Below are 144,179 nucleotides of genomic sequence, written 5' to 3'. Positions count from 1 at the left end.
AAGGTTGCTCCGAGTCCCCCGCATTGCCGGTGCGTCAACACCGTGCGTCTTAGCTTAGGTAATATCACCTTTCAATTTCTTTCCTATTCTAAATTCAGTTCATTCGCGACACAAGTACACTTGTAGAACGAAACTCTATAGTAAGAATATATTTGTCTTCTTTGATAATTAACTCAAATTCATTAAACCCATAATTATCGTCCAATATCCTAACCAAGTGATTGAACGTCCCCACATGATACAATCTTACCGCTCGGATTGTATCAATTAAATTATACTAGTTACGAGGCTTACTAATTATCCTAGCAATTCCCTGATTAACCATCAGGCTCTTTCGCGACATTCCAATTGTCCGAACAGAGATTTATCCAACCTAGCGGCTCCCCAGTTTTGCATTGGGTTCGTCCTCATCCTAACAGCTCCCTGATTTCGCATCAGGTTCGTCTGTGCTATTATACAACCTCCTAGCAGCTCCCCGGTTTTGCATCGGGTTCGTCTGCGTTTGACTCCATTCGTAGAGGCTCCCTGACTTCGCGTCAGGTTCGTTCTCGCTGTCAATAATCCTAGCGGCTCCTCAATTTCGCATTGGGTTCGTCCGCGTTCCTTAACTAACAAATTTATATCATATTCCTAGGGTAATAACCCTTCGCCGGCCACTCGTGCTGCTCGCGGCCCTGGCTCGTGACACAGTGCAAATAACTTTGTCTAATCGGATTTTACTAGAATTGATTTTGAACTTTCTCTTCAAAATAGATCAGTCGAATTTCTGTTTTATTTTTCAACTTTTCACTTAGCTAATTTTTGGTCGGCTACTTGTATTTGCATTTTAAACACTATTGTCTATCTAGATTTTACTAAAATTGATTTTAAATTTTATGTTCAAAATAGATCAAACTCGAGGTCCTAATTTGTTTTTAAACTTTTGCCTTTCTAATTTTTGGTTACTTATTTGTGATCACAATGTAACCAACTTTGCCTAATTGGATTTTACTAAAATTGGTTTTAATTTTTTTCTTCGAAAATAGCTATTGATCTAGATCAGTCGCATTTCTGCTTTACTTTACATCTAATTTTTGGTAGCCTACTTGTATTTGCTTTTTTAGATAATATTGCCTAACTAGATTTTACTACCATTGATTTTAAATTTTATTTTCAAAATAGACCAAAGTCGGATTCCTACTCTATATTTAAGCTTTTACCTGTCTACTTTTTGGTTACTTGCTTGTGACAGCATTGTAAATAATATTGTTTAACTGGATTTTAGTGAATTTATTCTAGATTTTATTTTCAAAGTAGAGAGATCCCAGTCGAATACCTACTTTATTTTAGACTTTCACCTGTCTACTTTTTGGTTACTTTCTTGTGATCACAGCGTAGATATCTTTGCCTAATTAGGTTTTACTAAAATTGATTTTGAATTTTATTCAGTCGCAATTCTGCTTTATTTTACAATTTTCTAATAATTTTTTTTTTTATTTGGTAGCCTACTTGTATTTGCTTTTAAATAGTATTGCCTAACTACATTTTATTATAATTAATTTTGAATTTTCTTTCCAAAATAGATCAAAGCCGAATTCCTACTCTATATTTAAGCTTTTACCTGTCCAATTTTTGGTTACCTACATGCAGTCGCAATGTAAATAACTTTGTCTAATAAGATTTTACTAAAATTGATTTTAAACTTTCTCTTCAAAATAGATCAGTCGACTTACTGTTGTATTTTACAACATCTCACCTAGCTAATTTTTGGTAGCCTACTTGTATTTGCATTTTAGGCACTATTGTGTATCTAGATTTTACTAAAAATTGATTCTCAATTTTATTTTCAAAATAAATTACAGTCGAAATCCCAATTTGTTTTTAACTTTTGCATTTCTAATTTTTGGTTACTTACTTGTGATCACAGTGTAAATAACTTTGTCTAATCAGATTTTACTAAAATTGATTTTAAACTTTCTCTTCAAAATAGATCAGTCGACTTACTGTTGTATTTTACAACTTCTCACCTAGCTAATTTTTGGTAGCCTACTTGTATTTGCATTTTAGGCACTATTGTGTATCCAGATTTTACTAAAAATTGATTCTCAATTTTATTTTCAAAATAAATTACAGTCGAAATCCCAATTTGTTTTTAACTTTTGCGTTTCTAATTTTTGGTTACTTACTTGTGATCACAGTGTAAATTACTTTGTCTAATCAGATTTTTCTAAAATCGATTTTAAAATTTCTCTTCAAAATAGATCCGTTGACTTACTGTTTTCTTTTACAACTTCTCACCTAGCTAATTTTCGGTAGCCTACTTGTAGTTGCATTTTAAATCCTATTGTCTAACTAGATTTTACTAAAATTCATTTTAAATTTTATTTTCAAGATAGAGCAAAGTCGAATTCCTACCCTATATTCAAGCTTTTTACCTGTCTAATTTTTGATTACTTATTTGCTATCACAGTTGTTACGGATGACGAACAGGTGTTCAATATCATCTCTGGCAGAAACCGTCCTAGATAAATCTACATAATTGTTTAGGTTAGTTTAGGGCCTAAACGTACGCACGACCAACTGGTCGTTGACACAATACGAATGTTCACTTGAAGGGTACTGACAAGTACCGTCCGTCATTGCAGGGCTATATAAGCCCCTACATTTCTACTCTCGTGGGCTCGTACTGTCGTAATCACGAATAGTGTCGCTTCGTGCTGCATCTCGGAAGTCAACTACCAGTGAGATCGGACGTTCGTTCCTTTTGAATCAGAGTTTAACCGTACAGATTCCGCGAGTTCGGTCTAAAATCTGTTAGGCAGTGACAAGGTTGCTCCGAGTCCCCCGCATTGCCGGTGCGTCAACACCGTGCGTCTTAGCTTAGGTAATATCACCTTTCAATTTCTTTCCTATTCTAAATTCAGTTCATTCGCGACACAAGTACACTTGTAGAACGAAACTCTATAGTAAGAATATATTTGTCTTCTTTGATAATTAACTCAAATTCATTAAACCCATAATTATCGTCCAATATCCTAACCAAGTGATTGAACGTCCCCACATGATACAATCTTACCGCTCGGATTGTATCAATTAAATTATACTAGTTACGAGGCTTACTAATTATCCTAGCAATTCCCTGATTAACCATCAGGCTCTTTCGCGACATTCCAATTGTCCGAACAGAGATTTATCCAACCTAGCGGCTCCCCAGTTTTGCATTGGGTTCGTCCTCATCCTAACAGCTCCCTGATTTCGCATCAGGTTCGTCTGTGCTATTATACAACCTCCTAGCAGCTCCCCGGTTTTGCATCGGGTTCGTCTGCGTTTGACTCCATTCGTAGAGGCTCCCTGACTTCGCGTCAGGTTCGTTCTCGCTGTCAATAATCCTAGCGGCTCCTCAATTTCGCATTGAGTTCGTCCGCGTTCCTTAACTAACAAATTTATATCATATTCCTAGGGTAATAACCCTTCGCCGGCCACTCGTGCTGCTCGCGGCCCTGGCTCGTGACACAGTGCAAATAACTTTGTCTAATCGGATTTTACTAGAATTGATTTTGAACTTTCTCTTCAAAATAGATCAGTCGAATTTCTGTTTTATTTTTCAACTTTTCACTTAGCTAATTTTTGGTCGGCTACTTGTATTTGCATTTTAAACACTATTGTCTATCTAGATTTTACTAAAATTGATTTTAAATTTTATGTTCAAAATAGATCAAACTCGAGGTCCTAATTTGTTTTTAAACTTTTGCCTTTCTAATTTTTGGTTACTTATTTGTGATCACAATGTAACCAACTTTGCCTAATTGGATTTTACTAAAATTGGTTTTAATTTTTTTCTTCGAAAATAGCTATTGATCTAGATCAGTCGCATTTCTGATTTACTTTACATCTAATTTTTGGTAGCCTACTTGTATTTGCTTTTTTAGATAATATTGCCTAACTAGATTTTACTACCATTGATTTTAAATTTTATTTTCAAAATAGACCAAAGTCGGATTCCTACTCTATATTTAAGCTTTTACCTGTCTACTTTTTGGTTACTTGCTTGTGACAGCATTGTAAATAATATTGTCTAACTGGATTTTAGTGAATTTATTTTAGATTTTATTTTCAAAGTAGAGAGATCCCAGTCGAATACCTACTTTATTTTAGACTTTCACCTGTCTACTTTTTGGTTACTTTCTTGTGATCACAGCGTAGATATCTTTGCCTAATTAGGTTTTACTAAAATTGATTTTGAATTTTATTCAGTCGCAATTCTGCTTTATTTTACAATTTTCTAATAATTTTTTTTTTTATTTGGTAGCCTACTTGTATTTGCTTTTAAATAGTATTGCCTAACTACATTTTATTATAATTAATTTTGAATTTTCTTTCCAAAATAGATCAAAGCCGAATTCCTACTCTATATTTAAGCTTTTACCTGTCCAATTTTTGGTTACCTACTTGCAGTCGCAATGTAAATAACTTTGTCTAATAAGATTTTACTAAAATTGATTTTAAACTTTCTCTTCAAAATAGATCAGTCGACTTACTGTTGTATTTTACAACATCTCACCTAGCTAATTTTTGGTAGCCTACTTGTATTTGCATTTTAGGCACTATTGTGTAACTAGATTTTACTAAAAATTGATTCTCAATTTTATTTTCAAAATAAATTACAGTCGAAATCCCAATTTGTTTTTAACTTTTGCATTTCTAATTTTTGGTTACTTACTTGTGATCACAGTGTAAATAACTTTGTCTAATCAGATTTTACTAAAATTGATTTTAAACTTTCTCTTCAAAATAGATCAGTCGACTTACTGTTGTATTTTACAACTTCTCACCTAGCTAATTTTTGGTAGCCTACTTGTATTAGCATTTTAGGCACTATTGTGTATCTAGATTTTACTGAAAATTGATTCTCAATTTTATTTTCAAACTAAATTACAGTCGAAATCCCAATTTGTTTTTAACTTTTGCGTTTCTAATTTTTGGTTACTTACTTGTGATCACAGTGTAAATTACTTTGTCTAATCAGATTTTTCTAAAATCGATTTTAAAATTTCTCTTCAAAATAGATACGTTGACTTACTGTTTTCTTTTACAACTTCTCACCTAGCTAATTTTCGGTAGCCTACTTGTAGTTGCATTTTAAATCCTATTGTCTAACTAGATTTTACTAAAATTCATTTTAAATTTTATTTTCAAGATAGAGCAAAGTCGAATTCCTACCCTATATTCAAGCTTTTTACCTGTCTAATTTTTGATTACTTATTGGCTATCACAGTTGTTACGGATGACGAACAGGTGTTCAATATCATCTCTGGCAGAAACCGTCCTAGATAAATCTACATAATTGTTTAGGTTAGTTTAGGGCCCAAACGTACGCACGACCAACTGGTCGTTGACAAAATACGAATGTTCACTTGAAGGGTACTGACAAGTACCGTCCGTCATTGCAGGGCTATATAAGCCCCTACATTTCTACTCTCGTGGGCTCGTACTGTCGTAATCACGAATAGTGTCGCTTCGTGCTGCATCTCGGAAGTCAACTACCAGTGAGATCGGACGTTCGTTCCTTTTGAATCAAAGTTTAACCGTACAGATTCCGCGAGTTCGGTCTAAAATCTGTTAGGCAGTGACAAGGTTGCTCCGAGTCCCCCGCATTGCCGGTGCGTCAACACCGTGCGTCTTAGCTTAGGTAATATCACCTTTCAATTTCTTTCCTATTCTAAATTCAGTTCATTCGCGACACAAGTACACTTGTAGAACGAAACTCTATAGTAAGAATATATTTGTCTTCTTTGATAATTAACTCAAATTCATTAAACCCATAATTATCGTCCAATATCCTAACCAAGTGATTGAACGTCCCCACATGATACAATCTTACCGCTCGGATTGTATCAATTAAATTATACTAGTTACGAGGCTTACTAATTATCCTAGCAATTCCCTGATTAACCATCAGGCTCTTTCGCGACATTCCAATTGTCCGAACAGAGATTTATCCAACCTAGCGGCTCCCCAGTTTTGCATTGGGTTCGTCCTCATCCTAACAGCTCCCTGATTTCGCATCAGGTTCGTCTGTGCTATTATACAACCTCCTAGCAGCTCCCCGGTTTTGCATCGGGTTCGTCTGCGTTTGACTCCATTCGTAGAGGCTCCCTGACTTCGCGTCAGGTTCGTTCTCGCTGTCAATAATCCTAGCGGCTCCTCAATTTCGCATTGGGTTCGTCCGCGTTCCTTAACTAACAAATTTATATCATATTCCTAGGGTAATAACCCTTCGCCGGCCACTCGTGCTGCTCGCGGCCCTGGCTCGTGACACAGTGCAAATAACTTTGTCTAATCGGATTTTACTAGAATTGATTTTGAACTTTCTCTTCAAAATAGATCAGTCGAATTTCTGTTTTATTTTTCAACTTTTCACTTAGCTAATTTTTGGTCGGCTACTTGTATTTGCATTTTAAACACTATTGTCTATCTAGATTTTACTAAAATTGATTTTAAATTTTATGTTCAAAATAGATCAAACTCGAGGTCCTAATTTGTTTTTAAACTTTTGCCTTTCTAATTTTTGGTTACTTATTTGTGATCACAATGTAACCAACTTTGCCTAATTGGATTTTACTAAAATTGGTTTTAATTTTTTTCTTCGAAAATAGCTATTGATCTAGATCAGTCGCATTTCTGATTTACTTTACATCTAATTTTTGGTAGCCTACTTGTATTTGCTTTTTTAGATAATATTGCCTAACTAGATTTTACTACCATTGATTTTAAATTTTATTTTCAAAATAGACCAAAGTCGGATTCCTACTCTATATTTAAGCTTTTACCTGTCTACTTTTTGGTTACTTGCTTGTGACAGCATTGTAAATAATATTGTCTAACTGGATTTTAGTGCATTTATTTTAGATTTTATTTTCAAAGTAGAGAGATCCCAGTCGAATTCCTACTTTATTTTAGACTTTTACCTGTCTACTTTTTGGTTACTTTCTTGTGATCACAGCGTAGATATCTTTGCCTAATTAGGTTTTACTAAAATTGATTTTGAATTTTATTCAGTCGCAATTCTGCTTTATTTTACAATATTCTAATAATTTTTTTTTTATTTGGTAGCCTACTTGTATTTGCTTTTAAATAGTGTTGCCTAACTACATTTTATTATAATTAATTTTGAATTTTATTTCCAAAATAGATCAAAGCCGAATTCCTACTCTATATTTAAGCTTTTACCTGTCCAATTTTTGGTTACCTACTTGCAGTCGCAATGTAAATAACTTTGTCTAATCAGATTTTACTAAAATTGATTTTAAACTTTCTCTTCAAAATAGATCCGTTGACTTACTGTTGTATTTTACAACTTCTCACCTAGCTAATTTTTGGTAGCCTACTTGTATTAGCATTTTAGGCACTATTGTGTATCTAGATTTTACTGAAAATTGATTCTCAATTTTATTTTCAAACTAAATTACAGTCGAAATCCCAATTTGTTTTTAACTTTTGCGTTTCTAATTTTTGGTTACTTACTTGTGATCACAGTGTAAATTACTTTGTCTAATCAGATTTTTCTAAAATCGATTTTAAAATTTCTCTTCAAAATAGATCCGTTGACTTACTGTTTTCTTTTACAACTTCTCACCTAGCTAATTTTCGGTAGCCTACTTGTAGTTGCATTTTAAATCCTATTGTCTAACTAGATTTTACTAAAATTCATTTTAAATTTTATTTTCAAGATAGAGCAAAGTCAAATTCCTACCCTATATTCAAGCTTTTAACCTGTCTAATTTTTGATTACTTACTTGCTATCACAGTTGTTACGGATGACGAACAGGTGTTCAATATCATCTCTGGCAGAAACCGTCCTAGATAAATCTACATAATTGTTTAGGTTAGTTTAGGGCCCAAACGTACGCACGACCAACTGGTCGTTGACAAAATACGAATGTTCACTTGAAGGGTACTGACAAGTACCATCCGTCATTGCAGGGCTATATAAGCCCTTACATTTCTACTCTCGTGGGCTAGTACTGTCGTAATCACGAATAGTGTCGCGTCGTGCTGCATCTCGGAAGTCAACTACCAGTGAGATCGGACGTTCGTTCCTTTTGAATCAAAGTTTAACCGTACAGATTCCGCGAGTTCGGTCTAAAATCTGTTAGGCAGTGACAAGGTTTCTCCGAGTCCCCCGCATTGCCGGTGCGTCAACACCGTACGTCTTAGCTTAGGTAATATCACCTTTCAATTTCTTTCCTATTCTAAATTCAGTTCATTCGCGACACAAGTACACTTGTAGAACGAAACTCTATAGTAAGAATATATTTGTCTTCTTTGATAATTAACTCAAATTCATTAAACCCATAATTATCGTCCAATATCCTAACCAAGTGATTGAACGTCCCCACATGATACAATCTTACCGCTCGGATTGTATCAATTAAATTATACTAGTTACGAGGCTTACTAATTATCCTAGCAATTCCCTGATTAACCATCAGGCTCTTTCGCGACATTCCAATTGTCCGAACAGAGATTTATCCAACCTAGCGGCTCCCCAGTTTTGCATTGGGTTCGTCCTCATCCTAACAGCTCCCTGATTTCGCATCAGGTTCGTCTGTGCTATTATACAACCTCCTAGCAGCTCCCCGGTTTTGCATCGGGTTCGTCTGCGTTTGACTCCATTCGTAGAGGCTCCCTGACTTCGCGTCAGGTTCGTTCTCGCTGTCAATAATCCTAGCGGCTCCTCAATTTCGCATTGGGTTCGTCCGCGTTCCTTAACTAACAAATTTATATCATATTCCTAGGGTAATAACCCTTCGCCGGCCACTCGTGCTGCTCGCGGCCCTGGCTCGTGACACAGTGCAAATAACTTTGTCTAATCGGATTTTACTAGAATTGATTTTGAACTTTCTCTTCAAAATAGATCAGTCGAATTTCTGTTTTATTTTTCAACTTTTCACTTAGCTAATTTTTGGTCGGCTACTTGTATTTGCATTTTAAACACTATTGTCTATCTAGATTTTACTAAAATTGATTTTAAATTTTATGTTCAAAATAGATCAAACTCGAGGTCCTAATTTGTTTTTAAACTTTTGCCTTTCTAATTTTTGGTTACTTATTTGTGATCACAATGTAACCAACTTTGCCTAATTGGATTTTACTAAAATTGGTTTTAATTTTTTTCTTCGAAAATAGCTATTGATCTAGATCAGTCGCATTTCTGATTTACTTTACATCTAATTTTTGGTAGCCTACTTGTATTTGCTTTTTTAGATAATATTGCCTAACTAGATTTTACTACCATTGATTTTAAATTTTATTTTCAAAATAGACCAAAGTCGGATTCCTACTCTATATTTAAGCTTTTACCTGTCTACTTTTTGGTTACTTGCTTGTGACAGCATTGTAAATAATATTGTCTAACTGGTTTTTGGTGAATTTATTTTAGATTTTATTTTCAAAGTAGAGAGATCCCAGTCGAATTCCTACTTTATTTTAGACTTTTACCTGTCTACTTTTTGGTTACTTTCTTATGATCACAGCGTAGATATCTTTGCCTAATTAGGTTTTACTAAAATTGATTTTGAATTTTATTCAGTCGCAATTCTGCTTTATTTTACAATTTTCTAATAATTTTTTTTTTTATTTGGTAGCCTACTTGTATTTGCTTTTAAATAGTATTGCCTAACAACATTTTATTATAATTAATTTTGAATTTTATTTCCAAAATAGATCAAAGCCGAATTCCTACTCTATATTTAAGCTTTTACCTGTCCAATTTTTGGTTACCTACTTGCAGTCGCAATGTAAATAACTTTGTCTAATAAGATTTTACTAAAATTGATTTTAAACTTTCTCTTCAAAATAGATCAGTCGACTTACTGTTGTATTTTACAACTTCTCACCTAGCTAATTTTTGGTAGCCTACTTGTATTTGCATTTTAGGCACTATTGTGTATCCAGATTTTACTAAAAATTGATTCTCAATTTTATTTTCAAAATAAATTACAGTCGAAATCCCAATTTGTTTTTAACTTTTGCGTTTCTAATTTTTGGTTACTTACTTGTGATCACAGTGTAAATTACTTTGTCTAATCAGATTTTTCTAAAATCGATTTTAAAATTTCTCTTCAAAATAGATCCGTTGACTTACTGTTTTCTTTTACAACTTCTCACCTAGCTAATTTTCGGTAGCCTACTTGTAGTTGCATTTTAAATCCTATTGTCTAACTAGATTTTACTAAAATTCATTTTAAATTTTATTTTCAAGATAGAGCAAAGTCGAATTCCTACCCTATATTCAAGCTTTTTACCTGTCTAATTTTTGATTACTTATTTGCTATCACAGTTGTTACGGATGACGAACAGGTGTTCAATATCATCTCTGGCAGAAACCGTCCTAGATAAATCTACATAATTGTTTAGGTTAGTTTAGGGCCTAAACGTACGCACGACCAACTGGTCGTTGACACAATACGAATGTTCACTTGAAGGGTACTGACAAGTACCGTCCGTCATTGCAGGGCTATATAAGCCCCTACATTTCTACTCTCGTGGGCTCGTACTGTCGTAATCACGAATAGTGTCGCTTCGTGCTGCATCTCGGAAGTCAACTACCAGTGAGATCGGACGTTCGTTCCTTTTGAATCAAAGTTTAACCTTACAGATTCCGCGAGTTCGGTCTAAAATCTGTTAGGCAGTGACAAGGTTGCTCCGAGTCCCCCGCATTGCCGGTGCGTGAACACCGTGCGTCTTAGCTTAGGTAATATCACCTTTCAATTTCTTTCCTATTCTAAATTCAGTTCATTCGCGACACAAGTACACTTGTAGAACGAAACTCTATAGTAAGAATATATTTGTCTTCTTTGATAATTAACTCAAATTCATTAAACCCATAATTATCGTCCAATATCCTAACCAAGTGATTGAACGTCCCCACATGATACAATCTTACCGCTCGGATTGTATCAATTAAATTATACTAGTTACGAGGCTTACTAATTATCCTAGCAATTCCCTGATTAACCATCAGGCTCTTTCGCGACATTCCAATTGTCCGAACAGAGATTTATCCAACCTAGCGGCTCCCCAGTTTTGCATTGGGTTCGTCCTCATCCTAACAGCTCCCTGATTTCGCATCAGGTTCGTCTGTGCTATTATACAACCTCCTAGCAGCTCCCCGGTTTTGCATCGGGTTCGTCTGCGTTTGACTCCATTCGTAGAGGCTCCCTGACTTCGCGTCAGGTTCGTTCTCGCTGTCAATAATCCTAGCGGCTCCTCAATTTCGCATTGGGTTCGTCCGCGTTCCTTAACTAACAAATTTATATCATATTCCTAGGGTAATAACCCTTCGCCGGCCACTCGTGCTTCTCGCGGCCCTGGCTCGTGACACAGTGCAAATAACTTTGTCTAATCGGATTTTACTAGAATTGATTTTGAACTTTCTCTTCAAAATAGATCAGTCGAATTTCTGTTTTATTTTTCAACTTTTCACTTAGCTAATTTTTGGTCGGCTACTTGTATTTGCATTTTAAACACTATTGTCTATCTAGATTTTACTAAAATTGATTTTAAATTTTATGTTCAAAATAGATCAAACTCGAGGTCCTAATTTGTTTTTAAACTTTTGCCTTTCTAATTTTTGGTTACTTATTTGTGATCACAATGTAACCAACTTTGCCTAATTGGATTTTACTAAAATTGGTTTTAATTTTTTTCTTCGAAAATAGCTATTGATCTAGATCAGTCGCATTTCTGCTTTACTTTACATCTAATTTTTGGTAGCCTACTTGTATTTGCTTTTTTAGATAATATTGCCTAACTAGATTTTACTACCATTGATTTTAAATTTTATTTACAAAATAGACCAAAGTCGGATTCCTACTCTATATTTAAGCTTTTACCTGTCTACTTTTTGGTTACTTGCTTGTGACAGCATTGTAAATAATATTGTCTAACTGGATTTTAGTGAATTTATTTTAGATTTTATTTTCAAAGTAGAGAGATCCCAGTCGAATACCTACTTTATTTTAGACTTTCACCTGTCTACTTTTTGGTTACTTTCTTGTGATCACAGCGTAGATATCTTTGCCTAATTAGGTTTTACTAAAATTGATTTTGAATTTTATTCAGTCGCAATTCTGCTTTATTTTACAATTTTCTAATAATTTTTTTTTTTATTTGGTAGCCTACTTGTATTTGCTTTTAAATAGTATTGCCTAACTACATTTTATTATAATTAATTTTGAATTTTCTTTCCAAAATAGATCAAAGCCGAATTCCTACTCTATATTTAAGCTTTTACCTGTCCAATTTTTGGTTACCTACATGCAGTCGCAATGTAAATAACTTTGTCTAATAAGATTTTACTAAAATTGATTTTAAACTTTCTCTTCAAAATAGATCAGTCGACTTACTGTTGTATTTTACAACATCTCACCTAGCTAATTTTTGGTAGCCTACTTGTATTTGCATTTTAGGCACTATTGTGTATCTAGATTTTACTAAAAATTGATTCTCAATTTTATTTTCAAAATAAATTACAGTCGAAATCCCAATTTGTTTTTAACTTTTGCATTTCTAATTTTTGGTTACTTACTTGTGATCACAGTGTAAATAACTTTGTCTAATCAGATTTTACTAAAATTGATTTTAAACTTTCTCTTCAAAATAGATCAGTCGACTTACTGTTGTATTTTACACCTTCTCACCTAGCTAATTTTTGGTAGCCTACTTGTATTTGCATTTTAGGCACTATTGTGTATCCAGATTTTACTAAAAATTGATTCTCAATTTTATTTTCAAAATAAATTACAGTCGAAATCCCAATTTGTTTTTAACTTTTGCGTTTCTAATTTTTGGATACTTACTTGTGATCACAGTGTAAATTACTTTGTCTAATCAGATTTTTCTAAAATCGATTTTAAAATTTCTCTTCAAAATAGATCCGTTGACTTACTGTTTTCTTTTACAACTTCTCACCTAGCTAATTTTCGGTAGCCTACTTGTAGTTGCATTTTAAATCCTATTGTCTAACTAGATTTTACTAAAATTCATTTTAAATTTTATTTTCAAGATAGAGCAAAGTCGAATTCCTACCCTATATTCAAGCTTTTTACCTGTCTAATTTTTGATTACTTATTTGCTATCACAGTTGTTACGGATGACGAACAGGTGTTCAATATCATCTCTGGCAGGAACCGTCCTAGATAAATCTACATAATTGTTTAGGTTAGTTTAGGGCCTAAACGTACGCACGACCAACTGGTCGTTGACACAATACGAATGTTCACTTGAAGGGTACTGACAAGTACCGTCCGTCATTGCAGGGCTATATAAGCCCCTACATTTCTACTCTCGTGGGCTCGTACTGTCGTAATCACGAATAGTGTCGCTTCGTGCTGCATCTCGGAAGTCAACTACCAGTGAGATCGGACGTTCGTTCCTTTTGAATCAAAGTTTAACCTTACAGATTCCGCGAGTTCGGTCTAAAATCTGTTAGGCAGTGACAAGGTTGCTCCGAGTCCCCCGCATTGCCGGTGCGTCAACACCGTGCGTCTTAGCTTAGGTAATATCACCTTTCAATTTCTTTCCTATTCTAAATTCAGTTCATTCGCGACACAAGTACACTTGTAGAACGAAACTCTATAGTAAGAATATATTTGTCTTCTTTGATAATTAACTCAAATTCATTAAACCCATAATTATCGTCCAATATCCTAACCAAGTGATTGAACGTCCCCACATGATACAATCTTACCGCTCGGATTGTATCAATTAAATTATACTAGTTACGAGGCTTACTAATTATCCTAGCAATTCCCTGATTAACCATCAGGCTCTTTCGCGACATTCCAATTGTCCGAACAGAGATTTATCCAACCTAGCGGCTCCCCAGTTTTGCATTGGGTTCGTCCTCATCCTAACAGCTCCCTGATTTCGCATCAGGTTCGTCTGTGCTATTATACAACCTCCTAGCAGCTCCCCGGTTTTGCATCGGGTTCGTCTGCGTTTGACTCCATTCGTAGAGGCTCCCTGACTTCGCGTCAGGTTCGTTCTCGCTGTCAATAATCCTAGCGGCTCCTCAATTTCGCATTGGGTTCGTCCGCGTTCCTTAACTAACAAATTTATATCATATTCCTAGGGTAATAACCCTTCGCCGGCCACTCGTGCTTCTCGCGGCCCTGGCTCGTGACACAGTGCAAATAACTTTGTCTAATCGGATTTTACTAGAATTGATTTTGAACTTTCTCTTCAAAATAGATCAGTCGAATTTCTGTTTTATTTTTCAACTTTTCACTTAGCTAATTTTTGGTCGGCTACTTGTATTTGCATTTTAAACACTATTGTCTATCTAGATTTTACTAAAATTGATTTTAAATTTTATGTTCAAAATAGATCAAACTCGAGGTCCTAATTTGTTTTTAAACTTTTGCCTTTCTAATTTTTGGTTACTTATTTGTGATCACAATGTAACCAACTTTGCCTAATTGGATTTTACTAAAATTGGTTTTAATTTTTTTCTTCGAAAATAGCTATTGATCTAGATCAGTCGCATTTCTGCTTTACTTTACATCTAATTTTTGGTAGCCTACTTGTATTTGCTTTTTTAGATAATATTGCCTAACTAGATTTTACTACCATTGATTTTAAATTTTATTTTCAAAATAGACCAAAGTCGGATTCCTACTCTATATTTAAGCTTTTACCTGTCTACTTTTTGGTTACTTGCTTGTGACAGCATTGTAAATAATATTGTCTAACTGGATTTTAGTGAATTTATTCTAGATTTTATTTTCAAAGTAGAGAGATCCCAGTCGAATACCTACTTTATTTTAGACTTTCACCTGTCTACTTTTTGGTTACTTTCTTGTGATCACAGCGTAGATATCTTTGCCTAATTAGGTTTTACTAAAATTGATTTTGAATTTTATTCAGTCGCAATTCTGCTTTATTTTACAATTTTCTAATAATTTTTTTTTTTATTTGGTAGCCTACTTGTATTTGCTTTTAAATAGTATTGCCTAACTACATTTTATTATAATTAATTTTGAATTTTCTTTCCAAAATAGATCAAAGCCGAATTCCTACTCTATATTTAAGCTTTTACCTGTCCAATTTTTGGTTACCTACATGCAGTCGCAATGTAAATAACTTTGTCTAATAAGATTTTACTAAAATTGATTTTAAACTTTCTCTTCAAAATAGATCAGTCGACTTACTGTTGTATTTTACAACATCTCACCTAGCTAATTTTTGGTAGCCTACTTGTATTTGCATTTTAGGCACTATTGTGTATCTAGATTTTACTAAAAATTGATTCTCAATTTTATTTTCAAAATAAATTACAGTCGAAATCCCAATTTGTTTTTAACTTTTGCATTTCTAATTATTGGTTACTTACTTGTGATCACAGTGTAAATAACTTTGTCTAATCAGATTTTACTAAAATTGATTTTAAACTTTCTCTTCAAAATAGATCAGTCGACTTACTGTTGTATTTTACAACTTCTCACCTAGCTAATTTTTGGTAGCCTACTTGTATTTGCATTTTAGGCACTATTGTGTATCCAGATTTTACTAAAAATTGATTCTCAATTTTATTTTCAAAATAAATTACAGTCGAAATCCCAATTTGTTTTTAACTTTTGCGTTTCTAATTTTTGGTTACTTACTTGTGATCACAGTGTAAATTACTTTGTCTAATCAGATTTTTCTAAAATCGATTTTAAAATTTCTCTTCAAAATAGATCCGTTGACTTACTGTTTTCTTTTACAACTTCTCACCTAGCTAATTTTCGGTAGCCTACTTGTAGTTGCATTTTAAATCCTATTGTCTAACTAGATTTTACTAAAATTCATTTTAAATTTTATTTTCAAGATAGAGCAAAGTCGAATTCCTACCCTATATTCAAGCTTTTTACCTGTCTAATTTTTGATTACTTATTTGCTATCACAGTTGTTACGGATGACGAACAGGTGTTCAATATCATCTCTGGCAGAAACCGTCCTAGATAAATCTACATAATTGTTTAGGTTAGTTTAGGGCCTAAACGTACGCACGACCAACTGGTCGTTGACACAATACGAATGTTCACTTGAAGGGTACTGACAAGTACCGTCCGTCATTGCAGGGCTATATAAGCCCCTACATTTCTACTCTCGTGGGCTCGTACTGTCGTAATCACGAATAGTGTCGCTTCGTGCTGCATCTCGGAAGTCAACTACCAGTGAGATCGGACGTTCGTTCCTTTTGAATCAGAGTTTAACCGTACAGATTCCGCGAGTTCGGTCTAAAATCTGTTAGGCAGTGACAAGGTTGCTCCGAGTCCCCCGCATTGCCGGTGCGTCAACACCGTGCGTCTTAGCTTAGGTAATATCACCTTTCAATTTCTTTCCTATTCTAAATTCAGTTCATTCGCGACACAAGTACACTTGTAGAACGAAACTCTATAGTAAGAATATATTTGTCTTCTTTGATAATTAACTCAAATTCATTAAACCCATAATTATCGTCCAATATCCTAACCAAGTGATTGAACGTCCCCACATGATACAATCTTACCGCTCGGATTGTATCAATTAAATTATACTAGTTACGAGGCTTACTAATTATCCTAGCAATTCCCTGATTAACCATCAGGCTCTTTCGCGACATTCCAATTGTCCGAACAGAGATTTATCCAACCTAGCGGCTCCCCAGTTTTGCATTGGGTTCGTCCTCATCCTAACAGCTCCCTGATTTCGCATCAGGTTCGTCTGTGCTATTATACAACCTCCTAGCAGCTCCCCGGTTTTGCATCGGGTTCGTCTGCGTTTGACTCCATTCGTAGAGGCTCCCTGACTTCGCGTCAGGTTCGTTCTCGCTGTCAATAATCCTAGCGGCTCCTCAATTTCGCATTGGGTTCGTCCGCGTTCCTCAACTAACAAATTTATATCATATTCCTAGGGTAATAACCCTTCGCCGGCCACTCGTGCTTCTCGCGGCCCTGGCTCGTGACACAGTGCAAATAACTTTGTCTAATCGGATTTTACTAGAATTGATTTTGAACTTTCTCTTCAAAATAGATCAGTCGAATTTCTGTTTTATTTTTCAACTTTTCACTTAGCTAATTTTTGGTCGGCTACTTGTATTTGCATTTTAAACACTATTGTCTATCTAGAATTTACTAAAATTGATTTTAAATTTTATGTTCAAAATAGATCAAACTCGAGGTCCTAATTTGTTTTTAAACTTTTGCCTTTCTAATTTTTGGTTACTTATTTGTGATCACAATGTAACCAACTTTGCCTAATTGGATTTTACTAAAATTGGTTTTAATTTTTTTCTTCGAAAATAGCTATTGATCTAGATCAGTCGCATTTCTGCTTTACTTTACATCTAATTTTTGGTAGCCTACTTGTATTTGCTTTTTTAGATAATATTGCCTAACTAGATTTTACTACCATTGATTTTAAATTTTATTTTCAAAATAGACCAAAGTCGGATTCCTACTCTATATTTAAGCTTTTACCTGTCTACTTTTTGGTTACTTGCTTGTGACAGCATTGTAAATAATATTGTCTAACTGGATTTTAGTGAATTTATTGTAGATTTTATTTTCAAAGTAGAGAGATCCCAGTCGAATTCCTACTTTATTTTAGAGTTTTACCTGTCTACTTTTTGGTTACTTTCTTGTGATTACAGCGTAGATATCTTTGCCTAATTAGGTTTTACTAAAATTGATTTTGAATTTTATTCAGTCGCAATTCTGCTTTATTTTACAATTTTCTAATAATTTTTTTTTTTAATTTGGTAGCCTACTTGTATTTGCTTTTAAATAGTATTGCCTAACAACATTTTATTATAATTAATTTTGAATTTTATTTCCAAAATAGATCAAAGCCGAATTCCTACTCTATATTTAAGCTTTTACCTGTCCAATTTTTGGTTACCTACTTGCAGTCGCAATGTAAATAACTTTGCCTAATAAGATTTTACTAAAATTGATTTTAAACTTTCTCTTCAAAATAGATCAGTCGACTTACTGTTGTATTTTACAACATCTCACCTAGCTAATTTTTGGTAGCCTACTTGTATTTGCATTTTAGGCACTATTGTGTATCTAGATTTTACTAAAAATTGATTCTCAATTTTATTTTCAAAATAAATTACAGTCGAAATCCCAATTTGTTTTTAACTTTTGCATTTCTAATTTTTGGTTACTTACTTGTGATCACAGTGTAAATAACTTTGTCTAATCAGATTTTACTAAAATTGATTTTAAACTTTCTGTTCAAAATAGATCAGTCGACTTACTGTTGTATTTTACAACTTCTCACCTAGCTAATTTTTGGTAGCCTACTTGTATTTGCATTTTAGGCACTATTGTGTATCTAGATTTTACTAAAAATTGATTCTCAATTTTATTTTCAAAATAAATTACAGTCGAAATCCCAATTTGTTTTTAAATTTTGCGTTTCTAATTTTTGGTTACTTACTTGTGATCACAGTGTAAATTACTTTGTCTAATCAGATTTTTCTAAAATCGATTTTAAAATTTCACTTCAAAATAGATCCGTTGACTTACTGTTTTCTTTTACAACTTCTCACCTAGCTAATTTTCGGTAGCCTACTTGTAGTTGCATTTTAAATCCTATTGTCTAACTAGATTTTACTAAAATTCATTTTAAATTTTATTTTCAAGATAGAGCAAAGTCGAATTCCTACCCTATATTCAAGCTTTTTACCTGTCTAATTTTTGATTACTTATTTGCTATCACAGTTGTTACGGATGACGAACAGGTGTTCAATATCATCTCTGGCAGAAACCGTCCTAGATAAATCTACATAATTGTTTAGGTTAGTTTAGGGCCCAAACGTACGCACGACCAACTGGTCGTTGACAAAATACGAATGTTCACTTGAAGGGCACTGACAAGTACCGTCCGTCATTGCAGGGCTATATAAGCCCCTACATTTCTACTCTCGTGGGCTCGTACTGTCGTAATCACGAATAGTGTCGCTTCGTGCTGCATCTCGGAAGTCAACTACCAGTGAGATCGGACGTTCGTTCCTTTTGAATCAAAGTTTAACCGTACAGATTCCGCGAGTTCGGTCTAAAATCTGTTAGGCAGTGACAAGGTTGCTCCGAGTCCCCCGCATTGCCGGTGCGTCAACACCGTGCGTCTTAGCTTAGGTAATATCACCTTTCAATTTCTTTCCTATTCTAAATTCAGTTCATTCGCGACACAAGTACACTTGTAGAACGAAACTCTATAGTAAGAATATATTTGTCTTCTTTGATAATTAACTCAAATTCATTAAACCCATAATTATCGTCCAATATCCTAACCAAGTGATTGAACGTCCCCACATGATACAATCTTACCGCTCGGATTGTATCAATTAAATTATACTAGTTACGAGGCTTACTAATTATCCTAGCAATTCCCTGATTAACCATCAGGCTCTTTCGCGACATTCCAATTGTCCGAACAGAGATTTATCCAACCTAGCGGCTCCCCAGTTTTGCATTGGGTTCGTCCTCATCCTAACAGCTCCCTGATTTCGCATCAGGTTCGTCTGTGCTATTATACAACCTCCTAGCAGCTCCCCGGTTTTGCATCGGGTTCGTCTGCGTTTGACTCCATTCGTAGAGGCTCCCTGACTTCGCGTCAGGTTCGTTCTCGCTGTCAATAATCCTAGCGGCTCCTCAATTTCGCATTGGGTTCGTCCGCGTTCCTTAACTAACAAATTTATATCATATTCCTAGGGTAATAACCCTTCGCCGGCCACTCGTGCTTCTCGCGGCCCTGGCTCGTGACACAGTGCAAATAACTTTGTCTAATCGGATTTTACTAGAATTGATTTTGAACTTTCTCTTCAAAATAGATCAGTCGAATTTCTGTTTTATTTTTCAACTTTTCACTTAGCTAATTTTTGGTCGGCTACTTGTATTTGCATTTTAAACACTATTGTCTATCTAGATTTTACTAAAATTGATTTTAAATTTTATGTTCAAAATAGATCAAACTCGAGGTCCTAATTTGTTTTTAAACTTTTGCCTTTCTAATTTTTGGTTACTTATTTGTGATCACAATGTAACCAACTTTGCCTAATTGGATTTTACTAAAATTGGTTTTAATTTTTTTCTTTGAAAATAGCTATTGATCTAGATCAGTCGCATTTCTGCTTTACTTTACATCTAATTTTTGGTAGCCTACTTGTATTTGCTTTTTTAGATAATATTGCCTAACTAGATTTTACTACCATTGATTTTAAATTTTATTTTCAAAATAGACCAAAGTCGGATTCCTACTCTATATTTAAGCTTTTACCTGTCTACTTTTTGGTTACTTGCTTGTGACAGCATTGTAAATAATATTGTCTAACTGGATTTTAGTGAATTTATTTTAGATTTTATTTTCAAAGTAGAGAGATCCCAGTCGAATACCTACTTTATTTTAGACTTTCACCTGTCTACTTTTTGGTTACTTTCTTGTGATCACAGCGTAGATATCTTTGCCTAATTAGGTTTTACTAAAATTGATTTTGAATTTTATTCAGTCGCAATTCTGCTTTATTTTACAATTTTCTAATAATTTTTTTTTTATTTGGTAGCCTACTTGTATTTGCTTTTAAATAGTATTGCCTAACTACATTTTATTATAATTAATTTTGAATTTTCTTTCCAAAATAGATCAAAGCCGAATTCCTACTCTATATTTAAGCTTTTACCTGTCCAATTTTTGGTTACCTACATGCAGTCGCAATGTAAATAACTTTGTCTAATAAGATTTTACTAAAATTGATTTTAAACTTTCTCTTCAAAATAGATCAGTCGACTTACTGTTGTATTTTACAACATCTCACCTAGCTAATTTTTGGTAGCCTACTTGTATTTGCATTTTAGGCACTATTGTGTATCTAGATTTTACTAAAAATTGATTCTCAATTTTATTTTCAAAATAAATTACAGTCGAAATCCCAATTTGTTTTTAACTTTTGCATTTCTAATTTTTGGTTACTTACTTGTGATCACAGTGTAAATAACTTTGTCTAATCAGATTTTACTAAAATTGATTTTAAACTTTCTCTTCAAAATAGATCAGTCGACTTACTGTTGTATTTTACAACTTCTCACCTAGCTAATTTTTGGTAGCCTACTTGTATTTGCATTTTAGGCACTATTGTGTATCCAGATTTTACTAAAAATTGATTCTCAATTTTATTTTCAAAATAAATTACAGTCGAAATCCCAATTTGTTTTTAACTTTTGCGTTTCTAATTTTTGGTTACTTACTTGTGATCACAGTGTAAATTACTTTGTCTAATCAGATTTTTCTAAAATCGATTTTAAAATTTCTCTTCAAAATAGATCCGTTGACTTACTGTTTTCTTTTACAACTTCTCACCTAGCTAATTTTCGGTAGCCTACTTGTAGTTGCATTTTAAATCCTATTGTCTAACTAGATTTTACTAAAATTCATTTTAAATTTTATTTTCAAGATAGAGCAAAGTCGAATTCCTACCCTATATTCAAGCTTTTTACCTGTCTAATTTTTGATTACTTATTTGCTATCACAGTTGTTACGGATGACGAACAGGTGTTCAATATCATCTCTGGCAGAAACCGTCCTAGATAAATCTACATAATTGTTTAGGTTAGTTTAGGGCCTAAACGTACGCACGACCAACTGGTCGTTGACACAATACGAATGTTCACTTGAAGGGTACTGACAAGTACCGTCCGTCATTGCAGGGCTATATAAGCCCCTACATTTCTACTCTCGTGGGCTAGTACTGTCGTAATCACGAATAGTGTCGCGTCGTGCTGCATCTCGGAAGTCAACTACCAGTGAGATCGGACGTTCGTTCCTTTTGAATCAGAGTTTAACCGTACAGATTCCGCGAGTTCGGTCTAAAATCTGTTAGGCAGTGACAAGGTTGCTCCGAGTCCCCCGCATTGCCGGTGCGTCAACACCGTGCGTCTTAGCTTAGGTAATATCACCTTTCAATTTCTTTCCTATTCTAAATTCAGTTCATTCGCGACACAAGTACACTTGTAGAACGAAACTCTATAGTAAGAATATATTTGTCTTCTTTGATAATTAACTCAAATTCATTAAACCCATAATTATCGTCCAATATCCTAACCAAGTGATTGAACGTCCCCACATGATACAATCTTACCGCTCGGATTGTATCAATTAAATTATACTAGTTACGAGGCTTACTAATTATCCTAGCAATTCCCTGATTAACCATCAGGCTCTTTCGCGACATTCCAATTGTCCGAACAGAGATTTATCCAACCTAGCGGCTCCCCAGTTTTGCATTGGGTTCGTCCTCATCCTAACAGCTCCCTGATTTCGCATCAGGTTCGTCTGTGCTATTATACAACCTCCTAGCAGCTCCCCGGTTTTGCATCGGGTTCGTCTGCGTTTGACTCCATTCGTAGAGGCTCCCTGACTTCGCGTCAGGTTCGTTCTCGCTGTCAATAATCCTAGCGGCTCCTCAATTTCGCATTGGGTTCGTCCGCGTTCCTTAACTAACAAATTTATATCATATTCCTAGGGTAATAACCCTTCGCCGGCCACTCGTGCTTCTCGCGGCCCTGGCTCGTGACACAGTGCAAATAACTTTGTCTAATCGGATTTTACTAGAATTGATTTTGAACTTTCTCTTCAAAATAGATCAGTCGAATTTCTGTTTTATTTTTCAACTTTTCACTTAGCTAATTTTTGGTCGGCTACTTGTATTTGCATTTTAAACACTATTGTCTATCTAGATTTTACTAAAATTGATTTTAAATTTTATGTTCAAAATAGATCAAACTCGAGGTCCTAATTTGTTTTTAAACTTTTGCCTTTCTAATTTTTGGTTACTTATTTGTGATCACAATGTAACCAACTTTGCCTAATTGGATTTTACTAAAATTGGTTTTAATTTTTTTCTTCGAAAATAGCTATTGATCTAGATCAGTCGCATTTCTGATTTACTTTACATCTAATTTTTGGTAGCCTACTTGTATTTGCTTTTTTAGATAATATTGCCTAACTAGATTTTACTACCATTGATTTTAAATTTTATTTTCAAAATAGACCAAAGTCGGATTCCTACTCTATATTTAAGCTTTTACCTGTCTACTTTTTGGTTACTTGCTTGTGACAGCATTGTAAATAATATTGTCTAACTGGTTTTTGGTGAATTTATTTTAGATTTTATTTTCAAAGTAGAGAGATCCCAGTCGAATTCCTACTTTATTTTAGAGTTTTACCTGTCTACTTTTTGGTTACTTTCTTGTGATTACAGCGTAGATATCTTTGCCTAATTAGGTTTTACTAAAATTGATTTTGAATTTTATTCAGTCGCAATTCTGCTTTATTTTACAATTTTCTAATAATTTTTTTTTTTAATTTGGTAGCCTACTTGTATTTGCTTTTAAATAGTATTGCCTAACAACATTTTATTATAATTAATTTTGAATTTTATTTCCAAAATAGATCAAAGCCGAATTCCTACTCTATATTTAAGCTTTTACCTGTCCAATTTTTGGTTACCTACTTGCAGTCGCAATGTAAATAACTTTGTCTAATAAGATTTTACTAAAATTGATTTTAAACTTTCTCTTCAAAATAGATCAGTCGACTTACTGTTGTATTTTACAACTTCTCACCTAGCTAATTTTTGGTAGCCTACTTGTATTTGCATTTTAGGCACTATTGTGTATCCAGATTTTACTAAAAATTGATTCTCAATTTTATTTTCAAAATAAATTACAGTCGAAATCCCAATTTGTTTTTAACTTTTGCGTTTCTAATTTTTGGTTACTTACTTGTGATCACAGTGTAAATTACTTTGTCTAATCAGATTTTTCTAAAATCGATTTTAAACTTTCTCTTCAAAATAGATCAGTCGACTTACTGTTGTATTTTACAACTTCTCACCTAGCTAATTTTTGGTAGCCTACTTGTATTTGCATTTTAGGCACTATTGTCTAACTAGATTTTACTAAAATTCATTTTAAATTTTATTTTCAAGATAGAGCAAAGTCGAATTCCTACCCTATATTCAAGCTTTTTACCTGTCTAATTTTTGATTACTTATTTGCTATCACAGTTGTTACGGATGACGAACAGGTGTTCAATATCATCTCTGGCAGAAACCGTCCTAGATAAATCTACATAATTGTTTAGGTTAGTTTAGGGCCCAAACGTACGCACGACCAACTGGTCGTTGACAAAATACGAATGTTCACTTGAAGGGTACTGACAAGTACCGTCCGTCATTGCAGGGCTATATAAGCCCCTACATTTCTACTCTCGTGGGCTCGTAATGTCGTAATCACAAATAGTGTCGCTTCGTGCTGCATCTCGGAAGTCAACTACCAGTGAGATCGGACGTTCGTTCCTTTTGAATCAAAGTTTAACCGTACAGATTCCGCGAGTTCGGTCTAAAATCTGTTAGGCAGTGACAAGGTTGCTCCGAGTCCCCCGCATTGCCGGTGCGTCAACACCGTGCGTCTTAGCTTAGGTAATATCACCTTTCAATTTCTTTCCTATTCTAAATTCAGTTCATTCGCGACACAAGTACACTTGTAGAACGAAACTCTATAGTAAGAATATATTTGTCTTCTTTGATAATTAACTCAAATTCATTAAACCCATAATTATCGTCCAATATCCTAACCAAGTGATTGAACGTCCCCACATGATACAATCTTACCGCTCGGATTGTATCAATTAAATTATACTAGTTACGAGGCTTACTAATTATCCTAGCAATTCCCTGATTAACCATCAGGCTCTTTCGCGACATTCCAATTGTCCGAACAGAGATTTATCCAACCTAGCGGCTCCCCAGTTTTGCATTGGGTTCGTCCTCATCCTAACAGCTCCCTGATTTCGCATCAGGTTCGTCTGTGCTATTATACAACCTCCTAGCAGCTCCCCGGTTTTGCATCGGGTTCGTCTGCGTTTGACTCCATTCGTAGAGGCTCCCTGACTTCGCGTCAGGTTCGTTCTCGCTGTCAATAATCCTAGCGGCTCCTCAATTTGGCATTGGGTTCGTCCGCGTTCCTTAACTAACAAATTTATATCATATTCCTAGGGTAATAACCCTTCGCCGGCCACTCGTGCTGCTCGCGGCCCTGGCTCGTGACACAGTGCAAATAACTTTGTCTAATCGGATTTTACTAGAATTGATTTTGAACTTTCTCTTCAAAATAGATCAGTCGAATTTCTGTTTTATTTTTCAACTTTTCACTTAGCTAATTTTTGGTCGGCTACTTGTATTTGCATTTTAAACACTATTGTCTATCTAGATTTTACTAAAATTGATTTTAAATTTTATGTTCAAAATAGATCAAACTCGAGGTCCTAATTTGTTTTTAAACTTTTGCCTTTCTAATTTTTGGTTACTTATTTGTGATCACAATGTAACCAACTTTGCCTAATTGGATTTTACTAAAATTGGTTTTAATTTTTTTCTTCGAAAATAGCTATTGATCTAGATCAGTCGCATTTCTGATTTACTTTACATCTAATTTTTGGTAGCCTACTTGTATTTGCTTTTTTAGATAATATTGCCTAACTAGATTTTACTACCATTGATTTTAAATTTTATTTTCAAAATAGACCAAAGTCGGATTCCTACTCTATATTTAAGCTTTTACCTGTCTACTTTTTGGTTACTTGCTTGTGACAGCATTGTAAATAATATTGTCTAACTGGCTTTTAGTGAATTTATTTTAGATTTTATTTTCAAAGTAGAGAGATCCCAGTCGAATACCTACTTTATTTTAGACTTTCACCTGTCTACTTTTTGGTTACTTTCTTGTGATCACAGCGTAGATATCTTTGCCTAATTAGGTTTTACTAAAATTGATTTTGAATTTTATTCAGTCGCAATTCTGCTTTATTTTACAATTTTCAAATAATTTTTTTTTTTATTTGGTAGCCTACTTGTATTTGCTTTTAAATAGTATTGCCTAACTACATTTTATTATAATTAATTTTGAATTTTATTTCCAAAATAGATCAAAGCCGAATTCCTACTCTATATTTAAGCTTTTACCTGTCCAATTTTTGGTTACCTACTTGCAGTCGCAATGTAAATAACTTTGTCTAATCAGATTTTACTAAAATTGATTTTAAACTTTCTCTTCAAAATAGATCAGTCGACTTACTGTTGTATTTTACAACATCTCACCTAGCTAATTTTTGGTAGCCTACTTGTATTTGCATTTTAGGCACTATTGTGTATCTAGATTTTACTAAAAATTGATTCTCAATTTTATTTTCAAAATAAATTACAGTCGAAACACGAATTTGTTTTTAACTTTTGCGTTTCTAATTTTTGGTTACTTACTTGTGATCACAGTGTAAATTACTTTGTCTAATCAGATTTTTCTAAAATCGATTTTAAAATTTCTCTTCAAAATAGATCCGTTGACTTACTGTTTTCTTTTACAACTTCTCACCTAGCTAATTTTCGGTAGCCTACTTGTAGTTGCATTTTAAATCCTATTGTCTAACTAGATTTTACTAAAATTCATTTTAAATTTTATTTTCAAGATAGAGCAAAGTCGAATTCCTACCCTATATTCAAGCTTTTTACCTGTCTAATTTTTGATTACTTATTTGCTATCACAGTTGTTACGGATGACGAACAGGTGTTCAATATCATCTCTGGCAGAAACCGTCCTAGATAAATCTACATAATTGTTTAGGTTAGTTTAGGGCCCAAACGTACGCACGACCAACTGGTCGTTGACAAAATACGAATGTTCACTTGAAGGGTACTGACAAGTACCATCCGTCATTGCAGGGCTATATAAGCCCTTACATTTCTACTCTCGTGGGCTAGTACTGTCGTAATCACGAATAGTGTCGCGTCGTGCTGCATCTCGGAAGTCAACTACCAGTGAGATCGGACGTTCGTTCCTTTTGAATCAAAGTTTAACCGTACAGATTCCGCGAGTTCGGTCTAAAATCTGTTAGGCAGTGACAAGGTTGCTCCGAGTCCCCCGCATTGCCGGTGCGTCAACACCGTGCGTCTTAGCTTAGGTAATATCACCTTTCAATTTCTTTCCTATTCTAAATTCAGTTCATTCGCGACACAAGTACACTTGTAGAACGAAACTCTATAGTAAGAATATATTTGTCTTCTTTGATAATTAACTCAAATTCATTAAACCCATAATTATCGTCCAATATCCTAACCAAGTGATTGAACGTCCCCACATGATACAATCTTACCGCTCGGATTGTATCAATTAAATTATACTAGTTACGAGGCTTACTAATTATCCTAGCAATTCCCTGATTAACCATCAGGCTCTTTCGCGACATTCCAATTGTCCGAACAGAGATTTATCCAACCTAGCGGCTCCCCAGTTTTGCATTGGGTTCGTCCTCATCCTAACAGCTCCCTGATTTCGCATCAGGTTCGTCTGTGCTATTATACAACCTCCTAGCAGCTCCCCGGTTTTGCATCGGGTTCGTCTGCGTTTGACTCCATTCCTAGAGGCTCCCTGACTTCGCGCCAGGTTCGTCCTCGCTGTCAATAATCCTAGCGGCTCCTCAATTTCGCATTGGGTTCGTCCGCGTTCCTTAACTAACAAATTTATATCATACTCCTAGGGTAATAACCCTTCGCCGGCCACTCGTGCTGCTCGCGGCCCTGGCTCGTGACACAGTGCAAATAACTTTGTCTAATCGGATTTTACTAGAATTGATTTTGAACTTTCTCTTCAAAATAGATCAGTCGAATTTCTGTTTTATTTTTCAACTTTTCACTTAGCTAATTTTTGGTCGGCTACTTGTATTTGCATTTTAAACACTATTGTCTATCTAGATTTTACTAAAATTGATTTTAAATTTTATGTTCAAAATAGATCAAACTCGAGGTCCTAATTTGTTTTTAAACTTTTGCCTTTCTAATTTTTGGTTACTTATTTGTGATCACAATGTAACCAACTTTGCCTAATTGGATTTTACTAAAATTGGTTTTAATCTTTTTCTTCGAAAATAGCTATTGATCTAGATCAGTCGCATTTCTGCTTTACTTTACATCTAATTTTTGGTAGCCTACTTGTATTTGCTTTTTTAGATAATATTGCCTAACTAGATTTTACTACCATTGATTTTAAATTTTATTTTCAAAATAGACCAAAGTCGGATTCCTACTCTATATTTAAGCTTTTACCTGTCTACTTTTTGGTTACTTGCTTGTGACAGCATTGTAAATAATATTGTCTAACTGGATTTTAGTGAATTTATTTTAGATTTTATTTTCAAAGTAGAGAGATCCCAGTCGAATACCTACTTTATTTTAGACTTTCACCTGTCTACTTTTTGGTTACTGTCTTGTGATCACAGCGTAGATATCTTTGCCTAATTAGGTTTTACTAAAATTGATTTTGAATTTTATTCAGTCGCAATTCTGCTTTATTTTACAATTTTCTAATAATTTTTTTTTTTATTTGGTAGCCTACTTGTATTTGCTTTTAAATAGTATTGCCTAACTACATTTTATTATAATTAATTTTGAATTTTCTTTCCAAAATAGATCAAAGCCGAATTCCTACTCTATATTTAAGCTTTTACCTGTCCAATTTTTGGTTACCTACTTGCAGTCGCAATGTAAATAACTTTGTCTAATAAGATTTTACCAAAATTGATTTTAAACTTTCTCTTCAAAATAGATCAGTCGACTTACTGTTGTATTTTACAACATCTCACCTAGCTAATTTTTGGTAGCCTACTTGTATTTGCATTTTAGGCACTATTGTGTATCTAGATTTTACTAAAAATTGATTCTCAATTTTATTTTCAAAATAAATTACAGTCGAAATCCCAATTTGTTTTTAACTTTTGCATTTCTAATTTTTGGTTACTTACTTGTGATCACAGTGTAAATAACTTTGTCTAATCAGATTTTACTAAAATTGATTTTAAACTTTCTCTTCAAAATAGATCAGTCGACTTACTGTTGTATTTTACAACTTCTCACCTAGCTAATTTTTGGTAGCCTACTTGTATTAGCATTTTAGGCACTATTGTGTATCTAGATTTTACTGAAAATTGATTCTCAATTTTATTTTCAAACTAAATTACAGTCGAAATCCCAATTTGTTTTTAACTTTTGCGTTTCTAATTTTTGGTTACTTACTTGTGATCACAGTGTAAATTACTTTGTCTAATCAGATTTTTCTAAAATCGATTTTAAAATTTCTCTTCAAAATAGATACGTTGACTTACTGTTTTCTTTTACAACTTCTCACCTAGCTAATTTTCGGTAGCCTACTTGTAGTTGCATTTTAAATCCTATTGTCTAACTAGATTTTACTAAAATTCATTTTAAATTTTATTTTCAAGATAGAGCAAAGTCGAATTCCTACCCTATATTCAAGCTTTTTACCTGTCTAATTTTTGATTACTTATTTGCTATCACAGTTGTTACGGATGACGAACAGGTGTTCAATATCATCTCTGGCAGAAACCGTCCTAGATAAATCTATATAATTGTTTAGGTTAGTTTAGGGCCCAAACGTACGCACGACCAACTGGTCGTTGACAAAATACGAATGTTCACTTGAAGGGTACTGACAAGTACCATCCGTCATTGCAGGGCTATATAAGCCCTTACATTTCTACTCTCGTGGGCTAGTACTGTCGTAATCACGAATAGTGTCGCGTCGTGCTGCATCTCGGAAGTCAACTACCAGTGAGATCGGACGTTCGTTCCTTTTGAATCAAAGTTTAACCGTACAGATTCCGCGAGTTCGGTCTAAAATCTGTTAGGCAGTGACAAGGTTTCTCCGAGTCCCCCGCATTGCCGGTGCGTCAACACCGTGCGTCTTAGCTTAGGTAATATCACCTTTCAATTTCTTTCCTATTCTAAATTCAGTTCATTCGCGACACAAGTACACTTGTAGAACGAAACTCTATAGTAAGAATATATTTGTCTTCTTTGATAATTAACTCAAATTCATTAAACCCATAATTATCGTCCAATATCCTAACCAAGTGATTGAACGTCCCCACATGATACAATCTTACCGCTCGGATTGTATCAATTAAATTATACTAGTTACGAGGCTTACTAATTATCCTAGCAATTCCCTGATTAACCATCAGGCTCTTTCGCGACATTCCAATTGTCCGAACAGAGATTTATCCAACCTAGCGGCTCCCCAGTTTTGCATTGGGTTCGTCCTCATCCTAACAGCTCCCTGATTTCGCATCAGGTTCGTCTGTGCTATTATACAACCTCCTAGCAGCTCCCCGGTTTTGCATCGGGTTCGTCTGCGTTTGACTCCATTCCTAGAGGCTCCCTGACTTCGCGCCAGGTTCGTCCTCGCTGTCAATAATCCTAGCGGCTCCTCAATTTCGCATTGGGTTCGTCCGCGTTCCTTAACTAACAAATTTATATCATATTCCTAGGGTAATAACCCTTCGCCGGCCACTCGTGCTGCTCGCGGCCCTGGCTCGTAACACAGTGCAAATAACTTTGTCTACTCGGATTTTACTAGAATTGATTTTGAACTTTCTCTTCAAAATAGATCAGTCGAATTTCTGTTTTATTTTTCAACTTTTCACTTAGCTAATTTTTGGTCGGCTACTTGTATTTGCATTTTAAACACTATTGTCTATCTAGATTTTACTAAAATTGATTTTAAATTTTATGTTCAAAATAGATCAAACTCGAGGTCCTAATTTGTTTTTAAACTTTTGCCTTTCTAATTTTTGGTTACTTATTTGTGATCACAATGAAACCAACTTTGCCTAATTGGATTTTACTAAAATTGGTTTCAATTTTTTTCTTCGAAAATAGCTATTGATCTAGATCAGTCGCATTTCTGCTTTACTTTACATCTAATTTTTGGTAGCCAACTTGTATTTGCTTTTTTAGATAATTTTGCCTAACTAGATTTTACTACCATTGATTTTAAATTTTATTTTCAAAATAGATCAAAGTCGGATTCCTACTCTATATTTAAGCTTTTACCTGTCTCCTTTTTGGTTACTTGCATGTGACAGCATTGTAAATAATATTGTCTAACTGGATTTTAGTGAATTTATTTTAGATTTTATTTTCAAAGTAGAGAGATCCCAGTCGAATTCCTACTTTATTTTAGACTTTTACCTGTCTACTTTTTGGTTACTTTCTTGTGATCACAGCGTAGATATCTTTGCCTAATTAGGTTTTACTAAAATTGATTTTGAATTTTATTCAGTCGCAATTCTGCTTTATTTTACAATATTCTAATAATTTTTTTTTTATTTGGTAGCCTACTTGTATTTGCTTTTAAATAGTGTTGCCTAACTACATTTTATTATAATTAATTTTGAATTTTATTTCCAAAATAGATCAAAGCCGAATTCCTACTCTATATTTAAGCTTTTACCTGTCCAATTTTTGGTTACCTACTTGCAGTCGCAATGTAAATAACTTTGTCTAATCAGATTTTACTAAAATTGATTTTAAACTTTCTCTTAAAAATAGATCCGTTGACTTACTGTTGTATTTTACAACTTCTCACCTAGCTAATTTTTGGTAGCCTACTTGTATTAGGATTTTAGGCACTATTGTGTATCTAGATTTTACTGAAAATTGATTCTCAATTTTATTTTCAAACTAAATTACAGTCGAAATCCCAATTTGTTTTTAACTTTTGCGTTTCTAATTTTTGGTTACTTACTTGTGATCACAGTGTAAATTACTTTGTCTAATCAGATTTTTCTAAAATCGATTTTAAAATTTCTCTTCAAAATAGATCCGTTGACTTACTGTTTTCTTTTACAACTTCTCACCTAGCTAATTTTCGGTAGCCTACTTGTAGTTGCATTTTAAATCCTATTGTCTAACTAGATTTTACTAAAATTCATTTTAAATTTTATTTTCAAGATAGAGCAAAGTCGAATTCCTACCCTATATTCAAGCTTTTTACCTGTCTAATTATTGATTACTTACTTGCTATCACAGTTGTTACGGATGACGAACAGGTGTTCAATATCATCTCTGGCAGAAACCGTCCTAGATAAATCTACATAATTGTTTAGGTTAGTTTAGGGCCCAAACGTACGCACGACCAACTGGGCGTTGACAAAATACGAATGTTCACTTGAAGGGTACTGACAAGTACCACCCGTCATTGCAGGGCTATATAAGCCCCTACATTTCTACTCTCGTGGGCTAGTACTGTCGTTATCACGAATAGTGTCGCTTCGTGCTGCATCTCGGAAGTCAACTACCAGTGAGATCGGACGTTCGTTCCTTTTGAATCAAAGTTTAACCGTACAGATTCCGCGAGTTCGGTCTAAAATCTGTTAGGCAGTGACAAGGTTGCTCCGAGACCCCCGCATTGCCGGTGCGTCAACACCGTGCGTCTTAGCTTAGGTAATATCACCTTTCAATTTCTTTCCTATTCTAAATTCAGTTCATTCGCGACACAAGTACACTTGTAGAACGAAACTCTATAGTAAGAATATATTTGTCTTCTTTGATAATTAACTCAAATTCATTAAACCCATAATTATCGTCCAATATCCTAACCAAGTGATTGAACGTCCCCACATGATACAATCTTACCGCTCGGATTGTATCAATTAAATTATACTAGTTACGAGGCTTACTAATTATCCTAGCAATTCCCTGATTAACCATCAGGCTCTTTCGCGACATTCCAATTGTCCGAACAGAGATTTATCCAACCTAGCGGCTCCCCAGTTTTGCATTGGGTTCGTCCTCATCCTAACAGCTCCCTGATTTCGCATCAGGTTCGTCTGTGCTATTATACAACCTCCTAGCAGCTCCCCGGTTTTGCATCGGGTTCGTCTGCGTTTGACTCCATTCCTAGAGGCTCCCTGACTTCGCGCCAGGTTCGTCCTCGCTGTCAATAATGCTAGCGGCTCCTCAATTTCGCATTGGGTTCGTCCGCGTTCCTTAACTAACAAATTTATATCATATTCCTAGGGTAATAACCCTTCGCCGGCCACTCGTGCTGCTCGCGGCCCTGGCTCGTGACACAGTGCAAATAACTTTGTCTAATCGGATTTTACTAGAATTGATTTTGAACTTTCTCTTCAAAATAGATCAGTCGAATTTCTGTTTTATTTTTCAACTTTTCACTTAGCTAATTTTTGGTCGGCTACGTGTATTTGCATTTTAAACACTATTGTCTATCTAGATTTTACTAAAATTGATTTTAAATTTTATGTTCAAAATAGATCAAACTCGAGGTCCTAATTTGTTTTTAAACTTTTGCCTTTCTAATTTTTGGTTACTTATTTGTGATCACAATGTAACCAACTTTGCCTAATTGGATTTTACTAAAATTGGTTTTAATTTTTTTCTTCGAAAATAGCTATTGATCTAGATCAGTCGCATTTCTGCTTTACTTTACATCTAATTTTTGGTAGCCTACTTGTATTTGCTTTTTTAGATAATATTGCCTAACTAGATTTTACTACCATTGATTTTAAATTTTATTTTCAAAATAGACCAAAGTCGGATTCCTACTCTATATTTAAGCTTTTACCTGTCTACTTTTTGGTTACTTGCTTGTGACAGCATTGTAAATAATATTGTCTAACTGGATTTTAGTGAATTTATTTTAGATTTTATTTTCAAAGTAGAGAGATCCCAGTCGAATACCTACTTTATTTTAGACTTTCACCTGTCTACTTTTTGGTTACTTTCTTGTGATCACAGCGTAGATATCTTTGCCTAATTAGGTTTTACTAAAATTGATTTTGAGTTTTATTCAGTCGCAATTCTGCTTTATTTTACAATTTTCAAATAATTTTTTTTTTTATTTGGTAGCCTACTTGTATTTGCTTTTAAATAGTATTGCCTAACTACATTTTATTATAATTAATTTTGAATTTTCTTTCCAAAATAGATCAAAGCCGAATTCCTACTCTATATTTAAGCTTTTACCTGTCCAATTTTTGGTTACCTACTTGCAGTCGCAATGTAAATAACTTTGTCTAATCAGATTTTACTAAAATTGATTTTAAACTTTCTCTTCAAAATAGATCAGTCGACTTACTGTTGTATTTTACAACATCTCACCTAGCTAATTTTTGGTAGCCTACTTGTATTTGCATTTTAGGCACTATTGTGTATCTAGATTTTACTAAAAATTGATTCTCAATTTTATTTTCAAAATAAATTACAGTCGAAATCCCAATTTGTTTTTAACTTTTGCATTTCTAATTTTTGGTTACTTACTTGTGATCACAGTGTAAATAACTTTGTCTAATCAGATTTTACTAAAATTGATTTTAATCTTTCTCTTCAAAATAGATCAGTCGACTTACTGTTGTATTTTACAACTTCTCACCTAGCTAATTTTCGGTAGCCTACTTGTAGTTGCATTTTAAATCCTATTGTCTAACTAGATTTTACTAAAATTCATTTTAAATTTTATTTTCAAGATAGAGCAAAGTCAAATTCCTACCCTATATTCAAGCTTTTTACCTGTCTAATTTTTGATTACTTATTTGCTATCACAGTTGTTACGGATGACGAACAGGTGTTCAATATCATCTCTGGCAGAAACCGTCCTAGATAAATCTACATAATTGTTTAGGTTAGTTTACGGTCCAAACGTACGCACGACCAACTGGTCGTTGACAAAATACGAATGTTCACTTGAAGGGTACTGACAAGTACCACCCGTCATTGCAGGGCTATGTAAGCCCTTACATTTCTACTCTCGTGGGCTAGTACTGTCGTAATCACGAATAGTGTCGCGTCGTGCTGCATCTCGGAAGTCAACTACCAGTGAGATCGGACGTTCGTTCCTTTTGAATCAAAGTTTAACCGTACAGATTCCGCGAGTTCGGTCTAAAATCTGTTAGGCAGTGACAAGGTTGCTCCGAGTCCCCCGCATTGCCAGTGCGTCAACACCGTGCGTCTTAGCTTAGGTAATATCACCTTTCAATTTCTTTCCTATTCTAAATTCAGTTCATTCGCGACACAAGTACACTTGTAGAACGAAACTCTATAGTAAGAATATATTTGTCTTCTTTGATAATTAACTCAAATTCATTAAACCCATAATTATCGTCCAATATCCTAACCAAGTGATTGAACGTCCCCACATGATACAATCTTACCGCTCGGATTGTATCAATTAAATTATACTAGTTACGAGGCTTACTAATTATCCTAGCAATTCCCTGATTAACCATCAGGCTCTTTCGCGACATTCCAATTGTCCGAACAGAGATTTATCCAACCTAGCAGCTCCCCAGTTTTGCATTGGGTTCGTCCTCATCCTAACAGCTCCCTGATTTCGCATCAGGTTCGTCTGTGCTATTATACAACCTCCTAGCAGCTCCCCGGTTTTGCATCGGGTTCGTCTGCGTTTGACTCCATTCCTAGAGGCTCCCTGACTTCGCGCCAGGTTCGTCCTCGCTGTCAATAATCCTAGCGGCTCCTCAATTTCGCATTGGGTTCGTCCGCGTTCCTTAACTAACAAATTTATATCATATTCCTAGGGTAATAACCCTTCGCCGGCCACTCGTGCTGCTCGCGGCCCTGGCTCGTAACACAGTGCAAATAACTTTGTCTACTCGGATTTTACTAGAATTGATTTTGAACTTTCTCTTCAAAATAGATCAGTCGAATTTCTGTTTTATTTTTCAACTTTTCACTTAGCTAATGTTTGGTCGGCTACTTGTATTTGCATTTTAAACACTATTGTCTATCTAGATTTTACTAAAATTGATTTTAAATTTTATGTTCAAAATAGATCAAACTCGAGGTCCTAATTTGTTTTTAAACTTTTGCCTTTCTAATTTTTGGTTACTTATTTGTGATCACAATGAAACCAACTTTGCCTAATTGGATTTTACTAAAATTGGTTTCAATTTTTTTCTTCGAAAATAGCTATTGATCTAGATCAGTCGCATTTCTGCTTTACTTTACATCTAATTTTTGGTAGCCAACTTGTATTTGCTTTTTTAGATAATTTTGCCTAACTAGATTTTACTACCATTGATTTTAAATTTTATTTTCAAAATAGATCAAAGTCGGATTCCTACTCTATATTTAAGCTTTTACCTGTCTACTTTTTGGTTACTTGCTTGTGACAGCATTGTAAATAATATTGTCTAACTGGATTTTAGTGAATTTATTTTAGATTTTATTTTCAAAGTAGAGAGATCCCAGTCGAATTCCTACTTTATTTTAGACTTTTACCTGTCTACTTTTTGGTTACTTTCTTGTGATCACAGCGTAGATATCTTTGCCTAATTAGGTTTTACTAAAATTGATTTTGAATTTTATTCAGTCGCAATTCTGCTTTATTTTACAATATTCTAATAATTTTTTTTTTATTTGGTAGCCTACTTGTATTTGCTTTTAAATAGTGTTGCCTAACTACATTTTATTATAATTAATTTTGAATTTTATTTCCAAAATAGATCAAAGCCGAATTCCTACTCTATATTTAAGCTTTTACCTGTCCAATTTTTGGTTACCTACTTGCAGTCGCAATGTAAATAACTTTGTCTAATCAGATTTTACTAAAATTGATTTTAAACTTTCTCTTCAAAATAGATCCGTTGACTTACTGTTGTATTTTACAACTTCTCACCTAGCTAATTTTTGGTAGCCTACTTGTATTAGCATTTTAGGCACTATTGTGTATCTAGATTTTACTGAAAATTGATTCTCAATTTTATTTTCAAACTAAATTACAGTCGAAATCCCAATTTGTTTTTAACTTTTGCGTTTCTAATTTTTGGTTACTTACTTGTGATCACAGTGTAAATTACTTTGTCTAATCAGATTTTTCTAAAATCGATTTTAAAATTTCTCTTCAAAATAGATCCGTTGACTTACTGTTTTCTTTTACAACTTCTCACCTAGCTAATTTTCGGTAGCCTACTTGTAGTTGCATTTTAAATCCTATTGTCTAACTAGATTTTACTAAAATTCATTTAAAATTTTATTTTCAAGATAGAGCAAAGTCAAATTCCTACCCTATATTCAAGCTTTTAACCTGTCTAATTTTTGATTACTTACTTGCTATCACAGTTGTTACGGATGACGAACAGGTGTTCAATATCATCTCTGGCAGAAACCGTCCTAGATAAATCTACATAATTGTTTAGGTTAGTTTACGGTCCAAACGTACGCACGACCAACTGGTCGTTGACAAAATACGAATGTTCACTTGAAGGGTACTGACAAGTACCACCCGTCATTGCAGGGCTATGTAAGCCCTTACATTTCTACTCTCGTGGGCTAGTACTGTCGTAATCACGAATAGTGTCGCGTCGTGCTGCATCTCGGAAGTCAACTACCAGTGAGATCGGACGTTCGTTCCTTTTGAATCAAAGTTTAACCGTACAGATTCCGCGAGTTCGGTCTAAAATCTGTTAGGCAGTGACAAGGTTGCTCCGAGTCCCCCGCATTGCCAGTGCGTCAACACCGTGCGTCTTAGCTTAGGTAATATCACCTTTCAATTTCTTTCCTATTCTAAATTCAGTTCATTCGCGACACAAGTACACTTGTAGAACGAAACTCTATAGTAAGAATATATTTGTCTTCTTTGATAATTAACTCAAATTCATTAAACCCATAATTATCGTCCAATATCCTAACCAAGTGATTGAACGTCCCCACATGATACAATCTTACCGCTCGGATTGTATCAATTAAATTATACTAGTTACGAGGCTTACTAATTATCCTAGCAATTCCCTGATTAACCATCAGGCTCTTTCGCGACATTCCAATTGTCCGAACAGAGATTTATCCAACCTAGCGGCTCCCCAGTTTTGCATTGGGTTCGTCCTCATCCTAACAGCTCCCTGATTTCGCATCAGGTTCGTCTGTGCTATTATACAACCTCCTAGCAGCTCCCCGGTTTTGCATCGGGTTCGTCTGCGTTTGACTCCATTCCTAGAGGCTCCCTGACTTCGCGCCAGGTTCGTCCTCGCTGTCAATAATCCTAGCGGCTCCTCAATTTCGCATTGGGTTCTTCCGCGTTCCTTAACTAACAAATTTATATCATATTCCTAGGGTAATAACCCTTCGCCGGCCACTCGTGCTTCTCGCGGCCCTGGCTCGTGACACAGTGCAAATAACTTTGTCTAATCGGATTTTACTAGAATTGATTTTGAACTTTCTCTTCAAAATAGATCAGTCGAATTTCTGTTTTATTTTTCAACTTTTCACTTAGCTAATTTTTGGTCGGCTACTTGTATTTGCATTTTAAACACTATTGTCTATCTAGATTTTACTAAAATCGATTTTAAATTTTATGTTCAAAATAGATCAAACTCGAGGTCCTAATTTGTTTTTAAACTTTTGCCTTTCTAATTTTTGGTTACTTATTTGTGATCACAATGTAACCAACTTTGCCTAATTGGATTTTACTAAAATTGGTTTTAATTTTTTTCTTCGAAAATAGCTATTGATCTAGATCAGTCGCATTTCTGCTTTACTTTACATCTAATTTTTGGTAGCCTACTTGTATTTGCTTTTTTAGATAATATTGCCTAACTAGATTTTACTACCATTGATTTTAAATTTTATTTTCAAAATAGACCAAAGTCGGATTCCTACTCTATATTTAAGCTTTTACCTGTCTACTTTTTGGTTACTTGCTTGTGACAGCATTGTAAATAATATTGTCTAACTGGATTTTAGTGAATTTATTTTAGATTTTATTTTCAAAGTAGAGAGATCCCAGTCGAATTCCTACTTTATTTTAGACTTTTACCTGTCTACTTTTTGGTTACTTTCTTGTGATCACAGCGTAGATATCTTTGCCTAATTAGGTTTTACTAAAATTGATTTTTAATTTTATTCAGTCGCAATTCTGCTTTATTTTACAATTTTCTAATAATTTTTTTTTTTATTTGGTAGCCTACTTGTATTTGCTTTTAAATAGTATTGCCTAACTACATTTTATTATAATTAATTTTGAATTTTATTTCCAAAATAGATCAAAGCCGAATTCCTACTCTATATTTAAGCTTTTACCTGTCCAATTTTTGGTTACCTACTTGCAGTCGCAATGTAAATAACTTTGTCTAATCAGATTTTACTAAAATTGATTTTAAACTTTCTCTTCAAAATAGATCAGTCGACTTACTGTTGTATTTTACAGCATCTCACCTAGCTAATTTTTGGTAGCCTACTTGTATTTGCATTTTAGGCACTATTGTGTATCTAGATTTTACTAAAAATTGATTCTCAATTTTATTTTCAAAATAAATTACAGTCGAAATCCCAATTTGTTTTTAACTTTTGCATTTCTAATTTTTGGTTACTTACTTGTGATCACAGTGTAAATAACTTTGTCTAATCAGATTTTACTAAAATTGATTTTAAACTTTCTCTTCAAAATAGATCAGTCGACTTACTGTTGTATTTTACAACTTCTCACCTAGCTAATTTTTGGTAGCCTACTTGTATTAGCATTTTAGGCACTATTGTGTATCTAGATTTTACTGAAAATTGATTCTCAATTTTATTTTCAAACTAAATTACAGTCGAAATCCCAATTTGTTTTTAACTTTTGCGTTTCTAATTTTTGGTTACTTACTTGTGATCACAGTGTAAATTACTTTGTCTAATCAGATTTTTCTAAAATCGATTTTAAAATTTCTCTTCAAAATAGATCCGTTGACTTACTGTTTTCTTTTACAACTTCTCACCTAGCTAATTTTCGGTAGCCTACTTGTAGTTGCATTTTAAATCCTATTGTCTAACTAGATTTTACTAAAATTCATTTTAAATTTTATTTTCAAGATAGAGCAAAGTCAAATTCCTACCCTATATTCAAGCTTTTAACCTGTCTAATTTTTGATTACTTACTTGCTATCACAGTTGTTACGGATGACGAACAGGTGTTCAATATCATCTCTGGCAGAAACCGTCCTAGATAAATCTACATAATTGTTTAGGTTAGTTTAGGGCCCAAACGTACGCACGACCAACTGGTCGTTGACAAAATACGAATGTTCACTTGAAGGGTACTGACAAGTACCATCCGTCATTGCAGGGCTATATAAGCCCTTACATTTCTACTCTCGTGGGCTAGTACTGTCGTAATCACGAATAGTGTCGCGTCGTGCTGCATCTCGGAAGTCAACTACCAGTGAGATCGGACGTTCGTTCCTTTTGAATCAAAGTTTAACCGTACAGATTCCGCGAGTTCGGTCTAAAATCTGTTAGGCAGTGACAAGGTTTCTCCGAGTCCCCCGCATTGCCGGTGCGTCAACACCGTACGTCTTAGCTTAGGTAATATCACCTTTCAATTTCTTTCCTATTCTAAATTCAGTTCATTCGCGACACAAGTACACTTGTAGAACGAAACTCTATAGTAAGAATATATTTGTCTTCTTTGATAATTAACTCAAATTCATTAAACCCATAATTATCGTCCAATATCCTAACCAAGTGATTGAACGTCCCCACATGATACAATCTTACCGCTCGGATTGTATCAATTAAATTATACTAGTTACGAGGCTTACTAATTATCCTAGCAATTCCCTGATTAACCATCAGGCTCTTTCGCGACATTCCAATTGTCCGAACAGAGATTTATCCAACCTAGCGGCTCCCCAGTTTTGCATTGGGTTCGTCCTCATCCTAACAGCTCCCTGATTTCGCATCAGGTTCGTCTGTGCTATTATACAACCTCCTAGCAGCTCCCCGGTTTTGCATCGGGTTCGTCTGCGTTTGACTCCATTCCTAGAGGCTCCCTGACTTCGCGCCAGGTTCGTCCTCGCTGTCAATAATCCTAGCGGCTCCTCAATTTCGCATTGGGTTCGTCCGCGTTCCTTAACTAACAAATTTATATCATATTCCTAGGGTAATAACCCTTCGCCGGCCACTCGTGCTTCTCGCGGCCCTGGCTCGTGACACAGTGCAAATAACTTTGTCTAATCGGATTTTACTAGAATTGATTTTGAACTTTCTCTTCAAAATAGATCAGTCGAATTTCTGTTTTATTTTTCAACTTTTCACTTAGCTAATTTTTGGTCGGCTACTTGTATTTGCATTTTAAACACTATTGTCTATCTAGATTTTACTAAAATTTATTTTAAATTTTATGTTCAAAATAGATCAAACTCGAGGTCCTAATTTGTTTTTAAACTTTTGCCTTTCTAATTTTTGGTTACTTATTTGTGATCACAATGTAACCAACTTTGCCTAATTGGATTTTACTAAAATTGGTTTTAATTTTTTTCTTCGAAAATAGCTATTGATCTAGATCAGTCGCATTTCTGCTTTACTTTACATCTAATTTTTGGTAGCCTACTTGTATTTGCTTTTTTAGATAATATTGCCTAACTAGATTTTACTACCATTGATTTTAAATTTTATTTTCAAAATAGACCAAAGTCGGATTCCTACTCTATATTTAAGCTTTTACCTGTCTACTTTTTGGTTACTTGCTTGTGACAGCATTGTAAATAATATTGTCTAACTGGATTTTAGTGAATTTATTTTAGATTTTATTTTCAAAGTAGAGAGATCCCAGTCGAATTCCTACTTTATTTTAGACTTTTACCTGTCTACTTTTTGGTTACTTTCTTGTGATCACAGCGTAGATATCTTTGCCTAATTAGGTTTTACTAAAATTGATTTTTAATTTTATTCAGTCGCAATTCTGCTTTATTTTACAATTTTCTAATAATTTTTTTTTTTATTTGGTAGCCTACTTGTATTTGCTTTTAAATAGTATTGCCTAACTACATTTTATTATAATTAATTTTGAATTTTATTTCCAAAATAGATCAAAGCCGAATTCCCACTCTATATTTAAGCTTTTACCTGTCCAATTTTTGGTTACCTACTTGCAGTCGCAATGTAAATAACTTTGTCTAATCAGATTTTACTAAAATTGATTTTAAACTTTCTCTTCAAAATAGATCAGTCGACTGACTGTTGTATTTTACAGCATCTCACCTAGCTAATTTTTGGTAGCCTACTTGTATTTGCATTTTAGGCACTATTGTGTATCTAGATTTTACTAAAAATTGATTCTCAATTTTATTTTCAAAATAAATTACAGTCGAAATCCCAATTTGTTTTTAACTTTTGCATTTCTAATTTTTGGTTACTTACTTGTGATCACAGTGTAAATAACTTTGTCTAATCAGATTTTACTAAAATTGATTTTAAACTTTCTCTTCAAAATAGATCAGTCGACTTACTGTTGTATTTTACAACTTCTCACCTAGCTAATTTTTGGTAGCCTACTTGTATTAGCATTTTAGGCACTATTGTGTATCTAGATTTTACTGAAAATTGATTCTCAATTTTATTTTCAAACTAAATTACAGTCGAAATCCCAATTTGTTTTTAACTTTTGCGTTTCTAATTTTTGGTTACTTACTTGTGATCACAGTGTAAATTACTTTGTCTAATCAGATTTTTCTAAAATCGATTTTAAAATTTCTCTTCAAAATAGATCCGTTGACTTACTGTTTTCTTTTACAACTTCTCACCTAGCTAATTTTCGGTAGCCTACTTGTAGTTGCATTTTAAATCCTATTGTCTAACTAGATTTTACTAAAATTCATTTTAAATTTTATTTTCAAGATAGAGCAAAGTCGAATTCCTACCCTATATTCAAGCTTTTTACCTGTCTAATTTTTGATTACTTATTTGCTATCACAGTTGTTACGGATGACGAACAGGTGTTCAATATCATCTCTGGCAGAAACCGTCCTAGATAAATCTACATAATTGTTTAGGTTAGTTTAGGGCCCAAACGTACGCACGACCAACTGGTCGTTGACAAAATACGAATGTTCACTTGAAGGGTACTGACAAGTACCACCCGTCATTGCAGGGCTATGTAAGCCCTTACATTTCTACTCTCGTGGGCTAGTACTGTCGTAATCACGAATAGTGTCGCGTCGTGCTGCATCTCGGAAGTCAACTACCAGTGAGATCGGACGTTCGTTCCTTTTGAATCAAAGTTTAACCGTACAGATTCCGCGAGTTCGGTCTAAAATCTGTTAGGCAGTGACAAGGTTTCTCCGAGTCCCCCGCATTGCCGGTGCGTCAACACCGTGCGTCTTAGCTTAGGTAATATCACCTTTCAATTTCTTTCCTATTCTAAATTCAGTTCATTCGCGACACAAGTACACTTGTAGAACGAAACTCTATAGTAAGAATATATTTGTCTTCTTTGATAATTAACTCAAATTCATTAAACCCATAATTATCGTCCAATATCCTAACCAAGTGATTGAACGTCCCCACATGATACAATCTTACCGCTCGGATTGTATCAATTAAATTATACTAGTTACGAGGCTTACTAATTATCCTAGCAATTCCCTGATTAACCATCAGGCTCTTTCGCGACATTCCAACTGTCCGAACAGAGATTTATCCAACCTAGCGGCTCCCCAGTTTTGCATTGGGTTCGTCCTCATCCTAACAGCTCCCTGATTTCGCATCAGGTTCGTCTGTGCTATTATACAACCTCCTAGCAGCTCCCCGGTTTTGCATCGGGTTCGTCTGCGTTTGACTCCATTCCTAGAGGCTCCCTGACTTCGCGCCAGGTTCGTCCTCGCTGTCAATAATCCTAGCGGCTCCTCAATTTCGCATTGGGTTCGTCCGCGTTCCTTAACTAACAAATTTATATCATATTCCTAGGGTAATAACCCTTCGCCGGCCACTCGTGCTGCTCGCGGCCCTGGCTCGTAACACAGTGCAAATAACTTTGTCTACTCGGATTTTACTAGAATTGATTTTGAACTTTCTCTTCAAAATAGATCAGTCGAATTTCTGTTTTATTTTTCAACTTTTCACTTAGCTAATGTTTGGTCGGCTACTTGTATTTGCATTTTAAACACTATTGTCTATCTAGATTTTACTAAAATTGATTTTAAATTTTATGTTCAAAATAGATCAAACTCGAGGTCCTAATTTGTTTTTAAACTTTTGCCTTTCTAATTTTTGGTTACTTATTTGTGATCACAATGAAACCAACTTTGCCTAATTGGATTTTACTAAAATTGGTTTCAATTTTTTTCTTCGAAAATGGCTATTGATCTAGATCAGTCGCATTTCTGCTTTACTTTACATCTAATTTTTGGTAGCCAACTTGTATTTGCTTTTTTAGATAATTTTGCCTAACTAGATTTTACTACCATTGATTTTAAATTTTATTTTCAAAATAGATCAAAGTCGGATTCCTACTCTATATTTAAGCTTTTACCTGTCTACTTTTTGGTTACTTGCTTGTGACAGCATTGTAAATAATATTGTCTAACTGGATTTTAGTGCATTTATTTTAGATTTTATTTTCAAAGTAGAGAGATCCCAGTCGAATTCCTACTTTATTTTAGACTTTTACCTGTCTACTTTTTGGTTACTTTCTTGTGATCACAGCGTAGATATCTTTGCCTAATTAGGTTTTACTAAAATTGATTTTGAATTTTATTCAGTCGCAATTCTGCTTTATTTTACAATATTCTAATAATTTTTTTTTTATTTGGTAGCCTACTTGTATTTGCTTTTAAATAGTGTTGCCTAACTACATTTTATTATAATTAATTTTGAATTTTATTTCCAAAATAGATCAAAGCCGAATTCCTACTCTATATTTAAGCTTTTACCTGTCCAATTTTTGGTTACCTACTTGCAGTCGCAATGTAAATAACTTTGTCTAATCAGATTTTACTAAAATTGATTTTAAACTTTCTCTTCAAAATAGATCCGTTGACTTACTGTTGTATTTTACAACTTCTCACCTAGCTAATTTTTGGTAGCCTACTTGTATTAGCATTTTAGGCACTATTGTGTATCTAGATTTTACTGAAAATTGATTCTCAATTTTATTTTCAAACTAAATTACAGTCGAAATCCCAATTTGTTTTTAACTTTTGCGTTTCTAATTTTTGGTTACTTACTTGTGATCACAGTGTAAATTACTTTGTCTAATCAGATTTTTCTAAAATCGATTTTAAAATTTCTCTTCAAAATAGATCCGTTGACTTACTGTTTTCTTTTACAACTTCTCACCTAGCTAATTTTCGGTAGCCTACTTGTAGTTGCATTTTAAATCCTATTGTCTAACTAGATTTTACTAAAATTCATTTTAAATTTTATTTTCAAGATAGAGCAAAGTCAAATTCCTACCCTATATTCAAGCTTTTAACCTGTCTAATTTTTGATTACTTACTTGCTATCACAGTTGTTACGGATGACGAACAGGTGTTCAATATCATCTCTGGCAGAAACCGTCCTAGATAAATCTACATAATTGTTTAGGTTAGTTTAGGGCCCAAACGTACGCACGACCAACTGGTCGTTGACAAAATACGAATGTTCACTTGAAGGGTACTGACAAGTACCATCCGTCATTGCAGGGCTATATAAGCCCTTACATTTCTACTCTCGTGGGCTAGTACTGTCGTAATCACGAATAGTGTCGCGTCGTGCTGCATCTCGGAAGTCAACTACCAGTGAGATCGGACGTTCGTTCCTTTTGAATCAAAGTTTAACCGTACAGATTCCGCGAGTTCGGTCTAAAATCTGTTAGGCAGTGACAAGGTTTCTCCGAGTCCCCCGCATTGCCGGTGCGTCAACACCGTACGTCTTAGCTTAGGTAATATCACCTTTCAATTTCTTTCCTATTCTAAATTCAGTTCATTCGCGACACAAGTACACTTGTAGAACGAAACTCTATAGTAAGAATATATTTGTCTTCTTTGATAATTAACTCAAATTCATTAAACCCATAATTATCGTCCAATATCCTAACCAAGTGATTGAACGTCCCCACATGATACAATCTTACCGCTCGGATTGTATCAATTAAATTATACTAGTTACGAGGCTTACTAATTATCCTAGCAATTCCCTGATTAACCATCAGGCTCTTTCGCGACATTCCAATTGTCCGAACAGAGATTTATCCAACCTAGCGGCTCCCCAGTTTTGCATTGGGTTCGTCCTCATCCTAACAGCTCCCTGATTTCGCATCAGGTTCGTCTGTGCTATTATACAACCTCCTAGCAGCTCCCCGGTTTTGCATCGGGTTCGTCTGCGTTTGACTCCATTCCTAGAGGCTCCCTGACTTCGCGCCAGGTTCGTCCTCGCTGTCAATAATCCTAGCGGCTCCTCAATTTCGCATTGGGTTCGTCCGCGTTCCTTAACTAACAAATTTATATCATATTCCTAGGGTAATAACCCTTCGCCGGCCACTCGTGCTTCTCGCGGCCCTGGCTCGTGACACAGTGCAAATAACTTTGTCTAATCGGATTTTACTAGAATTGATTTTGAACTTTCTCTTCAAAATAGATCAGTCGAATTTCTGTTTTATTTTTCAACTTTTCACTTAGCTAATTTTTGGTCGGCTACTTGTATTTGCATTTTAAACACTATTGTCTATCTAGATTTTACTAAAATTTATTTTAAATTTTATGTTCAAAATAGATCAAACTCGAGGTCCTAATTTGTTTTTAAACTTTTGCCTTTCTAATTTTTGGTTACTTATTTGTGATCACAATGTAACCAACTTTGCCTAATTGGATTTTACTAAAATTGGTTTTAATTTTTTTCTTCGAAAATAGCTATTGATCTAGATCAGTCGCATTTCTGCTTTACTTTACATCTAATTTTTGGTAGCCTACTTGTATTTGCTTTTTTAGATAATATTGCCTAACTAGATTTTACTACCATTGATTTTAAATTTTATTTTCAAAATAGACCAAAGTCGGATTCCTACTCTATATTTAAGCTTTTACCTGTCTACTTTTTGGTTACTTGCTTGTGACAGCATTGTAAATAATATTGTCTAACTGGATTTTAGTGAATTTATTTTAGATTTTATTTTCAAAGTAGAGAGATCCCAGTCGAATTCCTACTTTATTTTAGACTTTTACCTGTCTACTTTTTGGTTACTTTCTTGTGATCACAGCGTAGATATCTTTGCCTAATTAGGTTTTACTAAAATTGATTTTTAATTTTATTCAGTCGCAATTCTGCTTTATTTTACAATTTTCTAATAATTTTTTTTTTTATTTGGTAGCCTACTTGTATTTGCTTTTAAATAGTATTGCCTAACTACATTTTATTATAATTAATTTTGAATTTTATTTCCAAAATAGATCAAAGCCGAATTCCTACTCTATATTTAAGCTTTTACCTGTCCAATTTTTGGTTACCTACTTGCAGTCGCAATGTAAATAACTTTGTCTAATCAGATTTTACTAAAATTGATTTTAAACTTTCTCTTCAAAATAGATCAGTCGACTTACTGTTGTATTTTACAGCATCTCACCTAGCTAATTTTTGGTAGCCTACTTGTATTTGCATTTTAGGCACTATTGTGTATCTAGATTTTACTAAAAATTGATTCTCAATTTTATTTTCAAAATAAATTACAGTCGAAATCCCAATTTGTTTTTAACTTTTGCATTTCTAATTTTTGGTTACTTACTTGTGATCACAGTGTAAATAACTTTGTCTAATCAGATTTTACTAAAATTGATTTTAAACTTTCTCTTCAAAATAGATCAGTCGACTTACTGTTGTATTTTACAACTTCTCACCTAGCTAATTTTTGGTAGCCTACTTGTATTAGCATTTTAGGCACTATTGTGTATCTAGATTTTACTGAAAATTGATTCTCAATTTTATTTTCAAACTAAATTACAGTCGAAATCCCAATTTGTTTTTAACTTTTGCGTTTCTAATTTTTGGTTACTTACTTGTGATCACAGTGTAAATTACTTTGTCTAATCAGATTTTTCTAAAATCGATTTTAAAATTTCTCTTCAAAATAGATCCGTTGACTTACTGTTTTCTTTTACAACTTCTCACCTAGCTAATTTTCGGTAGCCTACTTGTAGTTGCATTTTAAATCCTATTGTCTAACTAGATTTTACTAAAATTCATTTTAAATTTTATTTTCAAGATAGAGCAAAGTCGAATTCCTACCCTATATTCAAGCTTTTTACCTGTCTAATTTTTGATTACTTATTTGCTATCACAGTTGTTACGGATGACGAACAGGTGTTCAATATCATCTCTGGCAGAAACCGTCCTAGATAAATCTACATAATTGTTTAGGTTAGTTTAGGGCCCAAACGTACGCACGACCAACTGGTCGTTGACAAAATACGAATGTTCACTTGAAGGGTACTGACAAGTACCACCCGTCATTGCAGGGCTATGTAAGCCCTTACATTTCTACTCTCGTGGGCTAGTACTGTCGTAATCACGAATAGTGTCGCGTCGTGCTGCATCTCGGAAGTCAACTACCAGTGAGATCGGACGTTCGTTCCTTTTGAATCAAAGTTTAACCGTACAGATTCCGCGAGTTCGGTCTAAAATCTGTTAGGCAGTGACAAGGTTTCTCCGAGTCCCCCGCATTGCCGGTGCGTCAACACCGTGCGTCTTAGCTTAGGTAATATCACCTTTCAATTTCTTTCCTATTCTAAATTCAGTTCATTCGCGACACAAGTACACTTGTAGAACGAAACTCTATAGTAAGAATATATTTGTCTTCTTTGATAATTAACTCAAATTCATTAAACCCATAATTATCGTCCAATATCCTAACCAAGTGATTGAACGTCCCCACATGATACAATCTTACCGCTCGGATTGTATCAATTAAATTATACTAGTTACGAGGCTTACTAATTATCCTAGCAATTCCCTGATTAACCATCAGGCTCTTTCGCGACATTCCAACTGTCCGAACAGAGATTTATCCAACCTAGCGGCTCCCCAGTTTTGCATTGGGTTCGTCCTCATCCTAACAGCTCCCTGATTTCGCATCAGGTTCGTCTGTGCTATTATACAACCTCCTAGCAGCTCCCCGGTTTTGCATCGGGTTCGTCTGCGTTTGACTCCATTCCTAGAGGCTCCCTGACTTCGCGCCAGGTTCGTCCTCGCTGTCAATAATCCTAGCGGCTCCTCAATTTCGCATTGGGTTCGTCCGCGTTCCTTAACTAACAAATTTATATCATATTCCTAGGGTAATAACCCTTCGCCGGCCACTCGTGCTGCTCGCGGCCCTGGCTCGTAACACAGTGCAAATAACTTTGTCTACTCGGATTTTACTAGAATTGATTTTGAACTTTCTCTTCAAAATAGATCAGTCGAATTTCTGTTTTATTTTTCAACTTTTCACTTAGCTAATGTTTGGTCGGCTACTTGTATTTGCATTTTAAACACTATTGTCTATCTAGATTTTACTAAAATTGATTTTAAATTTTATGTTCAAAATAGATCAAACTCGAGGTCCTAATTTGTTTTTAAACTTTTGCCTTTCTAATTTTTGGTTACTTATTTGTGATCACAATGAAACCAACTTTGCCTAATTGGATTTTACTAAAATTGGTTTCAATTTTTTTCTTCGAAAATGGCTATTGATCTAGATCAGTCGCATTTCTGCTTTACTTTACATCTAATTTTTGGTAGCCAACTTGTATTTGCTTTTTTAGATAATTTTGCCTAACTAGATTTTACTACCATTGATTTTAAATTTTATTTTCAAAATAGATCAAAGTCGGATTCCTACTCTATATTTAAAGCTTTTACCTGTCTACTTTTTGGTTACTTGCTTGTGACAGCATTGTAAATAATATTGTCTAACTGGATTTTAGTGCATTTATTTTAGATTTTATTTTCAAAGTAGAGAGATCCCAGTCGAATTCCTACTTTATTTTAGACTTTTACCTGTCTACTTTTTGGTTACTTTCTTGTGATCACAGCGTAGATATCTTTGCCTAATTAGGTTTTACTAAAATTGATTTTGAATTTTATTCAGTCGCAATTCTGCTTTATTTTACAATATTCTAATAATTTTTTTTTTATTTGGTAGCCTACTTGTATTTGCTTTTAAATAGTGTTGCCTAACTACATTTTATTATAATTAATTTTGAATTTTATTTCCAAAATAGATCAAAGCCGAATTCCTACTCTATATTTAAGCTTTTACCTGTCCAATTTTTGGTTACCTACTTGCAGTCGCAATGTAAATAACTTTGTCTAATCAGATTTTACTAAAATTGATTTTAAACTTTCTCTTCAAAATAGATCCGTTGACTTACTGTTGTATTTTACAACTTCTCACCTAGCTAATTTTTGGTAGCCTACTTGTATTAGCATTTTAGGCACTATTGTGTATCTAGATTTTACTGAAAATTGATTCTCAATTTTATTTTCAAACTAAATTACAGTCGAAATCCCAATTTGTTTTTAACTTTTGCGTTTCTAATTTTTGGTTACTTACTTGTGATCACAGTGTAAATTACTTTGTCTAATCAGATTTTTCTAAAATCGATTTTAAAATTTCTCTTCAAAATAGATCCGTTGACTTACTGTTTTCTTTTACAACTTCTCACCTAGCTAATTTTCGGTAGCCTACTTGTAGTTGCATTTTAAATCCTATTGTCTAACTAGATTTTACTAAAATTCATTTTAAATTTTATTTTCAAGATAGAGCAAAGTCAAATTCCTACCCTATATTCAAGCTTTTAACCTGTCTAATTTTTGATTACTTACTTGCTATCACAGTTGTTACGGATGACGAACAGGTGTTCAATATCATCTCTGGCAGAAACCGTCCTAGATAAATCTACATAATTGTTTAGGTTAGTTTAGGGCCCAAACGTACGCACGACCAACTGGTCGTTGACAAAATACGAATGTTCACTTGAAGGGTACTGACAAGTACCATCCGTCATTGCAGGGCTATATAAGCCCTTACATTTCTACTCTCGTGGGCTAGTACTGTCGTAATCACGAATAGTGTCGCGTCGTGCTGCATCTCGGAAGTCAACTACCAGTGAGATCGGACGTTCGTTCCTTTTGAATCAAAGTTTAACCGTACAGATTCCGCGAGTTCGGTCTAAAATCTGTTAGGCAGTGACAAGGTTTCTCCGAGTCCCCCGCATTGCCGGTGCGTCAACACCGTACGTCTTAGCTTAGGTAATATCACCTTTCAATTTCTTTCCTATTCTAAATTCAGTTCATTCGCGACACAAGTACACTTGTAGAACGAAACTCTATAGTAAGAATATATTTGTCTTCTTTGATAATTAACTCAAATTCATTAAACCCATAATTATCGTCCAATATCCTAACCAAGTGATTGAACGTCCCCACATGATACAATCTTACCGCTCGGATTGTATCAATTAAATTATACTAGTTACGAGGCTTACTAATTATCCTAGCAATTCCCTGATTAACCATCAGGCTCTTTCGCGACATTCCAATTGTCCGAACAGAGATTTATCCAACCTAGCGGCTCCCCAGTTTTGCATTGGGTTCGTCCTCATCCTAACAGCTCCCTGATTTCGCATCAGGTTCGTCTGTGCTATTATACAACCTCCTAGCAGCTCCCCGGTTTTGCATCGGGTTCGTCTGCGTTTGACTCCATTCCTAGAGGCTCCCTGACTTCGCGCCAGGTTCGTCCTCGCTGTCAATAATCCTAGCGGCTCCTCAATTTCGCATTGGGTTCTTCCGCGTTCCTTAACTAACAAATTTATATCATATTCCTAGGGTAATAACCCTTCGCCGGCCACTCGTGCTTCTCGCGGCCCTGGCTCGTGACACAGTGCAAATAACTTTGTCTAATCGGATTTTACTAGAATTGATTTTGAACTTTCTCTTCAAAATAGATCAGTCGAATTTCTGTTTTATTTTTCAACTTTTCACTTAGCTAATTTTTGGTCGGCTACTTGTATTTGCATTTTAAACACTATTGTCTATCTAGATTTTACTAAAATCGATTTTAAATTTTATGTTCAAAATAGATCAAACTCGAGGTCCTAATTTGTTTTTAAACTTTTGCCTTTCTAATTTTTGGTTACTTATTTGTGATCACAATGTAACCAACTTTGCCTAATTGGATTTTACTAAAATTGGTTTTAATTTTTTTCTTCGAAAATAGCTATTGATCTAGATCAGTCGCATTTCTGCTTTACTTTACATCTAATTTTTGGTAGCCTACTTGTATTTGCTTTTTTAGATAATATTGCCTAACTAGATTTTACTACCATTGATTTTAAATTTTATTTTCAAAATAGACCAAAGTCGGATTCCTACTCTATATTTAAGCTTTTACCTGTCTACTTTTTGGTTACTTGCTTGTGACAGCATTGTAAATAATATTGTCTAACTGGATTTTAGTGAATTTATTTTAGATTTTATTTTCAAAGTAGAGAGATCCCAGTCGAATTCCTACTTTATTTTAGACTTTTACCTGTCTACTTTTTGGTTACTTTCTTGTGATCACAGCGTAGATATCTTTGCCTAATTAGGTTTTACTAAAATTGATTTTTAATTTTATTCAGTCGCAATTCTGCTTTATTTTACAATTTTCTAATAATTTTTTTTTTTATTTGGTAGCCTACTTGTATTTGCTTTTAAATAGTATTGCCTAACTACATTTTATTATAATTAATTTTGAATTTTATTTCCAAAATAGATCAAAGCCGAATTCCTACTCTATATTTAAGCTTTTACCTGTCCAATTTTTGGTTACCTACTTGCAGTCGCAATGTAAATAACTTTGTCTAATCAGATTTTACTAAAATTGATTTTAAACTTTCTCTTCAAAATAGATCAGTCGACTTACTGTTGTATTTTACAGCATCTCACCTAGCTAATTTTTGGTAGCCTACTTGTATTTGCATTTTAGGCACTATTGTGTATCTAGATTTTACTAAAAATTGATTCTCAATTTTATTTTCAAAATAAATTACAGTCGAAATCCCAATTTGTTTTTAACTTTTGCATTTCTAATTTTTGGTTACTTACTTGTGATCACAGTGTAAATAACTTTGTCTAATCAGATTTTACTAAAATTGATTTTAAACTTTCTCTTCAAAATAGATCCGTTGACTTACTGTTGTACTTTACAACTTCTCACCTAGCTAATTTTTGGTAGCCTACTTGTATTAGCATTTTAGGCACTATTGTGTATCTAGATTTTACTGAAAATTGATTCTCAATTTTATTTTCAAACTAAATTACAGTCGAAATCCCAATTTGTTTTTAACTTTTGCGTTTCTAATTTTTGGTTACTTACTTGTGATCACAGTGTAAATTACTTTGTCTAATCAGATTTTTCTAAAATCGATTTTAAAATTTCTCTTCAAAATAGATCCGTTGACTTACTGTTTTCTTTTACAACTTCTCACCTAGCTAATTTTCGGTAGCCTACTTGTAGTTGCATTTTAAATCCTATTGTCTAACTAGATTTTACTAAAATTCATTTTAAATTTTATTTTCAAGATAGAGCAAAGTCAAATTCCTACCCTATATTCAAGCTTTTAACCTGTCTAATTTTTGATTACTTACTTGCTATCACAGTTGTTACGGATGACGAACAGGTGTTCAATATCATCTCTGGCAGAAACCGTCCTAGATAAATCTACATAATTGTTTAGGTTAGTTTAGGGCCCAAACGTACGCACGACCAACTGGTCGTTGACAAAATACGAATGTTCACTTGAAGGGTACTGACAAGTACCATCCGTCATTGCAGGGCTATATAAGCCCTTACATTTCTACTCTCGTGGGCTAGTACTGTCGTAATCACGAATAGTGTCGCGTCGTGCTGCATCTCGGAAGTCAACTACCAGTGAGATCGGACGTTCGTTCCTTTTGAATCAAAGTTTAACCGTACAGATTCCGCGAGTTCGGTCTAAAATCTGTTAGGCAGTGACAAGGTTTCTCCGAGTCCCCCGCATTGCCGGTGCGTCAACACCGTACGTCTTAGCTTAGGTAATATCACCTTTCAATTTCTTTCCTATTCTAAATTCAGTTCATTCGCGACACAAGTACACTTGTAGAACGAAACTCTATAGTAAGAATATATTTGTCTTCTTTGATAATTAACTCAAATTCATTAAACCCATAATTATCGTCCAATATCCTAACCAAGTGATTGAACGTCCCCACATGATACAATCTTACCGCTCGGATTGTATCAATTAAATTATACTAGTTACGAGGCTTACTAATTATCCTAGCAATTCCCTGATTAACCATCAGGCTCTTTCGCGACATTCCAATTGTCCGAACAGAGATTTATCCAACCTAGCGGCTCCCCAGTTTTGCATTGGGTTCGTCCTCATCCTAACAGCTCCCTGATTTCGCATCAGGTTCGTCTGTGCTATTATACAACCTCCTAGCAGCTCCCCGGTTTTGCATCGGGTTCGTCTGCGTTTGACTCCATTCCTAGAGGCTCCCTGACTTCGCGCCAGGTTCGTCCTCGCTGTCAATAATCCTAGCGGCTCCTCAATTTCGCATTGGGTTCGTCCGCGTTCCTTAACTAACAAATTTATATCATATTCCTAGGGTAATAACCCTTCGCCGGCCACTCGTGCTTCTCGCGGCCCTGGCTCGTGACACAGTGCAAATAACTTTGTCTAATCGGATTTTACTAGAATTGATTTTGAACTTTCTCTTCAAAATAGATCAGTCGAATTTCTGTTTTATTTTTCAACTTTTCACTTAGCTAATTTTTGGTCGGCTACTTGTATTTGCATTTTAAACACTATTGTCTATCTAGATTTTACTAAAATTTATTTTAAATTTTATGTTCAAAATAGATCAAACTCGAGGTCCTAATTTGTTTTTAAACTTTTGCCTTTCTAATTTTTGGTTACTTATTTGTGATCACAATGTAACCAACTTTGCCTAATTGGATTTTACTAAAATTGGTTTTAATTTTTTTCTTCGAAAATAGCTATTGATCTAGATCAGTCGCATTTCTGCTTTACTTTACATCTAATTTTTGGTAGCCTACTTGTATTTGCTTTTTTAGATAATATTGCCTAACTAGATTTTACTACCATTGATTTTAAATTTTATTTTCAAAATAGACCAAAGTCGGATTCCTACTCTATATTTAAGCTTTTACCTGTCTACTTTTTGGTTACTTGCTTGTGACAGCATTGTAAATAATATTGTCTAACTGGATTTTAGTGAATTTATTTTAGATTTTATTTTCAAAGTAGAGAGATCCCAGTCGAATTCCTACTTTATTTTAGACTTTTACCTGTCTACTTTTTGGTTACTTTCTTGTGATCACAGCGTAGATATCTTTGCCTAATTAGGTTTTACTAAAATTGATTTTTAATTTTATTCAGTCGCAATTCTGCTTTATTTTACAATTTTCTAATAATTTTTTTTTTTATTTGGTAGCCTACTTGTATTTGCTTTTAAATAGTATTGCCTAACTACATTTTATTATAATTAATTTTGAATTTTATTTCCAAAATAGATCAAAGCCGAATTCCTACTCTATATTTAAGCTTTTACCTGTCCAATTTTTGGTTACCTACTTGCAGTCGCAATGTAAATAACTTTGTCTAATCAGATTTTACTAAAATTGATTTTAAACTTTCTCTTCAAAATAGATCAGTCGACTTACTGTTGTATTTTACAGCATCTCACCTAGCTAATTTTTGGTAGCCTACTTGTATTTGCATTTTAGGCACTATTGTGTATCTAGATTTTACTAAAAATTGATTCTCAATTTTATTTTCAAAATAAATTACAGTCGAAATCCCAATTTGTTTTTAACTTTTGCATTTCTAATTTTTGGTTACTTACTTGTGATCACAGTGTAAATAACTTTGTCTAATCAGATTTTACTAAAATTGATTTTAAACTTTCTCTTCAAAATAGATCAGTCGACTTACTGTTGTATTTTACAACTTCTCACCTAGCTAATTTTTGGTAGCCTACTTGTATTAGCATTTTAGGCACTATTGTGTATCTAGATTTTACTGAAAATTGATTCTCAATTTTATTTTCAAACTAAATTACAGTCGAAATCCCAATTTGTTTTTAACTTTTGCGTTTCTAATTTTTGGTTACTTACTTGTGATCACAGTGTAAATTACTTTGTCTAATCAGATTTTTCTAAAATCGATTTTAAAATTTCTCTTCAAAATAGATCCGTTGACTTACTGTTTTCTTTTACAACTTCTCACCTAGCTAATTTTCGGTAGCCTACTTGTAGTTGCATTTTAAATCCTATTGTCTAACTAGATTTTACTAAAATTCATTTTAAATTTTATTTTCAAGATAGAGCAAAGTCGAATTCCTACCCTATATTCAAGCTTTTTACCTGTCTAATTTTTGATTACTTATTTGCTATCACAGTTGTTACGGATGACGAACAGGTGTTCAATATCATCTCTGGCAGAAACCGTCCTAGATAAATCTACATAATTGTTTAGGTTAGTTTAGGGCCCAAACGTACGCACGACCAACTGGTCGTTGACAAAATACGAATGTTCACTTGAAGGGTACTGACAAGTACCACCCGTCATTGCAGGGCTATGTAAGCCCTTACATTTCTACTCTCGTGGGCTAGTACTGTCGTAATCACGAATAGTGTCGCGTCGTGCTGCATCTCGGAAGTCAACTACCAGTGAGATCGGACGTTCGTTCCTTTTGAATCAAAGTTTAACCGTACAGATTCCGCGAGTTCGGTCTAAAATCTGTTAGGCAGTGACAAGGTTTCTCCGAGTCCCCCGCATTGCCGGTGCGTCAACACCGTGCGTCTTAGCTTAGGTAATATCACCTTTCAATTTCTTTCCTATTCTAAATTCAGTTCATTCGCGACACAAGTACACTTGTAGAACGAAACTCTATAGTAAGAATATATTTGTCTTCTTTGATAATTAACTCAAATTCATTAAACCCATAATTATCGTCCAATATCCTAACCAAGTGATTGAACGTCCCCACATGATACAATCTTACCGCTCGGATTGTATCAATTAAATTATACTAGTTACGAGGCTTACTAATTATCCTAGCAATTCCCTGATTAACCATCAGGCTCTTTCGCGACATTCCAACTGTCCGAACAGAGATTTATCCAACCTAGCGGCTCCCCAGTTTTGCATTGGGTTCGTCCTCATCCTAACAGCTCCCTGATTTCGCATCAGGTTCGTCTGTGCTATTATACAACCTCCTAGCAGCTCCCCGGTTTTGCATCGGGTTCGTCTGCGTTTGACTCCATTCCTAGAGGCTCCCTGACTTCGCGCCAGGTTCGTCCTCGCTGTCAATAATCCTAGCGGCTCCTCAATTTCGCATTGGGTTCGTCCGCGTTCCTTAACTAACAAATTTATATCATATTCCTAGGGTAATAACCCTTCGCCGGCCACTCGTGCTGCTCGCGGCCCTGGCTCGTAACACAGTGCAAATAACTTTGTCTACTCGGATTTTACTAGAATTGATTTTGAACTTTCTCTTCAAAATAGATCAGTCGAATTTCTGTTTTATTTTTCAACTTTTCACTTAGCTAATGTTTGGTCGGCTACTTGTATTTGCATTTTAAACACTATTGTCTATCTAGATTTTACTAAAATTGATTTTAAATTTTATGTTCAAAATAGATCAAACTCGAGGTCCTAATTTGTTTTTAAACTTTTGCCTTTCTAATTTTTGGTTACTTATTTGTGATCACAATGAAACCAACTTTGCCTAATTGGATTTTACTAAAATTGGTTTCAATTTTTTTCTTCGAAAATGGCTATTGATCTAGATCAGTCGCATTTCTGCTTTACTTTACATCTAATTTTTGGTAGCCAACTTGTATTTGCTTTTTTAGATAATTTTGCCTAACTAGATTTTACTACCATTGATTTTAAATTTTATTTTCAAAATAGATCAAAGTCGGATTCCTACTCTATATTTAAGCTTTTACCTGTCTACTTTTTGGTTACTTGCTTGTGACAGCATTGTAAATAATATTGTCTAACTGGATTTTAGTGCATTTATTTTAGATTTTATTTTCAAAGTAGAGAGATCCCAGTCGAATTCCTACTTTATTTTAGACTTTTACCTGTCTACTTTTTGGTTACTTTCTTGTGATCACAGCGTAGATATCTTTGCCTAATTAGGTTTTACTAAAATTGATTTTGAATTTTATTCAGTCGCAATTCTGCTTTATTTTACAATATTCTAATAATTTTTTTTTTATTTGGTAGCCTACTTGTATTTGCTTTTAAATAGTGTTGCCTAACTACATTTTATTATAATTAATTTTGAATTTTATTTCCAAAATAGATCAAAGCCGAATTCCTACTCTATATTTAAGCTTTTACCTGTCCAATTTTTGGTTACCTACTTGCAGTCGCAATGTAAATAACTTTGTCTAATCAGATTTTACTAAAATTGATTTTAAACTTTCTCTTCAAAATAGATCCGTTGACTTACTGTTGTATTTTACAACTTCTCACCTAGCTAATTTTTGGTAGCCTACTTGTATTAGCATTTTAGGCACTATTGTGTATCTAGATTTTACTGAAAATTGATTCTCAATTTTATTTTCAAACTAAATTACAGTCGAAATCCCAATTTGTTTTTAACTTTTGCGTTTCTAATTTTTGGTTACTTACTTGTGATCACAGTGTAAATTACTTTGTCTAATCAGATTTTTCTAAAATCGATTTTAAAATTTCTCTTCAAAATAGATCCGTTGACATACTGTTTTCTTTTACAACTTCTCACCTAGCTAATTTTCGGTAGCCTACTTGTAGTTGCATTTTAAATCCTATTGTCTAACTAGATTTTACTAAAATTCATTTTAAATTTTATTTTCAAGATAGAGCAAAGTCAAATTCCTACCCTATATTCAAGCTTTTAACCTGTCTAATTTTTGATTACTTACTTGCTATCACAGTTGTTACGGATGACGAACGGGTGTTCAATATCATCTCTGGCAGAAACCGTCCTAGATAAATCTACATAATTGTTTAGGTTAGTTTAGGGCCCAAACGTACGCACGACCAACTGGTCGTTGACAAAATACGAATGTTCACTTGAAGGGTACTGACAAGTACCATCCGTCATTGCAGGGCTATATAAGCCCTTACATTTCTACTCTCGTGGGCTAGTACTGTCGTAATCACGAATAGTGTCGCGTCGTGCTGCATCTCGGAAGTCAACTACCAGTGAGATCGGACGTTCGTTCCTTTTGAATCAAAGTTTAACCGTACAGATTCCGCGAGTTCGGTCTAAAATCTGTTAGGCAGTGACAAGGTTTCTCCGAGTCCCCCGCATTGCCGGTGCGTCAACACCGTACGTCTTAGCTTAGGTAATATCACCTTTCAATTTCTTTCCTATTCTAAATTCAGTTCATTCGCGACACAAGTACACTTGTAGAACGAAACTCTATAGTAAGAATATATTTGTCTTCTTTGATAATTAACTCAAATTCATTAAACCCATAATTATCGTCCAATATCCTAACCAAGTGATTGAACGTCCCCACATGATACAATCTTACCGCTCGGATTGTATCAATTAAATTATACTAGTTACGAGGCTTACTAATTATCCTAGCAATTCCCTGATTAACCATCAGGCTCTTTCGCGACATTCCAATTGTCCGAACAGAGATTTATCCAACCTAGCGGCTCCCCAGTTTTGCATTGGGTTCGTCCTCATCCTAACAGCTCCCTGATTTCGCATCAGGTTCGTCTGTGCTATTATACAACCTCCTAGCAGCTCCCCGGTTTTGCATCGGGTTCGTCTGCGTTTGACTCCATTCCTAGAGGCTCCCTGACTTCGCGCCAGGTTCGTCCTCGCTGTCAATAATCCTAGCCGCTCCTCAATTTCGCATTGGGTTCGTCCACGTTCCTTAACTAACAAATTTATATCATATTCCTAGGGTAATAACCCTTCGCCGGCCACTCGTGCTTCTCGCGGCCCTGGCTCGTGACACAGTGCAAATAACTTTGTCTAATCGGATTTTACTAGAATTGATTTTGAACTTTCTCTTCAAAATAGATCAGTCGAATTTCTGTTTTATTTTTCAACTTTTCACTTAGCTAATTTTTGGTCGGCTACTTGTATTTGCATTTTAAACACTATTGTCTATCTAGATTTTACTAAAATTTATTTTAAATTTTATGTTCAAAATAGATCAAACTCGAGGTCCTAATTTGTTTTTAAACTTTTGCCTTTCTAATTTTTGGTTACTTATTTGTGATCACAATGTAACCAACTTTGCCTAATTGGATTTTACTAAAATTGGTTTTAATTTTTTTCTTCGAAAATAGCTATTGATCTAGATCAGTCGCATTTCTGCTTTACTTTACATCTAATTTTTGGTAGCCTACTTGTATTTGCTTTTTTAGATAATATTGCCTAACTAGATTTTACTACCATTGATTTTAAATTTTATTTTCAAAATAGACCAAAGTCGGATTCCTACTCTATATTTAAGCTTTTACCTGTCTACTTTTTGGTTACTTGCTTGTGACAGCATTGTAAATAATATTGTCTAACTGGATTTTAGTGAATTTATTTTAGATTTTATTTTCAAAGTAGAGAGATCCCAGTCGAATTCCTACTTTATTTTAGACTTTTACCTGTCTACTTTTTGGTTACTTTCTTGTGATCACAGCGTAGATATCTTTGCCTAATTAGGTTTTACTAAAATTGATTTTTAATTTTATTCAGTCGCAATTCTGCTTTATTTTACAATTTTCTAATAATTTTTTTTTTTATTTGGTAGCCTACTTGTATTTGCTTTTAAATAGTATTGCCTAACTACATTTTATTATAATTAATTTTGAATTTTATTTCCAAAATAGATCAAAGCCGAATTCCTACTCTATATTTAAGCTTTTACCTGTCCAATTTTTGGTTACCTACTTGCAGTCGCAATGTAAATAACTTTGTCTAATCAGATTTTACTAAAATTGATTTTAAACTTTCTCTTCAAAATAGATCAGTCGACTTACTGTTGTATTTTACAGCATCTCACCTAGCTAATTTTTGGTAGCCTACTTGTATTTGCATTTTAGGCACTATTGTGTATCTAGATTTTACTAAAAATTGATTCTCAATTTTATTTTCAAAATAAATTACAGTCGAAATCCCAATTTGTTTTTAACTTTTGCATTTCTAATTTTTGGTTACTTACTTGTGATCACAGTGTAAATAACTTTGTCTAATCAGATTTTACTAAAATTGATTTTAAACTTTCTCTTCAAAATAGATCAGTCGACTTACTGTTGTATTTTACAACTTCTCACCTAGCTAATTTTTGGTAGCCTACTTGTATTAGCATTTTAGGCACTATTGTGTATCTAGATTTTACTGAAAATTGATTCTCAATTTTATTTTCAAACTAAATTACAGTCGAAATCCCAATTTGTTTTTAACTTTTGCGTTTCTAATTTTTGGTTACTTACTTGTGATCACAGTGTAAATTACTTTGTCTAATCAGATTTTTCTAAAATCGATTTTAAAATTTCTCTTCAAAATAGATCCGTTGACTTACTGTTTTCTTTTACAACTTCTCACCTAGCTAATTTTCGGTAGCCTACTTGTAGTTGCATTTTAAATCCTATTGTCTAACTAGATTTTACTAAAATTCATTTTAAATTTTATTTTCAAGATAGAGCAAAGTCGAATTCCTACCCTATATTCAAGCTTTTTACCTGTCTAATTTTTGATTACTTATTTGCTATCACAGTTGTTACGGATGACGAACAGGTGTTCAATATCATCTCTGGCAGAAACCGTCCTAGATAAATCTACATAATTGTTTAGGTTAGTTTAGGGCCCAAACGTACGCACGACCAACTGGTCGTTGACAAAATACGAATGTTCACTTGAAGGGTACTGACAAGTACCACCCGTCATTGCAGGGCTATGTAAGCCCTTACATTTCTACTCTCGTGGGCTAGTACTGTCGTAATCACGAATAGTGTCGCGTCGTGCTGCATCTCGGAAGTCAACTACCAGTGAGATCGGACGTTCGTTCCTTTTGAATCAAAGTTTAACCGTACAGATTCCGCGAGTTCGGTCTAAAATCTGTTAGGCAGTGACAAGGTTTCTCCGAGTCCCCCGCATTGCCGGTGCGTCAACACCGTGCGTCTTAGCTTAGGTAATATCACCTTTCAATTTCTTTCCTATTCTAAATTCAGTTCATTCGCGACACAAGTACACTTGTAGAACGAAACTCTATAGTAAGAATATATTTGTCTTCTTTGATAATTAACTCAAATTCATTAAACCCATAATTATCGTCCAATATCCTAACCAAGTGATTGAACGTCCCCACATGATACAATCTTACCGCTCGGATTGTATCAATTAAATTATACTAGTTACGAGGCTTACTAATTATCCTAGCAATTCCCTGATTAACCATCAGGCTCTTTCGCGACATTCCAACTGTCCGAACAGAGATTTATCCAACCTAGCGGCTCCCCAGTTTTGCATTGGGTTCGTCCTCATCCTAACAGCTCCCTGATTTCGCATCAGGTTCGTCTGTGCTATTATACAACCTCCTAGCAGCTCCCCGGTTTTGCATCGGGTTCGTCTGCGTTTGACTCCATTCCTAGAGGCTCCCTGACTTCGCGCCAGGTTCGTCCTCGCTGTCAATAATCCTAGCGGCTCCTCAATTTCGCATTGGGTTCGTCCGCGTTCCTTAACTAACAAATTTATATCATATTCCTAGGGTAATAACCCTTCGCCGGCCACTCGTGCTGCTCGCGGCCCTGGCTCGTAACACAGTGCAAATAACTTTGTCTACTCGGATTTTACTAGAATTGATTTTGAACTTTCTCTTCAAAATAGATCAGTCGAATTTCTGTTTTATTTTTCAACTTTTCACTTAGCTAATGTTTGGTCGGCTACTTGTATTTGCATTTTAAACACTATTGTCTATCTAGATTTTACTAAAATTGATTTTAAATTTTATGTTCAAAATAGATCAAACTCGAGGTCCTAATTTGTTTTTAAACTTTTGCCTTTCTAATTTTTGGTTACTTATTTGTGATCACAATGAAACCAACTTTGCCTAATTGGATTTTACTAAAATTGGTTTCAATTTTTTTCTTCGAAAATGGCTATTGATCTAGATCAGTCGCATTTCTGCTTTACTTTACATCTAATTTTTGGTAGCCAACTTGTATTTGCTTTTTTAGATAATTTTGCCTAACTAGATTTTACTACCATTGATTTTAAATTTTATTTTCAAAATAGATCAAAGTCGGATTCCTACTCTATATTTAAGCTTTTACCTGTCTACTTTTTGGTTACTTGCTTGTGACAGCATTGTAAATAATATTGTCTAACTGGATTTTAGTGCATTTATTTTAGATTTTATTTTCAAAGTAGAGAGATCCCAGTCGAATTCCTACTTTATTTTAGACTTTTACCTGTCTACTTTTTGGTTACTTTCTTGTGATCACAGCGTAGATATCTTTGCCTAATTAGGTTTTACTAAAATTGATTTTGAATTTTATTCAGTCGCAATTCTGCTTTATTTTACAATATTCTAATAATTTTTTTTTTATTTGGTAGCCTACTTGTATTTGCTTTTAAATAGTGTTGCCTAACTACATTTTATTATAATTAATTTTGAATTTTATTTCCAAAATAGATCAAAGCCGAATTCCTACTCTATATTTAAGCTTTTACCTGTCCAATTTTTGGTTACCTACTTGCAGTCGCAATGTAAATAACTTTGTCTAATCAGATTTTACTAAAATTGATTTTAAACTTTCTCTTCAAAATAGATCCGTTGACTTACTGTTGTATTTTACAACTTCTCACCTAGCTAATTTTTGGTAGCCTACTTGTATTAGCATTTTAGGCACTATTGTGTATCTAGATTTTACTGAAAATTGATTCTCAATTTTATTTTCAAACTAAATTACAGTCGAAATCCCAATTTGTTTTTAACTTTTGCGTTTCTAATTTTTGGTTACTTACTTGTGATCACAGTGTAAATTACTTTGTCTAATCAGATTTTTCTAAAATCGATTTTAAAATTTCTCTTCAAAATAGATCCGTTGACTTACTGTTTTCTTTTACAACTTCTCACCTAGCTAATTTTCGGTAGCCTACTTGTAGTTGCATTTTAAATCCTATTGTCTAACTAGATTTTACTAAAATTCATTTTAAATTTTATTTTCAAGATAGAGCAAAGTCAAATTCCTACCCTATATTCAAGCTTTTAACCTGTCTAATTTTTGATTACTTACTTGCTATCACAGTTGTTACGGATGACGAACGGGTGTTCAATATCATCTCTGGCAGAAACCGTCCTAGATAAATCTACATAATTGTTTAGGTTAGTTTAGGGCCCAAACGTACGCACGACCAACTGGTCGTTGACAAAATACGAATGTTCACTTGAAGGGTACTGACAAGTACCATCCGTCATTGCAGGGCTATATAAGCCCTTACATTTCTACTCTCGTGGGCTAGTACTGTCGTAATCACGAATAGTGTCGCGTCGTGCTGCATCTCGGAAGTCAACTACCAGTGAGATCGGACGTTCGTTCCTTTTGAATCAAAGTTTAACCGTACAGATTCCGCGAGTTCGGTCTAAAATCTGTTAGGCAGTGACAAGGTTTCTCCGAGTCCCCCGCATTGCCGGTGCGTCAACACCGTACGTCTTAGCTTAGGTAATATCACCTTTCAATTTCTTTCCTATTCTAAATTCAGTTCATTCGCGACACAAGTACACTTGTAGAACGAAACTCTATAGTAAGAATATATTTGTCTTCTTTGATAATTAACTCAAATTCATTAAACCCATAATTATCGTCCAATATCCTAACCAAGTGATTGAACGTCCCCACATGATACAATCTTACCGCTCGGATTGTATCAATTAAATTATACTAGTTACGAGGCTTACTAATTATCCTAGCAATTCCCTGATTAACCATCAGGCTCTTTCGCGACATTCCAATTGTCCGAACAGAGATTTATCCAACCTAGCGGCTCCCCAGTTTTGCATTGGGTTCGTCCTCATCCTAACAGCTCCCTGATTTCGCATCAGGTTCGTCTGTGCTATTATACAACCTCCTAGCAGCTCCCCGGTTTTGCATCGGGTTCGTCTGCGTTTGACTCCATTCCTAGAGGCTCCCTGACTTCGCGCCAGGTTCGTCCTCGCTGTCAATAATCCTAGCGGCTCCTCAATTTCGCATTGGGTTCGTCCGCGTTCCTTAACTAACAAATTTATATCATATTCCTAGGGTAATAACCCTTCGCCGGCCACTCGTGCTTCTCGCGGCCCTGGCTCGTGACACAGTGCAAATAACTTTGTCTAATCGGATTTTACTAGAATTGATTTTGAACTTTCTCTTCAAAATAGATCAGTCGAATTTCTGTTTTATTTTTCAACTTTTCACTTAGCTAATTTTTGGTCGGCTACTTGTATTTGCATTTTAAACACTATTGTCTATCTAGATTTTACTAAAATTGATTTTAAATTTTATGTTCAAAATAGATCAAACTCGAGGTCCTAATTTGTTTTTAAACTTTTGCCTTTCTAATTTTTGGTTACTTATTTGTGATCACAATGTAACCAACTTTGCCTAATTGGATTTTACTAAAATTGGTTTTAATTTTTTTCTTCGAAAATAGCTATTGATCTAGATCAGTCGCATTTCTGCTTTACTTTACATCTAATTTTTGGTAGCCTACTTGTATTTGCTTTTTTAGATAATATTGCCTAACTAGATTTTACTACCATTGATTTTAAATTTTATTTTCAAAATAGACCAAAGTCGGATTCCTACTCTATATTTAAGCTTTTACCTGTCTACTTTTTGGTTACTTGCTTGTGACAGCATTGTAAATAATATTGTCTAACTGGATTTTAGTGAATTTATTTTAGATTTTATTTTCAAAGTAGAGAGATCCCAGTCGAATTCCTACTTTATTTTAGACTTTTACCTGTCTACTTTTTGGTTACTTTCTTGTGATCACAGCGTAGATATCTTTGCCTAATTAGGTTTTACTAAAATTGATTTTTAATTTTATTCAGTCGCAATTCTGCTTTATTTTACAATTTTCTAATAATTTTTTTTTTTATTTGGTAGCCTACTTGTATTTGCTTTTAAATAGTATTGCCTAACTACATTTTATTATAATTAATTTTGAATTTTATTTCCAAAATAGATCAAAGCCGAATTCCTACTCTATATTTAAGCTTTTACCTGTCCAATTTTTGTCGACTTACTGTTGTATTTTACAGCATCTCACCTAGCTAATTTTTGGTAGCCTACTTGTATTTGCATTTTAGGCACTATTGTGTATCTAGATTTTACTAAAAATTGATTCTCAATTTTATTTTCAAAATAAATTACAGTCGAAATCCCAATTTGTTTTTAACTTTTGCATTTCTAATTTTTGGTTACTTACTTGTGATCACAGTGTAAATAACTTTGTCTAATCAGATTTTACTAAAATTGATTTTAAACTTTCTCTTCAAAATAGATCCGTTGACTTACTGTTGTATTTTACAACTTCTCACCTAGCTAATTTTTGGTAGCCTACTTGTATTAGCATTTTAGGCACTATTGTGTATCTAGATTTTACTGAAAATTGATTCTCAATTTTATTTTCAAACTAAATTACAGTCGAAATCCCAATTTGTTTTTAACTTTTGCGTTTCTAATTTTTGGTTACTTACTTGTGATCACAGTGTAAATTACTTTGTCTAATCAGATTTTTCTAAAATCGATTTTAAAATTTCTCTTCAAAATAGATCCGTTGACTTACTGTTTTCTTTTACAACTTCTCACCTAGCTAATTTTCGGTAGCCTACTTGTAGTTGCATTTTAAATCCTATTGTCTAACTAGATTTTACTAAAATTCATTTTAAATTTTATTTTCAAGATAGAGCAAAGTCAAATTCCTACCCTATATTCAAGCTTTTAACCTGTCTAATTTTTGATTACTTACTTGCTATCACAGTTGTTACGGATGACGAACGGGTGTTCAATATCATCTCTGGCAGAAACCGTCCTAGATAAATCTACATAATTGTTTAGGTTAGTTTAGGGCCCAAACGTACGCACGACCAACTGGTCGTTGACAAAATACGAATGTTCACTTGAAGGGTACTGACAAGTACCATCCGTCATTGCAGGGCTATATAAGCCCTTACATTTCTACTCTCGTGGGCTAGTACTGTCGTAATCACGAATAGTGTCGCGTCGTGCTGCATCTCGGAAGTCAACTACCAGTGAGATCGGACGTTCGTTCCTTTTGAATCAAAGTTTAACCGTACAGATTCCGCGAGTTCGGTCTAAAATCTGTTAGGCAGTGACAAGGTTTCTCCGAGTCCCCCGCATTGCCGGTGCGTCAACACCGTACGTCTTAGCTTAGGTAATATCACCTTTCAATTTCTTTCCTATTCTAAATTCAGTTCATTCGCGACACAAGTACACTTGTAGAACGAAACTCTATAGTAAGAATATATTTGTCTTCTTTGATAATTAACTCAAATTCATTAAACCCATAATTATCGTCCAATATCCTAACCAAGTGATTGAACGTCCCCACATGATACAATCTTACCGCTCGGATTGTATCAATTAAATTATACTAGTTACGAGGCTTACTAATTATCCTAGCAATTCCCTGATTAACCATCAGGCTCTTTCGCGACATTCCAATTGTCCGAACAGAGATTTATCCAACCTAGCGGCTCCCCAGTTTTGCATTGGGTTCGTCCTCATCCTAACAGCTCCCTGATTTCGCATCAGGTTCGTCTGTGCTATTATACAACCTCCTAGCAGCTCCCCGGTTTTGCATCGGGTTCGTCTGCGTTTGACTCCATTCCTAGAGGCTCCCTGACTTCGCGCCAGGTTCGTCCTCGCTGTCAATAATCCTAGCGGCTCCTCAATTTCGCATTGGGTTCGTCCGCGTTCCTTAACTAACAAATTTATATCATATTCCTAGGGTAATAACCCTTCGCCGGCCACTCGTGCTTCTCGCGGCCCTGGCTCGTGACACAGTGCAAATAACTTTGTCTAATCGGATTTTACTAGAATTGATTTTGAACTTTCTCTTCAAAATAGATCAGTCGAATTTCTGTTTTATTTTTCAACTTTTCACTTAGCTAATTTTTGGTCGGCTACTTGTATTTGCATTTTAAACACTATTGTCTATCTAGATTTTACTAAAATTGATTTTAAATTTTATGTTCAAAATAGATCAAACTCGAGGTCCTAATTTGTTTTTAAACTTTTGCCTTTCTAATTTTTGGTTACTTATTTGTGATCACAATGTAACCAACTTTGCCTAATTGGATTTTACTAAAATTGGTTTTAATTTTTTTCTTCGAAAATAGCTATTGATCTAGATCAGTCGCATTTCTGCTTTACTTTACATCTAATTTTTGGTAGCCTACTTGTATTTGCTTTTTTAGATAATATTGCCTAACTAGATTTTACTACCATTGATTTTAAATTTTATTTTCAAAATAGACCAAAGTCGGATTCCTACTCTATATTTAAGCTTTTACCTGTCTACTTTTTGGTTACTTGCTTGTGACAGCATTGTAAATAATATTGTCTAACTGGATTTTAGTGAATTTATTTTAGATTTTATTTTCAAAGTAGAGAGATCCCAGTCGAATTCCTACTTTATTTTAGACTTTTACCTGTCTACTTTTTGGTTACTTTCTTGTGATCACAGCGTAGATATCTTTGCCTAATTAGGTTTTACTAAAATTGATTTTTAATTTTATTCAGTCGCAATTCTGCTTTATTTTACAATTTTCTAATAATTTTTTTTTTTATTTGGTAGCCTACTTGTATTTGCTTTTAAATAGTATTGCCTAACTACATTTTATTATAATTAATTTTGAATTTTATTTCCAAAATAGATCAAAGCCGAATTCCTACTCTATATTTAAGCTTTTACCTGTCCAATTTTTGTCGACTTACTGTTGTATTTTACAGCATCTCACCTAGCTAATTTTTGGTAGCCTACTTGTATTTGCATTTTAGGCACTATTGTGTATCTAGATTTTACTAAAAATTGATTCTCAATTTTATTTTCAAAATAAATTACAGTCGAAATCCCAATTTGTTTTTAACTTTTGCATTTCTAATTTTTGGTTACTTACTTGTGATCACAGTGTAAATAACTTTGTCTAATCAGATTTTACTAAAATTGATTTTAAACTTTCTCTTCAAAATAGATCAGTCGACTTACTGTTGTATTTTACAACTTCTCACCTAGCTAATTTTTGGTAGCCTACTTGTATTTGCATTTTAGGCACTATTGTGTATCTAGATTTTACTGAAAATTGATTCTCAATTTTATTTTCAAAATAAATTACAGTCGAAATCCCAATTTGTTTTTAACTTTTGCGTTTCTAATTTTTGGTTACTTACTTGTGATCACAGTGTAAATTACTTTGTCTAATCAGATTTTTCTAACATCGATTTTAAAATTTCTCTTCAAAATAGATCCGTTGACATACTGTTTTCTTTTACAACTTCTCACCTAGCTAATTTTCGGTAGCCTACTTGTAGTTGCATTTTAAATCCTATTGTCTAACTAGATTTTACTAAAATTCATTTTAAATTTTATTTTCAAGATAGAGCAAAGTCAAATTCCTACCCTATATTCAAGCTTTTTACCTGTCTAATTTTTGATTACTTATTTGCTATCACAGTTGTTACGGATGACGAACAGGTGTTCAATATCATCTCTGGCAGAAACCGTCCTAGATAAATCTACATAATTGTTTAGGTTAGTTTACGGCCCAAACGTACGCACGACCAACTGGTCGTTGACAAAATACGAATGTTCACTTGAAGGGTACTGACAAGTACCACCCGTCATTGCAGGGCTATGTAAGCCCTTACATTTCTACTCTCGTGGGCTAGTACTGTCGTAATCACGAATAGTGTCGCGTCGTGCTGCATCTCGGAAGTCAACTACCAGTGAGATCGGACGTTCGTTCCTTTTGAATCAAAGTTTAATCGTACAGATTCCGCGAGTTCGGTCTAAAATCTGTTAGGCAGTGACAAGGTTGCTCCGAGTCCCCCGCATTGCCAGTGCGTCAACACCGTGCGTCTTAGCTTAGGTAATATCACCTTTCAATTTCTTTCCTATTCTAAATTCAGTTCATTCGCGACACAAGTACACTTGTAGAACGAAACTCTATAGTAAGAATATATTTGTCTTCTTTGATAATTAACTCAAATTCATTAAACCTATAATTATCGTCCAATATCCTAACCAAGTGATTGAACGTCCCCACATGATACAATCTTACCGCTCGGATTGTATCAATTAAATTATACTAGTTACGAGGCTTACTAATTATCCTAGCAATTCCCTGATTAACCATCAGGCTCTTTCGCGACATTCCAATTGTCCGAACAGAGATTTATCCAACCTAGCGGCTCCCCAGTTTTGCATTGGGTTCGTCCTCATCCTAACAGCTCCCTGATTTCGCATCAGGTTCGTCTGTGCTATTATACAACCTCCTAGCAGCTCCCCGGTTTTGCATCGGGTTCGTCTGCGTTTGACTCCATTCCTAGAGGCTCCCTGACTTCGCGCCAGGTTCGTCCTCGCTGTCAATAATCCTAGCGGCTCCACAATTTCGCATTGGGTTCGTCCGCGTTCCTTAACTAACAAATTTATATCATATTCCTAGGGTAATAACCCTTCGCCGGCCACTCGTGCTGCTCGCGGCCCTGGCTCGTAACACAGTGCAAATAACTTTGTCTACTCGGATTTTACTAGAATTGATTTTGAACTTTCTCTTCAAAATAGATCAGTCGAATTTCTGTTTTATTTTTCAACTTTTCACTTAGCTAATGTTTGGTCGGCTACTTGTATTTGCATTTTAAACACTATTGTCTATCTAGATTTTACTAAAATTGATTTTAAATTTTATGTTCAAAATAGATCAAACTCGAGGTCCTAATTTGTTTTTAAACTTTTGCCTTTCTAATTTTTGGTTACTTATTTGTGATCACAATGAAACCAACTTTGCCTAATTGGATTTTACTAAAATTGGTTTCAATTTTTTTCTTCGAAAATAGCTATTGATCTAGATCAGTCGCATTTCTGCTTTACTTTACATCTAATTTTTGGTAGCCAACTTGTATTTGCTTTTTTAGATAATTTTGCCTAACTAGATTTTACTACCATTGATTTTAAATTTTATTTTCAAAATAGATCAAAGTCGGATTCCTACTCTATATTTAAGCTTTTACCTGTCTACTTTTTGGTTACTTGCTTGTGACAGCATTGTAAATAATATTGTCTAACTGGATTTTAGTGAATTTATTTTAGATTTTATTTTCAAAGTAGAGAGATCCCAGTCGAATTCCTACTTTATTTTAGACTTTTACCTGTCTACTTTTTGGTTACTTTCTTGTGATCACAGCGTAGATATCTTTGCCTAATTAGGTTTTACTAAAATTGATTTTGAATTTTATTCAGTCGCAATTCTGCTTTATTTTACAATATTCTAATAATTTTTTTTTTATTTGGTAGCCTACTTGTATTTGCTTTTAAATAGTGTTGCCTAACTACATTTTATTATAATTAATTTTGAATTTTATTTCCAAAATAGATCAAAGCCGAATTCCTACTCTATATTTAAGCTTTTACCTGTCCAATTTTTGGTTACCTACTTGCAGTCGCAATGTAAATAACTTTGTCTAATCAGATTTTACTAAAATTGATTTTAAACTTTCTCTTCAAAATAGATCCGTTGACTTACTGTTGTATTTTACAACTTCTCACCTAGCTAATTTTTGGTAGCCTACTTGTATTAGCATTTTAGGCACTATTGTGTATCTAGATTTTACTGAAAATTGATTCTCAATTTTATTTTCAAACTAAATTACAGTCGAAATCCCAATTTGTTTTTAACTTTTGCGTTTCTAATTTTTGGTTACTTACTTGTGATCACAGTGTAAATTACTTTGTCTAATCAGATTTTTCTAAAATCGATTTTAAAATTTCTCTTCAAAATAGATCCGTTGACTTACTGTTTTCTTTTACAACTTCTCACCTAGCTAATTTTCGGTAGCCTACTTGTAGTTGCATTTTAAATCCTATTGTCTAACTAGATTTTACTAAAATTCATTTTAAATTTTATTTTCAAGATAGAGCAAAGTCGAATTCCTACCCTATATTCAAGCTTTTTACCTGTCTAATTTTTGATTACTTACTTGCTATCACAGTTGTTACGGATGACGAACAGGTGTTCAATATCATCTCTGGCAGAAACCGTCCTAGATAAATCTACATAATTGTTTAGGTTAGTTTAGGGCCCAAACGTACGCACGACCAACTGGGCGTTGACAAAATACGAATGTTCACTTGAAGGGTACTGACAAGTACCACCCGTCATTGCAGGGCTATATAAGCCCCTACATTTCTACTCTCGTGGGCTAGTACTGTCGTAATCACGAATAGTGTCGCTTCGTGCTGCATCTCGGAAGTCAACTACCAGTGAGATCGGACGTTCGTTCCTTTTGAATCAAAGTTTAACCGTACAGATTCCGCAAGTTCAGTCTAAAATCTGTTAGGCAGTGACAAGGTTGCTCCGCGTCCCCCGCATTGCCGGTGCGTCAACACCGTGCGTCTTAGCTTAGGTAATATCACCTTTCAATTTCTTTCCTATTCTAAATTCAGTTCATTCGCGACACAAGTACACTTGTAGAACGAAACTCTATAGTAAGAATATATTTGTCTTCTTTGATAATTAACTCAAATTCATTAAACCCATAATTATCGTCCAATATCCTAACCAAGTGATTGAACGTCCCCACATGATACAATCTTACCGCTCGGATTGTATCAATTAAATTATACTAGTTACGAGGCTTACTAATTATCCTAGCAATTCCCTGATTAACCATCAGGCTCTTTCGCGACATTCCAATTGTCCGAACAGAGATTTATCCAACCTAGCGGCTCCCCAGTTTTGCATTCGGTTCGTCCTCATCCTAACAGCTCCCTGATTTCGCATCAGGTTCGTCTGTGCTATTATACAACCTCCTAGCAGCTCCCCGGTTTTGCATCGGGTTCGTCTGCGTTTGACTCCATTCCTAGAGGCTCCCTGACTTCGCGCCAGGTTCGTCCTCGCTGTCAATAATGCTAGCGGCTCCTCAATTTCGCATTGGGTTCGTCCGCGTTCCTTAACTAACAAATTTATATCATATTCCTAGGGTAATAACCCTTCGCCGGCCACTCGTGCTGCTCGCGGCCCTGGCTCGTGACACAGTGCAAATAACTTTGTCTAATCGGATTTTACTAGAATTGATTTTGCACTTTCTCTTCAAAATAGATCAGTCGAATTTCTGTTTTATTTTTCAACTTTTCACTTAGCTAATTTTTGGTCGGCTACTTGTATTTGCATTTTAAACACTATTGTCTATCTAGATTTTACTAAAATTGATTTTAAATTTTATGTTCAAAATAGATCAAACTCGTGGTCCTAATTTGTTTTTAAACTTTTGCCTTTCTAATTTTTGGTTACTTATTTGTGATCACAATGTAACCAACTTTGCCTAATTGGATTTTACTAAAATTGGTTTTAATTTTTTTCTTCGACAATAGCTATTGATCTAGATCAGTCGCATTTCTGCTTTACTTTACATCTAATTTTTGGTAGCCTACTTGTATTTGCTTTTTTAGATAATATTGCCTAACTAGATTTTACTACCATTGATTTTAAATTTTATTTTCAAAATAGACCAAAGTCGGATTCCTACTCTATATTTAAGCTTTTACCTGTCTACTTTTTGGTTACTTGCTTGTGACAGCATTGTAAATAATATTGTCTAACTGGATTTTAGTGAATTTATTTTAGATTTTATTTTCAAAGTAGAGAGATCCCAGTCGAATACCTACTTTATTTTAGACTTTCACCTGTCTACTTTTTGGTTACTTTCTTGTGATCACAGCGTAGATATCTTTGCCTAATTAGGTTTTACTAAAATTGATTTTGAATTTTATTCAGTCGCAATTCTGCTTTATTTTACAATTTTCAAATAATTTTTTTTTTTATTTGGTAGCCTACTTGTATTTGCTTTTAAATAGTATTGCCTAACTACATTTTATTATAATTAATTTTGAATTTTCTTTCCAAAATAGATCAAAGCCGAATTCCTACTCTATATTTAAGCTTTTACCTGTCCAATTTTTGGTTACCTACTTGCAGTCGCAATGTAAATAACTTTGTCTAATCAGATTTTACTAAAATTGATTTTAAACTTTCTCTTCAAAATAGATCAGTCGACTTACTGTTGTATTTTACAACATCTCACCTAGCTAATTTTTGGTAGCCTACTTGTATTTGCATTTTAGGCACTATTGTGTATCTAGATTTTACTAAAAATTGATTCTCAATTTTATTTTCAAAATAAATTACACTCGAAATCCCAATTTGTTTTTAACTTTTGCATTTCTAATTTTTGGTTACTTACTTGTGATCACAGTGTAAATAACTTTGTCTAATCAGATTTTACTAAAATTGATTTTAAACTTTCTCTTCAAAATAGATCAGTCGACTTACTGTTGTATTTTACAACTTCTCACCTAGCTAATTTTTGGTAGCCTACTTGTATTTGCATTTTAGGCACTATTGTGTATCTAGATTTTACTGAAAATTGATTCTCAATTTTATTTTCAAAATAAATTACAGTCGAAATCCCAATTTGTTTTTAACTTTTGCGTTTCTAATTTTTGGTTACTTACTTGTGATCACAGTGTAAATTACTTTGTCTAATCAGATTTTTCTAAAATCGATTTTAAAATTTCTCTTCAAAATAGATCCGTTGACTTACTGTTTTCTTTTACAACTTCTCACCTAGCTAATTTTCGGTAGCCTACTTGTAGTTGCATTTTAAATCCTATTGTCTAACTAGATTTTACTAAAATTCATTTTAAATTTTATTTTCAAGATAGAGCAAAGTCGAATTCCTACCCTATATTCAAGCTTTTTACCTGTCTAATTTTTGATTACTTATTTGCTATCACAGTTGTTACGGATGACGAACAGGTGTTCAATATCATCTCTGGCAGAAACCGTCCTAGATAAATCTACATAATTGTTTAGGTTAGTTTAGGGCCCAAACGTACGCACGACCAACTGGGCGTTGACAAAATACGAATGTTCACTTGAAGGGTACTGACAAGTACCACCCGTCATTGCAGGGCTATATAAGCCCCTACATTTCTACTCTCGTGGGCTAGTACTGTCGTAATCACGAATAGTGTCGCTTCGTGCTGCATCTCGGAAGTCAACTACCAGTGAGATCGGACGTTCGTTCCTTTTGAATCAAAGTTTAACCGTACAGATTCCGCGAGTTCGGTCTAAAATCTGTTAGGCAGTGACAAGGTTGCTCCGAGTCCCCCGCATTGCCGGTGCGTCAACACCTTGCGTCTTAGCTTAGGTAATATCACCTTTCAATTTCTTTCCTATTCTAAATTCAGTTCATTCGCGACACAAGTACACTTGTAGAACGAAACTCTATAGTAAGAATATATTTGTCTTCTTTGATAATTAACTCAAATTCATTAAACCCATAATTATCGTCCAATATCCTAACCAAGTGATTGAACGTCCCCACATGATACAATCTTACCGCTCGGATTGTATCAATTAAATTATACTAGTTACGAGGCTTACTAATTATCCTAGCAATTCCCTGATTAACCATCAGGCTCTTTCGCGACATTCCAATTGTCCGAACAGAGATTTATCCAACCTAGCGGCTCCCCAGTTTTGCATTGGGTTCGTCCTCATCCTAACAGCTCCCTGATTTCGCATCAGGTTCGTCTGTGCTATTATACAACCTCCTAGCAGCTCCCCGGTTTTGCATCGGGTTCGTCTGCGTTTGATTCCATTCCTAGAGGCTCCCTGACTTCGCGCCAGGTTCGTCCTCGCTGTCAATAATCCTAGCGGCTCCTCAATTTCGCATTGGGTTCTTCCGCGTTCCTTAACTAACAAATTTATATCATATTCCTAGGGTAATAACCCTTCGCCGGCCACTCGTGCTTCTCGCGGCCCTGGCTCGTGACACAGTGCAAATAACTTTGTCTAATCGGATTTTACTAGAATTGATTTTGAACTTTCTCTTCAAAATAGATCAGTCGAATTTCTGTTTTATTTTTCAACTTTTCACTTAGCTAATTTTTGGTCGGCTACTTGTATTTGCATTTTAAACACTATTGTCTATCTAGATTTTACTAAAATCGATTTTAAATTTTATGTTCAAAATAGATCAAACTCGAGGTCCTAATTTGTTTTTAAACTTTTGCCTTTCTAATTTTTGGTTACTTATTTGTGATCACAATGTAACCAACTTTGCCTAATTGGATTTTACTAAAATTGGTTTTAATCTTTTTCTTCGAAAATAGCTATTGATCTAGATCAGTCGCATTTCTGCTTTACTTTACATCTAATTTTTGGTAGCCTACTTGTATTTGCTTTTTTAGATAATATTGCCTAACTAGATTTTACTACCATTGATTTTAAATTTTATTTTCAAAATAGACCAAAGTCGGATTCCTACTCTATATTTAAGCTTTTACCTGTCTACTTTTTGGTTACTTGCTTGTGACAGCATTGTAAATAATATTGTCTAACTGGATTTTAGTGCATTTATTTTAGATTTTATTTTCAAAGTAGAGAGATCCCAGTCGAATACCTACTTTATTTTAGACTTTTACCTGTCTACTTTTTGGTTACTTTCTTGTGATCACAGCGTAGATATCTTTGCCTAATTAGGTTTTACTAAAATTGATTTTGAATATTATTCAGTCGCAATTCTGCTTTATTTTACAATTTTCTAATAATTTTTTTTTTTATTTGGTAGCCTACTTGTATTTGCTTTTAAATAGTATTGCCTAACTACATTTTATTATAATTAATTTTGAATTTTCTTTCCAAAATAGATCAAAGCCGAATTCCTACTCTATATTTAAGCTTTTACCTGTCCAATTTTTGGTTACCTACTTGCAGTCGCAATGTAAATAACTTTGTCTAATCAGATTTTACTAAAATTGATTTTAAACTTTCTCTTCAAAATAGATCAGTCGACTTACTGTTGTATTTTACAACATCTCACATAGCTAATTTTTGGTAGCCTACTTGTATTTGCATTTTAGGCACTATTGTGTATCTAGATTTTACTAAAAATTGATTCTCAATTTTATTTTCAAAATAAATTACAGTCGAAATCCCAATTTGTTTTTAACTTTTGCATTTCTAATTTTTGGTTACTTACTTGTGATCACAGTGTAAATAACTTTGTCTAATCAGATTTTACTAAAATTGATTTTAAACTTTCTCTTCAAAATAGATCAGTCGACTTACTGTTGTATTTTACAACTTCTCACCTAGCTAATTTTTGGTAGCCTACTTGTATTAGCATTTTAGGCACTATTGTGTATCTAGATTTTACTGAAAATTGATTCTCAATTTTATTTTCAAACTAAATTACAGTCGAAATCCCAATTTGTTTTTAACTTTTGCGTTTCTAATTTTTGGTTACTTACTTGTGATCACAGTGTAAATTACTTTGTCTAATCAGATTTTTCTAAAATCGATTTTAAAATTTCTCTTCAAAATAGATCCGTTGACTTACTGTTTTCTTTTACAACTTCTCACCTAGCTAATTTTCGGTAGCCTACTTGTAGTTGCATTTTAAATCCTATTGTCTAACTAGATTTTACTAAAATTCATTTTAAATTTTATTTTCAAGATAGAGCAAAGTCGAATTCCTACCCTATATTCAAGCTTTTTACCTGTCTAATTTTTGATTACTTATTTGCTATCACAGTTGTTACGGATGACGAACAGGTGTTCAATATCATCTCTGGCAGAAACCGTCCTAGATAAATCTACATAATTGTTTAGGTTAGTTTAGGGCCCAAACGTACGCACGACCAACTGGGCGTTGACAAAATACGAATGTTCACTTGAAGGGTACTGACAAGTACCACCCGTCATTGCAGGGCTATATAAGCCCCTACATTTCTACTCTCGTGGGCTAGTACTGTCGTAATCACGAATAGTGTCGCTTCGTGCTGCATCTCGGAAGTCAACTACCAGTGAGATCGGACGTTCGTTCCTTTTGAATCAAAGTTTAACCGTACAGATTCCGCGAGTTCGGTCTAAAATCTGTTAGGCAGTGACAAGGTTTCTCCGAGTCCCCCGCATTGCCGGTGCGTCAACACCGTGCGTCTTAGCTTAGGTAATATCACCTTTCAATTTCTTTCCTATTCTAAATTCAGTTCATTCGCGACACAAGTACACTTGTAGAACGAAACTCTATAGTAAGAATATATTTGTCTTCTTTGATAATTAACTCAAATTCATTAAACCCATAATTATCGTCCAATATCCTAACCAAGTGATTGAACGTCCCCACATGATACAATCTTACCGCTCGGATTGTATCAATTAAATTATACTAGTTACGAGGCTTACTAATTATCCTAGCAATTCCCTGATTAACCATCAGGCTCTTTCGCGACATTCCAATTGTCCGAACAGAGATTTATCCAACCTAGCGGCTCCCCAGTTTTGCATTGGGTTCGTCCTCATCCTAACAGCTCCCTGATTTCGCATCAGGTTCGTCTGTGCTATTATACAACCTCCTAGCAGCTCCCCGGTTTTGCATCGGGTTCGTCTGCGTTTGACTCCATTCCTAGAGGCTCCCTGACTTCGCGCCAGGTTCGTCCTCGCTGTCAATAATCCTAGCGGCTCCTCAATTTCGCATTGGGTTCGTCCGCGTTCCTTAACTAACAAATTTATATCATATTCCTAGGGTAATAACCCTTCGCCGGCCACTCGTGCTGCTCGCGGCCCTGGCTCGTAACACAGTGCAAATAACTTTGTCTACTCGGATTTTACTAGAATTGATTTTGAACTTTCTCTTCAAAATAGATCAGTCGAATTTCTGTTTTATTTTTCAACTTTTCACTTAGCTAATGTTTGGTCGGCTACTTGTATTTGCATTTTAAACACTATTGTCTATCTAGATTTTACTAAAATTGATTTTAAATTTTATGTTCAAAATAGATCAAACTCGAGGTCCTAATTTGTTTTTAAACTTTTGCCTTTCTAATTTTTGGTTACTTATTTGTGATCACAATGAAACCAACTTTGCCTAATTGGATTTTACTAAAATTGGTTTCAATTTTTTTCTTCGAAAATGGCTATTGATCTAGATCAGTCGCATTTCTGCTTTACTTTACATCTAATTTTTGGTAGCCAACTTGTATTTGCTTTTTTAGATAATTTTGCCTAACTAGATTTTACTACCATTGATTTTAAATTTTATTTTCAAAATAGATCAAAGTCGGATTCCTACTCTATATTTAAGCTTTTACCTGTCTACTTTTTGGTTACTTGCTTGTGACAGCATTGTAAATAATATTGTCTAACTGGATTTTAGTGCATTTATTTTAGATTTTATTTTCAAAGTAGAGAGATCCCAGTCGAATTCATACTTTATTTTAGACTTTTACCTGTCTACTTTTTGGTTACTTTCTTGTGATCACAGCGTAGATATCTTTGCCTAATTAGGTTTTACTAAAATTGATTTTGAATTTTATTCAGTCGCAATTCTGCTTTATTTTACAATTTTCAAATAATTTTTTTTTTTATTTGGTAGCCTACTTGTATTTGCTTTTAAATAGTATTGCCTAACTACATTTTATTATAATTAATTTTGAATTTTCTTTCCAAAATAGATCAAAGCCGAATTCCTACTCTATATTTAAGCTTTTACCTGTCCAATTTTTGGTTACCTACTTGCAGTCGCAATGTAAATAACTTTGTCTAATCAGATTTTACTAAAATTGATTTTAAACTTTCTCTTCAAAATAGATCAGTCGACTTACTGTTGTATTTTACAACATCTCACCTAGCTAATTTTTGGTAGCCTACTTGTATTTGCATTTTAGGCACTATTGTGTATCTAGATTTTACTAAAAATTGATTCTCAATTTTATTTTCAAAATAAATTACACTCGAAATCCCAATTTGTTTTTAACTTTTGCATTTCTAATTTTTGGTTACTTACTTGTGATCACAGTGTAAATAACTTTGTCTAATCAGATTTTACTAAAATTGATTTTAAACTTTCTCTTCAAAATAGATCAGTCGACTTACTGTTGTATTTTACAACTTCTCACCTAGCTAATTTTTGGTAGCCTACTTGTATTTGCATTTTAGGCACTATTGTGTATCTAGATTTTACTGAAAATTGATTCTCAATTTTATTTTCAAAATAAATTACAGTCGAAATCCCAATTTGTTTTTAACTTTTGCGTTTCTAATTTTTGGTTACTTACTTGTGATCACAGTGTAAATTACTTTGTCTAATCAGATTTTTCTAAAATCGATTTTAAAATTTCTCTTCAAAATAGATCCGTTGACTTACTGTTTTCTTTTACAACTTCTCACCTAGCTAATTTTCGGTAGCCTACTTGTAGTTGCATTTTAAATCCTATTGTCTAACTAGATTTTACTAAAATTCATTTTAAATTTTATTTTCAAGATAGAGCAAAGTCGAATTCCTACCCTATATTCAAGCTTTTTACCTGTCTAATTTTTGATTACTTATTTGCTATCACAGTTGTTACGGATGACGAACAGGTGTTCAATATCATCTCTGGCAGAAACCGTCCTAGATAAATCTACATAATTGTTTAGGTTAGTTTAGGGCCCAAACGTACGCACGACCAACTGGGCGTTGACAAAATACGAATGTTCACTTGAAGGGTACTGACAAGTACCACCCGTCATTGCAGGGCTATATAAGCCCCTACATTTCTACTCTCGTGGGCTAGTACTGTCGTAATCACGAATAGTGTCGCTTCGTGCTGCATCTCGGAAGTCAACTACCAGTGAGATCGGACGTTCGTTCCTTTTGAATCAAAGTTTAACCGTACAGATTCCGCGAGTTCGGTCTAAAATCTGTTAGGCAGTGACAAGGTTTCTCCGAGTCCCCCGCATTGCCGGTGCGTCAACACCGTGCGTCTTAGCTTAGGTAATATCACCTTTCAATTTCTTTCCTATTCTAAATTCAGTTCATTCGCGACACAAGTACACTTGTAGAACGAAACTCTATAGTAAGAATATATTTGTCTTCTTTGATAATTAACTCAAATTCATTAAACCCATAATTATCGTCCAATATCCTAACCAAGTGATTGAACGTCCCCACATGATACAATCTTACCGCTCGGATTGTATCAATTAAATTATACTAGTTACGAGGCTTACTAATTATCCTAGCAATTCCCTGATTAACCATCAGGCTCTTTCGCGACATTCCAATTGTCCGAACAGAGATTTATCCAACCTAGCGGCTCCCCAGTTTTGCATTGGGTTCGTCCTCATCCTAACAGCTCCCTGATTTCGCATCAGGTTCGTCTGTGCTATTATACAACCTCCTAGCAGCTCCCCGGTTTTGCATCGGGTTCGTCTGCGTTTGACTCCATTCCTAGAGGCTCCCTGACTTCGCGCCAGGTTCGTCCTCGCTGTCAATAATCCTAGCGGCTCCTCAATTTCGCATTGGGTTCGTCCGCGTTCCTTAACTAACAAATTTATATCATATTCCTAGGGTAATAACCCTTCGCCGGCCACTCGTGCTGCTCGCGGCCCTGGCTCGTAACACAGTGCAAATAACTTTGTCTACTCGGATTTTACTAGAATTGATTTTGAACTTTCTCTTCAAAATAGATCAGTCGAATTTCTGTTTTATTTTTCAACTTTTCACTTAGCTAATGTTTGGTCGGCTACTTGTATTTGCATTTTAAACACTATTGTCTATCTAGATTTTACTAAAATTGATTTTAAATTTTATGTTCAAAATAGATCAAACTCGAGGTCCTAATTTGTTTTTAAACTTTTGCCTTTCTAATTTTTGGTTACTTATTTGTGATCACAATGAAACCAACTTTGCCTAATTGGATTTTACTAAAATTGGTTTCAATTTTTTTCTTCGAAAATGGCTATTGATCTAGATCAGTCGCATTTCTGCTTTACTTTACATCTAATTTTTGGTAGCCAACTTGTATTTGCTTTTTTAGATAATTTTGCCTAACTAGATTTTACTACCATTGATTTTAAATTTTATTTTCAAAATAGATCAAAGTCGGATTCCTACTCTATATTTAAGCTTTTACCTGTCTACTTTTTGGTTACTTGCTTGTGACAGCATTGTAAATAATATTGTCTAACTGGATTTTAGTGCATTTATTTTAGATTTTATTTTCAAAGTAGAGAGATCCCAGTCGAATTCATACTTTATTTTAGACTTTTACCTGTCTACTTTTTGGTTACTTTCTTGTGATCACAGCGTAGATATCTTTGCCTAATTAGGTTTTACTAAAATTGATTTTGAATTTTATTCAGTCGCAATTCTGCTTTATTTTACAATATTCTAATAATTTTTTTTTATTTGGTAGCCTACTTGTATTTGCTTTTAAATAGTGTTGCCTAACTACATTTTATTATAATTAATTTTGAATTTTATTTCCAAAATAGATCAAAGCCGAATTCCTACTCTATATTTAAGCTTTTACCTGTCCAATTTTTGGTTACCTACTTGCAGTCGCAATGTAAATAACTTTGTCTAATCAGATTTTACTAAAATTGATTTTAAACTTTCTCTTCAAAATAGATCCGTTGACTTACTGTTGTATTTTACAACTTCTCACCTAGCTAATTTTTGGTAGCCTACTTGTATTAGCATTTTAGGCACTATTGTGTATCTAGATTTTACTGAAAATTGATTCTCAATTTTATTTTCAAACTAAATTACAGTCGAAATCCCAATTTGTTTTTAACTTTTGCGTTTCTAATTTTTGGTTACTTACTTGTGATCACAGTGTAAATTACTTTGTCTAATCAGATTTTTCTAAAATCGATTTTAAAATTTCTCTTCAAAATAGATCCGTTGACTTACTGTTTTCTTTTACAACTTCTCACCTAGCTAATTTTCGGTAGCCTACTTGTAGTTGCATTTTAAATCCTATTGTCTAACTAGATTTTACTAAAATTCATTTTAAATTTTATTTTCAAGATAGAGCAAAGTCAAATTCCTACCCTATATTCAAGCTTTTAACCTGTCTAATTTTTGATTACTTACTTGCTATCACAGTTGTTACGGATGACGAACAGGTGTTCAATATCATCTCTGGCAGAAACCGTCCTAGATAAATCTACATAATTGTTTAGGTTAGTTTAGGGCCCAAACGTACGCACGACCAACTGGTCGTTGACAAAATACGAATGTTCACTTGAAGGGTACTGACAAGTACCATCCGTCATTGCAGGGCTATATAAGCCCTTACATTTCTACTCTCGTGGGCTAGTACTGTCGTAATCACGAATAGTGTCGCGTCGTGCTGCATCTCGGAAGTCAACTACCAGTGAGATCGGACGTTCGTTCCTTTTGAATCAAAGTTTAACCGTACAGATTCCGCGAGTTCGGTCTAAAATCTGTTAGGCAGTGACAAGGTTTCTCCGAGTCCCCCGCATTGCCGGTGCGTCAACACCGTGCGTCTTAGCTTAGGTAATATCACCTTTCAATTTCTTTCCTATTCTAAATTCAGTTCATTCGCGACACAAGTACACTTGTAGAACGAAACTCTATAGTAAGAATATATTTGTCTTCTTTGATAATTAACTCAAATTCATTAAACCCATAATTATCGTCCAATATCCTAACCAAGTGATTGAACGTCCCCACATGATACAATCTTACCGCTCGGATTGTATCAATTAAATTATACTAGTTACGAGGCTTACTAATTATCCTAGCAATTCCCTGATTAACCATCAGGCTCTTTCGCGACATTCCAATTGTCCGAACAGAGATTTATCCAACCTAGCGGCTCCCCAGTTTTGCATTGGGTTCGTCCTCATCCTAACAGCTCCCTGATTTCGCATCAGGTTCGTCTGTGCTATTATACAACCTCCTAGCAGCTCCCCGGTTTTGCATCGGGTTCGTCTGCGTTTGACTCCATTCCTAGAGGCTCCCTGACTTCGCGCCAGGTTCGTCCTCGCTGTCAATAATCCTAGCGGCTCCTCAATTTCGCATTGGGTTCGTCCGCGTTCCTTAACTAACAAATTTATATCATATTCCTAGGGTAATAACCCTTCGCCGGCCACTCGTGCTTCTCGCGGCCCTGGCTCGTGACACAGTGCAAATAACTTTGTCTAATCGGATTTTACTAGAATTGATTTTGAACTTTCTCTTCAAAATAGATCAGTCGAATTTCTGTTTTATTTTTCAACATTTCACTTAGCTAATTTTTGGTCGGCTACTTGTATTTGCATTTTAAACACTATTGTCTATCTAGATTTTACTAAAATTGATTTTAAATTTTATGTTCAAAATAGATCAAACTCGAGGTCCTAATTTGTTTTTAAACTTTTGCCTTTCTAATTTTTGGTTACTTATTTGTGATCACAATGTAACCAACTTTGCCTAATTGGATTTTACTAAAATTGGTTTTAATTTTTTTCTTCGAAAATAGCTATTGATCTAGATCAGTCGCATTTCTGCTTTACTTTACATCTAATTTTTGGTAGCCTACTTGTATTTGCTTTTTTAGATAATATTGCCTAACTAGATTTTACTACCATTGATTTTAAATTTTATTTTCAAAATAGACCAAAGTCGGATTCCTACTCTATATTTAAGCTTTTACCTGTCTACTTTTTGGTTACTTGCTTGTGACAGCATTGTAAATAATATTGTCTAACTGGATTTTAGTGAATTTATTTTAGATTTTATTTTCAAAGTAGAGAGATCCCAGTCGAATTCCTACTTTATTTTAGACTTTTACCTGTCTACTTTTTGGTTACTTTCTTGTGATCACAGCGTAGATATCTTTGCCTAATTAGGTTTTACTAAAATTGATTTTGAATTTTATTCAGTCGCAATTCTGCTTTATTTTACAATTTTCTAATAATTTTTTTTTTTATTTGGTAGCCTACTTGTATTTGCTTTTAAATAGTATTGCCTAACTACATTTTATTATAATTAATTTTGAATTTTATTTCCAAAATAGATCAAAGCCGAATTCCTACTCTATATTTAAGCTTTTACCTGTCCAATTTTTGGTTACCTACTTGCAGTCGCAATGTAAATAACTTTGTCTAATCAGATTTTACTAAAATTGATTTTAAACTTTCTCTTCAAAATAGATCAGTCGACTTACTGTTGTATTTTACAGCATCTCACCTAGCTAATTTTTGGTAGCCTACTTGTATTTGCATTTTAGGCACTATTGTGTATCTAGATTTTACTAAAAATTGATTCTCAATTTTATTTTCAAAATAAATTACAGTCGAAATCCCAATTTGTTTTTAACTTTTGCATTTCTAATTTTTGGTTACTTACTTGTGATCACAGTGTAAATAACTTTGTCTAATCAGATTTTACTAAAATTGATTTTAAACTTTCTCTTCAAAATAGATCAGTCGACTTACTGTTGTATTTTACAACTTCTCACCTAGCTAATTTTTGGTAGCCTACTTGTATTAGCATTTTAGGCACTATTGTGTATCTAGATTTTACTGAAAATTGATTCTCAATTTTATTTTCAAACTAAATTACAGTCGAAATCCCAATTTGTTTTTAACTTTTGCGTTTCTAATTTTTGGTTACTTACTTGTGATCACAGTGTAAATTACTTTGTCTAATCAGATTTTTCTAAAATCGATTTTAAAATTTCTCTTCAAAATAGATCCGTTGACTTACTGTTTTCTTTTACAACTTCTCACCTAGCTAATTTTCGGTAGCCTACTTGTAGTTGCATTTTAAATCCTATTGTCTAACTAGATTTTACTAAAATTCATTTTAAATTTTATTTTCAAGATAGAGCAAAGTCAAATTCCTACCCTATATTCAAGCTTTTTACCTGTCTAATTTTTGATTACTTATTTGCTATCACAGTTGTTACGGATGACGAACAGGTGTTCAATATCATCTCTGGCAGAAACCGTCCTAGATAAATCTACATAATTGTTTAGGTTAGTTTACGGCCCAAACGTACGCACGACCAACTGGTCGTTGACAAAATACGAATGTTCACTTGAAGGGTACTGACAAGTACCACCCGTCATTGCAGGGCTATGTAAGCCCTTACATTTCTACTCTCGTGGGCTAGTACTGTCGTAATCACGAATAGTGTCGCGTCGTGCTGCATCTCGGAAGTCAACTACCAGTGAGATCGGACGTTCGTTCCTTTTGAATCAAAGTTTAATCGTACAGATTCCGCGAGTTCGGTCTAAAATCTGTTAGGCAGTGACAAGGTTGCTCCGAGTCCCCCGCATTGCCAGTGCGTCAACACCGTGCGTCTTAGCTTAGGTAATATCACCTTTCAATTTCTTTCCTATTCTAAATTCAGTTCATTCGCGACACAAGTACACTTGTAGAACGAAACTCTATAGTAAGAATATATTTGTCTTCTTTGATAATTAACTCAAATTCATTAAACCCATAATTATCGTCCAATATCCTAACCAAGTGATTGAACGTCCCCACATGATACAATCTTACCGCTCGGATTGTATCAATTAAATTATACTAGTTACGAGGCTTACTAATTATCCTAGCAATTCCCTGATTAACCATCAGGCTCTTTCGCGACATTCCAATTGTCCGAACAGAGATTTATCCAACCTAGCGGCTCCCCAGTTTTGCATTGGGTTCGTCCTCATCCTAACAGCTCCCTGATTTCGCATCAGGTTCGTCTGTGCTATTATACAACCTCCTAGCAGCTCCCCGGTTTTGCATCGGGTTCGTCTGCGTTTGACTCCATTCCTAGAGGCTCTCTGACTTCGCGCCAGGTTCGTCCTCGCTGTCAATAATCCTAGCGGCTCCACAATTTCGCATTGGGTTCGTCCGCGTTCCTTAACTAACAAATTTATATCATATTCCTAGGGTAATAACCCTTCGCCGGCCACTCGTGCTGCTCGCGGCCCTGGCTCGTAACACAGTGCAAATAACTTTGTCTACTCGGATTTTACTAGAATTGATTTTGAACTTTCTCTTCAAAATAGATCAGTCGAATTTCTGTTTTATTTTTCAACTTTTCACTTAGCTAATGTTTGGTCGGCTACTTGTATTTGCATTTTAAACACTATTGTCTATCTAGATTTTACTAAAATTGATTTTAAATTTTATGTTCAAAATAGATCAAACTCGAGGTCCTAATTTGTTTTTAAACTTTTGCCTTTCTAATTTTTGGTTACTTATTTGTGATCACAATGAAACCAACTTTGCCTAATTGGATTTTACTAAAATTGGTTTCAATTTTTTTCTTCGAAAATAGCTATTGATCTAGATCAGTCGCATTTCTGCTTTACTTTACATCTAATTTTTGGTAGCCAACTTGTATTTGCTTTTTTAGATAATTTTGCCTAACTAGATTTTACTACCATTGATTTTAAATTTTATTTTCAAAATAGATCAAAGTCGGATTCCTACTCTATATTTAAGCTTTTACCTGTCTACTTTTTGGTTACTTGCTTGTGACAGCATTGTAAATAATATTGTCTAACTGGATTTTAGTGAATTTATTTTAGATTTTATTTTCAAAGTAGAGAGATCCCAGTCGAATTCCTACTTTATTTTAGACTTTTACCTGTCTACTTTTTGGTTACTTTCTTGTGATCACAGCGTAGATATCTTTGCCTAATTAGGTTTTACTAAAATTGATTTTGAATTTTATTCAGTCGCAATTCTGCTTTATTTTACAATATTCTAATAATTTTTTTTTTATTTGGTAGCCTACTTGTATTTGCTTTTAAATAGTGTTGCCTAACTACATTTTATTATAATTAATTTTGAATTTTATTTCCAAAATAGATCAAAGCCGAATTCCTACTCTATATTTAAGCTTTTACCTGTCCAATTTTTGGTTACCTACTTGCAGTCGCAATGTAAATAACTTTGTCTAATCAGATTTTACTAAAATTGATTTTAAACTTTCTCTTCAAAATAGATCCGTTGACTTACTGTTGTATTTTACAACTTCTCACCTAGCTAATTTTTGGTAGCCTACTTGTATTAGCATTTTAGGCACTATTGTGTATCTAGATTTTACTGAAAATTGATTCTCAATTTTATTTTCAAAATAAATTACAGTCGAAATCCCAATTTGTTTTTAACTTTTGCGTTTCTAATTTTTGGTTACTTACTTGTGATCACAGTGTAAATTACTTTGTCTAATCAGATTTTTCTAACATCGATTTTAAAATTTCTCTTCAAAATAGATCCGTTGACTTACTGTTTTCTTTTACAACTTCTCACCTAGCTAATTTTCGGTAGCCTACTTGTAGTTGCATTTTAAATCCTATTGTCTAACTAGATTTTACTAAAATTCATTTTAAATTTTATTTTCAAGATAGAGCAAAGTCAAATTCCTACCCTATATTCAAGCTTTTTACCTGTCTAATTTTTGATTACTTATTTGCTATCACAGTTGTTACGGATGACGAACAGGTGTTCAATATCATCTCTGGCAGAAACCGTCCTAGATAAATCTACATAATTGTTTAGGTTAGTTTACGGCCCAAACGTACGCACGACCAACTGGTCGTTGACAAAATACGAATGTTCACTTGAAGGGTACTGACAAGTACCACCCGTCATTGCAGGGCTATGTAAGCCCTTACATTTCTACTCTCGTGGGCTAGTACTGTCGTAATCACGAATAGTGTCGCGTCGTGCTGCATCTCGGAAGTCAACTACCAGTGAGATCGGACGTTCGTTCCTTTTGAATCAAAGTTTAACCGTACAGATTCCGCGAGTTCGGTCTAAAATCTGTTAGGCAGTGACAAGGTTGCTCCGAGTCCCCCGCATTGCCAGTGCGTCAACACCGTGCGTCTTAGCTTAGGTAATATCACCTTTCAATTTCTTTCCTATTCTAAATTCAGTTCATTCGCGACACAAGTACACTTGTAGAACGAAACTCTATAGTAAGAATATATTTGTCTTCTTTGATAATTAACTCAAATTCATTAAACCCATAATTATCGTCCAATATCCTAACCAAGTGATTGAACGTCCCCACATGATACAATCTTACCGCTCGGATTGTATCAATTAAATTATACTAGTTACGAGGCTTACTAATTATCCTAGCAATTCCCTGATTAACCATCAGGCTCTTTCGCGACATTCCAATTGTCCGAACAGAGATTTATCCAACCTAGCGGCTCCCCAGTTTTGCATTGGGTTCGTCCTCATCCTAACAGCTCCCTGATTTCGCATCAGGTTCGTCTGTGCTATTATACAACCTCCTAGCAGCTCCCCGGTTTTGCATCGGGTTCGTCTGCGTTTGACTCCATTCCTAGAGGCTCTCTGACTTCGCGCCAGGTTCGTCCTCGCTGTCAATAATCCTAGCGGCTCCACAATTTCGCATTGGGTTCGTCCGCGTTCCTTAACTAACAAATTTATATCATATTCCTAGGGTAATAACCCTTCGCCGGCCACTCGTGCTGCTCGCGGCCCTGGCTCGTAACACAGTGCAAATAACTTTGTCTACTCGGATTTTACTAGAATTGATTTTGAACTTTCTCTTCAAAATAGATCAGTCGAATTTCTGTTTTATTTTTCAACTTTTCACTTAGCTAATGTTTGGTCGGCTACTTGTATTTGCATTTTAAACACTATTGTCTATCTAGATTTTACTAAAATTGATTTTAAATTTTATGTTCAAAATAGATCAAACTCGAGGTCCTAATTTGTTTTTAAACTTTTGCCTTTCTAATTTTTGGTTACTTATTTGTGATCACAATGAAACCAACTTTGCCTAATTGGATTTTACTAAAATTGGTTTCAATTTTTTTCTTCGAAAATAGCTATTGATCTAGATCAGTCGCATTTCTGCTTTACTTTACATCTAATTTTTGGTAGCCAACTTGTATTTGCTTTTTTAGATAATTTTGCCTAACTAGATTTTACTACCATTGATTTTAAATTTTATTTTCAAAATAGATCAAAGTCGGATTCCTACTCTATATTTAAGCTTTTACCTGTCTACTTTTTGGTTACTTGCTTGTGACAGCATTGTAAATAATATTGTCTAACTGGATTTTAGTGAATTTATTTTAGATTTTATTTTCAAAGTAGAGAGATCCCAGTCGAATTCCTACTTTATTTTAGACTTTTACCTGTCTACTTTTTGGTTACTTTCTTGTGATCACAGCGTAGATATCTTTGCCTAATTAGGTTTTACTAAAATTGATTTTGAATTTTATTCAGTCGCAATTCTGCTTTATTTTACAATATTCTAATAATTTTTTTTTTATTTGGTAGCCTACTTGTATTTGCTTTTAAATAGTGTTGCCTAACTACATTTTATTATAATTAATTTTGAATTTTATTTCCAAAATAGATCAAAGCCGAATTCCTACTCTATATTTAAGCTTTTACCTGTCCAATTTTTGGTTACCTACTTGCAGTCGCAATGTAAATAACTTTGTCTAATCAGATTTTACTAAAATTGATTTTAAACTTTCTCTTCAAAATAGATCCGTTGACTTACTGTTGTATTTTACAACTTCTCACCTAGCTAATTTTTGGTAGCCTACTTGTATTAGCATTTTAGGCACTATTGTGTATCTAGATTTTACTGAAAATTGATTCTCAATTTTATTTTCAAAATAAATTACAGTCGAAATCCCAATTTGTTTTTAACTTTTGCGTTTCTAATTTTTGGTTACTTACTTGTGATCACAGTGTAAATTACTTTGTCTAATCAGATTTTTCTAACATCGATTTTAAAATTTCTCTTCAAAATAGATCCGTTGACTTACTGTTTTCTTTTACAACTTCTCACCTAGCTAATTTTCGGTAGCCTACTTGTAGTTGCATTTTAAATCCTATTGTCTAACTAGATTTTACTAAAATTCATTTTAAATTTTATTTTCAAGATAGAGCAAAGTCGAATTCCTACCCTATATTCAAGCTTTTTACCTGTCTAATTTTTGATTACTTATTTGCTATCACAGTTGTTACGGATGACGAACAGGTGTTCAATATCATCTCTGGCAGAAACCGTCCTAGATAAATCTACATAATTGTTTAGGTTAGTTTAGGGCCCAAACGTACGCACGACCAACTGGGCGTTGACAAAATACGAATGTTCACTTGAAGGGTACTGACAAGTACCACCCGTCATTGCAGGGCTATATAAGCCCCTACATTTCTACTCTCGTGGGCTAGTACTGTCGTAATCACGAATAGTGTCGCTTCGTGCTGCATCTCGGAAGTCAACTACCAGTGAGATCGGACGTTCGTTCCTTTTGAATCAAAGTTTAACCGTACAGATTCCGCGAGTTCGGTCTAAAATCTGTTAGGCAGTGACAAGGTTTCTCCGAGTCCCCCGCATTGCCGGTGCGTCAACACCGTGCGTCTTAGCTTAGGTAATATCACCTTTCAATTTCTTTCCTATTCTAAATTCAGTTCATTCGCGACACAAGTACACTTGTAGAACGAAACTCTATAGTAAGAATATATTTGTCTTCTTTGATAATTAACTCAAATTCATTAAACCCATAATTATCGTCCAATATCCTAACCAAGTGATTGAACGTCCCCACATGATACAATCTTACCGCTCGGATTGTATCAATTAAATTATACTAGTTACGAGGCTTACTAATTATCCTAGCAATTCCCTGATTAACCATCAGGCTCTTTCGCGACATTCCAATTGTCCGAACAGAGATTTATCCAACCTAGCGGCTCCCCAGTTTTGCATTGGGTTCGTCCTCATCCTAACAGCTCCCTGATTTCGCATCAGGTTCGTCTGTGCTATTATACAACCTCCTAGCAGCTCCCCGGTTTTGCATCGGGTTCGTCTGCGTTTGACTCCATTCCTAGAGGCTCCCTGACTTCGCGCCAGGTTCGTCCTCGCTGTCAATAATCCTAGCGGCTCCTCAATTTCGCATTGGGTTCGTCCGCGTTCCTTAACTAACAAATTTATATCATATTCCTAGGGTAATAACCCTTCGCCGGCCACTCGTGCTGCTCGCGGCCCTGGCTCGTAACACAGTGCAAATAACTTTGTCTACTCGGATTTTACTAGAATTGATTTTGAACTTTCTCTTCAAAATAGATCAGTCGAATTTCTGTTTTATTTTTCAACTTTTCACTTAGCTAATGTTTGGTCGGCTACTTGTATTTGCATTTTAAACACTATTGTCTATCTAGATTTTACTAAAATTGATTTTAAATTTTATGTTCAAAATAGATCAAACTCGAGGTCCTAATTTGTTTTTAAACTTTTGCCTTTCTAATTTTTGGTTACTTATTTGTGATCACAATGAAACCAACTTTGCCTAATTGGATTTTACTAAAATTGGTTTCAATTTTTTTCTTCGAAAATGGCTATTGATCTAGATCAGTCGCATTTCTGCTTTACTTTACATCTAATTTTTGGTAGCCAACTTGTATTTGCTTTTTTAGATAATTTTGCCTAACTAGATTTTACTACCATTGATTTTAAATTTTATTTTCAAAATAGATCAAAGTCGGATTCCTACTCTATATTTAAGCTTTTACCTGTCTACTTTTTGGTTACTTGCTTGTGACAGCATTGTAAATAATATTGTCTAACTGGATTTTAGTGCATTTATTTTAGATTTTATTTTCAAAGTAGAGAGATCCCAGTCGAATTCATACTTTATTTTAGACTTTTACCTGTCTACTTTTTGGTTACTTTCTTGTGATCACAGCGTAGATATCTTTGCCTAATTAGGTTTTACTAAAATTGATTTTGAATTTTATTCAGTCGCAATTCTGCTTTATTTTACAATATTCTAATAATTTTTTTTTATTTGGTAGCCTACTTGTATTTGCTTTTAAATAGTGTTGCCTAACTACATTTTATTATAATTAATTTTGAATTTTATTTCCAAAATAGATCAAAGCCGAATTCCTACTCTATATTTAAGCTTTTACCTGTCCAATTTTTGGTTACCTACTTGCAGTCGCAATGTAAATAACTTTGTCTAATCAGATTTTACTAAAATTGATTTTAAACTTTCTCTTCAAAATAGATCCGTTGACTTACTGTTGTATTTTACAACTTCTCACCTAGCTAATTTTTGGTAGCCTACTTGTATTAGCATTTTAGGCACTATTGTGTATCTAGATTTTACTGAAAATTGATTCTCAATTTTATTTTCAAACTAAATTACAGTCGAAATCCCAATTTGTTTTTAACTTTTGCGTTTCTAATTTTTGGTTACTTACTTGTGATCACAGTGTAAATTACTTTGTCTAATCAGATTTTTCTAAAATCGATTTTAAAATTTCTCTTCAAAATAGATCCGTTGACTTACTGTTTTCTTTTACAACTTCTCACCTAGCTAATTTTCGGTAGCCTACTTGTAGTTGCATTTTAAATCCTATTGTCTAACTAGATTTTACTAAAATTCATTTTAAATTTTATTTTCAAGATAGAGCAAAGTCAAATTCCTACCCTATATTCAAGCTTTTAACCTGTCTAATTTTTGATTACTTACTTGCTATCACAGTTGTTACGGATGACGAACAGGTGTTCAATATCATCTCTGGCAGAAACCGTCCTAGATAAATCTACATAATTGTTTAGGTTAGTTTAGGGCCCAAACGTACGCACGACCAACTGGTCGTTGACAAAATACGAATGTTCACTTGAAGGGTACTGACAAGTACCATCCGTCATTGCAGGGCTATATAAGCCCTTACATTTCTACTCTCGTGGGCTAGTACTGTCGTAATCACGAATAGTGTCGCGTCGTGCTGCATCTCGGAAGTCAACTACCAGTGAGATCGGACGTTCGTTCCTTTTGAATCAAAGTTTAACCGTACAGATTCCGCGAGTTCGGTCTAAAATCTGTTAGGCAGTGACAAGGTTTCTCCGAGTCCCCCGCATTGCCGGTGCGTCAACACCGTGCGTCTTAGCTTAGGTAATATCACCTTTCAATTTCTTTCCTATTCTAAATTCAGTTCATTCGCGACACAAGTACACTTGTAGAACGAAACTCTATAGTAAGAATATATTTGTCTTCTTTGATAATTAACTCAAATTCATTAAACCCATAATTATCGTCCAATATCCTAACCAAGTGATTGAACGTCCCCACATGATACAATCTTACCGCTCGGATTGTATCAATTAAATTATACTAGTTACGAGGCTTACTAATTATCCTAGCAATTCCCTGATTAACCATCAGGCTCTTTCGCGACATTCCAATTGTCCGAACAGAGATTTATCCAACCTAGCGGCTCCCCAGTTTTGCATTGGGTTCGTCCTCATCCTAACAGCTCCCTGATTTCGCATCAGGTTCGTCTGTGCTATTATACAACCTCCTAGCAGCTCCCCGGTTTTGCATCGGGTTCGTCTGCGTTTGACTCCATTCCTAGAGGCTCCCTGACTTCGCGCCAGGTTCGTCCTCGCTGTCAATAATCCTAGCGGCTCCTCAATTTCGCATTGGGTTCGTCCGCGTTCCTTAACTAACAAATTTATATCATATTCCTAGGGTAATAACCCTTCGCCGGCCACTCGTGCTTCTCGCGGCCCTGGCTCGTGACACAGTGCAAATAACTTTGTCTAATCGGATTTTACTAGAATTGATTTTGAACTTTCTCTTCAAAATAGATCAGTCGAATTTCTGTTTTATTTTTCAACATTTCACTTAGCTAATTTTTGGTCGGCTACTTGTATTTGCATTTTAAACACTATTGTCTATCTAGATTTTACTAAAATTGATTTTAAATTTTATGTTCAAAATAGATCAAACTCGAGGTCCTAATTTGTTTTTAAACTTTTGCCTTTCTAATTTTTGGTTACTTATTTGTGATCACAATGTAACCAACTTTGCCTAATTGGATTTTACTAAAATTGGTTTTAATTTTTTTCTTCGAAAATAGCTATTGATCTAGATCAGTCGCATTTCTGCTTTACTTTACATCTAATTTTTGGTAGCCTACTTGTATTTGCTTTTTTAGATAATATTGCCTAACTAGATTTTACTACCATTGATTTTAAATTTTATTTTCAAAATAGACCAAAGTCGGATTCCTACTCTATATTTAAGCTTTTACCTGTCTACTTTTTGGTTACTTGCTTGTGACAGCATTGTAAATAATATTGTCTAACTGGATTTTAGTGAATTTATTTTAGATTTTATTTTCAAAGTAGAGAGATCCCAGTCGAATTCCTACTTTATTTTAGACTTTTACCTGTCTACTTTTTGGTTACTTTCTTGTGATCACAGCGTAGATATCTTTGCCTAATTAGGTTTTACTAAAATTGATTTTGAATTTTATTCAGTCGCAATTCTGCTTTATTTTACAATTTTCTAATAATTTTTTTTTTTATTTGGTAGCCTACTTGTATTTGCTTTTAAATAGTATTGCCTAACTACATTTTATTATAATTAATTTTGAATTTTATTTCCAAAATAGATCAAAGCCGAATTCCTACTCTATATTTAAGCTTTTACCTGTCCAATTTTTGGTTACCTACTTGCAGTCGCAATGTAAATAACTTTGTCTAATCAGATTTTACTAAAATTGATTTTAAACTTTCTCTTCAAAATAGATCAGTCGACTTACTGTTGTATTTTACAGCATCTCACCTAGCTAATTTTTGGTAGCCTACTTGTATTTGCATTTTAGGCACTATTGTGTATCTAGATTTTACTAAAAATTGATTCTCAATTTTATTTTCAAAATAAATTACAGTCGAAATCCCAATTTGTTTTTAACTTTTGCATTTCTAATTTTTGGTTACTTACTTGTGATCACAGTGTAAATAACTTTGTCTAATCAGATTTTACTAAAATTGATTTTAAACTTTCTCTTCAAAATAGATCAGTCGACTTACTGTTGTATTTTACAACTTCTCACCTAGCTAATTTTTGGTAGCCTACTTGTATTAGCATTTTAGGCACTATTGTGTATCTAGATTTTACTGAAAATTGATTCTCAATTTTATTTTCAAACTAAATTACAGTCGAAATCCCAATTTGTTTTTAACTTTTGCGTTTCTAATTTTTGGTTACTTACTTGTGATCACAGTGTAAATTACTTTGTCTAATCAGATTTTTCTAAAATCGATTTTAAAATTTCTCTTCAAAATAGATCCGTTGACTTACTGTTTTCTTTTACAACTTCTCACCTAGCTAATTTTCGGTAGCCTACTTGTAGTTGCATTTTAAATCCTATTGTCTAACTAGATTTTACTAAAATTCATTTTAAATTTTATTTTCAAGATAGAGCAAAGTCAAATTCCTACCCTATATTCAAGCTTTTTACCTGTCTAATTTTTGATTACTTATTTGCTATCACAGTTGTTACGGATGACGAACAGGTGTTCAATATCATCTCTGGCAGAAACCGTCCTAGATAAATCTACATAATTGTTTAGGTTAGTTTACGGCCCAAACGTACGCACGACCAACTGGTCGTTGACAAAATACGAATGTTCACTTGAAGGGTACTGACAAGTACCACCCGTCATTGCAGGGCTATGTAAGCCCTTACATTTCTACTCTCGTGGGCTAGTACTGTCGTAATCACGAATAGTGTCGCGTCGTGCTGCATCTCGGAAGTCAACTACCAGTGAGATCGGACGTTCGTTCCTTTTGAATCAAAGTTTAATCGTACAGATTCCGCGAGTTCGGTCTAAAATCTGTTAGGCAGTGACAAGGTTGCTCCGAGTCCCCCGCATTGCCAGTGCGTCAACACCGTGCGTCTTAGCTTAGGTAATATCACCTTTCAATTTCTTTCCTATTCTAAATTCAGTTCATTCGCGACACAAGTACACTTGTAGAACGAAACTCTATAGTAAGAATATATTTGTCTTCTTTGATAATTAACTCAAATTCATTAAACCCATAATTATCGTCCAATATCCTAACCAAGTGATTGAACGTCCCCACATGATACAATCTTACCGCTCGGATTGTATCAATTAAATTATACTAGTTACGAGGCTTACTAATTATCCTAGCAATTCCCTGATTAACCATCAGGCTCTTTCGCGACATTCCAATTGTCCGAACAGAGATTTATCCAACCTAGCGGCTCCCCAGTTTTGCATTGGGTTCGTCCTCATCCTAACAGCTCCCTGATTTCGCATCAGGTTCGTCTGTGCTATTATACAACCTCCTAGCAGCTCCCCGGTTTTGCATCGGGTTCGTCTGCGTTTGACTCCATTCCTAGAGGCTCTCTGACTTCGCGCCAGGTTCGTCCTCGCTGTCAATAATCCTAGCGGCTCCACAATTTCGCATTGGGTTCGTCCGCGTTCCTTAACTAACAAATTTATATCATATTCCTAGGGTAATAACCCTTCGCCGGCCACTCGTGCTGCTCGCGGCCCTGGCTCGTAACACAGTGCAAATAACTTTGTCTACTCGGATTTTACTAGAATTGATTTTGAACTTTCTCTTCAAAATAGATCAGTCGAATTTCTGTTTTATTTTTCAACTTTTCACTTAGCTAATGTTTGGTCGGCTACTTGTATTTGCATTTTAAACACTATTGTCTATCTAGATTTTACTAAAATTGATTTTAAATTTTATGTTCAAAATAGATCAAACTCGAGGTCCTAATTTGTTTTTAAACTTTTGCCTTTCTAATTTTTGGTTACTTATTTGTGATCACAATGAAACCAACTTTGCCTAATTGGATTTTACTAAAATTGGTTTCAATTTTTTTCTTCGAAAATAGCTATTGATCTAGATCAGTCGCATTTCTGCTTTACTTTACATCTAATTTTTGGTAGCCAACTTGTATTTGCTTTTTTAGATAATTTTGCCTAACTAGATTTTACTACCATTGATTTTAAATTTTATTTTCAAAATAGATCAAAGTCGGATTCCTACTCTATATTTAAGCTTTTACCTGTCTACTTTTTGGTTACTTGCTTGTGACAGCATTGTAAATAATATTGTCTAACTGGATTTTAGTGAATTTATTTTAGATTTTATTTTCAAAGTAGAGAGATCCCAGTCGAATTCCTACTTTATTTTAGACTTTTACCTGTCTACTTTTTGGTTACTTTCTTGTGATCACAGCGTAGATATCTTTGCCTAATTAGGTTTTACTAAAATTGATTTTGAATTTTATTCAGTCGCAATTCTGCTTTATTTTACAATATTCTAATAATTTTTTTTTTATTTGGTAGCCTACTTGTATTTGCTTTTAAATAGTGTTGCCTAACTACATTTTATTATAATTAATTTTGAATTTTATTTCCAAAATAGATCAAAGCCGAATTCCTACTCTATATTTAAGCTTTTACCTGTCCAATTTTTGGTTACCTACTTGCAGTCGCAATGTAAATAACTTTGTCTAATCAGATTTTACTAAAATTGATTTTAAACTTTCTCTTCAAAATAGATCCGTTGACTTACTGTTGTATTTTACAACTTCTCACCTAGCTAATTTTTGGTAGCCTACTTGTATTAGCATTTTAGGCACTATTGTGTATCTAGATTTTACTGAAAATTGATTCTCAATTTTATTTTCAAAATAAATTACAGTCGAAATCCCAATTTGTTTTTAACTTTTGCGTTTCTAATTTTTGGTTACTTACTTGTGATCACAGTGTAAATTACTTTGTCTAATCAGATTTTTCTAACATCGATTTTAAAATTTCTCTTCAAAATAGATCCGTTGACTTACTGTTTTCTTTTACAACTTCTCACCTAGCTAATTTTCGGTAGCCTACTTGTAGTTGCATTTTAAATCCTATTGTCTAACTAGATTTTACTAAAATTCATTTTAAATTTTATTTTCAAGATAGAGCAAAGTCAAATTCCTACCCTATATTCAAGCTTTTTACCTGTCTAATTTTTGATTACTTATTTGCTATCACAGTTGTTACGGATGACGAACAGGTGTTCAATATCATCTCTGGCAGAAACCGTCCTAGATAAATCTACATAATTGTTTAGGTTAGTTTACGGCCCAAACGTACGCACGACCAACTGGTCGTTGACAAAATACGAATGTTCACTTGAAGGGTACTGACAAGTACCACCCGTCATTGCAGGGCTATGTAAGCCCTTACATTTCTACTCTCGTGGGCTAGTACTGTCGTAATCACGAATAGTGTCGCGTCGTGCTGCATCTCGGAAGTCAACTACCAGTGAGATCGGACGTTCGTTCCTTTTGAATCAAAGTTTAATCGTACAGATTCCGCGAGTTCGGTCTAAAATCTGTTAGGCAGTGACAAGGTTGCTCCGAGTCCCCCGCATTGCCAGTGCGTCAACACCGTGCGTCTTAGCTTAGGTAATATCGCCTTTCAATTTCTTTCCTATTCTAAATTCAGTTCATTCGCGACACAAGTACACTTGTAGAACGAAACTCTATAGTAAGAATATATTTGTCTTCTTTGATAATTAACTCAAATTCATTAAACCCATAATTATCGTCCAATATCCTAACCAAGTGATTGAACGTCCCCACATGATACAATCTTACCGCTCGGATTGTATCAATTAAATTATACTAGTTACGAGGCTTACTAATTATCCTAGCAATTCCCTGATTAACCATCAGGCTCTTTCGCGACATTCCAATTGTCCGAACAGAGATTTATCCAACCTAGCGGCTCCCCAGTTTTGCATTGGGTTCGTCCTCATCCTAACAGCTCCCTGATTTCGCATCAGGTTCGTCTGTGCTATTATACAACCTCCTAGCAGCTCCCCGGTTTTGCATCGGGTTCGTCTGCGTTTGACTCCATTCCTAGAGGCTCTCTGACTTCGCGCCAGGTTCGTCCTCGCTGTCAATAATCCTAGCGGCTCCACAATTTCGCATTGGGTTCGTCCGCGTTCCTTAACTAACAAATTTATATCATATTCCTAGGGTAATAACCCTTCGCCGGCCACTCGTGCTGCTCGCGGCCCTGGCTCGTAACACAGTGCAAATAACTTTGTCTACTCGGATTTTACTAGAATTGATTTTGAACTTTCTCTTCAAAATAGATCAGTCGAATTTCTGTTTTATTTTTCAACTTTTCACTTAGCTAATGTTTGGTCGGCTACTTGTATTTGCATTTTAAACACTATTGTCTATCTAGATTTTACTAAAATTGATTTTAAATTTTATGTTCAAAATAGATCAAACTCGAGGTCCTAATTTGTTTTTAAACTTTTGCCTTTCTAATTTTTGGTTACTTATTTGTGATCACAATGAAACCAACTTTGCCTAATTGGATTTTACTAAAATTGGTTTCAATTTTTTTCTTCGAAAATAGCTATTGATCTAGATCAGTCGCATTTCTGCTTTACTTTACATCTAATTTTTGGTAGCCAACTTGTATTTGCTTTTTTAGATAATTTTGCCTAACTAGATTTTACTACCATTGATTTTAAATTTTATTTTCAAAATAGATCAAAGTCGGATTCCTACTCTATATTTAAGCTTTTACCTGTCTACTTTTTGGTTACTTGCTTGTGACAGCATTGTAAATAATATTGTCTAACTGGATTTTAGTGAATTTATTTTAGATTTTATTTTCAAAGTAGAGAGATCCCAGTCGAATTCCTACTTTATTTTAGACTTTTACCTGTCTACTTTTTGGTTACTTTCTTGTGATCACAGCGTAGATATCTTTGCCTAATTAGGTTTTACTAAAATTGATTTTGAATTTTATTCAGTCGCAATTCTGCTTTATTTTACAATATTCTAATAATTTTTTTTTTATTTGGTAGCCTACTTGTATTTGCTTTTAAATAGTGTTGCCTAACTACATTTTATTATAATTAATTTTGAATTTTATTTCCAAAATAGATCAAAGCCGAATTCCTACTCTATATTTAAGCTTTTACCTGTCCAATTTTTGGTTACCTACTTGCAGTCGCAATGTAAATAACTTTGTCTAATCAGATTTTACTAAAATTGATTTTAAACTTTCTCTTCAAAATAGATCCGTTGACTTACTGTTGTATTTTACAACTTCTCACCTAGCTAATTTTTGGTAGCCTACTTGTATTAGCATTTTAGGCACTATTGTGTATCTAGATTTTACTGAAAATTGATTCTCAATTTTATTTTCAAAATAAATTACAGTCGAAATCCCAATTTGTTTTTAACTTTTGCGTTTCTAATTTTTGGTTACTTACTTGTGATCACAGTGTAAATTACTTTGTCTAATCAGATTTTTCTAACATCGATTTTAAAATTTCTCTTCAAAATAGATCCGTTGACTTACTGTTTTCTTTTACAACTTCTCACCTAGCTAATTTTCGGTAGCCTACTTGTAGTTGCATTTTAAATCCTATTGTCTAACTAGATTTTACTAAAATTCATTTTAAATTTTATTTTCAAGATAGAGCAAAGTCAAATTCCTACCCTATATTCAAGCTTTTTACCTGTCTAATTTTTGATTACTTATTTGCTATCACAGTTGTTACGGATGACGAACAGGTGTTCAATATCATCTCTGGCAGAAACCGTCCTAGATAAATCTACATAATTGTTTAGGTTAGTTTACGGCCCAAACGTACGCACGACCAACTGGTCGTTGACAAAATACGAATGTTCACTTGAAGGGTACTGACAAGTACCACCCGTCATTGCAGGGCTATGTAAGCCCTTACATTTCTACTCTCGTGGGCTAGTACTGTCGTAATCACGAATAGTGTCGCGTCGTGCTGCATCTCGGAAGTCAACTACCAGTGAGATCGGACGTTCGTTCCTTTTGAATCAAAGTTTAACCGTACAGATTCCGCGAGTTCGGTCTAAAATCTGTTAGGCAGTGACAAGGTTGCTCCGAGTCCCCCGCATTGCCAGTGCGTCAACACCGTGCGTCTTAGCTTAGGTAATATCACCTTTCAATTTCTTTCCTATTCTAAATTCAGTTCATTCGCGACACAAGTACACTTGTAGAACGAAACTCTATAGTAAGAATATATTTGTCTTCTTTGATAATTAACTCAAATTCATTAAACCCATAATTATCGTCCAATATCCTAACCAAGTGATTGAACGTCCCCACATGATACAATCTTACCGCTCGGATTGTATCAATTAAATTATACTAGTTACGAGGCTTACTAATTATCCTAGCAATTCCCTGATTAACCATCAGGCTCTTTCGCGACATTCCAATTGTCCGAACAGAGATTTATCCAACCTAGCGGCTCCCCAGTTTTGCATTGGGTTCGTCCTCATCCTAACAGCTCCCTGATTTCGCATCAGGTTCGTCTGTGCTATTATACAACCTCCTAGCAGCTCCCCGGTTTTGCATCGGGTTCGTCTGCGTTTGACTCCATTCCTAGAGGCTCTCTGACTTCGCGCCAGGTTCGTCCTCGCTGTCAATAATCCTAGCGGCTCCACAATTTCGCATTGGGTTCGTCCGCGTTCCTTAACTAACAAATTTATATCATATTCCTAGGGTAATAACCCTTCGCCGGCCACTCGTGCTGCTCGCGGCCCTGGCTCGTAACACAGTGCAAATAACTTTGTCTACTCGGATTTTACTAGAATTGATTTTGAACTTTCTCTTCAAAATAGATCAGTCGAATTTCTGTTTTATTTTTCAACTTTTCACTTAGCTAATGTTTGGTCGGCTACTTGTATTTGCATTTTAAACACTATTGTCTATCTAGATTTTACTAAAATTGATTTTAAATTTTATGTTCAAAATAGATCAAACTCGAGGTCCTAATTTGTTTTTAAACTTTTGCCTTTCTAATTTTTGGTTACTTATTTGTGATCACAATGAAACCAACTTTGCCTAATTGGATTTTACTAAAATTGGTTTCAATTTTTTTCTTCGAAAATAGCTATTGATCTAGATCAGTCGCATTTCTGCTTTACTTTACATCTAATTTTTGGTAGCCAACTTGTATTTGCTTTTTTAGATAATTTTGCCTAACTAGATTTTACTACCATTGATTTTAAATTTTATTTTCAAAATAGATCAAAGTCGGATTCCTACTCTATATTTAAGCTTTTACCTGTCTACTTTTTGGTTACTTGCTTGTGACAGCATTGTAAATAATATTGTCTAACTGGATTTTAGTGAATTTATTTTAGATTTTATTTTCAAAGTAGAGAGATCCCAGTCGAATTCCTACTTTATTTTAGACTTTTACCTGTCTACTTTTTGGTTACTTTCTTGTGATCACAGCGTAGATATCTTTGCCTAATTAGGTTTTACTAAAATTGATTTTGAATTTTATTCAGTCGCAATTCTGCTTTATTTTACAATATTCTAATAATTTTTTTTTTATTTGGTAGCCTACTTGTATTTGCTTTTAAATAGTGTTGCCTAACTACATTTTATTATAATTAATTTTGAATTTTATTTCCAAAATAGATCAAAGCCGAATTCCTACTCTATATTTAAGCTTTTACCTGTCCAATTTTTGGTTACCTACTTGCAGTCGCAATGTAAATAACTTTGTCTAATCAGATTTTACTAAAATTGATTTTAAACTTTCTCTTCAAAATAGATCCGTTGACTTACTGTTGTATTTTACAACTTCTCACCTAGCTAATTTTTGGTAGCCTACTTGTATTAGCATTTTAGGCACTATTGTGTATCTAGATTTTACTGAAAATTGATTCTCAATTTTATTTTCAAAATAAATTACAGTCGAAATCCCAATTTGTTTTTAACTTTTGCGTTTCTAATTTTTGGTTACTTACTTGTGATCACAGTGTAAATTACTTTGTCTAATCAGATTTTTCTAACATCGATTTTAAAATTTCTCTTCAAAATAGATCCGTTGACTTACTGTTTTCTTTTACAACTTCTCACCTAGCTAATTTTCGGTAGCCTACTTGTAGTTGCATTTTAAATCCTATTGTCTAACTAGATTTTACTAAAATTCATTTTAAATTTTATTTTCAAGATAGAGCAAAGTCAAATTCCTACCCTATATTCAAGCTTTTTACCTGTCTAATTTTTGATTACTTATTTGCTATCACAGTTGTTACGGATGACGAACAGGTGTTCAATATCATCTCTGGCAGAAACCGTCCTAGATAAATCTACATAATTGTTTAGGTTAGTTTACGGCCCAAACGTACGCACGACCAACTGGTCGTTGACAAAATACGAATGTTCACTTGAAGGGTACTGACAAGTACCACCCGTCATTGCAGGGCTATGTAAGCCCTTACATTTCTACTCTCGTGGGCTAGTACTGTCGTAATCACGAATAGTGTCGCGTCGTGCTGCATCTCGGAAGTCAACTACCAGTGAGATCGGACGTTCGTTCCTTTTGAATCAAAGTTTAATCGTACAGATTCCGCGAGTTCGGTCTAAAATCTGTTAGGCAGTGACAAGGTTGCTCCGAGTCCCCCGCATTGCCAGTGCGTCAACACCGTGCGTCTTAGCTTAGGTAATATCGCCTTTCAATTTCTTTCCTATTCTAAATTCAGTTCATTCGCGACACAAGTACACTTGTAGAACGAAACTCTATAGTAAGAATATATTTGTCTTCTTTGATAATTAACTCAAATTCATTAAACCCATAATTATCGTCCAATATCCTAACCAAGTGATTGAACGTCCCCACATGATACAATCTTACCGCTCGGATTGTATCAATTAAATTATACTAGTTACGAGGCTTACTAATTATCCTAGCAATTCCCTGATTAACCATCAGGCTCTTTCGCGACATTCCAATTGTCCGAACAGAGATTTATCCAACCTAGCGGCTCCCCAGTTTTGCATTGGGTTCGTCCTCATCCTAACAGCTCCCTGATTTCGCATCAGGTTCGTCTGTGCTATTATACAACCTCCTAGCAGCTCCCCGGTTTTGCATCGGGTTCGTCTGCGTTTGACTCCATTCCTAGAGGCTCTCTGACTTCGCGCCAGGTTCGTCCTCGCTGTCAATAATCCTAGCGGCTCCACAATTTCGCATTGGGTTCGTCCGCGTTCCTTAACTAACAAATTTATATCATATTCCTAGGGTAATAACCCTTCGCCGGCCACTCGTGCTGCTCGCGGCCCTGGCTCGTAACACAGTGCAAATAACTTTGTCTACTCGGATTTTACTAGAATTGATTTTGAACTTTCTCTTCAAAATAGATCAGTCGAATTTCTGTTTTATTTTTCAACTTTTCACTTAGCTAATGTTTGGTCGGCTACTTGTATTTGCATTTTAAACACTATTGTCTATCTAGATTTTACTAAAATTGATTTTAAATTTTATGTTCAAAATAGATCAAACTCGAGGTCCTAATTTGTTTTTAAACTTTTGCCTTTCTAATTTTTGGTTACTTATTTGTGATCACAATGAAACCAACTTTGCCTAATTGGATTTTACTAAAATTGGTTTCAATTTTTTTCTTCGAAAATAGCTATTGATCTAGATCAGTCGCATTTCTGCTTTACTTTACATCTAATTTTTGGTAGCCAACTTGTATTTGCTTTTTTAGATAATTTTGCCTAACTAGATTTTACTACCATTGATTTTAAATTTTATTTTCAAAATAGATCAAAGTCGGATTCCTACTCTATATTTAAGCTTTTACCTGTCTACTTTTTGGTTACTTGCTTGTGACAGCATTGTAAATAATATTGTCTAACTGGATTTTAGTGAATTTATTTTAGATTTTATTTTCAAAGTAGAGAGATCCCAGTCGAATTCCTACTTTATTTTAGACTTTTACCTGTCTACTTTTTGGTTACTTTCTTGTGATCACAGCGTAGATATCTTTGCCTAATTAGGTTTTACTAAAATTGATTTTGAATTTTATTCAGTCGCAATTCTGCTTTATTTTACAATATTCTAATAATTTTTTTTTTATTTGGTAGCCTACTTGTATTTGCTTTTAAATAGTGTTGCCTAACTACATTTTATTATAATTAATTTTGAATTTTATTTCCAAAATAGATCAAAGCCGAATTCCTACTCTATATTTAAGCTTTTACCTGTCCAATTTTTGGTTACCTACTTGCAGTCGCAATGTAAATAACTTTGTCTAATCAGATTTTACTAAAATTGATTTTAAACTTTCTCTTCAAAATAGATCCGTTGACTTACTGTTGTATTTTACAACTTCTCACCTAGCTAATTTTTGGTAGCCTACTTGTATTAGCATTTTAGGCACTATTGTGTATCTAGATTTTACTGAAAATTGATTCTCAATTTTATTTTCAAACTAAATTACAGTCGAAATCCCAATTTGTTTTTAACTTTTGCGTTTCTAATTTTTGGTTACTTACTTGTGATCACAGTGTAAATTACTTTGTCTAATCAGATTTTTCTAAAATCGATTTTAAAATTTCTCTTCAAAATAGATCCGTTGACTTACTGTTTTCTTTTACAACTTCTCACCTAGCTAATTTTCGGTAGCCTACTTGTAGTTGCATTTTAAATCCTATTGTCTAACTAGATTTTACTAAAATTCATTTTAAATTTTATTTTCAAGATAGAGCAAAGTCGAATTCCTACCCTATATTCAAGCTTTTTACCTGTCTAATTTTTGATTACTTACTTGCTATCACAGTTGTTACGGATGACGAACAGGTGTTCAATATCATCTCTGGCAGAAACCGTCCTAGATAAATCTACATAATTGTTTAGGTTAGTTTAGGGCCCAAACGTACGCACGACCAACTGGGCGTTGACAAAATACGAATGTTCACTTGAAGGGTACTGACAAGTACCACCCGTCATTGCAGGGCTATATAAGCCCCTACATTTCTACTCTCGTGGGCTAGTACTGTCGTAATCACGAATAGTGTCGCTTCGTGCTGCATCTCGGAAGTCAACTACCAGTGAGATCGGACGTTCGTTCCTTTTGAATCAAAGTTTAACCGTACAGATTCCGCGAGTTCGGTCTAAAATCTGTTAGGCAGTGACAAGGTTGCTCCGAGTCCCCCGCATTGCCAGTGCGTCAACACCGTGCGTCTTAGCTTAGGTAATATCACCTTTCAATTTCTTTCCTATTCTAAATTCAGTTCATTCGCGACACAAGTACACTTGTAGAACGAAACTCTATAGTAAGAATATATTTGTCTTCTTTGATAATTAACTCAAATTCATTAAACCCATAATTATCGTCCAATATCCTAACCAAGTGATTGAACGTCCCCACATGATACAATCTTACCGCTCGGATTGTATCAATTAAATTATACTAGTTACGAGGCTTACTAATTATCCTAGCAATTCCCTGATTAACCATCAGGCTCTTTCGCGACATTCCAATTGTCCGAACAGAGATTTATCCAACCTAGCGGCTCCCCAGTTTTGCATTGGGTTCGTCCTCATCCTAACAGCTCCCTGATTTCGCATCAGGTTCGTCTGTGCTATTATACAACCTCCTAGCAGCTCCCCGGTTTTGCATCGGGTTCGTCTGCGTTTGACTCCATTCCTAGAGGCTCCCTGACTTCGCGCCAGGTTCGTCCTCGCTGTCAATAATCCTAGCGGCTCCTCAATTTCGCATTGGGTTCGTCCGCGTTCCTTAACTAACAAATTTATATCATATTCCTAGGGTAATAACCCTTCGCCGGCCACTCGTGCTGCTCGCGGCCCTGGCTCGTAACACAGTGCAAATAACTTTGTCTACTCGGATTTTACTAGAATTGATTTTGAACTTTCTCTTCAAAATAGATCAGTCGAATTTCTGTTTTATTTTTCAACTTTTCACTTAGCTAATGTTTGGTCGGCTACTTGTATTTGCATTTTAAACACTATTGTCTATCTAGATTTTACTAAAATTGATTTTAAATTTTATGTTCAAAATAGATCAAACTCGAGGTCCTAATTTGTTTTTAAACTTTTGCCTTTCTAATTTTTGGTTACTTATTTGTGATCACAATGAAACCAACTTTGCCTAATTGGATTTTACTAAAATTGGTTTCAATTTTTTTCTTCGAAAATAGCTATTGATCTAGATCAGTCGCATTTCTGCTTTACTTTACATCTAATTTTTGGTAGCCAACTTGTATTTGCTTTTTTAGATAATTTTGCCTAACTAGATTTTACTACCATTGATTTTAAATTTTATTTTCAAAATAGATCAAAGTCGGATTCCTACTCTATATTTAAGCTTTTACCTGTCTACTTTTTGGTTACTTGCTTGTGACAGCATTGTAAATAATATTGTCTAACTGGATTTTAGTGAATTTATTTTAGATTTTATTTTCAAAGTAGAGAGATCCCAGTCGAATTCCTACTTTATTTTAGACTTTTACCTGTCTACTTTTTGGTTACTTTCTTGTGATCACAGCGTAGATATCTTTGCCTAATTAGGTTTTACTAAAATTGATTTTGAATTTTATTCAGTCGCAATTCTGCTTTATTTTACAATATTCTAATAATTTTTTTTTTATTTGGTAGTCTACTTGTATTTGCTTTTAAATAGTGTTGCCTAACTACATTTTATTATAATTAATTTTGAATTTTATTTCCAAAATAGATCAAAGCCGAATTCCTACTCTATATTTAAGCTTTTACCTGTCCAATTTTTGGTTACCTACTTGCAGTCGCAATGTAAATAACTTTGTCTAATCAGATTTTACTAAAATTGATTTTAAACTTTCTCTTCAAAATAGATCCGTTGACTTACTGTTGTATTTTACAACTTCTCACCTAGCTAATTTTTGGTAGCCTACTTGTATTAGCATTTTAGGCACTATTGTGTATCTAGATTTTACTGAAAATTGATTCTCAATTTTATTTTCAAACTAAATTACAGTCGAAATCCCAATTTGTTTTTAACTTTTGCGTTTCTAATTTTTGGTTACTTACTTGTGATCACAGTGTAAATTACTTTGTCTAATCAGATTTTTCTAAAATCGATTTTAAAATTTCTCTTCAAAATAGATCCGTTGACTTACTGTTTTCTTTTACAACTTCTCACCTAGCTAATTTTCGGTAGCCTACTTGTAGTTGCATTTTAAATCCTATTGTCTAACTAGATTTTACTAAAATTCATTTTAAATTTTATTTTCAAGATAGAGCAAAGTCGAATTCCTACCCTATATTCAAGCTTTTTACTTGTCTAATTTTTGATTACTTACTTGCTATCACAGTTGTTACGGATGACGAACAGGTGTTCAATATCATCTCTGGCAGAAACCGTCCTAGATAAATCTACATAATTGTTTAGGTTAGTTTAGGGCCCAAACGTACGCACGACCAACTGGGCGTTGACAAATTACGAATGTTCACTTGAAGGGTACTGACAAGTACCACCCGTCATTGCAGGGCTATATAAGCCCCTACATTTCTACTCTCGTGGGCTAGTACTGTCGTAATCACGAATAGTGTCGCTTCGTGCTGCATCTCGGAAGTCAACTACCAGTGAGATCGGACGTTCGTTCCTTTTGAATCAAAGTTTAACCGTACAGATTCCGCGAGTTCGGTCTAAAATCTGTTAGGCAGTGACAAGGTTGCTCCGAGTCCCCCGCATTGCCGGTGCGTCAACACCGTGCGTCTTAGCTTAGGTAATATCACCTTTCAATTTCTTTCCTATTCTAAATTCAGTTCATTCGCGACACAAGTACACTTGTAGAACGAAACTCTATAGTAAGAATATATTTGTCTTCTTTGATAATTAACTCAAATTCATTAAACCCATAATTATCGTCCAATATCCTAACCAAGTGATTGAACGTCCCCACATGATACAATCTTACCGCTCGGATTGTATCAATTAAATTATACTAGTTACGAGGCTTACTAATTATCCTAGCAATTCCCTGATTAACCATCAGGCTCTTTCGCGACATTCCAATTGTCCGAACAGAGATTTATCCAACCTAGCGGCTCCCCAGTTTTGCATTGGGTTCGTCCTCATCCTAACAGCTCCCTGATTTCGCATCAGGTTCGTCTGTGCTATTATACAACCTCCTAGCAGCTCCCCGGTTTTGCATCGGGTTCGTCTGCGTTTGACTCCATTCCTAGAGGCTCCCTGACTTCGCGCCAGGTTCGTCCTCGCTGTCAATAATGCTAGCGGCTCCTCAATTTCGCATTGGGTTCGTCCGCGTTCCTTAACTAACAAATTTATATCATATTCCTAGGGTAATAACCCTTCGCCGGCCACTCGTGCTGCTCGCGGCCCTGGCTCGTGACACAGTGCAAATAACTTTGTCTAATCGGATTTTACTAGAATTGATTTTGAACTTTCTCTTCAAAATAGATCAGTCGAATTTCTGTTTTATTTTTCAACTTTTCACTTAGCTAATTTTTGGTCGGCTACTTGTATTTGCATTTTAAACACTATTGTCTATCTAGATTTTACTAAAATTTATTTTAAATTTTATGTTCAAAATAGATCAAACTCGAGGTCCTAATTTGTTTTTAAACTTTTGCCTTTCTAATTTTTGGTTACTTATTTGTGATCACAATGTAACCAACTTTGCCTAATTGGATTTTACTAAAATTGGTTTTAATTTTTTTCTTCGAAAATAGCTATTGATCTAGATCAGTCGCATTTCTGCTTTACTTTACATCTAATTTTTGGTAGCCTACTTGTATTTGCTTTTTTAGATAATATTGCCTAACTAGATTTTACTACCATTGATTTTAAATTTTATTTTCAAAATAGACCAAAGTCGGATTCCTACTCTATATTTAAGCTTTTACCTGTCTACTTTTTGGTTACTTGCTTGTGACAGCATTGTAAATAATATTGTCTAACTGGATTTTAGTGAATTTATTTTAGATTTTATTTTCAAAGTAGAGAGATCCCAGTCGAATACCTACTTTATTTTAGACTTTCACCTGTCTACTTTTTGGTTACTTTCTTGTGATCACAGCGTAGATATCTTTGCCTAATTAGGTTTTACTAAAATTGATTTTGAATTTTATTCAGTCGCAATTCTGCTTTATTTTACAATTTTCAAATAATTTTTTTTTTTATTTGGTAGCCTACTTGTATTTGCTTTTAAATAGTATTGCCTAACTACATTTTATTATAATTAATTTTGAATTTTCTTTCCAAAATAGATCAAAGCCGAATTCCTACTCTATATTTAAGCTTTTACCTGTCCAATTTTTGGTTACCTACTTGCAGGTGCAATGTAAATAACTTTGTCTAATCAGATTTTACTAAAATTGATTTTAAACTTTCTCTTCAAAATAGATCAGTCGACTTACTGTTGTATTTTACAACATCTCACCTAGCTAATTTTTGGTAGCCTACTTGTATTTGCATTTTAGGCACTATTGTGTATCTAGATTTTACTAAAAATTGATTCTCAATTTTATTTTCAAAATAAATTACAGTCGAAATCCCAATTTGTTTTTAACTTTTGCATTTCTAATTTTTGGTTACTTACTTGTGATCACAGTGTAAATAACTTTGTCTAATCAGATTTTACTAAAATTGATTTTAAACTTTCTCTTCAAAATAGATCAGTCGACTTACTGTTGTATTTTACAACTTCTCACCTAGCTAATTTTTGGTAGCCTACTTGTATTTGCATTTTAGGCACTATTGTGTATCTAGATTTTACTGAAAATTGATTCTCAATTTTATTTTCAAAATAAATTACAGTCGAAATCCCAATTTGTTTTTAACTTTTGCGTTTCTAATTTTTGGTTACTTACTTGTGATCACAGTGTAAATTACTTTGTCTAATCAGATTTTTCTAAAATCGATTTTAAAATTTCTCTTCAAAATAGATCCGTTGACTTACTGTTTTCTTTTACAACTTCTCACCTAGCTAATTTTCGGTAGCCTACTTGTAGTTGCATTTTAAATCCTATTGTCTAACTAGATTTTACTAAAATTCATTTTAAATTTTATTTTCAAGATAGAGCAAAGTCAAATTCCTACCCTATATTCAAGCTTTTTACCTGTCTAATTTTTGATTACTTATTTGCTATCACAGTTGTTACGGATGACGAACAGGTGTTCAATATCATCTCTGGCAGAAACCGTCCTAGATAAATCTACATAATTGTTTAGGTTAGTTTACGGCCCAAACGTACGCACGACCAACTGGTCGTTGACAAAATACGAATGTTCACTTGAAGGGTACTGACAAGTACCACCCGTCATTGCAGGGCTATGTAAGCCCTTACATTTCTACTCTCGTGGGCTAGTACTGTCGTAATCACGAATAGTGTCGCGTCGTGCTGCATCTCGGAAGTCAACTACCAGTGAGATCGTACGTTCGTTCCTTTTGAATCAAAGTTTAACCGTACAGATTCCGCGAGTTTGGTCTAAAATCTGTTAGGCAGTGACAAGGTTGCTCCGAGTCCCCCGCATTGCCAGTGCGTCAACACCGTGCGTCTTAGCTTAGGTAATATCACCTTTCAATTTCTTTCCTATTCTAAATTCAGTTCATTCGCGACACAAGTACACTTGTAGAACGAAACTCTATAGTAAGAATATATTTGTCTTCTTTGATAATTAACTCAAATTCATTAAACCCATAATTATCGTCCAATATCCTAACCAAGTGATTGAACGTCCCCACATGATACAATCTTACCGCTCGGATTGTATCAATTAAATTATACTAGTTACGAGGCTTACTAATTATCCTAGCAATTCCCTGATTAACCATCAGGCTCTTTCGCGACATTCCAATTGTCCGAACAGAGATTTATCCAACCTAGCGGCTCCCCAGTTTTGCATTGGGTTCGTCCTCATCCTAACAGCTCCCTGATTTCGCATCAGGTTCGTCTGTGCTATTATACAACCTCCTAGCAGCTCCCCGGTTTTGCATCGGGTTCGTCTGCGTTTGACTCCATTCCTAGAGGCTCCCTGACTTCGCGCCAGGTTCGTCCTCGCTGTCAATAATCCTAGCGTTTCCTCAATTTCGCATTGGGTTCGTCCGCGTTCCTTAACTAACAAATTTATATCATATTCCTAGGGTAATAACCCTTCGCCGGCCACTCGTGCTGCTCGCGGCCCTGGCTCGTAACACAGTGCAAATAACTTTGTCTACTCGGATTTTACTAGAATTGATTTTGAACTTTCTCTTCAAAATAGATCAGTCGAATTTCTGTTTTATTTTTCAACTTTTCACTTAGCTAATGTTTGGTCGGCTACTTGTATTTGCATTTTAAACACTATTGTCTATCTAGATTTTACTAAAATTGATTTTAAATTTTATGTTCAAAATAGATCAAACTCGAGGTCCTAATTTGTTTTTAAACTTTTGCCTTTCTAATTTTTGGTTACTTATTTGTGATCACAATGAAACCAACTTTGCCTAATTGGATTTTACTAAAATTGGTTTCAATTTTTTTCTTCGAAAATAGCTATTGATCTAGATCAGTCGCATTTCTGCTTTACTTTACATCTAATTTTTGGTAGCCAACTTGTATTTGCTTTTTTAGATAATTTTGCCTAACTAGATTGTACTACCATTGATTTTAAATTTTATTTTCAAAATAGATCAAAGTCGGATTCCTACTCTATATTTAAGCTTTTACCTGTCTACTTTTTGGTTACTTGCTTGTGACAGCATTGTAAATAATATTGTCTAACTGGATTTTAGTGAATTTATTTTAGATTTTATTTTCAAAGTAGAGAGATCCCAGTCGAATTCCTACTTTATTTTAGACTTTTACCTGTCTACTTTTTGGTTACTTTCTTGTGATCACAGCGTAGATATCTTTGCCTAATTAGGTTTTACTAAAATTGATTTTGAATTTTATTCAGTCGCAATTCTGCTTTATTTTACAATATTCTAATAATTTTTTTTTTATTTGGTAGCCTACTTGTATTTGCTTTTAAATAGTGTTGCCTAACTACATTTTATTATAATTAATTTTGAATTTTATTTCCAAAATAGATCAAAGCCGAATTCCTACTCTATATTTAAGCTTTTACCTGTCCAATTTTTGGTTACCTACTTGCAGTCGCAATGTAAATAACTTTGTCTAATCAGATTTTACTAAAATTGATTTTAAACTTTCTCTTCAAAATAGATCCGTTGACTTACTGTTGTATTTTACAACTTCTCACCTAGCTAATTTTTGGTAGCCTACTTGTATTAGCATTTTAGGCACTATTGTGTATCTAGATTTTACTGAAAATTGATTCTCAATTTTATTTTCAAACTAAATTACAGTCGAAATCCCAATTTGTTTTTAACTTTTGCGTTTCTAATTTTTGGTTACTTACTTGTGATCACAGTGTAAATTACTTTGTCTAATCAGATTTTTCTAAAATCGATTTTAAAATTTCTCTTCAAAATAGATCCGTTGACTTACTGTTTTCTTTTACAACTTCTCACCTAGCTAATTTTCGGTAGCCTACTTGTAGTTGCATTTTAAATCCTATTGTCTAACTAGATTTTACTAAAATTCATTTTAAATTTTATTTTCAAGATAGAGCAAAGTCGAATTCCTACCCTATATTCAAGCTTTTTACTTGTCTAATTTTTGATTACTTACTTGCTATCACAGTTGTTACGGATGACGAACAGGTGTTCAATATCATCTCTGGCAGAAACCGTCCTAGATAAATCTACATAATTGTTTAGGTTAGTTTAGGGCCCAAACGTACGCACGACCAACTGGGCGTTGACAAAATACGAATGTTCACTTGAAGGGTACTGACAAGTACCACCCGTCATTGCAGGGCTATATAAGCCCCTACATTTCTACTCTCGTGGGCTAGTACTGTCGTAATCACGAATAGTGTCGCTTCGTGCTGCATCTCGGAAGTCAACTACCAGTGAGATCGGACGTTCGTTCCTTTTGAATCAAAGTTTAACCGTACAGATTCCGCGAGTTCGGTCTAAAATCTGTTAGGCAGTGACAAGGTTGCTCCGAGTCCCCCGCATTGCCGGTGCGTCAACACCGTGCGTCTTAGCTTAGGTAATATCACCTTTCAATTTCTTTCCTATTCTAAATTCAGTTCATTCGCGACACAAGTACACTTGTAGAACGAAACTCTATAGTAAGAATATATTTGTCTTCTTTGATAATTAACTCAAATTCATTAAACCCATAATTATCGTCCAATATCCTAACCAAGTGATTGAACGTCCCCACATGATACAATCTTACCGCTCGGATTGTATCAATTAAATTATACTAGTTACGAGGCTTACTAATTATCCTAGCAATTCCCTGATTAACCATCAGGCTCTTTCGCGACATTCCAATTGTCCGAACAGAGATTTATCCAACCTAGCGGCTCCCCAGTTTTGCATTGGGTTCGTCCTCATCCTAACAGCTCCCTGATTTCGCATCAGGTTCGTCTGTGCTATTATACAACCTCCTAGCAGCTCCCCGGTTTTGCATCGGGTTCGTCTGCGTTTGACTCCATTCCTAGAGGCTCCCTGACTTCGCGCCAGGTTCGTCCTCGCTGTCAATAATGCTAGCGGCTCCTCAATTTCGCATTGGGTTCGTCCGCGTTCCTTAACTAACAAATTTATATCATATTCCTAGGGTAATAACCCTTCGCCGGCCACTCGTGCTGCTCGCGGCCCTGGCTCGTGACACAGTGCAAATAACTTTGTCTAATCGGATTTTACTAGAATTGATTTTGAACTTTCTCTTCAAAATAGATCAGTCGAATTTCTGTTTTATTTTTCAACTTTTCACTTAGCTAATGTTTGGTCGGCTACTTGTATTTGCATTTTAAACACTATTGTCTATCTAGATTTTACTAAAATTTATTTTAAATTTTATGTTCAAAATAGATCAAACTCGAGGTCCTAATTTGTTTTTAAACTTTTGCCTTTCTAATTTTTGGTTACTTATTTGTGATCACGATGTAACCAACTTTGCCTAATTGGATTTTACTAAAATTGGTTTTAATTTTTTTCTTCGAAAATAGCTATTGATCTAGATCAGTCGCATTTCTGCTTTACTTTACATCTAATTTTTGGTAGCCTACTTGTATTTGCTTTTTTAGATAATATTGCCTAACTAGATTTTACTACCATTGATTTTAAATTTTATTTTCAAAATAGACCAAAGTCGGATTCCTACTCTATATTTAAGCTTTTACCTGTCTACTTTTTGGTTACTTGCTTGTGACAGCATTGTAAATAATATTGTCTAACTGGATTTTAGTGAATTTATTTTAGATTTTATTTTCAAAGTAGAGAGATCCCAGTCGAATACCTACTTTATTTTAGACTTTCACCTGTCTACTTTTTGGTTACTTTCTTGTGATCACAGCGTAGATATCTTTGCCTAATTAGGTTTTACTAAAATTGATTTTGAATTTTATTCAGTCGCAATTCTGCTTTATTTTACAATTTTCAAATAATTTTTTTTTTTATTTGGTAGCCTACTTGTATTTGCTTTTAAATAGTATTGCCTAACTACATTTTATTATAATTAATTTTGAATTTTCTTTCCAAAATAGATCAAAGCCGAATTCCTACTCTATATTTAAGCTTTTACCTGTCCAATTTTTGGTTACCTACTTGCAGGTGCAATGTAAATAACTTTGTCTAATCAGATTTTACTAAAATTGATTTTAAACTTTCTCTTCAAAATAGATCAGTCGACTTACTGTTGTATTTTACAACATCTCACCTAGCTAATTTTTGGTAGCCTACTTGTATTTGCATTTTAGGCACTATTGTGTATCTAGATTTTACTAAAAATTGATTCTCAATTTTATTTTCAAAATAAATTACAGTCGAAATCCCAATTTGTTTTTAACTTTTGCATTTCTAATTTTTGGTTACTTACTTGTGATCACAGTGTAAATAACTTTGTCTAATCAGATTTTACTAAAATTGATTTTAAACTTTCTCTTCAAAATAGATCAGTCGACTTACTGTTGTATTTTACAACTTCTCACCTAGCTAATTTTTGGTAGCCTACTTGTATTTGCATTTTAGGCACTATTGTGTATCTAGATTTTACTGAAAATTGATTCTCAATTTTATTTTCAAAATAAATTACAGTCGAAATCCCAATTTGTTTTTAACTTTTGCGTTTCTAATTTTTGGTTACTTACTTGTGATCACAGTGTAAATTACTTTGTCTAATCAGATTTTTCTAAAATCGATTTTAAAATTTCTCTTCAAAATAGATCCGTTGACTTACTGTTTTCTTTTACAACTTCTCACCTAGCTAATTTTCGGTAGCCTACTTGTAGTTGCATTTTAAATCCTATTGTCTAACTAGATTTTACTAAAATTCATTTTAAATTTTATTTTCAAGATAGAGCAAAGTCAAATTCCTACCCTATATTCAAGCTTTTTACCTGTCTAATTTTTGATTACTTATTTGCTATCACAGTTGTTACGGATGACGAACAGGTGTTCAATATCATCTCTGGCAGAAACCGTCCTAGATAAATCTACATAATTGTTTAGGTTAGTTTACGGCCCAAACGTACGCACGACCAACTGGTCGTTGACAAAATACGAATGTTCACTTGAAGGGTACTGACAAGTACCACCCGTCATTGCAGGGCTATGTAAGCCCTTACATTTCTACTCTCGTGGGCTAGTACTGTCGTAATCACGAATAGTGTCGCGTCGTGCTGCATCTCGGAAGTCAACTACCAGTGAGATCGTACGTTCGTTCCTTTTGAATCAAAGTTTAACCGTACAGATTCCGCGAGTTTGGTCTAAAATCTGTTAGGCAGTGACAAGGTTGCTCCGAGTCCCCCGCATTGCCAGTGCGTCAACACCGTGCGTCTTAGCTTAGGTAATATCACCTTTCAATTTCTTTCCTATTCTAAATTCAGTTCATTCGCGACACAAGTACACTTGTAGAACGAAACTCTATAGTAAGAATATATTTGTCTTCTTTGATAATTAACTCAAATTCATTAAACCCATAATTATCGTCCAATATCCTAACCAAGTGATTGAACGTCCCCACATGATACAATCTTACCGCTCGGATTGTATCAATTAAATTATACTAGTTACGAGGCTTACTAATTATCCTAGCAATTCCCTGATTAACCATCAGGCTCTTTCGCGACATTCCAATTGTCCGAACAGAGATTTATCCAACCTAGCGGCTCCCCAGTTTTGCATTGGGTTCGTCCTCATCCTAACAGCTCCCTGATTTCGCATCAGGTTCGTCTGTGCTATTATACAACCTCCTAGCAGCTCCCCGGTTTTGCATCGGGTTCGTCTGCGTTTGACTCCATTCCTAGAGGCTCCCTGACTTCGCGCCAGGTTCGTCCTCGCTGTCAATAATCCTAGCGTTTCCTCAATTTCGCATTGGGTTCGTCCGCGTTCCTTAACTAACAAATTTATATCATATTCCTAGGGTAATAACCCTTCGCCGGCCACTCGTGCTGCTCGCGGCCCTGGCTCGTAACACAGTGCAAATAACTTTGTCTACTCGGATTTTACTAGAATTGATTTTGAACTTTCTCTTCAAAATAGATCAGTCGAATTTCTGTTTTATTTTTCAACTTTTCACTTAGCTAATGTTTGGTCGGCTACTTGTTTTTGCATTTTAAACACTATTGTCTATCTAGATTTTACTAAAATTGATTTTAAATTTTATGTTCAAAATAGATCAAACTCGAGGTCCTAATTTGTTTTTAAACTTTTGCCTTTCTAATTTTTGGTTACTTATTTGTGATCACAATGAAACCAACTTTGCCTAATTGGATTTTACTAAAATTGGTTTCAATTTTTTTCTTCGAAAATAGCTATTGATCTAGATCAGTCGCATTTCTGCTTTACTTTACATCTAATTTTTGGTAGCCAACTTGTATTTGCTTTTTTAGATAATTTTGCCTAACTAGATTGTACTACCATTGATTTTAAATTTTATTTTCAAAATAGATCAAAGTCGGATTCCTACTCTATATTTAAGCTTTTACCTGTCTACTTTTTGGTTACTTGCTTGTGACAGCATTGTAAATAATATTGTCTAACTGGATTTTAGTGAATTTATTTTAGATTTTATTTTCAAAGTAGAGAGATCCCAGTCGAATTCCTACTTTATTTTAGACTTTTACCTGTCTACTTTTTGGTTACTTTCTTGTGATCACAGCGTAGATATCTTTGCCTAATTAGGTTTTACTAAAATTGATTTTGAATTTTATTCAGTCGCAATTCTGCTTTATTTTACAATATTCTAATAATTTTTTTTTTATTTGGTAGCCTACTTGTATTTGCTTTTAAATAGTGTTGCCTAACTACATTTTATTATAATTAATTTTGAATTTTATTTCCAAAATAGATCAAAGCCGAATTCCTACTCTATATTTAAGCTTTTACCTGTCCAATTTTTGGTTACCTACTTGCAGTCGCAATGTAAATAACTTTGTCTAATCAGATTTTACTAAAATTGATTTTAAACTTTCTCTTCAAAATAGATCCGTTGACTTACTGTTGTATTTTACAACTTCTCACCTAGCTAATTTTTGGTAGCCTACTTGTATTAGCATTTTAGGCACTATTGTGTATCTAGATTTTACTGAAAATTGATTCTCAATTTTATTTTCAAACTAAATTACAGTCGAAATCCCAATTTGTTTTTAACTTTTGCGTTTCTAATTTTTGGTTACTTACTTGTGATCACAGTGTAAATTACTTTGTCTAATCAGATTTTTCTAAAATCGATTTTAAAATTTCTCTTCAAAATAGATCCGTTGACTTACTGTTTTCTTTTACAACTTCTCACCTAGCTAATTTTCGGTAGCCTACTTGTAGTTGCATTTTAAATCCTATTGTCTAACTAGATTTTACTAAAATTCATTTTAAATTTTATTTTCAAGATAGAGCAAAGTCGAATTCCTACCCTATATTCAAGCTTTTTACTTGTCTAATTTTTGATTACTTACTTGCTATCACAGTTGTTACGGATGACGAACAGGTGTTCAATATCATCTCTGGCAGAAACCGTCCTAGATAAATCTACATAATTGTTTAGGTTAGTTTACGGCCCAAACGTACGCACGACCAACTGGTCGTTGACAAAATACGAATGTTCACTTGAAGGGTACTGACAAGTACCACCCGTCATTGCAGGGCTATGTAAGCCCTTACATTTCTACTCTCGTGGGCTAGTACTGTCGTAATCACGAATAGTGTCGCGTCGTGCTGCATCTCGGAAGTCAACTACCAGTGAGATCGTACGTTCGTTCCTTTTGAATCAAAGTTTAACCGTACAGATTCCGCGAGTTTGGTCTAAAATCTGTTAGGCAGTGACAAGGTTGCTCCGAGTCCCCCGCATTGCCAGTGCGTCAACACCGTGCGTCTTAGCTTAGGTAATATCACCTTTCAATTTCTTTCCTATTCTAAATTCAGTTCATTCGCGACACAAGTACACTTGTAGAACGAAACTCTATAGTAAGAATATATTTGTCTTCTTTGATAATTAACTCAAATTCATTAAACCCATAATTATCGTCCAATATCCTAACCAAGTGATTGAACGTCCCCACATGATACAATCTTACCGCTCGGATTGTATCAATTAAATTATACTAGTTACGAGGCTTACTAATTATCCTAGCAATTCCCTGATTAACCATCAGGCTCTTTCGCGACATTCCAATTGTCCGAACAGAGATTTATCCAACCTAGCGGCTCCCCAGTTTTGCATTGGGTTCGTCCTCATCCTAACAGCTCCCTGATTTCGCATCAGGTTCGTCTGTGCTATTATACAACCTCCTAGCAGCTCCCCGGTTTTGCATCGGGTTCGTCTGCGTTTGACTCCATTCCTAGAGGCTCCCTGACTTCGCGCCAGGTTCGTCCTCGCTGTCAATAATCCTAGCGGCTCCTCAATTTCGCATTGGGTTCGTCCGCGTTCCTTAACTAACAAATTTATATCATATTCCTAGGGTAATAACCCTTCGCCGGCCACTCGTGCTGCTCGCGGCCCTGGCTCGTAACACAGTGCAAATAACTTTGTCTAATCGGATTTTACTAGAATTGATTTTGAACTTTCTCTTCAAAATAGATCAGTCGAATTTCTGTTTTATTTTTCAACTTTTCACTTAGCTAATTTTTGGTCGGCTACTTGTATTTGCATTTTAAACACTATTGTCTATCTAGATTTTACTAAAATTGATTTTAAATTTTATGTTCAAAATAGATCAAACTCGAGGTCCTAATTTGTTTTTAAACTTTTGCCTTTCTAATTTTTGGTTACTTATTTGTGATCACAATGAAACCAACTTTGCGTATTGGATTTTACTAAAATTGGTTTCAATTTTTTTCTTCGAAAATAGCTATTGATCTAGATCAGTCGCATTTCTGCTTTACTTTACATCTAATTTTTGGTAGCCTACTTGTATTTGCTTTTTTAGATAATATTGCCTAACTAGATTTTACTACCATTGATTTTAAATTTTATTTTCAAAATAGACCAAAGTCGGATTCCTACTCTATATTTAAGCTTTTACCTGTCTACTTTTTGGTTACTTGCTTGTGACAGCATTGTAAATAATATTGTCTAACTGGATTTTAGTGAATTTATTTTAGATTTTATTTTCAAAGTAGAGAGATCCCAGTCGAATACCTACTTTATTTTAGACTTTCACCTGTCTACTTTTTGGTTACTTTCTTGTGATCACAGCGTAGATATCTTTGCCTAATTAGGTTTTACTAAAATTGATTTTGAATTTTATTCAGTCGCAATTCTGCTTTATTTTACAATTTTCAAATAATTTTTTTTTTTATTTGGTAGCCTACTTGTATTTGCTTTTAAATAGTATTGCCTAACTACATTTTATTATAATTAATTTTGAATTTTCTTTCCAAAATAGATCAAAGCCGAATTCCTACTCTATATTTAAGCTTTTACCTGTCCAATTTTTGGTTACCTACTTGCAGTCGCAATGTAAATAACTTTGTCTAATCAGATTTTACTAAAATTGATTTTAAACTTTCTCTTCAAAATAGATCCGTTGACTTACTGTTGTATTTTACAACTTCTCACCTAGCTAATTTTTGGTAGCCTACTTGTATTAGCATTTTAGGCACTATTGTGTATCTAGATTTTACTGAAAATTGATTCTCAATTTTATTTTCAAAATAAATTACAGTCGAAATCCCAATTTGTTTTTAACTTTTGCGTTTCTAATTTTTGGTTACTTACTTGTGATCACAGTGTAAATTACTTTGTCTAATCAGATTTTTCTAAAATCGATTTTAAAATTTCTCTTCAAAATAGATCCGTTGACTTACTGTTTTCTTTTACAACTTCTCACCTAGCTAATTTTCGGTAGCCTACTTGTAGTTGCATTTTAAATCCTATTGTCTAACTAGATTTTACTAAAATTCATTTTAAATTTTATTTTCAAGATAGAGCAAAGTCAAATTCCTACCCTATATTCAAGCTTTTTACCTGTCTAATTTTTGATTACTTATTTGCTATCACAGTTGTTACGGATGACGAACAGGTGTTCAATATCATCTCTGGCAGAAACCGTCCTAGATAAATCTACATAATTGTTTAGGTTAGTTTACGGCCCAAACGTACGCACGACCAACTGGTCGTTGACAAAATACGAATGTTCACTTGAAGGGTACTGACAAGTACCACCCGTCATTGCAGGGCTATGTAAGCCCTTACATTTCTACTCTCGTGGGCTAGTACTGTCGTAATCACGAATAGTGTCGCGTCGTGCTGCATCTCGGAAGTCAACTACCAGTGAGATCGGACGTTCGTTCCTTTTGAATCAAAGTTTAACCGTACAGATTCCGCGAGTTCGGTCTAAAATCTGTTAGGCAGTGACAAGGTTGCTCCGAGTCCCCCGCATTGCCAGTGCGTCAACACCGTGCGTCTTAGCTTAGGTAATATCACCTTTCAATTTCTTTCCTATTCTAAATTCAGTTCATTCGCGACACAAGTACACTTGTAGAACGAAACTCTATAGTAAGAATAAATTTGTCTTCTTTGATAATTAACTCAAATTCATTAAACCCATAATTATCGTCCAATATCCTAACCAAGTGATTGAACGTCCCCACATGATACAATCTTACCGCTCGGATTGTATCAATTAAATTATACTAGTTACGAGGCTTACTAATTATCCTAGCAATTCCCTGATTAACCATCAGGCTCTTTCGCGACATTCCAATTGTCCGAACAGAGATTTATCCAACCTAGCGGCTCCCCAGTTTTGCATTGGGTTCGTCCTCATCCTAACAGCTCCCTGATTTCGCATCAGGTTCGTCTGTGCTATTATACAACCTCCTAGCAGCTCCCCGGTTTTGCATCGGGTTCGTCTGCGTTTGACTCCATTCCTAGAGGCTCCCTGACTTCGCGCCAGGTTCGTCCTCGCTGTCAATAATCCTAGCGGCTCCTCAATTTCGCATTGGGTTCGTCCGCGTTCCTTAACTAACAAATTTATATCATATTCCTAGGGTAATAACCCTTCGCCGGCCACTCGTGCTGCTCGCGGCCCTGGCTCGTAACACAGTGCAAATAACTTTGTCTACTCGGATTTTACTAGAATTGATTTTGAACTTTCTCTTCAAAATAGATCAGTCGAATTTCTGTTTTATTTTTCAACTTTTCACTTAGCTAATGTTTGGTCGGCTACTTGTATTTGCATTTTAAACACTATTGTCTATCTAGATTTTACTAAAATGGATTTTAAATTTTATGTTCAAAATAGATCAAACTCGAGGTCCTAATTTGTTTTTAAACTTTTGCCTTTCTAATTTTTGGTTACTTATTTGTGATCACAATGAAACCAACTTTGCCTAATTGGATTTTACTAAAATTGGTTTCAATTTTTTTCTTCGAAAATAGCTATTGATCTAGATCAGTCGCATTTCTGCTTTACTTTACATCTAATTTTTGGTAGCCAACTTGTATTTGCTTTTTTAGATAATTTTGCCTAACTAGATTTTACTACCATTGATTTTAAATTTTATTTTCAAAATAGATCAAAGTCGGATTCCTACTCTATATTTAAGCTTTTACCTGTCTACTTTTTGGTTACTTGCTTGTGACAGCATTGTAAATAATATTGTCTAACTGGATTTTAGTGAATTTATTTTAGATTTTATTTTCAAAGTAGAGAGATCCCAGTCGAATTCCTACTTTATTTTAGACTTTTACCTGTCTACTTTTTGGTTACTTTCTTGTGATCACAGCGTAGATATCTTTGCCTAATTAGGTTTTACTAAAATTGATTTTGAATTTTATTCAGTCGCAATTCTGCTTTATTTTACAATATTCTAATAATTTTTTTTTTATTTGGTAGCCTACTTGTATTTGCTTTTAAATAGTGTTGCCTAACTACATTTTATTATAATTAATTTTGAATTTTATTTCCAAAATAGATCAAAGCCGAATTCCTACTCTATATTTAAGCTTTTACCTGTCCAATTTTTGGTTACCTACTTGCAGTCGCAATGTAAATAACTTTGTCTAATCAGATTTTACTAAAATTGATTTTAAACTTTCTCTTCAAAATAGATCCGTTGACTTACTGTTGTATTTTACAACTTCTCACCTAGCTAATTTTTGGTAGACTACTTGTATTAGCATTTTAGGCACTATTGTGTATCTAGATTTTACTGAAAATTGATTCTCAATTTTATTTTCAAACTAAATTACAGTCGAAATCCCAATTTGTTTTTAACTTTTGCGTTTCTAATTTTTGGTTACTTACTTGTGATCACAGTGTAAATTACTTTGTCTAATCAGATTTTTCTAAAATCGATTTTAAAATTTCTCTTCAAAATAGATCCGTTGACTTACTGTTTTCTTTTACAACTTCTCACCTAGCTAATTTTCGGTAGCCTACTTGTAGTTGCATTTTAAATCCTATTGTCTAACTAGATTTTACTAAAATTCATTTTAAATTTTATTTTCAAGATAGAGCAAAGTCAAATTCCTACCCTATATTCAAGCTTTTTACCTGTCTAATTTTTGATTACTTACTTGCTATCACAGTTGTTACGGATGACGAACAGGTGTTCAATATCATCTCTGGCAGAAACCGTCCTAGATAAATCTACATAATTGTTTAGGTTAGTTTAGGGCCCAAACGTACGCACGACCAACTGGTCGTTGACAAAATACGAATGTTCACTTGAAGGGTACTGACAAGTACCACCCGTCATTGCAGGGCTATATAAGCCCCTACATTTCTACTCTCGTGGGCTAGTACTGTCGTAATCACGAATAGTGTCGCTTCGTGCTGCATCTCGGAAGTCAACTACCAGTGAGATCGGACGTTCGTTCCTTTTGAATCAAAGTTTAACCGTACAGATTCCGCGAGTTCGGTCTAAAATCTGTTAGGCAGTGACAAGGTTGCTCCGAGTCCCCCGCATTGCCGGTGCGTCAACACCGTGCGTCTTAGCTTAGGTAATATCACCTTTCAATTTCTTTCCTATTCTAAATTCAGTTCATTCGCGACACAAGTACACTTGTAGAACGAAACTCTATAGTAAGAATATATTTGTCTTCTTTGATAATTAACTCAAATTCATTAAACCCATAATTATCGTCCAATATCCTAACCAAGTGATTGAACGTCCCCACATGATACAATCTTACCGCTCGGATTGTATCAATTAAATTATACTAGTTACGAGGCTTACTAATTATCCTAGCAATTCCCTGATTAACCATCAGGCTCTTTCGCGACATTCCAATTGTCCGAACAGAGATTTATCCAACCTAGCGGCTCCCCAGTTTTGCATTGGGTTCGTCCTCATCCTAACAGCTCCCTGATTTCGCATCAGGTTCATCTGTGCTATTATACAACCTCCTAGCAGCTCCCCGGTTTTGCATCGGGTTCGTCTGCGTTTGACTCCATTCCTAGAGGCTCCCTGACTTCGCGCCAGGTTCGTCCTCGCTGTCAATAATCCTAGCGGCTCCTCAATTTCGCATTGGGTTCGTCCGCGTTCCTTAACTAACAAATTTATATCATATTCCTAGGGTAATAACCCTTCGCCGGCCACTCGTGCTGCTCGCGGCCCTGGCTCGTAACACAGTGCAAATAACTTTGTCTACTCGGATTTTACTAGAATTGATTTTGAACTTTCTCTTCAAAATAGATCAGTCGAATTTCTGTTTTATTTTTCAACTTTTCACTTAGCTAATGTTTGGTCGGCTACTTGTATTTGCATTTTAAACACTATTGTCTATCTAGATTTTACTAAAATTGATTTTAAATTTTATGTTTAAAATAGATCAAACTCGAGGTCCTAATTTGTTTTTAAACTTTTGCCTTTCTAATTTTTGGTTACTTATTTGTGATCACAATGAAACCAACTTTGCCTAATTGGATTTTACTAAAATTGGTTTCAATTTTTTTCTTCGAAAATAGCTATTGATCTAGATCAGTCGCATTTCTGCTTTACTTTACATCTAATTTTTGGTAGCCAACTTGTATTTGCTTTTTTAGATAATTTTGCCTAACTAGATTTTACTACCATTGATTTTAAATTTTATTTTCAAAATAGATCAAAGTCGGATTCCTACTCTATATTTAAGCTTTTACCTGTCTACTTTTTGGTTACTTGCTTGTGACAGCATTGTAAATAATATTGTCTAACTGGATTTTAGTGAATTTATTTTAGATTTTATTTTCAAAGTAGAGAGATCCCAGTCGAATTCCTACTTTATTTTAGACTTTTACCTGTCTACTTTTTGGTTACTTTCTTGTGATCACAGCGTAGATATCTTTGCCTAATTAGGTTTTACTAAAATTGATTTTGAATTTTATTCAGTCGCAATTCTGCTTTATTTTACAATATTCTAATAATTTTTTTTTTATTTGGTAGCCTACTTGTATTTGCTTTTAAATAGTGTTGCCTAACTACATTTTATTATAATTAATTTTGAATTTTATTTCCAAAATAGATCAAAGCCGAATTCCTACTCTATATTTAAGCTTTTACCTGTCCAATTTTTGGTTACCTACTTGCAGTCGCAATGTAAATAACTTTGTCTAATCAGATTTTACTAAAATTGATTTTAAACTTTCTCTTCAAAATAGATCCGTTGACTTACTGTTGTATTTTACAACTTCTCACCTAGCTAATTTTTGGTAGCCTACTTGTATTAGCATTTTAGGCACTATTGTGTATCTAGATTTTACTGAAAATTGATTCTCAATTTTATTTTCAAACTAAATTACAGTCGAAATCCCAATTTGTTTTTAACTTTTGCGTTTCTAATTTTTGGTTACTTACTTGTGATCACAGTGTAAATTACTTTGTCTAATCAGATTTTTCTAAAATCGATTTTAAAATTTCTCTTCAAAATAGATCCGTTGACTTACTGTTTTCTTTTACAACTTCTCACCTAGCTAATTTTCGGTAGCCTACTTGTAGTTGCATTTTAAATCGTATTGTCTAACTAGATTTTACTAAAATTCATTTTAAATTTTATTTTCAAGATAGAGCAAAGTCAAATTCCTACCCTATATTCAAGCTTTTTACCTGTCTAATTTTTGATTACTTATTTGCTATCACAGTTGTTACGGATGACGAACAGGTGTTCAATATCATCTCTGGCAGAAACCGTCCTAGATAAATCTACATAATTGTTTAGGTTAGTTTACGGCCCAAACGTACGCACGACCAACTGGTCGTTGACAAAATACGAATGTTCACTTGAAGGGTACTGACAAGTACCACCCGTCATTGCAGGGCTATGTAAGCCCTTACATTTCTACTCTCGTGGGCTAGTACTGTCGTAATCACGAATAGTGTCGCGTCGTGCTGCATCTCGGAAGTCAACTACCAGTGAGATCGGACGTTCGTTCCTTTTGAATCAAAGTTTAACCGTACAGATTCCGCGAGTTCGGTCTAAAATCTGTTAGGCAGTGACAAGGTTGCTCCGAGTCCCCCGCATTGCCAGTGCGTCAACACCGTGCGTCTTAGCTTAGGTAATATCACCTTTCAATTTCTTTCCTATTCTAAATTCAGTTCATTCGCGACACAAGTACACTTGTAGAACGAAACTCTATAGTAAGAATAAATTTGTCTTCTTTGATAATTAACTCAAATTCATTAAACCCATAATTATCGTCCAATATCCTAACCAAGTGATTGAACGTCCCCACATGATACAATCTTACCGCTCGGATTGTATCAATTAAATTATACTAGTTACGAGGCTTACTAATTATCCTAGCAATTCCCTGATTAACCATCAGGCTCTTCCGCGACATTCCAATTGTCCGAACAGAGATTTATCCAACCTAGCGGCTCCCCAGTTTTGCATTGGGTTCGTCCTCATCCTAACAGCTCCCTGATTTCGCATCAGGTTCGTCTGTGCTATTATACAACCTCCTAGCAGCTCCCCGGTTTTGCATCGGGTTCGTCTGCGTTTGACTCCATTCCTAGAGGCTCCCTGACTTCGCGCCAGGTTCGTCCTCGCTGTCAATAATCCTAGCGGCTCCTCAATTTCGCATTGGGTTCGTCCGCGTTCCTTAACTAACAAATTTATATCATGTTCCTAGGGTAATACCCCTTCGCCGGCCACTCGTGCTGCTCGCGGCCCTGGCTCGTGACACAGTGCAAATAACTTTGTCTAATCGGATTTTACTAGAATTGATTTTGAACTTTCTCTTCAAAATAGATCAGTCGAATTTCTGTTTTATTTTTCAACTTTTCACTTAGCTAATTTTTGGTCGGCTACTTGTATTTGCATTTTAAACACTATTGTCTATCTAGATTTTACTAAAATTGATTTTAAATTTTATGTTCAAAATAGATCAAACTCGAGGTCCTAATTTGTTTTTAAACTTTTGCCTTTCTAATTTTTGGTTACTTATTTGTGATCACAATGTAACCAACTTTGCCTAATTGGATTTTACTAAAATTGGTTTTAATTTTTTTCTTCGAAAATAGCTATTGATCTAGATCAGTCGCATTTCTGCTTTACTTTACATCTAATTTTTGGTAGCCTACTTGTATTTGCTTTTTTAGATAATATTGCCTAACTAGATTTTACTACCATTGATTTTAAATTTTATTTTCAAAATAGACCAAAGTCGGATTCCTACTCTATATTTAAGCTTTTACCTGTCTACTTTTTGGTTACTTGCTTGTGACAGCATTGTAAATAATATTGTCTAACTGGATTTTAGTGAATTTATTTTAGATTTTATTTTCAAAGTAGAGAGATCCCAGTCGAATACCTACTTTATTTTAGACTTTCACCTGTCTACTTTTTGGTTACTTTCTTGTGATCACAGCGTAGATATCTTTGCCTAATTAGGTTTTACTAAAATTGATTTTGAATTTTATTCAGTCGCAATTCTGCTTTATTTTACAATTTTCAAATAATTTTTTTTTTTATTTGGTAGCCTACTTGTATTTGCTTTTAAATAGTATTGCCTAACTACATTTTATTATAATTAATTTTGAATTTTATTTCCAAAATAGATCAAAGCCGAATTCCTACTCTATATTTAAGCTTTTACCTGTCCAATTTTTGGTTACCTACTTGCAGTCGCAATGTAAATAACTTTGTCTAATCAGATTTTACTAAAATTGATTTTAAACTTTCTCTTCAAAATAGATCAGTCGACTTACTGTTGTATTTTACAACATCTCACCTAGCTAATTTTTGGTAGCCTACTTGTATTTGCATTTTAGGCACTATTGTGTATCTAGATTTTACTAAAAATTGATTCTCAATTTTATTTTCAAAATAAATTACAGTCGAAATCCCAATTTGTTTTTAACTTTTGCATTTCTAATTTTTGGTTACTTACTTGTGATCACAGTGTAAATAACTTTGTCTAATCAGATTTTACTAAAATTGATTTTAAACTTTCTCTTCAAAATAGATCCGTTGACTTACTGTTGTATTTTACAACTTCTCACCTAGCTAATTTTTGGTAGCCTACTTGTATTAGCATTTTAGGCACTATTGTGTATCTAGATTTTACTGAAAATTGATTCTCAATTTTATTTTCAAAATAAATTACAGTCGAAATCCCAATTTGTTTTTAACTTTTGCGTTTCTAATTTTTGGTTACTTACTTGTGATCACAGTGTAAATTACTTTGTCTAATCAGATTTTTCTAAAATCGATTTTAAAATTTCTCTTCAAAATAGATCCGTTGACTTACTGTTTTCTTTTACAACTTCTCACCTAGCTAATTTTCGGTAGCCTACTTGTAGTTGCATTTTAAATCCTATTGTCTAACTAGATTTTACTAAAATTCATTTTAAATTTTATTTTCAAGATAGAGCAAAGTCAAATTCCTACCCTATATTCAAGCTTTTTACCTGTCTAATTTTTGATTACTTACTTGCTATCACAGTTGTTACGGATGACGAACAGGTGTTCAATATCATCTCTGGCAGAAACCGTCCTAGATAAATCTACATAATTGTTTAGGTTAGTTTAGGGCCCAAACGTACGCACGACCAACTGGTCGTTGACAAAATACGAATGTTCACTTGAAGGGTACTGACAAGTACCACCCGTCATTGCAGGGCTATGTAAGCCCTTACATTTCTACTCTCGTGGGCTAGTACTGTCGTAATCACGAATAGTGTCGCGTCGTGCTGCATCTCGGAAGTCAACTACCAGTGAGATCGGACGTTCGTTCCTTTTGAATCAAAGTTTAACCGTACAGATTCCGCGAGTTCGGTCTAAAATCTGTTAGGCAGTGACAAGGTTGCTCCGAGTCCCCCGCATTGCCAGTGCGTCAACACCGTGCGTCTTAGCTTAGGTAATATCACCTTTCAATTTCTTTCCTATTCTAAATTCAGTTCATTCGCGACACAAGTACACTTGTAGAACGAAACTCTATAGTAAGAATAAATTTGTCTTCTTTGATAATTAACTCAAATTCATTAAACCCATAATTATCGTCCAATATCCTAACCAAGTGATTGAACGTCCCCACATGATACAATCTTACCGCTCGGATTGTATCAATTAAATTATACTAGTTACGAGGCTTACTAATTATCCTAGCAATTCCATGATTAACCATCAGGCTCTTCCGCGACATTCCAATTGTCCGAACAGAGATTTATCCAACCTAGCGGCTCCCCAGTTTTGCATTGGGTTCGTCCTCATCCTAACAGCTCCCTGATTTCGCATCAGGTTCGTCTGTGCTATTATACAACCTCCTAGCAGCTCCCCGGTTTTGCATCGGGTTCGTCTGCGTTTGACTCCATTCCTAGAGGCTCCCTGACTTCGCGCCAGGTTCGTCCTCGCTGTCAATAATCCCAGCGGCTCCTCAATTTCGCATTGGGTTCGTCCGCGTTCCTTAACTAACAAATTTATATCATATTCCTAGGGTAATAACCCTTCGCCGGCCACTCGTGCTGCTCGCGGCCCTGGCTCGTAACACAGTGCAAATAACTTTGTCTACTCGGATTTTACTAGAATTGATTTTGAACTTTCTCTTCAAAATAGATCAGTCGAATTTCTGTTTTATTTTTCAACTTTTCACTTAGCTAATGTTTGGTCGGCTACTTGTATTTGCATTTTAAACACTATTGTCTATCTAGATTTTACTAAAATTGATTTTAAATTTTATGTTCAAAATAGATCAAACTCGAGGTCCTAATTTGTTTTTAAACTTTTGCCTTTCTAATTTTTGGTTACTTATTTGTGATCACAATGAAACCAACTTTGCCTAATTGGATTTTACTAAAATTGGTTTCAATTTTTTTCTTCGAAAATAGCTATTGATCTAGATCAGTCGCATTTCTGCTTTACTTTACATCTAATTTTTGGTAGCCAACTTGTATTTGCTTTTTTAGATAATTTTGCCTAACTAGATTTTACTACCATTGATTTTAAATTTTATTTTCAAAATAGATCAAAGTCGGATTCCTACTCTATATTTAAGCTTTTACCTGTCTACTTTTTGGTTACTTGCTTGTGACAGCATTGTAAATAATATTGTCTAACTGGATTTTAGTGAATTTATTTTAGATTTTATTTTCAAAGTAGAGAGATCCCAGTCGAATTCCTACTTTATTTTAGACTTTTACCTGTCTACTTTTTGGTTACTTTCTTGTGATCACAGCGTAGATATCTTTGCCTAATTAGGTTTTACTAAAATTGATTTTGAATTTTATTCAGTCGCAATTCTGCTTTATTTTACAATATTCTAATAATTTTTTTTTTATTTGGTAGCCTACTTGTATTTGCTTTTAAATAGTGTTGCCTAACTACATTTTATTATAATTAATTTTGAATTTTATTTCCAAAATAGATCAAAGCCGAATTCCTACTCTATATTTAAGCTTTTACCTGTCCAATTTTTGGTTACCTACTTGCAGTCGCAATGTAAATAACTTTGTCTAATCAGATTTTACTAAAATTGATTTTAAACTTTCTCTTCAAAATAGATCCGTTGACTTACTGTTGTATTTTACAACTTCTCACCTAGCTAATTTTTGGTAGCCTACTTGTATTAGCATTTTAGGCACTATTGTGTATCTAGATTTTACTGAAAATTGATTCTCAATTTTATTTTCAAAATAAATTACAGTCGAAATCCCAATTTGTTTTTAACTTTTGCGTTTCTAATTTTTGGTTACTTACTTGTGATCACAGTGTAAATTACTTTGTCTAATCAGATTTTTCTAAAATCGATTTTAAAATTTCTCTTCAAAATAGATCCGTTGACTTACTGTTTTCTTTTACAACTTCTCACCTAGCTAATTTTCGGTAGCCTACTTGTAGTTGCATTTTAAATCCTATTGTCTAACTAGATTTTACTAAAATTCATTTTAAATTTTATTTTCAAGATAGAGCAAAGTCAAATTCCTACCCTATATTCAAGCTTTTTACCTGTCTAATTTTTGATTACTTACTTGCTATCACAGTTGTTACGGATGACGAACAGGTGTTCAATATCATCTCTGGCAGAAACCGTCCTAGATAAATCTACATAATTGTTTAGGTTAGTTTACGGCCCAAACGTACGCACGACCAACTGGTCGTTGACAAAATACGAATGTTCACTTGAAGGGTACTGACAAGTACCACCCGTCATTGCAGGGCTATGTAAGCCCTTACATTTCTACTCTCGTGGGCTAGTACTGTCGTAATCACGAATAGTGTCGCGTCGTGCTGCATCTCGGAAGTCAACTACCAGTGAGATCGGACGTTCGTTCCTTTTGAATCAAAGTTTAACCGTACAGATTCCGCGAGTTCGGTCTAAAATCTGTTAGGCAGTGACAAGGTTGCTCCGAGTCCCCCGCATTGCCAGTGCGTCAACACCGTGCGTCTTAGCTTAGGTAATATCACCTTTCAATTTCTTTCCTATTCTAAATTCAGTTCATTCGCGACACAAGTACACTTGTAGAACGAAACTCTATAGTAAGAATAAATTTGTCTTCTTTGATAATTAACTCAAATTCATTAAACCCATAATTATCGTCCAATATCCTAACCAAGTGATTGAACGTCCCCACATGATACAATCTTACCGCTCGGATTGTATCAATTAAATTATACTAGTTACGAGGCTTACTAATTATCCTAGCAATTCCATGATTAACCATCAGGCTCTTCCGCGACATTCCAATTGTCCGAACAGAGATTTATCCAACCTAGCGGCTCCCCAGTTTTGCATTGGGTTCGTCCTCATCCTAACAGCTCCCTGATTTCGCATCAGGTTCGTCTGTGCTATTATACAACCTCCTAGCAGCTCCCCGGTTTTGCATCGGGTTCGTCTGCGTTTGACTCCATTCCTAGAGGCTCCCTGACTTCGCGCCAGGTTCGTCCTCGCTGTCAATAATCCCAGCGGCTCCTCAATTTCGCATTGGGTTCGTCCGCGTTCCTTAACTAACAAATTTATATCATATTCCTAGGGTAATAACCCTTCGCCGGCCACTCGTGCTGCTCGCGGCCCTGGCTCGTAACACAGTGCAAATAACTTTGTCTACTCGGATTTTACTAGAATTGATTTTGAACTTTCTCTTCAAAATAGATCAGTCGAATTTCTGTTTTATTTTTCAACTTTTCACTTAGCTAATGTTTGGTCGGCTACTTGTATTTGCATTTTAAACACTATTGTCTATCTAGATTTTACTAAAATTGATTTTAAATTTTATGTTCAAAATAGATCAAACTCGAGGTCCTAATTTGTTTTTAAACTTTTGCCTTTCTAATTTTTGGTTACTTATTTGTGATCACAATGAAACCAACTTTGCCTAATTGGATTTTACTAAAATTGGTTTCAATTTTTTTCTTCGAAAATAGCTATTGATCTAGATCAGTCGCATTTCTGCTTTACTTTACATCTAATTTTTGGTAGCCTACTTGTATTTGCTTTTTTAGATAATATTGCCTAACTAGATTTTACTACCATTGATTTTAAATTTTATTTTCAAAATAGACCAAAGTCGGATTCCTACTCTATATTTAAGCTTTTACCTGTCTACTTTTTGGTTACTTGCTTGTGACAGCATTGTAAATAATATTGTCTAACTGGATTTTAGTGAATTTATTTTAGATTTTATTTTCAAAGTAGAGAGATCCCAGTCGAATACCTACTTTATTTTAGACTTTCACCTGTCTACTTTTTGGTTACTTTCTTGTGATCACAGCGTAGATATCTTTGCCTAATTAGGTTTTACTAAAATTGATTTTGAATTTTATTCAGTCGCAATTCTGCTTTATTTTACAATTTTCAAATAATTTTTTTTTTTATTTGGTAGCCTACTTGTATTTGCTTTTAAATAGTATTGCCTAACTACATTTTATTATAATTAATTTTGAATTTTATTTCCAAAATAGATCAAAGCCGAATTCCTACTCTATATTTAAGCTTTTACCTGTCCAATTTTTGGTTACCTACTTGCAGTCGCAATGTAAATAACTTTGTCTAATCAGATTTTACTAAAATTGATTTTAAACTTTCTCTTCAAAATAGATCAGTCGACTTACTGTTGTATTTTACAACATCTCACCTAGCTAATTTTTGGTAGCCTACTTGTATTTGCATTTTAGGCACTATTGTGTATCTAGATTTTACTAAAAATTGATTCTCAATTTTATTTTCAAAATAAATTACAGTCGAAATCCCAATTTGTTTTTAACTTTTGCATTTCTAATTTTTGGTTACTTACTTGTGATCACAGTGTAAATAACTTTGTCTAATCAGATTTTACTAAAATTGATTTTAAACTTTCTCTTCAAAATAGATCCGTTGACTTACTGTTGTATTTTACAACTTCTCACCTAGCTAATTTTTGGTAGCCTACTTGTATTAGCATTTTAGGCACTATTGTGTATCTAGATTTTACTGAAAATTGATTCTCAATTTTATTTTCAAAATAAATTACAGTCGAAATCCCAATTTGTTTTTAACTTTTGCGTTTCTAATTTTTGGTTACTTACTTGTGATCACAGTGTAAATTACTTTGTCTAATCAGATTTTTCTAAAATCGATTTTAAAATTTCTCTTCAAAATAGATCCGTTGACTTACTGTTTTCTTTTACAACTTCTCACCTAGCTAATTTTCGGTAGCCTACTTGTAGTTGCATTTTAAATCCTATTGTCTAACTAGATTTTACTAAAATTCATTTTAAATTTTATTTTCAAGATAGAGCAAAGTCAAATTCCTACCCTATATTCAAGCTTTTTACCTGTCTAATTTTTGATTACTTACTTGCTATCACAGTTGTTACGGATGACGAACAGGTGTTCAATATCATCTCTGGCAGAAACCGTCCTAGATAAATCTACATAATTGTTTAGGTTAGTTTAGGGCCCAAACGTACGCACGACCAACTGGTCGTTGACAAAATACGAATGTTCACTTGAAGGGTACTGACAAGTACCACCCGTCATTGCAGGGCTATGTAAGCCCTTACATTTCTACTCTCGTGGGCTAGTACTGTCGTAATCACGAATAGTGTCGCGTCGTGCTGCATCTCGGAAGTCAACTACCAGTGAGATCGGACGTTCGTTCCTTTTGAATCAAAGTTTAACCGTACAGATTCCGCGAGTTCGGTCTAAAATCTGTTAGGCAGTGACAAGGTTGCTCCGAGTCCCCCGCATTGCCAGTGCGTCAACACCGTGCGTCTTAGCTTAGGTAATATCACCTTTCAATTTCTTTCCTATTCTAAATTCAGTTCATTCGCGACACAAGTACACTTGTAGAACGAAACTCTATAGTAAGAATAAATTTGTCTTCTTTGATAATTAACTCAAATTCATTAAACCCATAATTATCGTCCAATATCCTAACCAAGTGATTGAACGTCCCCACATGATACAATCTTACCGCTCGGATTGTATCAATTAAATTATACTAGTTACGAGGCTTACTAATTATCCTAGCAATTCCATGATTAACCATCAGGCTCTTCCGCGACATTCCAATTGTCCGAACAGAGATTTATCCAACCTAGCGGCTCCCCAGTTTTGCATTGGGTTCGTCCTCATCCTAACAGCTCCCTGATTTCGCATCAGGTTCGTCTGTGCTATTATACAACCTCCTAGCAGCTCCCCGGTTTTGCATCGGGTTCGTCTGCGTTTGACTCCATTCCTAGAGGCTCCCTGACTTCGCGCCAGGTTCGTCCTCGCTGTCAATAATCCCAGCGGCTCCTCAATTTCGCATTGGGTTCGTCCGCGTTCCTTAACTAACAAATTTATATCATATTCCTAGGGTAATAACCCTTCGCCGGCCACTCGTGCTGCTCGCGGCCCTGGCTCGTAACACAGTGCAAATAACTTTGTCTACTCGGATTTTACTAGAATTGATTTTGAACTTTCTCTTCAAAATAGATCAGTCGAATTTCTGTTTTATTTTTCAACTTTTCACTTAGCTAATGTTTGGTCGGCTACTTGTATTTGCATTTTAAACACTATTATCTATCTAGATTTTACTAAAATTGATTTTAAATTTTATGTTCAAAATAGATCAAACTCGAGGTCCTAATTTGTTTTTAAACTTTTGCCTTTCTAATTTTTGGTTACTTATTTGTGATCACAATGAAACCAACTTTGCCTAATTGGATTTTACTAAAATTGGTTTCAATTTTTTTCTTCGAAAATAGCTATTGATCTAGATCAGTCGCATTTCTGCTTTACTTTACATCTAATTTTTGGTAGCCAACTTGTATTTGCTTTTTTAGATAATTTTGCCTAACTAGATTTTACTACCATTGATTTTAAATTTTATTTTCAAAATAGATCAAAGTCGGATTCCTACTCTATATTTAAGCTTTTACCTGTCTACTTTTTGGTTACTTGCTTGTGACAGCATTGTAAATAATATTGCCTAACTGGATTTTAGTGAATTTATTTTAGATTTTATTTTCAAAGTAGAGAGATCCCAGTCGAATTCCTACTTTATTTTAGACTTTTACCTGTCTACTTTTTGGTTACTTTCTTGTGATCACAGCGTAGATATCTTTGCCTAATTAGGTTTTACTAAAATTGATTTTGAATTTTATTCAGTCGCAATTCTGCTTTATTTTACAATATTCTAATAATTTTTTTTTTATTTGGTAGCCTACTTGTATTTGCTTTTAAATAGTGTTGCCTAACTACATTTTATTATAATTAATTTTGAATTTTATTTCCAAAATAGATCAAAGCCGAATTCCTACTCTATATTTAAGCTTTTACCTGTCCAATTTTTGGTTACCTACTTGCAGTCGCAATGTAAATAACTTTGTCTAATAAGATTTTACTAAAATTGATTTTAAACTTTCTCTTCAAAATAGATCAGTCGACTTACTGTTGTATTTTACAACATCTCACCTAGCTAATTTTTGGTAGCCTACTTGTATTTGCATTTTAGGCACTATTGTGTATCTAGATTTTACTAAAAATTGATTCTCAATTTTATTTTCAAAATAAATTACAGTCGAAATCCCAATTTGTTTTTAACTTTTGCATTTCTAATTTTTGGTTACTTACTTGTGATCACAGTGTAAATAACTTTGTCTAATCAGATTTTACTAAAATTGATTTTAAACTTTCTCTTCAAAATAGATCAGTCGACTTACTGTTGTATTTTACAACATCTCACCTAGCTAATTTTTGGTAGCCTACTTGTATTTGCATTTTAGGCACTATTGTGTATCTAGATTTTACTAAAAATTGATTCTCAATTTTATTTTCAAAATAAATTACAGTTGAAATCCCAATTTGTTTTTAACTTTTGCGTTTCTAATTTTTGGTTACTTACTTGTGATCACAGTGTAAATTACTTTGTCTAATCAGATTTTTCTAAAATCGATTTTAAAATTTCTCTTCAAAATAGATCCGTTGACTTCTTGTTTTCTTTTACAACTTCTCACCTAGCTAATTTTCGGTAGCCTACTTGTAGTTGCATTTTAAATCCTATTGTCTAACTAGATTTTACTAAAATTCATTTTAAATTTTATTTTCAAGATAGAGCAAAGTCGAATTCCTACCCTATATTCAAGCTTTTTACCTGTCTAATTTTTGATTACTTACTTGCTATCACAGTTGTTACGGATGACGAACAGGTGTTCAATATCATCTCTGGCAGAAACCGTCCTAGATAAATCTACATAATTGTTTAGGTTAGTTTAGGGCCCAAGCGTACGCACGACCAACTGGTCGTTGACAAAATACGAATATTCACTTGAAGGGTACTGACAAGTACCGTCCGTCATTGCAGGGCTATATAAGCCCCTACATTTCTACTCTCGTGGGCTAGTACTGTCGTAATCACGAATAGTGTCGCTTCGTGCTGCATCTCGGAAGTCAACTACCAGTGAGATCGGACGTTCGTTCCTTTTGAATCAAAGTTTAACCGTACAGATTCCGCGAGTTCGGTCTAAAATCTGTTAGGCAGTGACAAGGTTGCTCCGAGTCCCCCGCATTGCCGGTGCGTCAACACCGTACGTCTTAGCTTAGGTAATATCACCTTTCAATTTCTTTCCTATTCTAAATTCAGTTCATTCGCGACACAAGTACACTTGTAGAACGAAACTCTATAGTAAGAATATATTTGTCTTCTTTGATAATTAACTCAAATTCATTAAACCCATAATTATCGTCCAATATCCTAACCAAGTGATTGAACGTCCCCACATGATACAATCTTACCGCTCGGATTGTATCAATTAAATTATACTAGTTACGAGGCTTACTAATTATCCTAGCAATTCCCTGATTAACCATCAGGCTCTTTCGCGACATTCCAATTGTCCGAACAGAGATTTATCCAACCTAGCGGCTCCCCAGTTTTGCATTGGGTTCGTCCTCATCCTAACAGCTCCCTGATTTCGCATCAGGTTCGTCTGTGCTATTATACAACCTCCTAGCAGCTCCCCGGTTTTGCATCGGGTTCGTCTGCGTTTGACTCCATTCCTAGAGGCTCCCTGACTTCGCGCCAGGTTCGTCCTCGCTGTCAATAATCCTAGCGGCTCCTCAATTTCGCATTGGGTTCGTCCGCGTTCCTTAACTAACAAATTTATATCATATTCCTAGGGTAATAACCCTTCGCCGGCCACTCGTGCTGCTCGCGGCCCTGGCTCGTAACACAGTGCAAATAACTTTGTCTACTCGGATTTTACTAGAATTGATTTTGAACTTTCTCTTCAAAATAGATCAGTCGAATTTCTGTTTTATTTTTCAACTTTTCACTTAGCTAATGTTTGGTCGGCTACTTGTATTTGCATTTTAAACACTATTGTCTATCTAGATTTTACTAAAATGGATTTTAAATTTTATGTTCAAAATAGATCAAACTCGAGGTCCTAATTTGTTTTTAAACTTTTGCCTTTCTAATTTTTGGTTACTTATTTGTGATCACAATGAAACCAACTTTGCCTAATTGGATTTTACTAAAATTGGTTTCAATTTTTTTCTTCGAAAATAGCTATTGATCTAGATCAGTCGCATTTCTGCTTTACTTTACATCTAATTTTTGGTAGCCAACTTGTATTTGCTTTTTTAGATAATTTTGCCTAACTAGATTTTACTACCATTGATTTTAAATTTTATTTTCAAAATAGATCAAAGTCGGATTCCTACTCTATATTTAAGCTTTTACCTGTCTACTTTTTGGTTACTTGCTTGTGACAGCATTGTAAATAATATTGTCTAACTGGATTTTAGTGAATTTATTTTAGATTTTATTTTCAAAGTAGAGAGATCCCAGTCGAATTCCTACTTTATTTTAGACTTTTACCTGTCTACTTTTTGGTTACTTTCTTGTGATCACAGCGTAGATATCTTTGCCTAATTAGGTTTTACTAAAATTGATTTTGAATTTTATTCAGTCGCAATTCTGCTTTATTTTACAATATTCTAATAATTTTTTTTTTATTTGGTAGCCTACTTGTATTTGCTTTTAAATAGTGTTGCCTAACTACATTTTATTATAATTAATTTTGAATTTTATTTCCAAAATAGATCAAAGCCGAATTCCTACTCTATATTTAAGCTTTTACCTGTCCAATTTTTGGTTACCTACTTGCAGTCGCAATGTAAATAACTTTGTCTAATCAGATTTTACTAAAATTGATTTTAAACTTTCTCTTCAAAATAGATCCGTTGACTTACTGTTGTATTTTACAACTTCTCACCTAGCTAATTTTTGGTAGCCTACTTGTATTAGCATTTTAGGCACTATTGTGTATCTAGATTTTACTGAAAATTGATTCTCAATTTTATTTTCAAACTAAATTACAGTCGAAATCCCAATTTGTTTTTAACTTTTGCGTTTCTAATTTTTGGTTACTTACTTGTGATCACAGTGTAAATTACTTTGTCTAATCAGATTTTTCTAAAATCGATTTTAAAATTTCTCTTCAAAATAGATCCGTTGACTTACTGTTTTCTTTTACAACTTCTCACCTAGCTAATTTTCGGTAGCCTACTTGTAGTTGCATTTTAAATCCTATTGTCTAACTAGATTTTACTAAAATTCATTTTAAATTTTATTTTCAAGATAGAGCAAAGTCAAATTCCTACCCTATATTCAAGCTTTTTACCTGTCTAATTTTTGATTACTTACTTGCTATCACAGTTGTTACGGATGACGAACAGGTGTTCAATATCATCTCTGGCAGAAACCGTCCTAGATAAATCTACATAATTGTTTAGGTTAGTTTAGGGCCCAAACGTACGCACGACCAACTGGTCGTTGACAAAATACGAATGTTCACTTGAAGGGTACTGACAAGTACCACCCGTCATTGCAGGGCTATATAAGCCCCTACATTTCTACTCTCGTGGGCTAGTACTGTCGTAATCACGAATAGTGTCGCTTCGTGCTGCATCTCGGAAGTCAACTACCAGTGAGATCGGACGTTCGTTCCTTTTGAATCAAAGTTTAACCGTACAGATTCCGCGAGTTCGGTCTAAAATCTGTTAGGCAGTGACAAGGTTGCTCCGAGTCCCCCGCATTGCCGGTGCGTCAACACCGTGCGTCTTAGCTTAGGTAATATCACCTTTCAATTTCTTTCCTATTCTAAATTCAGTTCATTCGCGACACAAGTACACTTGTAGAACGAAACTCTATAGTAAGAATATATTTGTCTTCTTTGATAATTAACTCAAATTCATTAAACCCATAATTATCGTCCAATATCCTAACCAAGTGATTGAACGTCCCCACATGATACAATCTTACCGCTCGGATTGTATCAATTAAATTATACTAGTTACGAGGCTTACTAATTATCCTAGCAATTCCCTGATTAACCATCAGGCTCTTCCGCGACATTCCAATTGTCCGAACAGAGATTTATCCAACCTAGCGGCTCCCCAGTTTTGCATTGGGTTCGTCCTCATCCTAACAGCTCCCTGATTTCGCATCAGGTTCGTCTGTGCTATTATACAACCTCCTAGCAGCTCCCCGGTTTTGCATCGGGTTCGTCTGCGTTTGACTCCATTCCTAGAGGCTCCCTGACTTCGCGCCAGGTTCGTCCTCGCTGTCAATAATCCTAGCGGCTCCTCAATTTCGCATTGGGTTCGTCCGCGTTCCTTAACTAACAAATTTATATCATGTTCCTAGGGTAATACCCCTTCGCCGGCCACTCGTGCTGCTCGCGGCCCTGGCTCGTGACACAGTGCAAATAACTTTGTCTAATCGGATTTTACTAGAATTGATTTTGAACTTTCTCTTCAAAATAGATCAGTCGAATTTCTGTTTTATTTTTCAACTTTTCACTTAGCTAATTTTTGGTCGGCTACTTGTATTTGCATTTTAAACACTATTGTCTATCTAGATTTTACTAAAATTGATTTTAAATTTTATGTTCAAAATAGATCAAACTCGAGGTCCTAATTTGTTTTTAAACTTTTGCCTTTCTAATTTTTGGTTACTTATTTGTGATCACAATGTAACCAACTTTGCCTAATTGGATTTTACTAAAATTGGTTTTAATTTTTTTCTTCGAAAATAGCTATTGATCTAGATCAGTCGCATTTCTGCTTTACTTTACATCTAATTTTTGGTAGCCTACTTGTATTTGCTTTTTTAGATAATATTGCCTAACTAGATTTTACTACCATTGATTTTAAATTTTATTTTCAAAATAGACCAAAGTCGGATTCCTACTCTATATTTAAGCTTTTACCTGTCTACTTTTTGGTTACTTGCTTGTGACAGCATTGTAAATAATATTGTCTAACTGGATTTTAGTGAATTTATTTTAGATTTTATTTTCAAAGTAGAGAGATCCCAGTCGAATACCTACTTTATTTTAGACTTTCACCTGTCTACTTTTTGGTTACTTTCTTGTGATCACAGCGTAGATATCTTTGCCTAATTAGGTTTTACTAAAATTGATTTTGAATTTTATTCAGTCGCAATTCTGCTTTATTTTACAATTTTCAAATAATTTTTTTTTTTATTTGGTAGCCTACTTGTATTTGCTTTTAAATAGTATTGCCTAACTACATTTTATTATAATTAATTTTGAATTTTATTTCCAAAATAGATCAAAGCCGAATTCCTACTCTATATTTAAGCTTTTACCTGTCCAATTTTTGGTTACCTACTTGCAGTCGCAATGTAAATAACTTTGTCTAATCAGATTTTACTAAAATTGATTTTAAACTTTCTCTTCAAAATAGATCAGTCGACTTACTGTTGTATTTTACAACATCTCACCTAGCTAATTTTTGGTAGCCTACTTGTATTTGCATTTTAGGCACTATTGTGTATCTAGATTTTACTAAAAATTGATTCTCAATTTTATTTTCAAAATAAATTACAGTCGAAATCCCAATTTGTTTTTAACTTTTGCATTTCTAATTTTTGGTTACTTACTTGTGATCACAGTGTAAATAACTTTGTCTAATCAGATTTTACTAAAATTGATTTTAAACTTTCTCTTCAAAATAGATCCGTTGACTTACTGTTGTATTTTACAACTTCTCACCTAGCTAATTTTTGGTAGCCTACTTGTATTAGCATTTTAGGCACTATTGTGTATCTAGATTTTACTGAAAATTGATTCTCAATTTTATTTTCAAAATAAATTACAGTCGAAATCCCAATTTGTTTTTAACTTTTGCGTTTCTAATTTTTGGTTACTTACTTGTGATCACAGTGTAAATTACTTTGTCTAATCAGATTTTTCTAAAATCGATTTTAAAATTTCTCTTCAAAATAGATCCGTTGACTTACTGTTTTCTTTTACAACTTCTCACCTAGCTAATTTTCGGTAGCCTACTTGTAGTTGCATTTTAAATCCTATTGTCTAACTAGATTTTACTAAAATTCATTTTAAATTTTATTTTCAAGATAGAGCAAAGTCAAATTCCTACCCTATATTCAAGCTTTTTACCTGTCTAATTTTTGATTACTTATTTGCTATCACAGTTGTTACGGATGACGAACAGGTGTTCAATATCATCTCTGGCAGAAACCGTCCTAGATAAATCTACATAATTGTTTAGGTTAGTTTACGGCCCAAACGTACGCACGACCAACTGGTCGTTGACAAAATACGAATGTTCACTTGAAGGGTACTGACAAGTACCACCCGTCATTGCAGGGCTATGTAAGCCCTTACATTTCTACTCTCGTGGGCTAGTACTGTCGTAATCACGAATAGTGTCGCGTCGTGCTGCATCTCGGAAGTCAACTACCAGTGAGATCGGACGTTCGTTCCTTTTGAATCAAAGTTTAACCGTACAGATTCCGCGAGTTCGGTCTAAAATCTGTTAGGCAGTGACAAGGTTGCTCCGAGTCCCCCGCATTGCCAGTGCGTCAACACCGTGCGTCTTAGCTTAGGTAATATCACCTTTCAATTTCTTTCCTATTCTAAATTCAGTTCATTCGCGACACAAGTACACTTGTAGAACGAAACTCTATAGTAAGAATAAATTTGTCTTCTTTGATAATTAACTCAAATTCATTAAACCCATAATTATCGTCCAATATCCTAACCAAGTGATTGAACGTCCCCACATGATACAATCTTACCGCTCGGATTGTATCAATTAAATTATACTAGTTACGAGGCTTACTAATTATCCTAGCAATTCCCTGATTAACCATCAGGCTCTTCCGCGACATTCCAATTGTCCGAACAGAGATTTATCCAACCTAGCGGCTCCCCAGTTTTGCATTGGGTTCGTCCTCATCCTAACAGCTCCCTGATTTCGCATCAGGTTCGTCTGTGCTATTATACAACCTCCTAGCAGCTCCCCGGTTTTGCATCGGGTTCGTCTGC

Source organism: Lasioglossum baleicum, unplaced genomic scaffold, assembly GCF_051020765.1.
Source record: "Lasioglossum baleicum unplaced genomic scaffold, iyLasBale1 scaffold0031, whole genome shotgun sequence".
NCBI classification, from domain to species: domain Eukaryota; kingdom Metazoa; phylum Arthropoda; class Insecta; order Hymenoptera; family Halictidae; genus Lasioglossum; species Lasioglossum baleicum.
The sequence above is the reverse complement of the archived record's forward strand: the minus strand, read 5'-3'. Positions refer to the sequence as shown.